At 48.3% G+C, this 135,551-nt stretch overlaps 8 protein-coding genes across 20 annotated transcripts; 2 read left to right on the top strand and 6 right to left on the bottom strand.

Moving 5' to 3' along the window:
* Window positions 1-2,150: 2,150 nt before the first annotated feature.
* Window positions 2,151-5,819, bottom strand: KAZALD1 (Kazal type serine peptidase inhibitor domain 1). The gene is made up of 5 exons (XM_040255097.1): window positions 5,676-5,819; window positions 4,714-5,274; window positions 3,436-3,596; window positions 3,208-3,355; window positions 2,151-3,023 (listed from the first exon to the last, which is right to left on the bottom strand). Exons 2-5 carry the CDS (start codon window positions 5,222-5,224, stop codon window positions 2,929-2,931), a joined length of 915 nt encoding a protein of 304 aa, XP_040111031.1. The 5' UTR covers window positions 5,225-5,274; window positions 5,676-5,819; the 3' UTR covers window positions 2,151-2,928.
* A 20,980-nt stretch (window positions 5,820-26,799) lies between these two features.
* On the bottom strand, window positions 26,800-33,976 carry SFXN3 (sideroflexin 3). Of its 3 annotated transcripts, none has more exons than XM_040255094.1 (11): window positions 33,752-33,976; window positions 32,419-32,582; window positions 31,596-31,766; window positions 31,186-31,284; window positions 30,758-30,833; window positions 30,525-30,610; window positions 30,197-30,324; window positions 29,951-30,000; window positions 29,018-29,067; window positions 28,503-28,550; window positions 26,800-28,178 (listed from the first exon to the last, which is right to left on the bottom strand). In XM_040255094.1, exons 2-11 carry the CDS (start codon window positions 32,577-32,579, stop codon window positions 28,082-28,084), a joined length of 966 nt encoding a protein of 321 aa, XP_040111028.1. In that variant the 5' UTR covers window positions 32,580-32,582; window positions 33,752-33,976; the 3' UTR covers window positions 26,800-28,081. The 3 variants fall into 3 exon arrangements, with proteins under 3 accessions (XP_040111028.1, XP_040111029.1, XP_040111030.1); XM_040255095.1 differs by having other exon boundaries at window positions 28,077-28,178; window positions 32,419-32,907; window positions 33,752-33,882; XM_040255096.1 differs by lacking the exon at window positions 32,419-32,582 and having other exon boundaries at window positions 28,077-28,178; window positions 33,752-33,882.
* Window positions 33,977-36,168: 2,192 nt separating this feature from the next.
* PDZD7 (PDZ domain containing 7) lies at window positions 36,169-55,203 on the top strand. 2 transcript variants are annotated; one of them, XM_040255085.1, is made up of 16 exons: window positions 36,169-36,543; window positions 41,148-41,288; window positions 41,563-41,737; window positions 42,529-42,705; window positions 42,942-43,089; window positions 44,270-44,330; window positions 44,706-45,110; window positions 45,539-45,733; window positions 47,815-47,865; window positions 48,466-48,641; window positions 51,738-51,829; window positions 51,955-52,046; window positions 52,202-52,273; window positions 52,778-53,395; window positions 53,694-53,794; window positions 54,205-55,203. In XM_040255085.1, the coding sequence occupies exons 1-16, from the start codon at window positions 36,324-36,326 to the stop codon at window positions 54,418-54,420; spliced, it is 2,940 nt and encodes a 979-aa protein (XP_040111019.1). In that variant the 5' UTR covers window positions 36,169-36,323; the 3' UTR covers window positions 54,421-55,203. The 2 variants fall into 2 exon arrangements, with proteins under 2 accessions (XP_040111019.1, XP_040111020.1); XM_040255086.1 differs by lacking the exon at window positions 36,169-36,543 and adding an exon at window positions 40,713-40,821.
* On the bottom strand, window positions 55,198-65,116 carry LZTS2 (leucine zipper tumor suppressor 2). 6 transcript variants are annotated; one of them, XM_040255088.1, is made up of 5 exons: window positions 65,033-65,116; window positions 59,398-59,847; window positions 58,116-58,778; window positions 57,340-57,588; window positions 55,198-56,546 (listed from the first exon to the last, which is right to left on the bottom strand). In XM_040255088.1, the coding sequence occupies exons 2-5, from the start codon at window positions 59,803-59,805 to the stop codon at window positions 55,863-55,865; spliced, it is 2,004 nt and encodes a 667-aa protein (XP_040111022.1). In that variant the 5' UTR covers window positions 59,806-59,847; window positions 65,033-65,116; the 3' UTR covers window positions 55,198-55,862. The 6 variants fall into 6 exon arrangements, with proteins under 6 accessions (XP_040111022.1, XP_040111024.1, XP_040111026.1 ...); XM_040255090.1 differs by having other exon boundaries at window positions 65,043-65,114; XM_040255092.1 differs by lacking the exon at window positions 65,033-65,116 and adding an exon at window positions 64,773-65,009.
* A 2,382-nt stretch (window positions 65,117-67,498) lies between these two features.
* TWNK (twinkle mtDNA helicase) lies at window positions 67,499-72,905 on the bottom strand. 2 transcript variants are annotated; one of them, XM_040254491.1, is made up of 6 exons: window positions 72,524-72,905; window positions 71,073-71,199; window positions 70,640-70,880; window positions 70,391-70,498; window positions 69,948-70,089; window positions 67,499-68,751 (listed from the first exon to the last, which is right to left on the bottom strand). In XM_040254491.1, the coding sequence occupies exons 3-6, from the start codon at window positions 70,759-70,761 to the stop codon at window positions 68,431-68,433; spliced, it is 693 nt and encodes a 230-aa protein (XP_040110425.1). In that variant the 5' UTR covers window positions 70,762-70,880; window positions 71,073-71,199; window positions 72,524-72,905; the 3' UTR covers window positions 67,499-68,430. The 2 variants fall into 2 exon arrangements, with proteins under 2 accessions (XP_040110425.1, XP_040110424.1); XM_040254490.1 differs by having other exon boundaries at window positions 71,073-72,905.
* On the top strand, window positions 72,142-74,427 carry MRPL43 (mitochondrial ribosomal protein L43). The gene is made up of 3 exons (XM_040254492.1): window positions 72,142-73,128; window positions 73,218-73,324; window positions 73,441-74,427. The coding sequence occupies exons 1-3, from the start codon at window positions 72,998-73,000 to the stop codon at window positions 73,680-73,682; spliced, it is 480 nt and encodes a 159-aa protein (XP_040110426.1). The 5' UTR covers window positions 72,142-72,997; the 3' UTR covers window positions 73,683-74,427.
* Window positions 74,428-74,895: 468 nt separating this feature from the next.
* Window positions 74,896-88,581, bottom strand: SEMA4G (semaphorin 4G). 2 transcript variants are annotated; one of them, XR_005723507.1, is made up of 16 exons: window positions 88,497-88,581; window positions 85,063-85,529; window positions 84,815-84,963; window positions 84,485-84,547; window positions 81,540-81,638; window positions 81,324-81,417; window positions 81,062-81,175; window positions 80,688-80,857; window positions 80,437-80,606; window positions 80,040-80,184; window positions 79,689-79,911; window positions 79,164-79,279; window positions 78,823-78,998; window positions 78,566-78,627; window positions 76,136-77,192; window positions 74,896-76,008 (listed from the first exon to the last, which is right to left on the bottom strand). XR_005723507.1 is itself a non-coding variant. In XM_040254488.1 (15 exons), the coding sequence occupies exons 2-15, from the start codon at window positions 85,184-85,186 to the stop codon at window positions 76,363-76,365; spliced, it is 2,535 nt and encodes an 844-aa protein (XP_040110422.1). In that variant the 5' UTR covers window positions 85,187-85,529; window positions 88,497-88,581; the 3' UTR covers window positions 74,896-76,362. The 2 variants fall into 2 exon arrangements, 1 of the variants encoding a protein (XP_040110422.1); XM_040254488.1 differs by having other exon boundaries at window positions 74,896-77,192.
* A 5,475-nt stretch (window positions 88,582-94,056) lies between these two features.
* SLF2 (SMC5-SMC6 complex localization factor 2) lies at window positions 94,057-134,600 on the bottom strand. Of its 3 annotated transcripts, none has more exons than XM_040254485.1 (20): window positions 134,300-134,600; window positions 131,704-131,747; window positions 130,473-131,197; window positions 129,403-129,460; window positions 124,508-125,493; window positions 123,464-123,534; window positions 120,786-120,908; window positions 119,815-119,982; window positions 118,795-118,897; window positions 114,758-114,833; window positions 113,856-113,997; window positions 108,841-108,943; window positions 108,055-108,231; window positions 106,480-106,577; window positions 105,827-105,914; window positions 104,154-104,285; window positions 103,321-103,398; window positions 101,041-101,127; window positions 99,058-99,126; window positions 94,057-97,018 (listed from the first exon to the last, which is right to left on the bottom strand). In XM_040254485.1, the coding sequence occupies exons 1-20, from the start codon at window positions 134,437-134,439 to the stop codon at window positions 96,983-96,985; spliced, it is 3,504 nt and encodes a 1,167-aa protein (XP_040110419.1). In that variant the 5' UTR covers window positions 134,440-134,600; the 3' UTR covers window positions 94,057-96,982. The 3 variants fall into 3 exon arrangements, with proteins under 3 accessions (XP_040110419.1, XP_040110420.1, XP_040110421.1); XM_040254486.1 differs by having other exon boundaries at window positions 124,508-125,490; XM_040254487.1 differs by lacking the exons at window positions 124,508-125,493; window positions 129,403-129,460; window positions 130,473-131,197; window positions 131,704-131,747; window positions 134,300-134,600 and adding an exon at window positions 124,003-124,494.
* Window positions 134,601-135,551: the final 951 nt, after the last annotated feature.

Below are 135,551 nucleotides of genomic sequence, written 5' to 3'. Positions count from 1 at the left end.
CACACACACACACACACACACACACACACACACACACACACACACACGAGTTCACCAGAGAGCTAAGAGTTGGGCTTCACCTGTACTCCCTCTGTTCAGACCAGCTCGGCTCAAGGACACTTCCTTGAAGCCTTCGAGCTAACAACCAGCAACTGGTTTCAGTGGCTCTATTCCCCAGATGGTCTGAGGAGTGAGCCAGGGTCATTTGAACACGTGTAGCACCTACACACCTGTACACACAACTCCCTTCCAAAGGTTATTCCCACATCCTGCGTGGACGCCCAGCCCGGGTCAGCCGAAAGCCGGGAGGGGAGTAGCCAGGCCCTGAGACTTGGTACCCTCAGCGACGGAGGGGCGGGTCTCGGTGTAACCCTTCCTGCTCTGGTCCAGTCTTGACTCCAGACCTCTGGTTGAGGGCTGAATAGAAGTGCATTCCACATCTTAGGCAAACTACTTAAAATCCCAGAGATGGGGGGAGGGGGGAGGAGGGGACAGAGCCTCTCCCGCCTCAGACCTAGACCACTGAGAGTCAGCTCTCCTGGAACCTCACATGTCGGGTGTGAGCAACCTAGGACGAAAGCCGCGAGAAAGGCTTGGAAACCCGTGGGGAAGCGAAGCCGGGAGTTCTGACAGCAGCTCGGCTTTCCCTTCCCCCTCCCCCTTCCCTCTTCTCCCCCGGGAGCGGCGGGAAATTATTTATTAAAACGCCTCCCGCGCTCTCATTTATTTGCGGAGAATAATCCTCGGCAATGCAGCGCGTTTATTAAACCTTTCCCGTCCCCGCATTACTTTAATAATAAATCGCGTGTCACTTTCCAGCGACGTTATTAAAGCTGGTCCGCTGGAGCAGAGGCGGGGAAAGGGGGTTGGAGGTGGGTGGGGGGAAGCAGCAGGGGTTCCTCCTAGTCAAGGCTGTGGGGCCTGAACCTGCAGCGCCGCGGAGGGGAAAACTGAGGCTAGAAGGAGACTGCACCTGAACATCCTGTAAAGTCTGCAAAACCGATCCGGGAGTACAGGTTCTGCGGCCGCGAGTGACCCTCTAGGATCTAGTAGAGCCTGTGGTCTCTCCAAGCGGACTCAGTAGGATTGATGGGCCCGCCAGGGGGCGTCTTTGAGCCCAGCTGGCCCGGAGTAGGTAGCGAAGAATAAGTCAGGGGCGGATTCCCAGGCGAATTTCGGGGACCCAGACCCCCGTTCCCCTCTTCCAGCGCAGAGCAGACCTCTTTCTGGTCCAGACTCTTAATCGCCGCCACACCGCTCACATCCCTATTCCTGATTTCGCTGTCAACTTAGAATTTGCCCCAAGTATGCATTCAACCCGCTCGAGCTGTTGAGCACAGCTCCAGGAAACGCCGGACTCTAGCCAGGACTCGGCAATGTGGTTCCACGGGAGGTGCGGCCAAGCCCTTGGGTTGGGGTCTGGGCCACACCCCTCCCAAGAGGCCGGGCTCCCTGCGTTGGGCCTCAGAGGACAAGCTCAGACACCGAGCCAACCACGACTTCTCCCGTTGTGGCGCCAGGCTTCGGGCGGAGCCCAGGCGCGTAGGAGGCCCTTGACATCCACACACAGGGTCTTGGCCTCTCGAACTTAAGCTTTCATTTTCTCCTTCAAGCAGTCAATAAACACTGCGCCTCACCAGTGTCCCTGGAGAGGGTGGAGAGAGCTTTCGGGAGCGAAAGAGTACGGCTCTGTGAGGGACCTCCAGAGAGAGGACATGTCAGTTGGGGCAGATGAGAAAACAGACTTTACATGACTTTGTCTGAGTTCAGCTGGAAAATGGGCGGATTCGTAGGGAAGTCCTAGGGTGCGGCTCATACATGTGACCAAACTTCTCCCCTCCTCCATCCAATTTATGCTTTCATACTCGGTCCTACCCACGTAGATCTGGTTCCCCACACTGCCTGGGGAGGGGACGGAGGTGCAGGCAATCTGTCTCTAGATCAGCCCCAGTGGAGTGCAGACTGGGAAGATACCCTCCCTCCCAATCTGATGGCTCCAGCCTTCCTGCCCGTGCAGGAGGGTGAGGGGGTGTGCAGCTCAAGCTTCCTCTGCATCTGGCAGGCACGTGCTTAGAGAGCAGGACCTACAACTTCTGGAAGCCAGATTCCTAGTACCCTGGAAGGCCTCCTAAAGAAATGTGGTCTCTGTGTGCAGATCTGCATGAGCCATCTGTGCGGCGCAGTTTGTTTCATAAGTCTTTATTGTATGCCTGCTGTGCCTAGTCCCGTGCTAGGCACTGTCCAGTACAAAGTGGTATAAGATACGGTGCTGCCCTCACGGAGTTTCTAGGACAGAAAAATTAGACATGACCAAATGCCCATCTTACTGCACTGAGCTAAATAAACTATGCTCTAGCAGGCTCTCCTGGACAGCAGACAGCAAACACCAAACACTTAGTAAGTGAACTGGGATTTATGAGAGAAATTTTCTAGAAGGTGAGTTTTGAGGAAGGGTAAACAGGTTAGGCAAAGATTATGCTCTAGGAAAATAAGAGCAGGATCTATGCACAAAAGCAGTCAGAAGACTGGTTGAGCAGGGTTGGAGGGAGGGCTGCTAAAAAGAAGTGGACGATCCTGGAGTTTGCACGCCTTTGTCTCAGCTCTGCTCCTCCCCACCCAGCCAGCCACCCACCCACTTAGCCTACAGACCAGCAGGCAACTGTTACGTTCTGCCTAGTTGGTCCACACAAGAGACTGTCCTGGCCAGAGCATCTCCTGCATGGGCCCCTTTGCATCCCACCTCCCCTAGTCTCTGGCTCTCTTCTTACCCTCCTTCAATTTTTGTCTCTCCCATCACCATCACATCTCTCCCACTAAAGGCATTAAATCAATCTGTGAAGGGGCCCTGCTCTGCCTTTCCAGATCTTTTCAAGAGCGGGAATGAAAACTACCCCCACTCACCCACCCCCACGGGCCACAGCTCTGCACCTAGTAGTAATCTTCGCCCTCTTCACTCTCAGCCTCCTCCTCAGGAGCCAGGTGCAGGGATGAGAGCTGCGGGATGCCTGTGGAGTTCAGCTGGTCTGCAAAGACATACAGACAAAGGGGAGAGAACAGGAGAGAGGTGCTGTCCGTGCCCACGTATCCCAGTCTGTGGGAAAGCCATGCTTGTGTGTGTACCCACATGCACATCACACCTGGACACACAGTCAAGGGCCTGAATCCACCACCTTCCCCCAGCCCCCAGAGCTCAGGGATTTCCCTTACCTGGTGTGAGGACTGTCAGGCTAGCTGGGGCCTCAACCTGGCCTAGGGCATTGCGGGCCAGGCAGCGATAGGTGCCCTCATCACTGGGACGCACAGCCTGGATCTGCAGCCAGCCCGTCACCTCAAACCTCTGCGGTCCACCCCTAAACTGGAGCCAGGAGGAGTCAGCAGTATTCTTCTAGGAGGACCCTGGGCTGCCCTGGGGAGGCCTCAGCTCCCTGCCCCTACCTGCACCGAGATGTGGGGGTCATCCCCTGGCAGCTGAATGTCCAAGCCGTCCTTTCTCCACTCTATGGAGGCCATAGGGTAGGCAAACACTTCACACCCAAAGATCACATCCTGCCCTGTCACATTCCAAATGTCATATGGGTGCAACAGGATCTGGGGTGCTGGAGGTAGAGATGGGAGGCCTGAGAATAGAATGGCACACCCAGCCCAGCAAGGACCTCATATAACAAACCATTCTGAATGTGTTTGTGAAGGAACACAATATGTGCTGAGGTAAATACACATGCATAAACACGACAGGTACACACAGGTAGTACATACAAATGTAGCTGCAGATACACACAAGGGTAGGAACGCAGAGATGGAAACGCACAGGCAGACAGAACGCATGAACAAGGACAGAGACCCACACCTCAGCTTGGCAGCCACAGGCTGTCCCTGATTGCTCCCCTGTCCTCATTCTACCCTCCAGGCCCCTATCCTAATGTGTTGTAACCAACACCTACCTCCCCCACATCCTCCCCCTTCCCTACCAGGTGCCAGCTGCCAAAGGCCAGAGAAGCAGCCCTTTCCCCACCCGCCCCTCGGGAGGTGGGGCAGCCACATGGCAAAGGCAAAGACACTGAAACCAATTTGGGCAGCAGGCAGAAAGCCTAGAATTGTGGGGGGAAGCTCCTGAAGAGCGTTTGTTTTCCCAGTAGCCCCAGCCAAACCAGACCCCTCAGGAAGTGAAGGTTACTAAAGCAGCCAAAGAAAACTTGAGGCTTGAATGGCCCTCAGCCCCCTGGGATGGGGGAGGAGAAGCTGGGAGAGCCCCCCTTCTACACTAATCCCTAAACGAGAGGCTCAGAGCCTAGGTTAAGTAAGCACTGGCTTTAGGAAACTGCTCAAACGAAACTTGATTGCATCTCACAGGAACCCGTCTCCCTGCCTGGATTCCGGAGGCCTGGACAGTCTGAGAGTCTCCCTTCACTAGCTCAAAGTTAAGGCCAAGCGTTAACTATGTGCCTGCTCTCTCAGAGGGTTGGTCTCTGCCAGCGGGCTCTGGAGCTTGCACGCACCCCAGCGCACGCCGCTTGCTGACAAAGCCCCGGACCCGCACCTTCAGGCGGCGGTCTCCGCGGACCACCCCCGAGAGTAAACTCATAATGGACTCGAGGCCTCCCTGGCCTCATCTTTTTCACTCCGCTGGCCAGATATCCATGCCGTCCGGGGCCCCGGGAGCAACGCCACGAGGAGCCCCAAGTGCCGGGGGTCGGGGCCCTGAGCCGTGCGTACCCGATTCGCAGGGCCCAGGATGCGCCACGGTGAGGTTGGCGTCCGGCCGAGCACGGGCCGCCTCCTGCAGGCGGCAAATCTGGGCGTAGGTGCGGCCGTCGGAACCGCAGAGCGGGCGCTGCGAGCGGCATACACACAACGGCTCGGGCACCTCTCCGTGACTCAGGTCGCCACCTGCGTCCAACCGGCACTCAAGCTGCTCGCCGCAATGCCCGTAGAAATGGGCGCTGGGGTCCAGGTCGCAGAGCTGGCCCTCGAGGTTGGCGCATTCCCAACAGCAGCCGCACGCGTCGCGCACCCGGCCGGCCAGGCAGCCCCGCGGCGCGGCGCACTCTTCTGGCCGGCAGGGAGCGCAGCCCTCGCCCTCCGCCAGCAGCCGCAGCCAGCCGCGCCGCAGGTAATCAGGAACTGGGGGTGGCCGCGCGCCAGTCGGAGGCGGCGTCCGCACCACCAGCAGTAGCAGCAGCAGCAGCACGGGCAACGCCAAGGCAGCGGCGGGCGGCTGTGGCATGATTAGCTGGAAGCCGAGAGCACTTGGGGCATCAGCGCGTGAGTGGCACCCTGCCGGGAAGGAAAGCCAGGTCAGGAAGGTCAGAAGCAACCTCCCTGTTTTTCTTACCAACTTGAACCCTAGCACTGTCCCCTCCCCTGCTAACCTGGGAATCAAGTAGACCCTGGACACGGAGGCAGAGTGACCCTGAAGGGGTCGTCAGTTATGCTGGGTGGTAATTGAGGGTTAGGGAGAGGTGAGAGGAGTGGTAAAGCTCAAGCACACACAGGCATCACCACCACCACCCATCCAACTCTGAAGCTTCCTGCCCCAGAGGTGGATGCGGACGGATGGTCCCAGGAGGAGTTGTTAACAAGGGTGGAAAGGAAGTAGGGCGGAGGGGTGTGTGTATGTGTGTGCGCGTGCGTGTGTGTTGCAGGGCGGTGATGCCCTGGGGCCCAGAGCGGCTCACCTAGTGTCCGGGACTGCGCCCCTCAGAGCAGCCGTGACTTCTGTCCAAAAAAGCAGGCAGTGGAAAGGGCCCGTCAGCCACCTCTGCTCCGACTTGAGAATCTCTGACAGAGCCCAGGGACTTGCACTCGGAGATCAGCTCCTCCGCCCCCTCTCCCCGCCCCCTCGACGTCGCACACCCCACCCCCTCCCCTTGTTCTGAAGCTGCCAATTTTATGCAGCCGCACGGGACCCTCCTGGGCCACTTCCCCTAGCCTGGGCCAAAGTCACAAAACAGAAGAGCAGTAACCGGACACCAAGCTGGAAAAGGACTAGAGTTGGGGTGGGGTGGGCTGGGATGGGCGTAGGGACTAGGGGGTAGGATGGGAGAAGACGGTAGTTGAGAAGCTAGAGTTGGTTGAAAGGCTAGGCCCTGTAGCATCTGACTTTACAGTTCCATCCGCTAGAAGAGTTGCATAATGGCAAAGCAGTAGGAATTCTGGTGCCAAGTCGAGCGCTCCTGCAGGGCAAAGCCAACTAACGTCGCCCCGCCGTCCAAGGGCGATTGCAGGCCTGTCTACTCCACTTTCCTACCAAGTCACCAAGAGACTCGGGGCTTAATTCTGCCTCCTCACATCTGGCCGCCTCCTCCCTCCCCACATCCGGCAGGTGCTTCAACCCCAGGAGCCGGGTGATTAGAAGTTCCAGCCGACTAGCGGCTGCAGGGAGAGGTGGGCGGGGCAACACCCCAATGGGCAGCGCTCCGGGTCGGAATTACAGGTTATGCTTGCGAGGCAGGCAGCGCCGGAGGCATTCGGTCTCGAGGCCGCCACTACCGCCAACGTGGCACTTTGGGCTGGGGGCGGGGAAGAGAGCATTCCTGGAGGCCTGCCCGCGGTACCCGGGGTCTGCCAGACCCCGCCCCAGCCTGCCCCCAGCAGCCTACAGAAGCTGCGCGGCAGTAGTTTGTAGGGTCGGAAACTGAGCTCTGCAGCCAGGGAGGGAACGTTATTCAGTCAGGCTCAGTCCAGAAGGAGCTGGCCCGAGATAGAGCGGCTTGGGCTGGCCTCTTCATCAACCCCAAGGTTGGGGGCCGGGCCTCCGCCTGGGCCTCTGGACCGCCCAGAAGAACAGGATCCGCATGCGCACCGAGGGCTCTTGATGTCGAGCTCTCGGAAGAGATCTGTAACTCTCACCACAGCCAAGCCCTTTCATTTAGGGGGTCCTTAGCGGCGTAGACGCCACTCCTGACTAGAGGAACTCAGATGAGATAGGGGTAGGCAGACACACAGTCAAGCCGGTCTCAAACTCAGAAGGGGTCGCAAAGCAGACTTCACGCGAGGTCTCCTAACTGTCGCGAGAATCAAAACAGGAAGTCTAGGAATGCAGAACAGGAAAAGCCCGCGGGTTTTAAATCGGAAAAAGAATGGGCGGAGCCAGGTGTGGCGGTTACGGGTAATTCTTTGTCCTTGGGCCTGGGGGCAACTGAAGTGTTGATCTGGAGCAGAAATGAACTGTAAGAGAACTGCGGGAAGCCCTGAAAAAAAGGAGGGGGTGGGGGACTTGAAATTGCGGGGCTAACTATTGGAGCCACCTAAGGACAGGTCTCTGGCTCTGGTTTACAAAGTACCTTAGGGCAGAGATCGATGTCATGGTTACAGAGCGCAAGCAGTCTGGGATCTCTTAATGAATTGTTGTTGTTGTCTGGTCGTTAAGTCGTGTCCTATTCTTTTGCAAACCCATGAACTGTAGCCCGCCAGGCTCCTCTGCCCATGGGATTTTCTAGGCAAGAATACTGGTGTGGATTACCATTTCCTTCTCCGGGGGATCTTCCGGACCCAGGAGTAGAAGCCGCGTCTCCTGCTTTGACAGGCAGATTCTTTACGACTGAGCCACCTGGGAAGCCCCTGGCTTCTAAAACCAGGAGCCAATATTTAAATAACAAACTCCGCAGATTTAGAAACTTCACTTACCCACCTTGTTGCCGGCTATTTACTTTCAGCCTTTGCTATGCTCTTAGCGTCTGGTATTAGGAATTGTGACTAACACAATTCTGACTAACTCATTCTGATCTTGGGAACCTAGCCCTTCTCCTGGCAGCACAATAAATTCTAGGTAAATACTTATGGATTAAATGTAAAATTTTTCCAGAGTGTAAAAGTCAAGTTTAACGTGAATTTTTCAGTCGCTTTCGAAGACTGGATCGACAAGGAAGGAGCGCCCTCTGGTGGTCTTGTGATTGGTGACTAGAACATGACCGTGAATACAGTAGGCATCAAAAATGTTGACTCTACAGATCTGCTTCTATTTTTTTTTAAGGTTATAAAGGGGACCTGATTTAAATCGGAAGAGGGGTCAAAGTGGACAACTTATTTCTTTTTTCTTTTTGGCCTCCATACCGCGCAGCCTGTGGGATCCTAGTTATGGGACCAGGTGACCAGGGATGGAACCCGGCCTCCTCCCCCCAAAACTCTGAGTCTTAACTACTGGACTACCAGGGAATTCCCAGGAGATCTGATTTTATTTAGTAGAGATTTGTTTCAGGAAAACTCCACGTATTGTAAAAATACTTTCAGAAGGAAATTTTTTGCTTAAGACACAATTTGAAAGTTTAGATTCTTCCCCATTTCCTTATCTGATGCTTTGTCCACTAAGGCTCCAAAACACATTCAGTAACATTTATTTGCATCATAAATAGTAAAGAAATAGAAGAAAAAATGTGTATACTCATACTTTGAAAATGTTGACTCAGTTTGACCAGACCATGCAAAACTGTTGAGCCACAGGAAAAGCATTCTTTTTTTTTTTTTAACTGGAAGATAATTATTTTACAATATTGTGATGGTTTCTGCCATACATCAGCATAAATCAGCCACAGGCATACAACTGTCTCCTTAAACCTCCTTCCCCATCCCACCCATCTAGGTTGTCACAGAGCTTTGGGTTCCCTGCATCATACAGCAGATTCTCACTGGCTATCTGTTTTATATATGATAGTGTATATGTTTCGATACTACTCTGTCAAGTCATGTCACTCTCTCCCTCCCCCACTGTGACCAAAAGTCTGTTCTTTATGTCTGCATCTCCTTTGTTGCCCTGCAAGTAGGATGACCAGTACCATCTTTCTAGATTCCATATATATGTATTATTATGTGATGTTTGTCTTTCTGGAAGGATTGTTTGAATTCAGATGATGTGAGGACAGCAAAGGATGCTGGCTGACAGCATCCTTTTCCATCAGCATGAGGGAGACTAGTTCAGATGAGGAGGGTTAAGTTAAAATTTGTTGAAGAACAGATAATCCTGCCTCTTACCCCTCCTCACTTTTTCCTGTAGATGCTTGTAGTGAAGAAGGAATGAGTTAGAGAATATAGTGTGCTTTCCACTGTGAATCACAGCCTGGAGTTCACAGGTTATCATACCTTTCCTTTTTTCAGCCACTGACCAATGAGATTATTTTTAAACATAATGACAGTATGAAATGGGTCCTAGATAGATGAGCAACATAAGATGAAACAAGGCATAAAGGATCAATGAGGTAAGAAATTTCTTGGTAAGAAATTACTTGGGAGGACTCACACATTCTAACCTGTCACTTCTTGAACCCTGTTTTGACATGACTGGTGAAAATAATAGGGTTGCAACTCTGAGGAAAAACCAACAGTGAAACAGTTGGTCCAGACTGACCCATTAGAGATGGATACAGAGGAATTGTGCTTCCCCTGAACATTAGAATCAGTTAAGTCAAAACAGGCTCAGCATAGATAATTAAGACAGAATACCTTGTAGCTAGCTGGGCCTTCCCAGGTGGCACTTAGTGGTAAAGAACCTGCCTGCTAATGCAGGAGATGTAGAGACACGGGTTCAATCCCTGGGTCGGGAAGATTCCTTGGAGGAGGGCATGGCAGCCCACCTCAGTATTCTTGCTTGGAGAATCTCTTGGATAGAGGAGCCTGGTGGGCTACAGTTCATAGGGTCGCAAAGAGTCAGACATGACTGAAGTGACTTAGCACGCATGCGTGCACCTGGTAGCTACCTACTATGACAAATAGGTGAACTCAGTCAAAATAAAAAGTATGTGTAGGAAAATAGGGTTAAGTGAAAAGGAGAAGTGTATGAATACTGATTACAGCTGTGTAAATATTTATTACACGTATCAACAAACACCCTAAGAGAATTTGGAATGAGGATATGGTTGAGTGTAATGCTTCTAATCCTTTATTTTGTAAAACTATTTTTTATAATAAAGTAGCAGCTGTTTTTATAGGTAAATTAGGATGGTGAGATAAATGTAAAATGTTGGGATAACCAGGTGAGAAGGTAGGCATTATAAGTTAGCTGCAAAAAATGGTACCAAATGAAAGCTGCTATCCAGCAGACTAGCTGTCTGTAAAACAGAAGCATTAAGGCCACTTGATTGAGCTTTAAGGCATGCAGAAAGAAATCAGGTGAAAATTTTCTTCAGTTTACTTTTCTTTTGTCAGGGGAGGCAACTCCTCCCCCCAGGCTCCCGTTTTCCCATGCACCTTTGAGATGGAAATCATAGTTCCATAGTTCCATCTAACCTAATAACTTGGCCACATTTTTGTATTAGTAAACTTAGAAAAAAATGTTAAAATCATTGAATCTTTCTACATTTCTGTTCACTTTGTTTTTAACTTTTTATTTCACTTCAACGTATAACAGACAAGAGGAAAAGTGCACCAAGTAGAGTTCAATTAATTAATACAAAATGAACACTCATGTGATCATCTTCCAGGTCAAGAAATACAACATTGTTTACACCCCCAGAAGCTCCCATCATGATTAGTCCCCCCCTTTCCTCCTAGATAACCACTTCTAAATTCTGTGTTTCAATTTTACCTGGTTTTGACTTTTCTATAAACCAGGACACACCTAAGAATAGAATTGCTGCTTCATGTGATATGCTTGCATTCATGGTAGTTACTACCAAACTATTTTTCCAAAATTTCTTCCCACTGTGCCACATCCTTGCCAACACTTGGTATCATCAGTCTTTTTCATCTTAGCCATTAAATAAATTAGAGATTATGATTCTAAGATGACCAGTTCCACAAGGATTTCCTCCCCTTTATTTTGAAAAATGTTTACACTTGCATAGAAATTACAAAAACAGCACAGAAGGTTCCAATGTACTTTTCACTCACCCTGTCCCAGTGATAAATCTTATATGACCATGATATAATTATCAGAACCAGGACATTGACATTGCTACAATACTATAAACTATGGGCCTTAATTCACATTTTACCTGTTTTTACATACATGTATGTGTGTGTATATAATTGAAAATTTAAGGTGAGTTAATGGGTCTTGAAAAGACCCTGATGCTGGGAAAGATTGAGGGCAGGAGGAAAAGGGGACAACAGAGGATGAGATGGTTGGATGGTGTCACTGACTCAATGGACATGGGTTTGGGTAGACTCTGGGAGTTGGTAATGGACAGGGAGGCCTGGCGTGCTGTGGTTCATGGGGTCGCAAAGAGTCGGACACAGCTGAGTGATTGAACTGAACTGAATGGGTCTTCGGACGGAGGAGCCTGTTGGGCTGCAGTCCATGGGGTTGCTAAGAGTCGGGCACGACTGAGCGACTTCACTTTCACTTTTCACTTTCATGCATTGGAGAAGGAAATGGCAACCCACTCCAGTGTTCTTGCCTGGAGAATCCAGGGACAGAGAAGCCTAGTGGGCTGCCATCTATGGGGTCGTAGAGAGTCAGAAACGACTGAAGCGTCTTAGCAGCAGCAGCGGCAATGGGGTCTTCTGGTGTTTGAGAGGTAAAGTTCATGCTAAGGGAAAAGGCAGTAAAATCTGCAATACTAGACAAAATGTATAGTTGCTTTAATATATAAGTTGCTTTTCCAATTATTACCCAGGGTCATTGAAGGGAAGGGAGGCTAATTGTCAGGAAAGCTAGATACTCTCACACATTTCACACTCCACATCTACCTGCTGGGATGAGTCCCAGGTACACTAACTGAAGACTACATGTTGTTATGGCACACTCAGAATGGAAAATCTGGTGATGACAAATGATGGCCTCCAAAGCAGCAGGCTCTTCAGTCCCACCTGACTTTTTACTTGATGATGTTGTATGAGGCCGGTGAGATACCTTCCTGCTGACACCTCTACAGTGATCCCTCATTTCTTCACCTTTATTTTATATAACATCCAAATGATTACCAAACTATCTCTGGTGCAGACCTTTATACTAAAAGTCACACCAGTATATCCAAACTGATGAATCTATTTCTCATATTTTCTTCCAAGCAGCCAAGGAAGAAGGCCATAAGCAGCTCCAGCCTACATTATACTTATGCCCCCCAGAAAAAGCATTACTACTTTACAGAAAAAGCATCAAATTGTTCTACTACTTTGGCCACCTGATGCAAAGAGCTGACTCATCAGAAAAGGCCCTGGTGCTGGGAAAGATTGAAGGCAGCAGGAGGAGAAGGGGATGACAGAGGACGAGATGGTTGGATGGCATCACAGACTCAATGGACATGAGTTTGAGCAAGCTCTGGGAAATGGTAAAGGACAGGGAGGCCTGGTGTGCTGAGGTTCACGGGGTCGCAAAGAGCCAGACACAACTGAGACTGAACGACAACAACAACATCAAATTGCACCAATAACTATGTTATTGACTCAGCTGGGGTGATGTGCTCAAAAGGAATTAATCACATGGCGGGGCCTGACCAGCCTGGAGCATGTCTCCTCTGCATCGGGTGCAGTCAGAGCCCCACTCATTTACCATTGACCACCCCAAAGATTACCTGCAGATGGTTCCTGTACCATCTCATGGGTCTCTCTACCTGTTGAGTCCTCTGGCCCTTAGACTGAGCTCAGCTAGCAGGGCAGGCTAAAAATGCCAGAGTTAACTCAGGAGCAAGCTGTAGCCAGTGAAGCCAAGAGTTGGAGGATAAATGCCCCTGCTTCCTTTCCTTTCAGGGGGATAATTCTGTGCTGTATTCTGTCCAGGCTTGTAGAAGGGTTCTCCCTCACTGATGCACCCTTTATTTGCTTTCCCTCACCTCCTCTTTACCTCACTGTTTTCATGGATAACCTCCCAAACAGTCCTTATGTCAGGTTCTGCTTTCTGGGGAACCAAAATTACGATAAGTTCTGTAGAGGGAGGAGGCCAACTGAACAGTCCCATCAAGACCATATGGACCAGGAAAAGTTCTTGGACCCCAAACTACATTTGTTAGTGGCAATAGCCTTGCTTACATCCCACTTTCAACCTTTACTCTTAAGACAAAATAGAGCTTAGCATTGGCTTCTGTGGCAAGTTAGACAATAGGTTAGTATCCAAGATTCTCCTGAGCTGGTTATTTCCCTGAAGCCAAGGAAGAAGCTGAGAAATGTATGCTAGAACTCCAAGGAAAAACTGGTGGGAGGCTTTTTCACGGGCTGATGGAAAATGGAGAGGACCTAACTAAGCCAGGAATGACTTGGCTTTTAGGTAACCAAATCACAGAGAATCCTGGACTCAAAGAGCACCACAATATGGTATATATAATGCGGGGCAGAGAACAATTGCCACCTCTGTTCAGTGTGGACAGTTTGGTACTAACAGAACAAACGTGTTAGAACATGGGCTAGAAAGAAGAAACATGAGGGTCAGCATAAACCTTAGAGCATGTTCACGAGTCCATAAACCTTACATGTCAGTGTGAAACAGCCTTACAAATCCCCAATTCCTTCGTGTATTTTCCACCATTTTCCCCAGACGTAAAGTACAGGAAGAGCAGCACCTAAAGATGACAATCAGGCAAACTCTACCTCACAAACCTCTTGCTGGTTCTGTCCCCTAACTGGGGGACACCTCAGGGGGAATTTGTTGAGTAGCTTCCCACTGAAGTTGAGCTCAAGAATTATGTAGAAATACGGCGCTTTAAATTAAGGAATTGAGATCTTTGGGGCCCTGGGACTTGATTTGCTGCCACACTGCCCTCTACAACTTTTTTTTTTTTTAAGATTTATTTATTTTATGGCTATGCAGGGTCTTCGTTGTTGTGCGAGGGCCTTCGCCAGTTGTGGCAAGCCAGGACTACTCTAGTTGCGGTGGCCAGACTTCTCTCATTGCAGTGGTCTCTTGTTGCGGGGCACGGGCTATAGGCACGTGGGCTGAGTTGCTCTGCAGCATGTGGGATCTTAACCTGACCACAGATCGAACCTGTGTCCCCCTGCATTGGCAAGCAGATTCTTTACCACTGAACCACTAGGGAAGCCCCTTCTATAACATTTTAAAAGAATTTAGATTTATCACAAGAGAGAAGGCTGCTGTATATCAGTCTTGTGCTTTGGGAACTGTCAAGCTCCCAGCTGCTGGGTGCTGTCTGCAAAGCAGGCAGCAGCTGCAGTGGGAGGCAGCTTAAAAGGCCCCATAATCTAGAAGGGCCTCTGAGAAGTTCTTATTTTACCATAGAATCCAGGCTTTCAGTCAGCTTGGCCAGCAGCTGTGACCCATCTGAACCTCAGTTTATTCTAAGAAACAAGGAATTCAGCCTTCAAACCTTGTATTTGGCATAGTGGGTTTTCTTCTTAATTGCCAATATTTAAATAATGAGAAATTTTGTATCAATTTAGGGGCCAGAGTCATCAGGCCAGGATGTTCAGAGAGGCCTAAGGGAGAGCTCCTAGTGCTGTTCCTAACGCTGAGATTAGGAAGTGAGAAAAGTTGGACCTAGTGTCTAAGCTCCGAATGCTGCCAGATTTTTTTGGAAAGAGAAGAAAACCCAGGGAATCTGATCCACCCTGCAACCACTGAAGATGAGCACTGGCTGCTGTTGGAGTGGGGCTGGCCCTACCCAGTTCACCACAGTCCTGACCAGGCTTACCTCCCTCACTTAAGATTCCTGCTGGTCCATCTGGCCTTTGAGTTTATGATCCTCGAACTAGATGGTTCCTTCAGCTCTAACATGCAGTAATAACAATGACAGTAGTTACCGCTTATCAAACCATTCCAGTGTTTTAGGCACTGTGGCAAGCAATATACACACATCAGCTAGTTTCAGACTTACAAAGATGGTATTATTAACCTTACTTTTTAAATGAGAGGGCTGAGGTACAAACCTGGAGGTAAATTTGCCCACTGTCACACTGACCAGTAAGCAACAGAGCCAAGACTTGAACCTGGAGCTAACAACATCCAAGGCGTGATTCTAACCATCAATTATCCTGACAGTATCACTGTATCTTTGTCAGCCTGGCTCCAGTGCAGCTAGAGCTGGAACTGCAGCTGCTGTCTTATCATTTAAATACCCCATATTCAGAAGCCAAGCTGTAGAAATGCAGGAGAGCGTGTGCCCAGATCAGGAGATGGGGAGATGATGCGGAAACTCGTCGGTCACAGCATCTAGGCACCCGAGACCAAAGTGCTTCAGAGCTCGCATCATCAAGAGAGGGGACTTCCCAGGGGCAGTCTTTTAGACTCCCTGCTCCCAATGCTGGGGGTCCAGGTTCAATCCCTGGTCAGGGAACTAGATCCCACATGCAGCAACTAAAGGTCCCACATGTTGCAACTAAGACTCAGCACAGTCAAATAAAATTTTTTTTTTTTTTTCAAAAGAGAGAAGACAAGAGAGATGAGCTTGGGTTTCTGGGGAGGCAATAGGGGAAAGGCAGACTAGTCCCCTGTTAGAGGCCTTGGAGAGAACCCCCAGCTGCTCCTAGTGCTGGGACAGGCAAGTGGGAGGTGAGAGCATTTACAGATGGCTGATACCTGAGCTGCTGGTGTTGGCAGGAACCATCCTGCGTATATGTGGTTGGGCTGGAGGGCCTGGTGAGTGAAAGTGAGGTGGTTTCCTGAGCTGGGGGGCAGTGTGAGCCTCAGAGCCGTGGGGCTTCAGGGCCTCTCTACCCTCCTTGCTTGAGTGGTTGGCCTGTGGTGACCAGGAGGCTCCTTTGCAGGAGGCAGCCCAGCTATCTCACAAGAAAAAAAATAGCATTGGAGCCCTCCTTAGGTGCAAAAACACAGCAATTTACTCAAAGCCTCCGGACAATAATACACGGAAGTGGTAGAGGAAGGGCGGAAAGGTCACGTCCTGAGGCGCCTCAGCCCGGCCCAGGGCCCTGGGCGCCACACACCTGGCCGGCCGGGAGCAGGCAGGAAGAGGCGCCGTCTGGGGGTGAGGGCACCAAGCGGTTCTGCGGCCCGGTCAGGCGAGTGACCCGGAGCCCTGAGCCCGGCGGCTTGGCTGGGGTCCCGCATTCGAGACCCGGAGCGGCCCCTCTGAGAGCCGAGAACGCCGCAGGCAGGTGGCAGCGCCGGGCAAGGAGGTCGACGGAGGGAGCTCTCCAGCCCCGCCGGAGCCCGGGGTGCGTCCGCGTCTCACCTGCGCGAGGGCACCTAGCCCGCGGGGGGAGGCGCGGGAGTCCGAGGCGGGTCGGATTCCCAGCCAGCTCTCTCCTCATAGGAGGCGGCCCATTATCCGGCGTCGTTAAAGAGCAATTAGATGGAAATTAAGCCGAGAACAAGTATTGATTATCTCATTAAGGCCGGGGGAGCCCTGTCTGTCGGCGAGAGTTTACCGCGGCTCACCCCATTATCTGCAAGGTGAAAGCCTGCGGTCATCAACACCTAGTGAAGTATCGATCTGGTCCCAAACCCAGTCCCGCCCCTTCCCTCTAGAGTAAGGGTTCTAAGGTGACACTAGGGGTGTGACAAAGTGGAGGAAGCACTCGGGCCCCCCACTCTCTCTGTCTTAGCCGGTTCTCTGTAGTTGCCTTCCTTTCTTGCTCCCAAATCATTTCACACCCTGGTGCTGGCCAGGGGCGGGGCTGTGGATGTAGGGAATGGAGAGGAAGGTCAGAGGTAGTTCACAACCCTCCAGGCCTGGAGAGATGAGACTCCCCTAGTTTTACATCCAAGGAAGAGAAACTAGAGTTGAGACTTAATGGAAAGAATTTGCCCCAGCTGACATAGCAAATAGGGCACCTCCGGACCCCAAGCCCCTGGAGGGAGGGGGAAAGGCTTCGTTCTGGTTGACCACCATCACCAAAGGCAGAGACACCTGGGACCACCCCACAGATTTCCCAATGCTCAGAAACCTCAGAATTCAGAAGACGTTTCCTCAGGATCCCAATGATGTGACATTTGGAGAAAAATCACAGTGTGTTGGAGATGAGTTTTTTCATCCCAGCTTTGCTTCTAGTTTGGTTGTGTGACCTTGGACAAGTCACTTTGCCTCTCCAGGCCACAGATCCTCTAAAGAATGGAGTCGAAAGAGCTCTATGGCTCTTGAGTCCTCAGACGCCATAATCTGACCGACTAACTGCTGAGCTCCTGCCTGATAGGGGCTTCCCAGGTGACTCAGTGGTAAAGAATCCACTTGCCAATGCAGGAGACTCAGGGTCAATCCCTGGGTCGGGAAGATCCCCCACAGAAGACGTGGCAACCACTCCAGTTTTCTTGCCTTGGAAATCCCATGGACAGAGGCCCCTGGTGGGCCACAGTCCATGCGGTCACAGTAGAGCTGGACATGACAATGACTAAAAACGAGAACCCAGCAGGTAGACACTGGGGAGGCAGCTGAGTGCCCAGCTTCTGCCCACACTCCATGAGTTATGACCTCAATGGAGAGAAGATATCAAACTGATAATCACAGAAAGAGTAATTCACAATTGTGATACGAATTAGAAGAGTACAGATGCTGTGAGGGTGTTAAAGAGGGTGGTGGGATTTACATAGGAAACAGATACTTCCATTAAACACACACACATACACACAGGGAACAAGCCTGTTGCCTACTCATCCACTGACCACAAAATTACTGAAGGTGCTCCAGAGCCCATGGTGAGTAAAGCGATGGTCCCTTCCACCTGGAGACCGGTGTCAAGGAGGGGAGAGAGACAATGACATAATAAGCAGATAAAGGTAAAAGCGCACACATGGTCCGTTTACTGAAAAATATGACATGGGGATATGAGCGAGAATAAGAAAAGGAATTTATTTAGGAGAGGGGGTCAAGGGAACCTCTCTGAGAAAGCGAAGGTCAGTCCATCATTTAAAATCAAAAGTCCTTCAGTCAAACCCTCGGGAGGAAGGGAGAGGGCTCACCTTCCTCCCCTACTGGCCTAGCCTCAGACCTCTGCCCAGGTCCGAGACGGAGAAGGAAATAGAATTGCGGTCTCTGGCACTCCTGACCCTTTTGTGGGGCTCACCTGATGGAAAGGAGGTGGAGAGAGGGATGGCGGCGGGTGGTGCGGCCGGCACCAGGTTGGCCAGCGCGGAGCGAGCGGAGCGAGCGGCGCTGCAGCGATATCTGGGCTCATCTCCCTGCCCCGGAGCCCGGCAACTATTAATCTTGGTTGACGGTTTCTAATGTCCTAATTGGGAGGTGGGGAGAGCGGCCCAGTCCGCCCTAAAGGTAGAAGCAGCTAATGGGCCTCTTCATCACCGCCAGGAGCGAGTCCCTGGCGGAGAGCTAGGGGCGCTTCTGCAGGTGAGACGCGGAGCTGGCAGCGACCCTTAATGAAGCTGCCCGAGCGGCGGCGGACCGTGAGGGAGCTGGGAGGGAGGCTGTTCCGGGGGTGAGTGCGGAGGTCGCCCATTCCCGCCCGGCAACCCAGCTCCGGAGATCACCTGGGCACACTTTATCTGAGGAGACCTCCTGGGGACTCAGTGCTGGGGGTGAAGGTGCTGAGTTAGCCTTGCGCAGATAGGAATCTTATCAGAGGTGACAGGAGCTGGGTAGGATACACAGGGAGGAGGAGTGTCTGAAAGCCCAAGCCTCCCTACCGTAAGCAAGGGCTGGGCACGAAGGGGGCACTCTGATGTGTGTTGACCTACGAGGCCTGGGCCCTACGTGTGCCGGTAAGTAGATGTTAGGAACAAGAGTGAATTCGCAGGCCTCTAGGACCCCCTGACTCCAGAGCACCTGGTCTTTTCATAGTTGTGCCCCTCACCCCTCGGTGACTCACTTTCCCTTCTGGGGAGGGTTGGTAAGCTCCCAGTCCTCCAGCTCTCAAGCCCATCTCTTCCACCAGCACCTGCTAGCGGGATCTGTCTCTAACCCAATCCTTCCAATGCAGCCCTCCTCACCCCCGCCCCCATCCTGGTCCAAACTGCCCGAGGAAGAGAAGCGGGGCGAGGGTGGCTGGGGGAGGTGTCCCCCATGCTTCCGGATCGGCGCCTCTCCTCCGCCCTCCCCAGGGGCCCGCCGCGCTTCTCTTCGGGATTCACGGTCTCTCACTCGCTGTCAGCCTCTTTCCCGCCCCCTCCCTCTTCCAGCCGCATCAGAAAAGTATTCTCGCCTAATCCCGTTCAATTACAGCATAATAAAACACATAATAAAACCCTAATTCATTTTTCTCCTGCGCCCCCCATCTCCCGGCACCTTCTTGCTCGGGATTAAAAATTTGTCTTCATGTTTGCGGCACCGCAGTCCCGGCGGCTCCGCATCTTTAATGTATGAGCCGGGAGTTAGGGACCAGCGGGTTCTGCAGTCTTCGCGCCGGGAAGGCGCCCACCAGTCACCTAAGGACGCGGACGGGGAAGGAGAAAGAAGAGTAGACCAGCACTGAGCCTCACTAGCACCCACCGCTCCCTCCCCAAGGACAGAGGCGGATCAAAGGCCAGCAGATTTGAGTGGCCGCGAGATAGTGCGTCCATTCTTCCAACGGATCCAGCGTGGCCTCCAGGGGGCTTAGTGTGGGGCAGGTCTCTGGGGATTTTACCAAGGAGACTGGGCTACCTGATGCAGCTCAGCTGAAGGTACAGAGCTTCTGATCTGAGCTGACCCCATCAAGGAAGCTCCGGCTTCCAAGTTAGCAGCACCATCCCCAGTCCCTAGGGACACTCTACCACCGTCTGATCAGTGTGAACTACTGGATCACTGAAACAAGGTTAGAACCCCCAGAAGGAATTATTAAGAATTTAGTAAGACTTCCCTAGCGGTCCAGGGGTTAGGAGTCGGCTTGCTAGTTAAGGGGCCATGGGTTCGATCCCTGGAAGATTCTACATGTCTTGGTCAGCTAAGCTCCACACCGGCTACTAAAGCCTGCAGGCCTAGAATCTGTGCTCTGCAACAAGAGAAGCCACTGCAATGAGATCCCCGTGCACTGCAACTAGAGAGTAGCCACCACTCGCCTTGACCAGAGAAAGTCTACACAAGAAAAAAAATTTTTTTAAGAGCTTTACTATTAAAAAATAAATTATTTATTTAAAATTTAATTTGATTTACTTTTTAAAAAGGAATTCAATAAGAGAAAATTTTCCCACAAAGGCACAGTATGTGGGGAGCTTAGAGAGGGCAAGTCTGAGACCCAGATGCAACCCAGTGATATTCCTGCATTTCTTCATTCATTTAGGGCAGGAGTTACCAAATTTTCTACATTAATGGAGCCCTTAGTTTTTCAGGAATTTTTTCACAGTACTCTAGGCCAAAAGAAATATCTAACAATTCCCTTTAAATACGTAGTTCCAAAACAACTTAATATTTACATCCTAACTTCTTTGTGCAGCTGTTTGAAAACCTAACACACATAAATTGGAAGAAAAATAGAATGGCTTTACATTATTCTTACCAATGAATGGAAAGTGTGTGCCTGTTGGGCTCTCCATAACTTCTCAAACCTTGGAATCAGCTTGGATACTGCCATCATTTCCTATTCCACAGTGACTTTTGTGTAGTTCTTGCTTTTTGTGATAGCAACCATCAAAAACCCAGTTTTGCAAAGACATCTTTAAAAGTAAGGTAGCACAATTTAATTTTGAAACTGTGAACTACCTCGAGCTAGTAGTTTGTGCAGGGTCTCAGAAATGTTGATTATTTGGGGGTTTCCCTGGAAGTCCTGAGTTTACTGTGGCACTCTGAGGTGCCTCGGTATAGTTTGGAAACCACATACTTAGTACCTGTTTTCCTTAAGCAACAAGCGTTCTTAGTGGTCTTAGAAAAGTTCAGTTCAGTTCAGTTCAGTCACTCAGACATGTCCGACTCTTTGAGACCCCATCAACTGTAGCATGCCAGGCCTCCCTGTCCATCACCAACTCCCAGAGTTTACTCAAACTCATGCCTATTGGGTCAGTGATGCCATCCAACCATCTCATCCTCTGTCATCCCCTTCTTCTACCTTCAATCTTTCCCAGCATCAGGGTCTTTTCAAATGAGTCAGCTCTTCGCATCAGGTGGCCAAAGTATTGGAGTTTCAGCTTCAACATCAGTCCTTCCAATGAATATTCAGGACTGATTTCCTTTAGGATGGACTGGTAAGAAGTCATCTGATTTAGCCAAAGGAAAAGAACTAAAATCTTATCCACAGCTTATGGGTCAGATATAAACAGGGGAGTCTGATAGCCTGGGGGTTCAGGTGTTAGAAGCCATGCAGAATGTGGCTCTGAAAAGAAAATCACTAGCAGTGATGCTCTGAAAGAAGCCATGCAGAATGTGGCTCTGAAAGAAAATCACTGGCAGTGATGATCAAGTCTAGCAGGACGAACCAGACACAGGAGCCTTGATTACCATAAAAAGCAGTTCCTTAATCTTATTTCACCACTACCCACCACCACCCCTGATCCTACTGTGCCGTGATACCCTGGAAAGGAGGTCATGACAATGAAAGTGTATCACCAGAGACCAGCAACTCTGCTGTGGGAAACCGAACAAGAATGAGGTGCTGTCTTTCCCAGCATACCTTAAAAGATGGCAGCTCAAAAAAAAAAAAAAAAAAGATGGCAGCTCAGAGCCAGCCCCAAGAACTGGCAGGGCAGCACCACAGAAACTGCCAAGAGGAAAAGGCACTGGCATGTAGAAGGAAGCAGATAGACAGCAGAGTTGGAGACAGTGGCTCTGATTACATGTTAGATATTCTGTCCCCACCTCCCTGCATTTAAGACTCTTAGACGCAGAGAGGGAGGGCTGAGTTCCTTCTTTTGCTGGCTATCACATGTTGGAACATCTCTAGGAACAAGCTTCACTTTGCCTAGGGGACTGATCAAGTCACATTACCCCCAAGATTCTGACATACCTCCCTGGGACGATAAGCTGGAAATCCCTGAAGCTGTGAGCCACTGTTTCTGTTGTGAATATGTCATGTCTTTTAAGTTTGTTGAGGAGTAAAATAGACTGAGAGTCACTGTGTCAGTAAACTAACCTTGGACTATCTGAGTGGGGTTTAGAGCACTTTTGGATTCCACATTCATTTATTCAGGAAACATGTGTCGTGTACCTACTGTGAATCAAGCACTATTACAGGTGCAGTGGGCATGCACAGGAAAGTGAAGATATGAGTGGTTGCTTAATGGGTATAGAGCTTCAGACGTGCAAGATGAAAAAGTTATGAAGATCTACTCCACAATGACGTGAATATACTTAACACTACTGAACTGTACACTTAAACATGGTTAAGATGGTAAGGTTTATCTTATGTGTTTTTTTAATCACAATAAAAAAAAGTGAAGATATGATGCCTGCCCTCAGCTTTTTCATTTAAACTGGAGAGAAGCATTTGTATAGGATCAATAGGAAAACATACTGTAGCAAATACCACTCAGGTTAATTCCCAGCTCACGATAATTGCCCTTCTTTGAGAACAGCCCCAACCACAGAGAGGGACCTGAAGTAATGATGCACAATGCCTCTGCAACTTGACCCTGACCTCTGGCTACTTCCTAGGGGCAGACAACTCATCTAAGCTGCACCAATTTTTGAAACTTGAACAGAGGGACTGAAGCTGTTACCTTTATGACAGTGTCTGAGTACTGCCATCGCTGAGGCCTCTGGAACTGCTCAGTTTCTTGCCCTTTCTAAGGCCTGGTTGATTAGCTCCATCTCTGGTTCTGAGAGCTATGGCAGAATCCTTTCAATTGAATGAAGCTATCCACAATCATTCTCTACTGCTGTCCACAAATAACTTCAACTATAACCCAAACCAGTAGTGCTCCTTCTGGGAAATAAAAGTTGAGGATTTGCTAGTGACAGAGGAGGGGAGGTCTTCAGTCAGAAAATAGCATAGTTGGTTAATTTATAGATTGAAATAGCAAATTCTTGTTTCACAAGCACTTTACCCTGAAGGAGCTGCAGTGTTGCCTGTTACAGAAGGATTTATTTTCCTAGGGCATGTGAGGGGATGGTGGCGAGGACAGAGTTGTGTGAAGAGCCTAAATTATTCAGTTCCTCCCCCATTCTCCTGGACCTTGTTATTCAGTTGCAAAATGTTGCTGGGAAGACTGGAAGGAGAAAGCTTGAGGAGGCTGTGGCCTGAAGTTGCAGCTGCTAAGATCCTTCTGGCAGCCTGGGCTGTGGCTGCCAGTGAGGGAAAAATATTTATAAAAGAAGAGTGAAGGGGGCAGCTTCAGAGGCTCTCTTTGGGAAAATGATACAACTGATTCGAGGTTCCCCCACAATTTCTAGCAAAAGATTGTTTGGCTTCAGGACCCGAGATCAGTGCAACATGCAGGGAGACTGACGAAGAGGGCACCGCCTGCTGAGCACTGGCTGTGTGCCAGCAGGTGGGATGGGACTCCTCACCCAACAGTCCATTTCTACTCAGCGCTGGGCACTAAACACTTAGCAGAGTTTACTGAAGTGTAGCATGCACGGGGAGAGAGACCGAGAGACCGCGGAAGGCGCAAGATGCAGAGTCAACAACCTCATAGGCCGCTGCGGGGGTGGGGGGTGGGGTGGTGGTGGACAGGCCTTGGAACCCAGGAAGGGCCTCGCGCACGATTCCTCGAAAACCTCGCATATTTCTGGGCGGGAAGTCAAAAGGCCGACGCTGGGGCGCTTGTGGGTTTCGAAACTGGAAACTAGGGAGGGGATTTGGCGGATTTAACGGCCCAGGACCCAGATGATCAACGAAGCGGATCTGTGACCTGTGACGCAGGTTCCAAGCTCAGGTAGGCATAGAGAACTGTATCCTCAACCTGCAGCGCTAAAGCCGTTGCCCGGGAAATGGGGAGGAGGCGGAGCCAACCGAACTTGGACTGACAGAGCCACAGCAGGGGCGGGACTCTGCTTCTGACTGGTTATGTTGCTCACGAGGGGCGTGGCTCGCTTACGAGCAAGCGGCTGCAGGGGCGGGTTGGCTTGAGACTGACAAGCTTGACTGGGAGGAAATAGGACTTGGTTTTAACAAGTAGGGCACCAGCCAGGGCGGGACTAGGATAGTCTGATTGGCATAAGTCCATATGGCAGGAGTTAAAGCTAACCCGAACCACCTGTCCTACGCAGACATTTTAGACACAGTCAGGGGAAGGACATGGTGAAGTGATTTGGGAGAATAACACTGAAACATATATATGCAGTTCAGTTCAGTTCAGTAGCTCTGTCGTGTCCGACTCTTTGCGACCCCATGGACTGCAGCACGCCAGGCTTCCCTGTCTATCACCAGCTCCCGGAATTTACTCAAACTCATGCCCATTGGGTCAGTGATGCCATCCAGCCATCTCATCCTCTGTCGTCCCCTTCTCCTCCCGCCTTGCCTTCAATCTTTCCCAGCAACAAATGAGTCAGCTTTTCACATCAGGTGGCCAAAGTATTTGAGTTTCAGCTTCAACATCAGTCCTTCCAATGAATATTCAGGACTGATTTCTTTTAGGATGGACTGGTTGGATCTCCTTGCAGTCCAAGGGACTCTCAAGAATCTTCTCCAACACCCCAGTTCATAAGCATCAATTCTTTGGCGCTCAGCTTTCTTTATAGTCCAACTCTCACATCCATATATGACTACTGGAAAAACCATAGCTTTAACTAGACGGACCTTTGTTGGCAAAGTAAAGTCTCTGCTTTTTAATATGCTGTCTAGGTTGTCATAACTTTTCTACCAAGGAGTAAGCATCTTTCATGGCTGCAGTCACCATCTGCAGTGACTTTGGAGCCCCCCAAAATAAAGTCTGCCACTGTTTCCAACATATACATATTACCATATGTAAAATAGCCAGCAGGAGTTCGATATATGATGCAAGGAACCCAAAGCCAGGGTTTTGTGACAACTTCAAGGGGTTGGGATAGGGAGGGAGGTGGGAGGGGAGTTCAAGAGGGAAGGGACGTATGCATACTTATTGCTGATTCACATTGATGGGTAGCAAAAACCATAACAATACTGTGAAGTAATAATCCTCTAATTTAAAAAAAGAAAGAAGAAGAAAAGATGTTGGCCTCCATTGGAAATATATACATTAAAAAAAAAAAATGTTGAACTCATTAGCCCCAATGGCCAAGGAAAACAGCCCCTGGCTCCCTCCTTATAGCCAGGGTAAGCCAGGCCTCCAGATCCAAGCCATTTTTTCCCCTTAGAACATGGACCAGGAGAGAGGAAGAAGGCTGGGGAGGAAGGCCAAGGATGCTGATACAAGTTCCCAGAGAAGGTTCCTGGAGTCTGAGCACTGGGAGGAAGACAGGAGACCCAAGAATGGGGCAGATTACTTTCCAGTGAGTAAAGTGCGATCTCTGCCCAAATGCTAGCTTCCAAAGAAAATTCCAAGCATGTGGAAGCAGTTTGGAAAGCATACTTCACTAGGATTTTCCCCTAAAGAACCTGTGAAGTTAACCTAAACCAAACTTTTTTTCTTTTGAGAAGCTGGTGTGAAACTAGGAATTTTGGTGGCAGAAAAGCCTTCCTACTAACTGGCCCACTGGTGCCCTGGCCAGTCTTCTCTCTAACATGGTTTAGTATTATCTGCAGAGTACAATAATTGTTACTAAATGTTCTTAATGATTTTGTTTTACAAAGATTCCTGCACCTCACTTCCTAAGTGGATTTCTTTTGCCTAGATTTTCCAGTAAAGTGTAAGGCTTCTTTTCAAGGGGATTGCCAATGGCCAAAGCTATAATTGTCGAAAGAGGTTTCAAGATTTGACCCAGGGTGCCAGCTGGGCTTGGTGGGAGACACTGTTCCCTGGTAGGATGCAACTGAAACTGGTTATCTAACTGTCATCCCATAGTTAATCAAGAATAGGAATCTTTGCTTATACTCCTTGTTATAAAACCCTCAAGCTTGGAAACTCTTCAGTGGCTTTGGTAAAAGGTCTGTCAATTTTTACTGCCCTGTAAACAAACTGGGCCAGGGAGGAGATGCCCTGGAATGTCAAAAGGACTAGAAAAATGACCTCAAGTTTAACTGGTGGGTGAGGAAAAAGCATAGCCAGGCTTTAGAGTCACTCAACTTGGCTTGAATCCTGATTCTACCACCAGATAGTTGTATAGCTGTAAACAATTTTCTTAATGTCTTAAATAAGTCTGTTTTCTTGCTATAGTGAAAGTGATAGTCGCTTAGTCGTGTCCAATTCTTTGCGACCCATGAACTGTCACCTGCCAGGCTCCTCTCTCCATGGAATTCTCCAGGCAAGAATACTGGAGTGGGTATCCATTCCCTTCTCCAGAGGATCTTCCCAACCCAGGGTTTGAACCATGGGTTTCCTGCATTTTTCTTGCTATGAGTGGACATAATATGTCTGGCCTCACAAGGGTGGTTGTGGAGCTCAAAAGACACAATGGACTTACAGCACTTAGTTTCATTAAGCCTGCCTGGCATGACTGGAAGGACTCAATGAGCGGTAGCTAGCGTCACCCCCTACTGTCCATCAAGTAAACTACTTTCCACAAGGAATGGGTGAGCTCAAGCCGGGTAACAGGTCACCTGAGGCTGTTATGGGACCATTCAGTCCTAAAGATTCCTAAAGATTTCTCTTGACAACCTACTGTGAGAGCTTTAGGCTGGGAAAAAAAGGAGCGTGTAGAGGTGTGTGGCACTGTAACAACTTCTCTGATGGAGCTAGGCAGTCCTTATCCGTCTAGCCTTCCTCTCATAGAGGTCACCACCACATCCCATGCCAAATGACTGAAGACAACCAAGAAGCCTGAGTTGATTTTTAGGTATGTGATCAGCCCCTTCCCACCCCCTTCCCCCACCCCAGCTCCCCTCTCCTCCAAGGGAATAGGAGGTGGAGCCATCATCTACCTGCATCCTTCCTACTTTAGTATTCTGGGTGCTGATGGAAGATTGATTTTTCTAATCTCAGAGCGCCCTCTGCTGGGGTCTGAGGCTCCCTACAAATGGGAAGGGAAAAGACTAAGATTTGAACTTTGTAGGGAGAGAAGGCTCCCTACAGAAAACTGCAGAAAGGAGGCTCTTCCCTGGCACTCAGAACGTGGAATTGAGTGACAAAGAAGAAACAGACAGGTGTTCAGTTTACTGAGTAACAATGGCACCATAGCTTTTATTACTGGTGGCGGTTGGTTGCAGGAAGCAGGAAGGTGCTCTTAGAGGATCTATCTCACTGGGGCCTTCACCCCACTTCAGCCAGAGGTCACAGGAGTTGGAGGCAAGGTCCAACTCTTCACTCTGTGAATTCACCAGCACATATTCCATCCCCAAGCCCACCTCCCCTTTGGACCAGCCATTGACACCTGGGCCCGTCTGCCTCTTGGAGGTGGGGGTGGGGGTGGGAACAGAGCCAACCCTCAAGAAAGGGAAGGAACTAGGATCAGGATGCTGCGGAATGTCTAACAAGATCAGCAGAACACAAAATCCCCTGTCTTAAGATTGTACACTCAGGCTTCGTCGCCCTGAGGTGTCTTACAGCCACTCAGACACCTGTGGAGTGTAAGCACCATTCCCACAGCTGCCTCCCTCTGTCAGAGGGTGCTGCGGGGGCTCTTAAAAAGGAATGCTTGCTATGCCTTCATGGCTTTTTGGTTGTGGGAGGGTGCTGGGATTGTAAGTTTAGCTTTGAGGTTATGATGTCAGAGTGGACCAAGAACTCCTGGGATTGTGCCCTAAGATGGCCTTATTGTAGTGGGAGGCAGGGAGTTAAAGAGCACTATGGGAAGCCAGCAAGAGCAGTACAGGACGCTGAGACTCCTTTGTTCTATAGAGAAGAGGAGAGGAAATGACCCATTCCAGGATGTGGGGGATGGGACAAGCCCCCTGCCTCCCTTATCCCCACATGTCCTCCTCTGCCAGCTCAGATCTTGAGTCAGCTTTGGGAGCCAGAAAGCAGAAATCTGAAGGATTCAGCCCAGTTTGGCCTGCTAAATGTCCTTCAATCTCTGTCGTGAGATCCTGGGGCTCCTATGTCCAGAAGGGGCAAGGTCCCATTAGAAATGACCTGGCTGGTGAAACTGTTTAGGCAAGAAAGCCCCATACCCTGGCTGGCAGATAGCCAAGAAGGGAAGCCAGACATGAGGACATCCCAGGACAGCCTGTACACACACGTTATCACTTATGTACACACACAGACGTACTAGCGTAGGAGAAAGGGATTATGTGACCCTGCCTTTTGAAATCAGAGGAGAGGAAAAGGCTATGGGGGTACCTCTCAGCCGAATGGATTGCTGGTCTCAATGGCTGCTCCCCCACCAAGCCCTCTGCCCAGCGCCAGGCAGATAAAAAGCAGCAAGGACGGCAAGGCTCCACTAAGCAGCAGCCCAAGGAGGCGAGGAAGGAGGCCAGGGGCTGACCTGCCTCAGAGCCCCTTGTTGTAGTAAACCACTTCGATGCTGGGGTTTTGCTCCTGAATCTGAGCTCTCAGCTCCGGCTCCAGCCTGTTCACGTGTATGGAGCTATAACAGAAGAGCAGGCTGGCTGAGTGTCTCCTGAGCCCACCCCTCACGCTCAGGGACCACCATCCCTCATCCTCCCAGGCTGCAGAATCTTCTCCTCCAACTGCCAGAGGCCCACCCAGATCACAGTCATTCCCTCACCCCCAGGAGAAGCTGAATGCCCACCAGGCCCCTTCCTGGAACACACTGATGGGACCTAAGGTCAGCTGCTACCAAAGGTGTGGAAAAGTGGAAGTGAAAGTGTTAGTCCTTCAGTCATGTCCAACTCTTTGCGACCCTATGGACCTGTCCAAAGCCCCAGCCAAGCCCAGGGACAGCACTTACCTTCTCTGGGGGAACAGGGCACAGCACAGGGGGGTGGCAAATACCAGGCTGAGGGAGAAGAGTGTAAGAGAGGTTTGTGAAGCGCTGACCTAAGAGTGTTCCCTCCCAGTCCCCCACCCCATCTCTGGAAACAGCCCCTACGGGTGGAAACCAATTAAAGCCAATGATGACAGATGACAGTACGTTCTGGCTGAGGAAGGAGCCTCCAGAGCGGTGATCCAGAGCGCCACAGCCAGTGACAGAACCAGGAATTAAAATGTGCATCAAACTCTGAGATGGCACCAAAAGGCTTATTTCCATGGTGGATGTGGGACCCCTTCGACTAGACTCTTGACCTTCAAGAACAGACCTCACCCCTTAACACACACAGTATGCTTTACAGGTGTCCAAGACCCCTACCAGCTGACTGTATGAATGAATGACATATATAAATATCTTAAAAGCAATAATACCCACCCACATTCACCAAAGAAAGGACACTCGCACACGCTCTAGCTGTCTTCCTGCATACTTACCAGAAGCCCACCAGGCCCATCTGCAGTGGGGCCCCCAGCCAGGGGCGGTGCTATGGGGAGAGAGAGACTATAAGTGTGTATCCCCTACCCCCTCACCCGTATACCCATACCACAACGGTTCTATCCCATCAGCTCTACCTTTAAGCCTCTGATACATGGCCCTTTTCTTTCCCCCAATCCCATAACAGCGATTGGCCGCCTCCCACTCCAGCCAGGCATGCTTGCCAACACCCTCCCTAGCATACCATCCTAACCCTTACCTCTCAGAATCACTTCCTACACTTCCTCCAGGAGCCTTTCTCCAGGAAGCCTTCTCTAATCCTCCACTCCCTCCCTCCCATCCCACTGCATGAATCTGTCCATTTCCAAACACACCTCCTGCTCTGCACACCCTTCTTGATTTGCTCCAGCCACCACCAATCTGTTGCTCCGTGTGTGTGTGTGTGTGTGTGTGTGTGTGTATGTGTGTGTGTAGTTGGCACTCAATAAATATTTGCGAATAAAGGAGTCATCAAATGAGTCAGAGCTTACATTGTAAACTACGGGATGTTCTGTCCTGTTCACACGTGTGTGAGCCTGTGTGTGTGTGTGTATGCGTGTGTCTCAGTGCTTTTCACAGCTGACAGCACGAGCATGATACCAGGTGTGACTGTGATGGTCCCTCCCTATGTGTGTCTCTGGAGTGACACCAGCTTCTTTAAGGACAGAAACCCTTTCCTTCGTTTCCTGCCCTTTTCCTGCACCCTCAGTGCTCCTTCACTCCAGTTCAATTTAGTCTTGCTGAATGAATTAATGAAGAGGGAGGGGGAGCACAGGGGTGCAGACAGGTGGCAAGTCTTAGACTTAGGTCAGGCTGCAGAGGAGGTTGGGGACTGGTCACTTCTGCCCCCAGGCACCACTACTTCCAGCATGGGAAAGGTGAAAGTGACCTACCTTCAGGAAGTCTTTCTTCTCCAGGGTGTCCATGATCACCGGGGGAATAGCTGAGGGAAGAGCAGGGCAGGGAGAAAGGGAGTGAATGGAGTGAAAGGCAGGACCCTCAGGAAGGGGTGATTCCCCCTTAGCAGCTCCTCCCACTCTCCCCAGAATCTTATAGCTCCCAGAGTCCTCACACCCCCTGGATAATGGCATCCCTTCTCTTAGGGCCTCCTGTGCCCCAAGGAGCCACTCCTGCCTCACCCATGGCAGGAATCGCCATGCAGATTCTTGATATCACCACCTGGAAGATTCCTTGCTTGGCTGCAGCCACGGAATGGCCAAGCCTCTGACCCTGTTCACTGGTCACTGGGATGCCCACCTGCAGCTCCCTGAGAAAGGAAAGGGGTGGGGATCAGATCACAGGCAGCTGGTCCCTGGGGTCCCCTTGGACAGCCTAGATTCAAAGGCTGGTTCTCCCACCCCAGCATCCCCCCAGCACCAGACGGAGACTAGGCCCAGCAGTTTGCACGGCCAGCTGGTATGCCTACAAGCACTCTGCATGCACACGCCAGAAGCAGGGGCCACTCACCTTTGCCTCATCAGGGGGATGTTGATGCAGTTGGCAGCTGCAACAGCTGCAAAGGGCACAAATCTGCCAACCAGTGGGGGAAGATGCTGGGGGAGAAAAGGTGTCCCTGAGTGGCCCTAAGGGCCATGGGGTGGCGGGGAACTCCGAGGAGAGTCACCGGGAGCCTGTAGGTTGGGTGGAGGAGGGGAAAGGGAAGAAGGAGGTAAGTAAAGAGAGAATGGGAGGGCATTTACCTTGGTCAGGGATTTGAGTCCCAGGGCTGTGGCCACAGCCCCGGTGGTGGCACTCACGTACGCCGTTCCCAGCTGCCTGTGGGTGGAAGAGCCAGGAAATGAGGTGGAAATGAACAACCCAGCATGTGGCTCTTTGCTTCAGGGACACGCCAAATCCTCAGTAACTGAGGTGTGAGAGGCTGGCCTCACTGCAGAGAAACGTCTCCCCTGCTCCAGTGTAGACCTGTCTGGAAGCCCCAATCCCTCCACTTGAAGAGGGCTGGGTCCCCCAAAGCATACACAAGAAGACCTCGCACCATCAGTCAGGCCAGGAAAGTGAGTAGGGGACTGGCTGAGAGGAGGGCATTGAGCCACATGCTGCACAGGCCTGGGAGGACAAGAGAGAGAAATGGAGGGCCGGGAGAAGAGCCCCTGGGGTGAGCTCTCACCCCACAGTGATGGGAGCGTCACCACTGCGGTTGGAGTAGTTCACGACGGCATTGAAGGACTGATTCAGCCACTGCCAGAACACCACGGTTGGGGTCTTCCTGAGGGAACAAAGGCACTTATTTCCACAGTGTCCCACGTCCTTGGACACCGACAATAAAACCCCAAAGGTTATCTCCAAACCCTCAAGAAGGGCCCTGGTGATGACCCCAGAACCTGCTCTGATGACCTGTGCATGACCCTCCTTACACAAACACACCTGAGTTTTGAGGAATGGAAGAGATTCTAATACAAGCTCTCAGCCACCCACTATTTTCTGCCCAAACTGGCCCAGAGAGGACCTGCCTAATCATCAGGTTACCCTCTAGCCTGAACAGAGTACCAGGGAGGAGACATACAAGATAGGACCTGCCTGTAGAAGATGAGCATGCAGCCGGTGATGGTCATGTTCATGGGCACCTGTGCTGACATGCGACCTATCAGGACCACCTTTTCTCCTGTGTCTGGATGGAAGGCAGAGTCGTACACGTACTTGGCCCTCCACAGCTGGTCCTCAGTGAGCCCGGGCATTATCACGCCAGCCCTGAAGAAGTTGGCAAGGAGCTGACAGGCAATTCTAGGGGGCAGATCCACCCTCCCAAGCCCTGCCCACCCAGCTCAGGGGTGATCTGGGCAGAGGACCAGACACTCTGGCTCCCAATTTCAGAACAAACGAGCTCCTTGTCTCTGGGGAAGAATCAAATCTTCCAGAAAGAGGGCGCCTATTTCTATTTCCTTTCTGGCTACACAAAGAGGGGTGCCCTTCTGTTTCTGTCTAATGCTAGGTCATGGGTCATGGTGGTTTCCAATGGGTCAAAAATGGCTGGGGTGCTCTGAGGGTTTTTCCTCTTGGAAGCAAGGAGGCTGCCCTCCTAATTTATTGGGACTCAACTTTGAGCTCCTCCATCCTTGCAGAGGGTGGCCCAGCAGAGGAACAGGTCCTATAGAGGGTTTGTGAAGCATAGAACAGCACCCTACCCATAAATATTAACACCACCTCCTCTACCCAAACACCCTGAAATCCTTTGGGCTGGAGTTCTGTGTCTTAGCTGTCAGTGATTCTGACAGATAGAGTCAAGGAGTGAGGAGGTGGAGGAGTAGAATAGGGTCATGCTCAAGTGAGAGGAGATAGGTACAAAAAGTACTGTATGAATAGCAGGGAATGAGCCCCTGGGTCAGATGGGGTCAGGGGTCACCTGTAGTTCTTCACGATGTTCCGGGAAGCTTCCAGCTGTGCCCCAGACAACAGCAGATTTCGGGGGTCCGTCACGGTGAAGAAGTGCCGGGCTCTGCCTAGGAAAGTGCTTTGGTCCCAGCGAGGTTCCTGGATATTGATATCTAAAGGCAACTCACCCATTTTCTGCAGGGCAGGAACCAAAGTCAGAGGACTCCAAGGAGGGGGTCCAAGGGCTCCACATGGGGGAGACTTTGGTGGTGCTGCCCTGGTCCCTGGGCCTATTGCCAATCCTTCTAGAGCTCAAGGTAAAGCAAGCTGGGGAGGAGCTGTTCTCTAGGCAATGTTCCAGCCCAGGGACCTACAGCCACTGGAGGAGGGGACAGGAGAGAACACGCCAGGAAAGCAGATGTCCTTGTGCTCTGGCCTGCTGCAGATTTTCATGAGTGAGGATTTACACGTGTGTGGTTGACGTGAGCAGCAACTAATCCCATGCAGCTACTCTTGTGCTCTGCATGCACAAAAATGCAGATTATATGCATCACACATCCACATTCATGTCGGCTTTAGGCCCCAGTTGCTTTGAGACCTACATACAAACACCCAAGGCTGTTTGGGAAAATGGCATAAGCGGTACCACACTCCAGGCCCTAAATGGAGGAGAGCAAGGGCTCAACAGCTCCAGGGCTCACCTATTCCGGGTCTCAAACAGGGGACTGCTGCCAGCCACAGTGTGCTCGCAGGCATCCACAAGCTCCCTCTCCAGACCCATCTTCCTTAACCACACTGAATTGCCCAAAGTTCTCCTTGTTCCCCAGGTGAGCAGGGCTGGCATGGACACCCACTCACCTCCTTCCTGAGCCACCTGCCTCTAAAGGAGCAGGATTCAGTAAGTGACCCCTTCCCTCGGCATAGAGAAGAAAGCCTGAAGCAGCCATCTGGCCATGTTAGGCAAAATCCTACAAAATGACTAATCCTCTCCAACCACACTTCCTCACAGGCAGGCACACCCTCCCCTCTCACACACTCACATTCACATATCCACACACAGAGACACCAGCATACTCGCCCTACACAGACCTGCAGACAGGGTGGACACACCCTGCACACCAAGACCGTTACTTACTTCACACACACACACACACACACAGCCTACATCCATCAGCTGCAGACACTTGAATGTGTGACCACACAGAGCCCCACCCTAACACTCCCTCCCTAACCAACCTCCCCTGTGCCCCGTGAGCCGAAGTTACTAAATCCTATAGGACAGGGGCAGCTCCCTTTCTGACTCACAGCCCTCAACCCTCTACTCCCCTGACCCCCGAACCCCACCCGGCACAGCGACCACTCACGCTTTCCTAGGCTCCTGGGCTCCGCGGTTCTGCAGCTCTCAAACTCGCCTTCCTCTCCGCGCTTCCCCCCCCCACCCCGCCCCGCCTTCACATCCATCACGCGTAACGTCACGCGTGACGCTCACCGGCTTGAGAGGCGGGGGCTCCTCCCGATGAGGCCAGGGATTGGCAGGGCCTGGGGGCGATGAGTGTCATTAAGGGCGACGCCCCCAGCCCTGGCTACCGAGACCCAGCCTTCCGCAGCCTCCCAGAGCCAATCCGGGCTCGGGAATCAGTCCTGGCCGCCTCCCAGCGCGATAGAGGAGGGGAAGAGCTGCCCCGTTTAGTTGCATTCCCTTGGCTGGCCTCGGGAGGCACCCGGCCTGTGCCCAAGGGGTCTAGGTGCCCCCGGAGAAGGCAGGCGGCGCGGAGGGGCATCCTCTGACGGTGCGCCCAGAGGGACTCGGGTTACCTCCAGGCTTGTTTACTTGATGGCTACCTTGGCCGTGGCCTCTGCCTACTTGGTCCCCTGGGCTCCTACCCCGGTTCCCATAAGGTCCTCTCTCAGCATCCGGACATTCTTACTCCCTCACAGTCCAGTTCTGTTAGCGCCTGTGTCCTTCCAGTGCCCGCACATTTCCTCCTCTGTATCTTCTATCCTCCCCTCTGTAACCTCTAGCTCCGCTGGGTCCCCAATTTCCTTATGACTCCAGTCCCTATCCCTGCATCACAGACCCTGGCCCCTGGCCCTGTCCCGGAGATGAAGGGGCAGAAAGCTCAAGGTACCTCTGTCTGCATCAAGCAAGTGGATCAGACATTCTTCCTCCTTCTGGTGGCCCGAAACCAGCTTCCCTGCTATGCGTCCTTTCCAGAAATGGAAGGCCAGAGAGACACTTTCTGACATAGAAGGAGGATGCATGTGAAGGCAACGTTCAAACACACACACACACACACACACACACGCACACGCACACAACTCATCATCATACAGAACATCCATGCCGCAGACTGAGGCTGCAGCTCGAGCTCCTGCCCACTGCAGGTTCACGCCTCTCTCTGCCCAGGTGACATTCCCTCGCTGAGACCTCAGGGGTGACCGCAGAGAGGTGGGAGGTCGGACACGACTGAAGTGACTTAGCAGCAGCAGCAGTTAGTAGCTGGTTCGGCCTGGAAACGACGCGGTTCTAGGCTCGCCTGCACCGAACCGGTAGCGGGAGTCGGGCGAGCCGAGATCCAAGCTTTAAGTTCATAGTGCAGGATTGGGTATCAGAACTCGAACTGGAGCGGGTAGAACCCATCGGCCCCAGCCCAGTTTACAGACGGCATCCCCAGGCACCCAGGAGAGGTGGCGGGAGGGAATGACTGGCGGCCTTCCCAGCCAATGGGAGCCCGAGGCTGAGCGGGCCAGCCCTATTCCTGCAGACTCCGCGGGGCATGGGCGGGGATTCCCGGGCCGCTGCTCTCTTTCCGCGCCCGCAAGCGGGCGAGGCCGGCGGCTGCCACAAGCGCGACCAGGTGAGGGGGGACGGGAAGGATGGAGCCCGGGGGTGGGCTGCTGCGTTCTAGATTCTGGAACTGCTATGCGAGATTTGGCCCAAGGTTTTGCGTGGGATGTTGTGGGATTCTCAGCAGCAGGTCTCGTCCCCAAGGCTGGGAGAGGTTCATGCACCTCTTTAGACCCAAGGGAAGGGGGGACAGAGGAGACTGCAGCCTGGGGCTTGGAGATCTCTGGGGCCCTTGGCTGCAGCTGTCCCAGGTTCTGGAGGCCCCAGCCCCTGGGACTGGCCCCCAGCCCACATACACAGGAGAGGTGGTGCAGAGAACTGTCGCGGCCCAAATCTCTCACAGTGTCACTTAAGTCGTGTCCGACTCTGTGCGACCCCATAGACGGCAGTCCACCAGGCTCCCCCGTCTCTGGGATTCTCCAGGCAAGAACACTGGAGTGGGTTGCCATTTCCTTCTCCAATGCATGAAAGTGAAAAGTGAAAGTGATGTCGCTCAGTCGCGTCCGACTCTTAGCGACCCCATGGACTGCAGCCCACCAGGCTCCTCCATCCATGGGATTTTCCAGGCAAGAGTACTGGAGTGGGGTGCCATTGCCTCCTCCTGTTTTCAGCCCTAGGGCCGGCAATAATCCCATCTCCACTCTCTCAACCTCTACTGAGGACTGGAGACCTACCTGAGTAGATGACTCAGCTGAGAGCAGGAACAAGGGGTAAAAGAGAGGTTCTCACCCAACTTGTGGTATAAATGGCTCCAAAGTGCATGATGGTGCCTGAAATGGGCAGTTCTCTAGCCAGGGGTGGGAGAAGTGAGAGACCTAAGGGTTGAACAGGATGCTCAAGCTGGTGGGGAGGGGGTGGAGGTCCTGGGAGGTAGCAGGGGCAGCATTTACACCCCTTCCCCAATCCTTGCTCTCCCTGTGCAGGCCTGGAGCACATACTCCTGAGAAGCAGCAGAGGTTGGGGGCTCCCAGTCCTTGAGACCCTGGTTGGCACAGAAGGCTCATGGAGCCCCAGGCGTGGGGGGCCCTCCTCTTGAGGGTCAGCAGGTTCCTTCCGGACCTGCAGGGTGCCACCCCAATCTAGCCAACATGGCACATGGTTTTGCAGTGGGCTTTGACCCGCTGGGTCTTGGAGACCTAAACTCCAGCTCTCTGAGCTCCCTCTCCTCCCGAGGCCACCTGGGCAGCGAGTCGGGCTCCGCAACGCGATACCTGCTAAGAAAGCAACGGCTGCTGAATGGGCCCCCCCGTGGAATCCGAGCCTCATCGCCCATGGGCCGAGTCATCCTCATCAACTCCCCTATCGAAGGTGGGGGCAGGGCCGGGAACTATCAGAGTGGGTAGGGGACAGCAGGCTTAAGTAGGTGAAGGGAAAGCCAGCATGGGTGGGGGAGTCCTAGGGATGCAGGGAGAGAGAGGGCCTCTAGTAACCCATAGATTCTTCCTCGTCTATCCTTTTCTTATCTTCAGACTGGTTTTTTAGTATTGCAAGATTGTGGAGAGGTCAGAGCTGGGAGGTCTGGGCATGGAGGTGAAGAAGGGGTGTGTGGTATGCTGCTACTAAGTTGCTAAGTCACTTCAGTCATGTCCAACTCTGTGCGATCCCGTAGACAGCAGCCCACCAGGCTCCTCTGTCCCTGGGATTCTCCAGGCAAGAATACTGGAGTGGGCTGCCATTTCCTTCTCCAATGCGTGAAAGTGAAGTCGCTCAGTCGTGCCCTACTCTTAGCGACCCCATGGACTGCAGCCCACCAGGCTCCTCCATCCATGGGATTTTCCGGGCAAGAGTACTGGAGTGGGGTGCCATTGCCTTTTCCGGTGTGGTATGCTAGCCCCCAAGTAAGCAAGGCCAAGTATTAAACTGGCCCCCTCCCTCCTGTGAACTCTTCCTTTCTCCAGGCTCATTTGAGTATGACTTTTGGGGGATGGGACAGCATGGAGAAGGACATTCTTCATCAACCTGCCCTTTGTGTGCCCAGCTCTATGCTGGGCTGTGGGAGTCAGTGTCCAGATGGACAGAGAATTAAAGGCTTCAGGTGCAAAGGATGGAGAGAGAGGTAGACTGGAAGATGCTCCAGAGAATGGGGAGGGGTCGAGGGTCAGCACGGAGTCCCAGGTCTTGGCCCCGAGGGAGGGGGACACCTAATCTTATGCAGTTGCTTAGTGCCGTTTCATGGCACACCTATCTTATACCAGCTCTCATTAGGTCCTGAGGGGAACCTACAGAGAACTAAGTCTCAATTTTCACCTTCCAGAAATTTCCAGTGTAGCAGGTCTTGGAGACCGAGCCATGGTAGCAGCTGGTAGTGGGGTAGAGATATCACAGGCAAGGTTGAAATGGAAAGTGTGGAATATGGCAGGCAGGCACTTAGGAGGCAGAATGGCACAGTGACAGATGTGAGGCGACAGAAAGCCGGTGAACCAGGCAGGACCTTGCCTACCGGCAGGGCAGGGGGCCTCCCCGGGCCTGGGCTTTCCTTGAGCAGAACCAGATAAGTATCTTCAGCTGCCCTCCTCTCTCAGCCAGCAGAGCTCCCCTGGCTGGCTCTCAGACTGGACTTTTCAGACCTTGCTCTTCCCTCTGACCTCACTGGCCCCTCTCTGTCCCCTACCCAGGCCTTTGGGTGGAATATGCTGCTCAGAGAGCAGGCTTTCCCACACCAGTGGCCCAGCACACTCACCCCCATCGTCTGCCACGCTGGCCCCACTTTCAGGTGAGCAGCAAGGCAGTATGTCACTCTGGGCATGGAGCTGGAGCCCCCAGATGAACTAGGAGACACGGAGGAGCAGAAGGGAAGCACTGCAGTACAGCCCCTGCCAATCCCATCGTATTAGAATTACACCTATACCTCCCCCTGCACTCTCCAGGCTCGACTATGATGCGCACTGTCCCTCTCAAGAGCCTCCTCCAGCAGTTCCATGAGGCTCTCTCCCTCACCCCGTGCCCCAGTACAGTCAGGAGAGCAGCCTCCCTTAGCAATGATGAAAGGACTGGGGCGTCAATCCAACCAATTGGTCTGTCTGGGTTGGGAGCCTGTGAGCTCAGAATTGTCCCCTCTACCTGAGCACAAACATCCCCCAACTCACCACAGGCTGGAGCCCCTCCCCCATGTTATTTTATCTGTTATTATTTAGACCCTTCCAGAGGCCTAACGTAACTGATTGGGAGACACAGTAGAAGGGGGAACACTGCTACCCACATTGTCCTCGAGAGTTCCCACCAGCTCCTCAAACTCGTTGGGTCCCAGAGAAATGGCATTATCTTTAATCCCAACCAGCCCCTTCTTCTTGCTCTCCTAACTTATTCATTTATTCATTATTCTGCTTATTATTTCATTCATCAAAAAAAGACTTAGCAGGAACTTCCCTGGAGATCCAGTGGTTAAGACTCCATGTTGCCACTGCAGAGGGCATGGGTTTGACCCTTAGTTGAGGAAATAAGATCAGACATGTTGTGCAGTGTGGCCAAAAAAAATTTTTTTAAAGACTTAGCAAATATCAAGCACTGTGCAACATACTGGGGAATACCTTGGTGGAAAGAATTACTAAGCCCCTACCATGATTGACTTCCCTCGTGGCTCAGATGGTAAAGTGTCTGCCTACAATGCAGGGGACCCGGGTTCGATCCCTGGGTCAGGAAGATCCCCTGGAGAAGGAAATGGCAACCCACTCCAGCACTCTTTCCTGGAAAATCCCATGGACAGAGGAGCCTGATAGGCTATAATCCTTGGATTCACAAAGAGTCGGACTCGACTGAACGACTTCGCTTTTTCACTTTACCATGATTGAGGTTATAGTCCAGTGAAAGGAGAGTGAGAATAAACAATATTACAAATAAGCAAATAATGAGAAAGGATGGTAATCTTAAAGGTATTAATTTGGATGATAGGATAGAGTAGTGGTTATCAAACTTTCGAATACATCAGAATTGCCTGGGGGCTCATGAAAAAATTACTGGATCCCACACTCAGAGCATCTGATTCAGTGGGTCTGCGGTAAAACTCCAAATTCACATGTGTGATAACTTTCCAGGGGCTGCTGCTGCTGATCTGGAGAGCTCTCTTTGAGACCAATTTTGAGACTCCCTGGGAGGAGGGGGAGGGGCCTTTCTTCAGCAGAATCTCCCAGGAAGTCTTCTCTTAGAAAGTGGCACCCGAGCCAGGAGGAAGTGGAAATAGGAGGTGGCTTTACGAAGGTCTGGGCAAGAGCACCCCAGGCAGAGGGAACACTGAAAGGACTGGCTGGTGAGAGGAACAGGGAGGAGGTCAGTGTGGCCCAAGGTCATGAGGCCAGGGAGGGTGGCCAGGGGTGAATGTTGAGAAGTGGGCAGAGGGAAACCAGGGGGGGCCTTATTGAGCATGGAAGAAATGTGGAGCTCCTTCTAGAAGCAGGGGCAAGCATTGAGGCTTTTAATCAGGGAAAGGCATGACTGTGTATAGAATGGGTTAAAGGAGACAGAGGTGAAAGTGAGGAGATAGTGAGGCTGCTGGCTATCTGGAGAGATGCCTGGTGGCAGGGCTAGGGCACTGGAGGTAGAGAAACTTCCCTCCTCAGGGGCCCCAAGCTCCTGGCCCAGGGAGCTGGCTCTCCAGGAGGGAATGAGGAGAAAGAGAATTGGAGGGCAGGAGAGCAAAAGTCTCCTTGTCTGGGCTGAGAAGGTCCTGGGACCTGTGCAGATAGAATCAGCTAGGAAGCATGTCCTGTGTCCCTGCCTATAGGCTGCCCTTGGGGATTTCTGCCAGAGCCACTCTGCTCATGCACTGTAACTTGATTTCTCTTAGATCAAGTGTGTGTGTGTGTGTGTGTATATGTGAGAGAGAAAGATTTCCCCTCTCAAACACCTCTGAGTAAGCCTCACCCAAGAACTTTGACCTTCCCACCTGGGACCCAAGTTACCCCTCCAGTCCCCTCACTCTTCTCTAACCAGAAGACCACCTCTGAGCCTTTGCTCACTCCATCCCTTCATCAGTGCCTTTCCCTTCCCCTCCACCCACCCAAATCCCACCTTCCAAGAAGCCTTCCCCAATAGTTCTGGTCCCTAAAGTTCCCCTCCTCTGCCTTTCCCTGTCACTGATGGAGAGAAACACTTCTGTGCTCTAGGCACATACGAAGGCATGGTGGTGTTTTGGGTTTCTCTCCTCATCTAGTCAAATAGCTCCTAGAACCCTTACCTCCAGAATCACAGAGTCTACAAGGTAAAAAGAGCCTCAGGGATCCTTCCACAACATCCCAGACAGGGATTTACTATCAGCTTGTATGCCTCCAAATAATGAGGAATTCACTATCTTTCATGGAAAATTCATTCCATTGTCTGCCAGCTAAAGGTTTTAGAGAAAGTTTTCCCTTATTAAATCTCCTCCATATAACTCCACTGTGTGGGCTTGGTTCTGCCCTAGGGGTTACACAGACAAAAATATCTAATGCCTTTTATAGAATAGTTCTTCAAGTATTTGAAGATAGGCTTGTCTCTGCTGTAAGCCAGAGAGCCAGGATTCCCTCGACTGTGCCTCATAGAATGGAATCTTTTTCATCCATCTGACTCTGACCTTTTCATCCATCTGACTTTTTTAGAATTTGGCCTGTCCCAGTGAGTATGGGAAGCTTAGTAAGGATTACACACACACACACACACACACACACACACACACACACACACACACACCCCTACATTATAAGGGAAGGAAAACTGTCTTCTAGCATGGAGTCCTGTCCTGCCTGCTCCCACATCCTTCCTGCCATGATCTCAAAAACACTCAGAGAAGACTTAGAAATTAGCTGCCTATGCCCACATTTAGGGTCCTGGGTGGCTGTACCCAGCAACCCAGCCTTCGCAGGCCCCAAGTTAGGGGACTCAGGGACCCTCTGTGCCCAGAATGGGCAGGGGAGTCATGCCGGTGTCCCCACCCCCATCAGCCAACAGCGATGAAAGTGACATCATCCATGCAGTTCGAGTGGAGAAGAGTCCAGCTGGGAGGCTGGGGTTCAGTGTGCGGGGCGGCTCTGAGCACGGCCTGGGCATCTTCGTCAGCAAAGTGGAGGAGGGGAGCTGTGCAGGTGAGGAGGACCCCACGGGTGAAATCCTGGCTTAGGATGCGACCCCCTACTTCGGTGGTATGCAGAGCCGTTGGCAGGGCTGAGAGGAGAGGACCCTCAGTTTTGGAGGGGCTGATCCAGTGGGGAGATGAAAGGGGCTAATGAATAGGTCCTTGGTCCCGCAGGCTGATACTCAGACCCTACCTGGGGATCCCAATCTCATCGAAGAAGCTGTATCCCAGGGAGCTTCAGGGGTGGGAGAGGCTCAGCCTCAACCTGGGGGACTTCCATACAGAGCGGGCTGGCTTGTGCGTGGGGGACAAGATCACCGAGGTGAACGGGCTGAGCCTGGAGAGCACCACAATGGGCAGTGCTGTGAAGGTGCTGACCGGCAGCAGCCGCCTGCACATGGTGGTGAGACGCATGGGCCGCGTGCCGGGCATCAAGTTCTCCAAGGAGAAGACCACATGGTGAGCAGGCCTGGCCTCCACCCCCAGCCCAGCACCACCACCCAGAGCCATGGTGGGAGAGACCTAGAGCCCAGGGCTTCTGTGCTTCCCATGCCCTGGTACTGGAAACACAGGGATCTAATGGTCTGACCTTGAAATGAGAAAAGGCTGTGTCTTTCCCCCAGCCCTCCTCCCAACACTGCTGTCTCAGGCCCCAGTGACCCTCCCCCTCTATGCTGTAGCTGCTGCAGACCTGGAGACAGGGCAGTAGCTCTCTCCCAGGCCCAGGGAGGATTTAAAATGGAGCCTGGCAGTTCCGTGTGTGCCTACTAAGTCACTTCAGTGGTGTCTGACTTTTTGCCACCCCATGGACCACAGCTTGCCAGGCTCCTCTGTCCATGGGATTCTCCAGGCAAGAATACTGGAGTGAGTTGCCATGCCCTCCTCCAGGGGATCCTCCTGACCCAGGGTTCAAACCTGCATCTCTTGCATCTCCTGCATTGGCAGGCGGGTTCTTTACCACAAGTGCCACCTGGGAAGCCCAAGCTGCTGCTGCCTCGGGCCTGAGGACAATATAGTATCTCTCCCTCCTGGGCCTGGGGAGGATTTAAAATGGGGCTTGGCAGTTAGAGCTGCTCAATAAAGAAAGATTTCCGTGGTTTCCCTAACTTGATGAAATCTATATCCCAGTGAAGATTTCAGGCCCTCCAGAGCAGTTTCTCCTTTCCTGTGCAATTGCGTTGGCTGCTGGGGGGAGGGGGTGGGTGGTGGTGGGTGGGGCCCCGGGCTGAGGGCCCCGTGTGATTGTCCAGGGTGGACGTGGTCAATCGGCGACTGGTAGTAGAAAAGTGCAGCTCAACACCCTCCGAAAGCAGCTCCGAGGACGGTGCGCGGCGCATCGTCCACCTCTACACAACCTCCGATGACTTCTGCCTGGGCTTCAACATCCGCGGGGGCAAGGAGTTTGGCCTGGGCATCTATGTGTCCAAGTGAGACTGGGGCAGGGGATGAAGCGGAGTCGGGCTGGGGCCTGGGAATGCATCAGCAAGTGGATCCTGGCCAAAGACACGTCCCGGTGACCTAGGTTAGGGATAGGATCTGGAGAGGGGCCAGGGCTCACCAGGAGGAGGGTCAAGGAGTTTGACGAGGTCATCCCTGTGTTCAAGTGAAGAGTCTGGAATGGGTGGTGAGGGGAGGCATCAGATTGCCCCTTTCCTGACCCCAGAGTGGACCACGGTGGACTGGCCGAGGAGAACGGCATCAAGGTGGGAGACCAGGTCCTGGCGGCTAACGGTGTCAGATTCGACGACATCAGCCACAGCCAGGCCGTGGAGGTGCTGAAGGGTCAGACACACATCATGCTGACCATCAAGGTGGGCAGGACTGTGGGAGTCAAGGAGAGGCCAGACTCTAGGAAGGACTTCACAGACCAGTCTAGCACTTAATGCTGCCCATTGCTGTGCAACTTATGACTTTCCACAGCCTCCTGAGAGGCAAGGCAGGTATTGTCCTATCTCTCTTCACAGAAGAAGGAACTGAGGCTCAGAAAGGCAAAGAAATTCAGGAATCAGTCATTTACACAGCTGTTCAGTAGCAGGACCTAGTTTCAGCCCGCCGCCCCCCCCCCCCCCCCCCCGCCCAGATGCAGTGGCCAGTGCCCCTTTGTATGAGTGGTGGAGGTCTTGGAGGGTAAGGAGAAAATGTCCTGCCCAGAAAGGGACATAGTAGGATCAGGACCTGGATGGTGGGTGTCCTAGGGCACAGGGCAGGACAGAGATTGGATTTCAGGGGAGGTACCTGAATTCATTATTCATGTGTGTCTCACACTTGCCTAAGGATCAAGTCCTTCTCACCCTGGCTCCCACAGGAGGTGATGTCTTCCTCTCCCCAGGCCCCAACCCTGGCCCCTGCCCTGGTCCTCCCCTTTCCACGCCTTCATCCTTCTCACCATTCAGTGCCTCCTCTGCCATCCCCCCACCACCTCTATTTCCCACCTCTCCCACATCCCATCTGTCCCTTTCTTTCCTCTCAAATTATCCCAAACATTCCTCTTCTCCCACTCTGCCCTCATTCATTCGTTCAATACTTTTGAGTGCCTACTCTATGACAGCCATTATGCCAGGTATGGGGTGACAACAGTGAAAAAGATAGACGAGGTCTCTGCTGCTGGAGGGAAACAGACAGACCAGATGCATATGGATTGTGACAGCTGTTGGAAGGAACTTGATGGAAAGGTGGGATGGGGTAATCTGGGAAGGCCCTTTTAGCCAGGGGGATCTAAGGAGGAGACACCTGAAGAGCTGGCCATAAGATGAGCTGAAGGAAGAGAATTCAGGCAGAAGACACAGCACGTGCAAAGCCCTAAAGTGGAGAGGAAGTTGGCACATTCAGAAATGAAGCGGCTGGTGTGGCTGGAGTATGACGAGCTCAGAGCAGAGTAATTGGGTTGAAAAGTTGACTCCTATCCCATTGCTCCCATATTCTTGCTCTCCCTTCCCACTCCCTGCTCACTCGTTCCCCTCTGCCCTCCTATCCCCACCATACCCTCCCCAGGAGGCCGGCCGGTACCCTGCCTACAAGGAGATGGTCTCTGAGTACTGTTGGCTGGACCGACGTAAGTGACCAGCTCCCTGAGGTTAGAGGGAAAGGGCCCTAAAGTGGAACTGGGATCTCTGAAAAATAAGTGGGAGGGGCACCAAAATCTCCTCGGGACTCCTGTCTCTGGGCTCCCCTCTAAGAAGTTGCAGGTTCTGATCCAGGCTCTCCTGGGGGCAAGTCTGGGGGTGGTTGGAGAAGTGCCTTGCCTAAGGTCCCGCAACCAGTTAGCAGGACTGCTGAGTAGTGGCTGGTTCCCGAGACCCCATGCTCACAACCCCGCTGCTGCCCAGCACTCCCACTCCAAGCCCATGAGTGGGCGGCAGCCCCGGCAGGGCCCCAAAGCCACCCGGCCAGGCCTCTGAGATGCCCCTGCCCTCCCCACTGCCCGCAGTGAGCAACGGGGCGCTGCAGCAGCTGTCCCCCGCCTCGGAGAGCAGCTCCAACGCCTCCTCCTTCACCTCCAGTGCCCCCTACAGCTCGGCTGAGGGCTCCCTGCCCTCAGACCACATGGATGTCTGCCTGGGGCCTGAGGAGCCTGGCAGCAGGTGGGGCCCGGGCTGGGGGCGGGCGGACACAGCCATGCAGACGGAGCCGGACGCGGGGAGCCTCGTGGAGACCTGGTGCAGCGTGCGGCCCACAGTCATCCTCAGGGACACCGCCATCCGTTCCGACGGCCCGCCACCCACCCGCCACCTTGACTCTGCACTCTCTGAGTCCCCCAAGACTGCTCTGTTGCTGGCCCTCAGCCGACCCCGGCCCCCCATCACCCGCTCCCAGAGCCACCTGACCTTGTGGGGTACGTGGGGGCCAGGTTGCTGCTGCTCCCCACAAAAGCTCTGGGTCCAAAATCTGTCTTGTACCCTGTCCTGGGCCCCAAACTTTCCTTTGCACCAGGCTTTGCCCAGCCACAGCTCCAGAACACACCCAGATCCTGCTTTAGGTTCCATTTTAAACTAGTCCTGGGCCCCAAACCAGCCCTAACCGAGACCCTCCATCCTTGGGCTCCCAGACCTGCCCACACACACACACACACACTCCTCACATTTGGAGCTGTGGGTGGGGGTGAGGTGGGAAGTTGGAAGAGGAACCCCATCCCCATCTCCATCCCCACCTCCCCACACGGCTGCAGACCCTGTCTGCCCCCGACTCTCCCTTCTCTCTGCCCCTCCTCACACCCCTGCCCCTAGTCCTTCCTTTCTGCCCACCCCTCCCTCGTGTCTGCAGAGGAGAAGCAGCAGAGGAAGGAGAAGTCAAGGTCCCCTGGGGAGAAGGGGGCCCTGCAGCGCTCCAAGACCCTGATGAACCTCTTCTTCAAGGGAGGGCGGCAGGGGCGGCTGGCAGGGGACGGGCACAGAGAGGCCTGGACGCTGGACAGCAGGAGCCCAGCCAAGCCCCGCCCTCGCCTGGACCTGGAGAAAGGTAGGTACTGGGTGGGTCAGACGGGAGGACAGAGGAAAAGTCGACTTGCTATTGCACAGCTCTGAGTCTGAATCCTACACTGGCTCATCCCAGCTGTGAGCCGCCACCCTGCCCTGCAAGCCACATGAGTAAAACAGGAGTAATAATACCCGTTGGTGCTAGTGGTAAAGAACCTGCCTGCCAATGCAGGAGACATGGGGTGGATCCCTGGGTCAGGAAGATGCCCTGGGAAAGAAAATGGCAACCCACTCCAGTGTTCTTGCCTGGGAAATCCCATTGACAGAGGAGCCTGGTGGGCTCTGGTCCACAGGGTTGCAAAGAGTCCGACACGACTGAAGCAACTTAGCACACACACACGCAGTACTATTTCTTTAGGGATAATGATGAATCAGTGAATCAGTGTAGTTAATCACTTAGTACATGGTCTGACATACAATAGGTGCTCAGAACATGTAGTGGTCCTTGTTGTACTGCCTCATCTTCCCATTTTACAGAAGGGAAAACTGATACGAGTCACAGCACAGACAAGAAGACCTTGGGTCAGATGCCCATGCTCTTGGTGCTCTTGGGAGGCAGGGCACTCCTTTCCCAGAGCATTTGTCTTCATCTCCCCTGGCCAGAGCTCCACAGGCTCTAGCCAGTTCTATTTTTAAATTTTATTTAATTTTTAATTTTTTTTTTTTTTAGTTTACAATATTGTATTGGGAACCCCCCTCCCACCACCCTCCTCATCCCATCCCTCTGGGTCATCCCAGTGCACCTTGTATCATGGATCGAACCTGAACTGGCTCTAGCCAGTTCTAGAACCGCCTAGAGCAAGGCCATTGGAGAAGGAAATGGCAACCCACTCCAGTGTTCTTGCCTGGAGAATCCCAGGGATGGGGGAGCCTGGTGGGCTGCCGTCTCTGGGGTCGCACAGAATCGGACATGACTGAAGTGACTTAGCGGCAGCAGCAGCAGAGCAAGGCCATTTCTAGATCAAGGCCCAGGCAGGAGGGCCTAAACAGGCTTCACTCATGTCAAAGGCTTCCTGAGGACTCTTCCAGAGAGCATCTCTTCTCTCTGGTGAGATTCAAAGGCTGGACCAAAAGTGAATAAACTGAGACTCTTGGGGTTGTCTGTGAGAAAAAGTTAATTCAAGCTAGCTTTAAAAAGCACTTCTTGGCTCAGCTATGGATGTAAACTGGGTCTAAAGGTTTAAACAGTCTCCTCAGCCATCTGCACTCTTCATCTTTTGGTTCCTCTTTCCCCTGGTTTGTCTTCATCTTGCTGGCTTTGCCTCTTGAAGGTAAGTGGCCTTGCCACTGTTGCTTAGCAACCCCAGGGGAAGAGCCTCTCCTTAAATAGTTCCAGATGATGTCCCAGGCTCTGGTTGGCCCAGCTGGGATCACATGCCCAACACATCACTTGTGACCTGGGAGAGAGAGAGGGTGCTTTCATTGGCCAGCCTGGGTCATGTGTCCACCCTGGAGTACAGGGACTGAGAATGCTGGGGGTGGGGGATGGGACAGATCCCCTGGTGAAATCAGGGTGCCCTTTCTAGAAGGGAGAGTGAATGTTGGGTAGGCAAAGAGGGGCTGGGCCCTGCCCCTGTCTGGGTCTCATGGGAGAGACAATCCCTTCAAATCAGGGCAGTCTAACCCCCTCCCTAAACTCATCTCTCTTTTCACAGCCCCCAAGGCCTTTCTCTCTCCTGGTTCTCTTCCCAGTTCTCTGGCTACTCCCCTCCCTCCTTCAAAGGCTCCTCTTTTTCTCTCTGTGCCCTGAAGGTAGGTGATTTGCCCTTGGGGTTCTTCCATCCATTCATTTGCTTTCCAATGGACCTCTATGAGCCTAGCACACACTGGGCCCTCTCTTGATCCAAAGCCTTTACTAACTTCCCACTGCCTGTGAATGAAGCCCCTGGCCTGACCTTGGCCTTCAAGACCCGCCTCAGTAGCCTGGCCTCTTGCTTCCCAGTCCTACCACATTCCAGCCTTGAACTCTCCATTCCAGCCCATGATCCAGCCAGTTCTGAGTCCCCAACCCCCATTTTCAGATGGGAGACCAGGGCTGCAACTGAGCCTCTTTCTTCTTCTTAGCAGGGGGAGTGGGGCCCGTGCAGAAGTTTGTCACCTGGAGGCTGAGACGTGGTAATGCTTGCTTCCCCCTCCTGAGCCTGGTCTACAATAGAGCTGCAATGGGGTGCATGTTGGGGGTGCTAAGAGACTTTGGGCTACACTCATGGTCAAGCATGGGGTATCAAACAGATTGAGAGGTGCACAACAGGGGCAACTAAAAGAATTGGACTATGCTTTCTAGGAACATAGGGTTACAAATAGATATTGGGGTGCATTTTTTGAGGACTTGGAGCTTAAGCTGGGACTCCCAAAGACAGATTTTGGGGGAATGAGGTAGGGGCCCTTGCTAGAACTTCAATGGGGCAGACTAGTATGACATTACATGTTCAGGGGACCCAGGGGCTCTGGGCCAGGGCTCAGCTAAGGAGCAGACTGGGCTAGGGGTCTGGGATGGGGCCTCAAAGGCCTGAATTGGAACTCCAGTGATGGGCAGATTGCTGTGGGAGACCATGGCGGGGAGCATCCAGGCTAGGCTGGGATTCCACCTGGGGAACCTGGGACCCTTAGCCAGTCTATTCTGGAGTCTGACCCACTGAAGGGAGCCCCTGCCTTGGCTTCTGATGGCTCCTGCTCCTGGCTCCTTCATTGTATCCTTTTCCTCCCACCCTGCAGACCGCGAGAGGGGCCGGGCTCTGCTCTCTGCCAGGTCTGGGAGCCCCTCCAGCCACCTGCCCAATGTGGATGAGCGGGTGCAGGCCTGGGAGAGCCGTCGGCCCCTGATTCAGGACCTGGCCCGGCGCTTGCTGACTGATGATGAGGTGCTGGCTGTCACCCGCCACTGCTCCCGGGTGAGCCACCCGCCCACTCTCAGCCCCAGTACTTGGTCACTCAGTCACCCAACCCCTCATTCATTCAGGCCACTATCTGCTGGCCAGTATCTGCATTTAACACTGTGAGCCCAGTGGTAAGTAAAGCAGAAGTCACCCCTGTGACATGGTTGCTCAGGAGTGCACACAGACACATGGACACACACACTGAGTTTACAGTCAGGAAGGAAAGACAGATAGTAACTAGAACCTAAGCACCCAGGGAGACAAATCATGTGAAGTATTATGAAGGAAAAGGTCATGAGAAAATAACCTGAGGCACAAACTAGATGGTGTGGTCTGGGAGGGCCTCTGAGAGGAGGTAATATTTAAGCTGAGGAGAGAAGGAGCCAGACCAGCCAGGTGATGAGTTTGGGACCTCAGTCCCTGCAGTCACCTGCTCTGTTTTCTGTTCTCTTCTAAACCTCAGCCTTCCCCAGCTCATGCCTCCTTCCACTCCTGGGTCAGCCGTCAGGCCTGGCCTCTCCCCTGTTACCCAAGTAAGTAATCTTTTGCTCTCCCAACATACCCCAAGCCTCCCTCAATATCTACACTGTTCCTCACTGTTCCTTTTCACTTCAGCCAGAAGCAGAGTTTCCCACAGTAGGGTCGAGGGTAGATTTGAGGGAGTCTTTGTAGCCTGAGTGTTGGGGAGACTGTAGAAGGCATGGGTCACTCCCTCCAGGAGAACTGGAAGTCCCTCTCCTCTCCTTCCGTCTCAAGAAGCCCCAGGTTTCCTGTGATGGGTTCCCTATACGGCATCTGCATCAGTGCCTGCGTGACCCTCTGTACCAGGGCAAACGGAAGAGTTTCAGGAAATTGTTTGTGGTTCCCCCCCACTCCCTCACCTTGGTCAGAGTGGGGCTGTGTTATGTCTGTGTGATGTGGCCATTTGTTTATCTGGGTTTGTGTTGACTTAACTATATGATTTGGGCTTCCCTGTCGGCTCAGTGGGGAAGAACACTGCTGCCAACGCAGGAGACACAGGTTCGATCCCTGGGTCAGAAAGATCCCCCGGAGAAGTAAATGGCAACCCCCTCCAGTGTTCTTGCTGGGAAATCCCCAGGACAGAGGAGCATGGTGGGCTACACTCCATGGGGTCACAAACAGTGGAGACTTAAGGACTAAACAACAGCACTGTATGATTGTATCTGTGTACCTGTCACTTTCATGCATTGGAGAAGGAAATGGCAACCCACTCCAGTGTTCTTGCCTGGAGAATCCCAGGGACGGGGGAGCCTGGTGAGCTGCTATCTACGGGGTCGCACAGAGTCGGACACGACTGAAGCGACTTAGTAGCAGCAGCAGCATGTCACCTGGAGATTGAGGCACAATAATTCATGCATCCTTTTCCCAATGCTTGATTTACAGCAGAGCTACATATGGAGATGCATGTTGGGGGCAGCTAAAGGCCTCTGGGCTAAATTCACTTGAATGTCATGCTCAGCTTAGAGTGCCAAGTAGGGCTGAATGTACTGTCTTTGTAAGCCTGCGATACTAGGCTCTGGTCACCAGGTGGCGCTCTGTATCAGTTTCTTTGGATGCTGTTTCCCCCATCCCTCTGCTCCTCCTTCCGTGCCCAGACCGGGAAGGCCTCTCCCAGAGCCTCGTAGCACCTAGGGAGCAATGCCCACCACCCAAGTCTGACCCAAGCCCCACACATACCAAGAGATCAGACCTTCGGGGTAGTGTCCTGGCTGGAATGATTAGTAAAGCTCCCTTAGATGTGTGGTCCTGAATCCCAAGCCTCCCTTCTATCTCCCACTCTGAGCCATCTCCCCACGGCCTCCAGGGGATCTTCCTGACCCAGGGCGTTTTCTGCATTGCAGGCGGATTTTTTACCCACTGAGCCATAGGGGAAGCCCTGTTAAACTTCTACGAACCCATGACTCCATACCACCCTTTCTTCTCAACTTTCTTGTATTTCTTTCATTTATCCATAAGAGTCAGTGTAAATGCCACCACCTCCGTGAAGCTTACTCTGATCTTCCCACCCTCCTCTGAGACTCCCTCTGAGCCGTCGCCAGTGGTTTGTAGTTTACTGGGGCTTGTGGCTCTTTGTTGTTGTGTCCCTACTGCCCAGTACAGGACCAGGCACTTAGTGGATGCTGAATGCAGGATTGTGGACTTGAAGTTTGTGCACATATGTGATTGGCTCTCTGCCATTACGTGTATCTCTCTCCAGACAAAAGGGGGTGTGTTGTCGGTATGTGTATGTGTGGAGTCCCTGCAACTTTGTGTGTGGTTTAGGGCCACACACACACGTTTAATTTCCAGCTATTTATGAATGTCTCACTCTGGCCACCAGGGTGTGCTGTTTCTCAGTGTCCTGTGCTTGCCAGGGATGCTCTGTGAGTGTCCCTCGTGGCACTAGGGGGCAGTGTGCTATCCAAGTTGGGTGACTCCCAATATTCAGTTTGTCAGTTTGTGACGGTGGGGTGTGGCTGGAGGCATCCGGGCAGTGCCAGGCAGAAATGCCTCCACTACCCTGGCTAAAGACTGGAGAGACTTTCTATAGGGCCACTCCTTCCCCAAAGTCCCCATTCCAGCCTTGAACAAAGCCTAATTTGTCGGTCTGTATGCAGACACAAGCTGGGACAGCCAGGCACACAGCCTAGCCTTTGGCTCAAATTCCTTCCTTCAGCCTGGGAGGTGGGGGTGGGGAGGAGAGTCCACTCCCTGCATATCCTTTTCCGGTACTGTAGTAGGTAGGAGCCAGATTTCTCAATTTTCAATTTCTTTTCACACTTCCTCATCTGTGTGGCCTGGGGCAAAGTCCTCTCTGAGCCTCAGTTCCCTCATCTGTAAAACAGGAATAACTGATGTCATCTCTCCAAGTGGGAGATCATGTGTAGAAGGCCTAGAAAAAGGCCCAAAGCTGTTACTGGTGTTGCTGTTACCGCTCTGTCATCATTATTGCACGTTCCACCAGTCACCGAGTAAGACCATCCTGTGAACAGCCCGGGCCTGGGGGAGAACCTTTCCTAAACATGGGGACCCCCACATGCCCAGGCATGCCCCCTCACCGGGCTCTGGAGGTCCCTGCTGCAATCTGCCCTGTGGTGCCTCTCTCTGCAGTATGTGCACGAGGGCGGCGTGGAGGACCTAGCGAGGCCCCTGCTGGCCATTCTGGACAGGCCGGCAAAGCTGCTGCTGCTGCGGGACATCAGGTGGGCAGGGCTTGGGGGCAGGGAGGGGACCCCCGATACCTCCCCTAACCTCTCCAGGGTTGAAGCCCCTCCAGGCCCCCCTGGAACTGAGCCCTGCCCACACCTCATCTCTTACCCTCCCCTAGGAGTGTGGTGGCCCCCACAGACCTGGGTCGCTTCGACAGCATGGTGATGCCTGTGGAGCTGGAGGCTTTTGAGGCCCTCAAGAGTCAAGCAGGTCAGCAGCCAGGGGGCAGGACTGAGGCTCCTGAGCCCCAAGTGGGGCTGGGGGTGGGAGGGGTGCTCCCAGGGGAGAGGGGCAGAGATGCCTGGGCCCTTTCAGCTGTGTCCCTCAGGGAGCCTTGTTCCTAACCTGCTCTCCTCTCCAACCAGTTCGGCCTCCTGCCTTGAGACCCACCCGACAAGACACACTACCCAAGCGTCACCTCATCACCCCCGTGCCTGGTCAGTCAGAGTCCCAGAGACAGGGAGGGGGCACACCCGAGGGGGACTCGGGGAGGGAAAATGGGCACTCCACCCTGTTCCCACATAGGACTTCTTGGCTTCAGAGATACGTGTGGTGTGCTTCCCTGAAGGGAATCCCTCGTCTGCCGGGACCATTTTTATCACGTCCACTAACCATCTGTACTATTATTTACTTACTAATTGGTTTTAAAACCCACTCACTTGTTAAATCATCTCATTCTATGCAATAATCTCTGAGAAATTACCAGCTTGGGTGTGGGAGTCATATTTTTACTCAGACATGATAAAATAAAACTGTAACTATTCCAATAGAAAGTATTTAAATACTTTTGCAATAGAGCGGGGCAGCGTCCCTCACTGGGGGACACACTGCCGTAAGAGCGCCCCCAGGTCTCCCTACCCCCACGCAGTGAGGACTGGGCTCTGGCCAGGCAGTTTGGGCTGTTGAGGAGAGGGCAGCCTGACCTTGGCCCTCTTCCCCAGACAGTCGTGGCGGCTTCTACCTGCTTCCTGTGAACGGCTTCTCAGAAGAGGAAGATGATGGGGAGCTGAGGGAGCGGCTGGGGGGCCTCCAGGTCTCCCTGGGTGCCTCTGCCCCCCGCCACCCTCATAAAGGGATCCCCCCTCTCCAAGACGTGCCAGTAGATGCCTTCACCCCACGCCGAAGCGCCTGCACACCCCCTCCCCAGCCACCTCCCGTGGCTCCCCGGCCCCCGAGGCCTAACTGGCTGCTGACCGAACCGTTGACCCTAGAGGACCCTTGGCAGAGCCAGAGCCAGGGCCCAGCCCAGAGCCGCAGCCGCAGCCGTAGCCGTAGCCGTAGCCGCAGCTGCAGCCGGGGCCGAGGCAAGTCCCCGGGCCGCAGGTGCTCCCCATCCCCGGCACCTATCCCCACTCCTAGCACAGCCAATGGGCGCTACCACAAGCCTCGGAAAGCCAGGCCCCCTCTGCCACGACCTATGGATGGGCAGGTGGCCAAGGCATGGAGCAGTCAAGGGCCCTCTGAGAATGGAACTGGCAGGACAGATGAGGAGACAGCCATGAAGGTCCCTAGTGGGGAGCTGAGGACTGTCACGCTGTCCAAGATGAAACAGTCCTTGGGTGAGTCCTGGCAGGACTGGGCCTGGTCGGGGGTGGGGGCTCAGATGTGGGTGAGGTTGGTGGGCTTGGTTTTGGGGTGTGACCTGGGAACCTGGGACAAGGGAAAGAATCAGGGTATAGTTGGGAAGGTCTAAATTTGGGAGGCTTAGGATTCGAGTGAGTTGAGGATGGAGTAGTAGTAGAATCTGGGGGTTGACTTGGGGGGCTCTCTATCTGGGGATGTGTCCTGGGTTCTCCAGGGAGCTCTAGGCTTTAGGGGTGCGGCTGCACTGCACCCAGTGTTTCTCCCTCTCACTAGGCATCAGCATTTCTGGGGGCATTGAGTCCAAGGTACAGCCCATGGTGAAGATAGAAAAGATCTTCCCCGGGGGCGCTGCCTTCCTCAGCGGGGCCCTTCAGGTGGGTGAAGGGCACCCAGACCCACTCTTTAGGCCCAGATCTGAATTCTGGCAGGGGGCAGGACCAGTACATGCTCATCTTCCAGCCAGACATGTGTAGACTAGGTCGTGGGAGGAGGCTTGGAGCAGGGGGTTAACCTGCAGGTTGAGCAGACCTAGGGGAAAATCTGTGCCCTCATGCCAGCCTGGGCCTGAGGGTGGCCCATCCTGTTCCACCCCTAGCCCCAAGGGACAAAAGGCCATTGTCTGTGCCCCACCCTGCCCCCATCGGGCTCTGGGCACAAAAGTCCCATTGTCCATCCCCTCCGCCCAGTTGGGGAGGAGTGTCCCAGCTGGTGGAGGTGAGAGGTTGGGAGTGGGGTGGGGCTGACATGAGGAGGGAGGTCTGTGATTCTCCCACCCCCATCCCAGGCTGGCTTCGAGCTTGTGGCTGTGGATGGAGAGAGCCTGGAGCAGGTGACGCACCAGCGGGCAGTAGACACCATCCGCCGGGCTTATCGAAACAAGGCTCGGGAGCCCATGGAGCTTGTGGTCAGGGTCCCCAAGCCTGGCCCACTGCCCTTGCCCTCTGACTCATCAGCCCTCAATGAACAGCGGCTTCCTGCTGACCATTCCCCTGCCCACTGACCCCTTGGTGGCACTCCAGCTGCCTCCCACTGGCTCCCAGAACGTCCCATTAATGCCCTTCCCACCCAAACCCAGACCCCTCCTGCTGACGCTGGGCTTCTCCAGTTGACCCCAAGCCCAGGCCTCTCTCCAACCCTCCTGCCTCCTGACACTAATCCGATTCTCCCCAGCCATCCCATCTCTTCCCACTGACCTCGGAGAATCCTCCTGCCACCCCCCAGACCTCACCTACTAACCTCTTCAGGCTTCAGGAACCTCCCACTCCTGCCTGCCTTGCCTTCTCCACACCGGTGGCTCAGACCCCCTCCCTCGCGTCTTCCTCCCCAGTTGTCACTAGGGCTCTGCCCGTTCCAGATGAACTCAGTGTCAAGGACAAGGTGCTATTGGGTAGCCGTGTCACCAGCTCACTGCCCCCAACTCCCCAAGACAGAAGAGGACACCCAGGGTCTGGAGTTGGGGATTGGTATGCACTTTGTTATGATTCCCTGAAACAGTGAGGGACAGGGACTCTCAGAGATGGCCCTCAAGGGGGTCACCGTATCCAGCCCCCAGCAGTGTTCTGTTCAAGGGAGAGGAAGGTCTTTTCTAGTTTCTCAAACCCTGAGAGCCCATTTCATGTTGTAGTCCACCAGGACCTCAGATTTTCTACTGGGTTTGTCCTTCCCCATCACCCTTTCCCTCCCGAAGATCTCTCTGAGGGGTAGGGGGAATAGCCATCAAATAAAAGGGCACGGGGGTCAAACAAGTTCCCCTAATCTTTATCCACCACATTCATCCTTTTTTAAAAACAAAAAAAATTTTTTTAATTTTTTTCTTTGGGTTTGTACAAGAAATTTACAATGTGAAAAATATACAAGTGAAAAACGAGGCCAAAAACCTGGGTGTGGGGAGGGGCCACTTGGTCACAAACACAAATAAACATTTCTGAGTTCTTCCTTTGGTCTGACTACAGCCCCCTCTCCCCCAGGAGAGGGGCTGCAGAGCTGGGACCTGGAGATCAGACCCCAGTCCCAGCCCTGTCCCCCAAAATGGGCAGGGTTGGGGGCAGGCACATCTGGAGCAGCTGGCGCTATCTGGCTCGCTCTGGCTTTGGGATGGTGGGGAGAACGTGGAGATGAGGGAGCCCCTTCCTTTTCCGAGCCCCCTGGCTGAGTGGGCTGGGAGTGCTGGGGATGTGTGGGGTTGGCAGAGTAGCAATGGCAGTATTTGGGGAGTGAATGAAATAGGTCGAGTGAGTAGGAGCCTTTGGGTAACAGTGGACACAGGGGCCTTCAGGGAGTCTGATCCAAGTCGTCGGGCAGCCCTGAGTCCTTGGCAGAGGCCCAGAGGCCTGCATCCCAGGGACTAAAGGCCCTTGGGCCCTCAGACTTTGGGGCCTTCGGTGGATCTGAGGCTACTGCCTGCTTTCAGCAGACCTCCGTGCAGAGGCGGGTGCTGAGGCCCTAGATTTCGGTGGCAGTGATCTCCTCCAGGCAGACGCAGGGCGCTGGCTCCGCCAGGCCCAGGTCCGCGAGTTCCCGGGCCTCCAGCTCCAGACTGAGCTGCTGCAGCTCCTGCTCCAGCTGCCGGTTACGTCGGTACATCTGGATGTAGTTGTGCTGCAGCTGCTTCTGGTAGCGGATCACCTGCTCCTTCTCTGCCTGCCAGGCCAGCCGCTCCCCCTCGAAGCTGTCCCGCTGCTCCTCGCCTCGCCGCCGCTCCCGCTGTAGCTCCGCCCGGAGCCGCTCCACCTGGGCCCGAAGGCTGCCCCCGACCCCGGCGGCGGCCCGCTGTGCCTTGGCCTCATCACTCTCTGCCAGGAGGAATGGGTCAGCAGCGGCAGGTGGCACAGGGGGTTCCCGGAGTCCGGCGGCCTCACTGTCCAACTGCCCAGCTTTCTCCCGCAGCCGCTCAGCCTCTTGACGGTGCCGCTGCAGCTCCTGGGAACAGGCCTCCAGCTCCAGCTCCCGTGTTCGGGCCGCCTCCTGGAGGCCCCGTGCCCGGCCCTCACTGACCCGAAGCGCTGCCCGGGCCTCCCGCAGTGCCACGCGCAGGGCCACCAGCTCGCTGCCCTTCTGTACCAGCTCTGCCTGAGATTCTTTCAGTTGCTGCTTCAGCAGGGAGATCTCACCTGACTTCTGGCACACCTAGGGGTAGGAGACAGTTGGAAAAGATGGTAAGAAGGTTCTCCCAGGTGGCCAGGCCCTGACATCAAGCTGGGCATTTGGGGAGAGGCAGTTTGATCACTGTACCTATTTTACAGATGAAGACACTGAGGCAGCTATTCATTGGCTAAGGTGGAATATAGACCCAGATCTTCTTCTGGTTTCAAAGCTGGGGTCTTTAAACCATCATGAAGCACCAGCTTCATGCGGGTTTGGCAGGAGTGGAAGCAGCAAAGGGCAGTGCCTGCATTTCCAGTTGGGAGGCACTACAGTATCTTGGTGGAAAGCACAGACACTAGAGCCAGACTGCCTGGGTTCAGATCACAGCTCCGCCACTGTGTGTGGAGAGTGAGCTCAGGCTCCATCCCTTCCGGGTCTCCTTTTCCTCACCGATGAAATGAGGGTGTGAACAGCACCCAATTCACAGGGTTATTACAAGGATTAGATGATACTCTACGTTACGTGCTTCGAGTAGCAGTACCTGTCAAGGAGTAAGCACTACATTCTCATTCTTATTATTGGTGGGAAGGCAGTGGACGGGAATGTCACTGGCTACCTGAGCACTTAGAGCAGAGCCATGAGGAGAACGAATGTGGAGGCCCCCAAGGAGACCCATACCCAGAAAGGGAGGTCAGAGGGGGGAGCCTCATCTCACAAAGGTGAGCAAGGGGAGGCCCTCTGGGGATGGCAGGTGAGGGGATGCGGCTGGGCCCCTCCTTCCAAGCCTCACCCCTCACTGAAGGCCCTGCTCCCTGCCCCTCCGGGTACAGCTCACCTCCCACTTGGTCTCCTCTAGCCGTGGCCCGAGCTCCCGCTGCTCCCGCTCGAAGGCGGCGCAGCGCCGCTCCAGCTGCTCACGTTCCTGCAGCAGCTGCGCAAAGTCGTCCTGCAGCTGCCGCTTCTCCTGCTGCAGCTGGACCACCTGAAGCTGCAGCAGCTGTTGGGCCCGCTGGGCCCGGGCCACACCATCCTCTCGCAGAGCCTCTCGCTCACGGGGCCAGTGCCGTTGCCGCTCCTCGTACACCTGCGGGCGAGAGGCCAGGCCTGGGTCCTGGAGGCTCCCCCACACCTCGAACCCTGGCCACCCCCAGCACCCCAGTCACCAACTGCCCTGGTGGCCCACTGTCCTGGGCTCAGGGAAGATGGATTCAACAGTGACAATAATTAGGATACCAACAGTAACAACTACTTTTATGAAAAGAAAGACAACAATAGCAAGCATGTGTGCGGCACTTCCCAGGTGCCAGGCATTGATCTAAGCACTTTACACCCTTTTCCCTGCTTAATCCTTAATGATAACCCTCAGGTCAGGAATATCCCCATTTATGGTGAGAAAACTGAGGCTCAGTACAACTGAGTAATGTGCTCAAGTCTGAAAGACAGTATACGGTGGTGCTGTGTCAACCACTGGACAGTTTAAGCCAGACAGCTGGGGTGGGGATGGGGGTCACCAGCCCAACACCTGCCTCTTAGCAGACAGAAATGTGTCTTGTATGCCCAGCCCCTGTGGATGTCCTGCCATGCCACCCCCATCGCTGCCACTGACCACACCTGGCACAGGGTCACCTCACTCTCGTCCAGACTGTCCCGCAGCTGCTGCAGCTCTGCCTCCCGGTCTCGGAGCTTTCCTTCCAGGACACAGTGCAGCAGGGCCTCGTCCGGAGGGGGTGGAGGGGGTGGGGGCGGTGGTGGGGAGCGTTCCCCACAAGAGCTGCTGTCAGGGGAGGCCCGGGGACCGCTGCCCAAGAGCCCCCCAGCCATGCGACCCCCCAGGGAGCCTGTGCTCTTGCTGGAGGAAGATCGGCCGCTGTCTGAGTGGGAGGGCCCGGTGGGGGCTCCTCGGGCTGGCCCCGGCAGGACGCCCCGCCCAGGGCCGTGGGAGGGCAAGTGCCCACCTGGGGAGTTGGTAGCCGGCTCGGCACCCCCGGTGCTGTAAGTGGGCAAGCTGGACAATGAGTTTCGGCCAGAGTCAGACAGAGTCCCCGATGGGCAGCCGCTGGCCCAGCCACTCAGTATCAGGGGTTTGTCAGCAGCCGAGGAGGAGGAGGAAGAGGAGGAGGAGGCCGGGCCCCCGAACAGCTGCGTTAGGCTGCCTTGGCTCCCCGACGGTCCGGTGGCCCGAGGACCCAGGAAGCTAGGTAGGGATGGTACCCCTCGAGGTTTGGGCAGCACTGGCTTGAAGGCTGTTGGGCGGATCACAATTTTCTCCATGTTCTGAAATGAGGTGCCATTTGACAATAGGGATGAGCCGCCCAATCTCTCGAAGCCCTTATCACACTCCCTGCCCTCCCATCCAGGGCCCCCAATCCCCATATAGTAATAACAATTGCTACCACTGGTTGAGGGCCTCCTGTGTCAGCTTTACTTACGTTGGGCAACTTAAAATGTACCTCTCAGGTCATTACAAAATCCATGCAAGCAAAATATTATCACTATTGCATACACAGATGAGGAAATGGAGGCTGAGGGAGTTACAGGCTTTGCTCAAATGCAAACACACAGTAGCTATATAAAACAGTATTTCTAAGAAGCTAACATTTATTGAGTACCTATTATGCACCAGGCACTATGCTAAACACTTTACACATATTATTAGATTTAATTCTCACAACAATCCTATGAGAGTCGACCTGTTACCTCCATTTTACAAAACACAGAAACTGAGGCTCAGAAAGGTTAAGTGACGTCCCTGAGTGAGGTAGAGCTGGGATGAGAACCCAAGTCTGGTGAATCTGGAGCCCATACTCCTTCCTATAAATAGGTCTCCAAATTTCAGCTTCTCCAGGGGACCTCTGATTCCACCTAGACCCTCAAAGGAAGGGCTGGTCCTCACCTTCTCTAGCTTTCCAGAGACAGGGATGAGCTTTGGTGGGGGACCACGGAGGTGGGCATTGCGTGCCCGCTGCTCTCGGGCGTCTTCAAGGTCACTGCTTGGGCTGGGGGGTGACTCTGTCCGGAAGTCCTCGTTGATGTAGGTAAAGTTGGTACCAGGGACAGCCTTCCTGGGGGGCACAGCTGGGCACAGTAGCTCCTGTGCCTCGTAGCCACCCCGCAGCAGCCCATCCTGCTGGCGGAAGAAGGTGGGTCCAGGGGGACCATGGTGGCGAGGAGGAGCCGGCCCCCCAGGGCAGGGCCGGCCTGAGATGAGGCTGCTCACGCTGCCCATGGCTGGAGCTTGTGGGGCAGTAGCGGCCTCAGGAGCGGGTTCCAGGGGCACTGGCAGTGTCTGCACAATGGCCATGGCAGCAGAGGCTCAGGCCTGGCCAAGGGCCTCCAGGGAAACCTGTGAGCAGGGAAGTGGTATCAGAGTCTCTCCATCTTGAGCTCCCTCCCTGTATGAAGTCCTGAGTCCCTCCTGGTCCTTAGTCTCAGGTCAAACGGTCCACCCAACATCAGTGAAAAGCACTGATATCCTCCCCCAACACATCTCCTCTTGCATCTTGGCAAGAACCTCCATCCTCCTTGGGCCCTAGACCACTGCCCAATTCTGGTCTGAATAGGGCTAAGGACTGAATCTATCAAGCACGGATGATGAGGGAATGAGGGTCCCACAGAGGCCAGGAATCAGGGAGGGAGCCCTCTGTACTAGCTCCTGGCACTGCTCCCTGTTCCCCTGGGACAGGTGGACTCATTAGATGCAGTCTGGGCACTCACGGGTGCAGTCAGCAGCTCAAAATGGTAATTAGGGAACAAAGAGCTAAGGCCAGGCAGTGCCCAGCCTCACCCAGCTGGGCCTCAGTTTCTCCCAGACAGAGAGGCGGCAAGGGTGGAGCTGGTCAAACAAGAACCAGAGCTCTTAGGGAACCCACAGGTGCCCTCTGGGGTCTCCTGCCTCCCAGAGGTGGATGTAGGCTCATGCCTATTTCCATGACAATTCCTAGCCTCACCGCACCCAGTCAGTCAGGCCTAAAGAAGCCTCCACAGGCCCACTGCCAACCTCTATGAAACCTTTTAGCTTTCGACATTCCCCAGAGTAACTCCAAAGGGATGAGAATAGAGGCTCTACCATCACCTCTGGCAGCTGCTCCAGGGAAGAGGGCTCCACCTCCCCAGGCCCTGCTCCTTCCTGGAAGGGGATAGCAAGCCTCCACCCGGAACTCCCTCCCTAGTCCTGAGGCTGAAGACCAGGGCTCAGGCATCTGCTGAAGTCATCATGCAGAGCGGGGGCCAAGAAGTGGACAGAGAACTGCGTAGGAGTAGAAGTGTATGCATTTTACTGTGCGTGTGAAACTGTGCACAAGAACATGAACTGTGTGTGAAAATATGAGTGTATGTGAGTACATGTATGTTTGGATAGATGTATCAATATTCAGATATATACATGCATATATACATAAACTCATATGGGCATACCTTACAAAAATCTGTGCAGCTCTCTCAGAAAGTATGTGAAAATTATAAATGCATACATTAGTGAATCTGTGATGTATGAGTGTGACTATGTCAGAGAATGGTTTGATGTCCATTCATATATACATGAGTTTATGTATCCTACACAAGTGTGTGAACAGGAAATAGTGCACAAGTGTGTACAGAGTGTTGTGTGTGCATGTGAGAGGGTGAGAGTCTGGGTGGCACGCAGGGCCAAATGAGTGAGTGGGAGCCTGGGGTTTTGTCACTCACTGGAGTGTGTGAAGAGGAGAGACACATTATTCTTTGCTCGATCTGCTTTCCTTCATTCTTGCTTGTGTTCCGTTAAGTCCACCCTCCCCCACTTCCCCCGCTCAAGTCAAAAGATCTGGAGGAAGGTGTCCAGACTGAGGGAGGAGGAGCTGGGAGCCAGGGGTGGGGGTGACTGGTGCCCTCGGAGCAGGGGTGGGGACTGAGTCCACCCCACAAGTGCCAGTCCTGAGCAAAGCCGATAGAACACCCCCTCCTCTGCCCTCTCCCAGACCACCCAGGACATGCAGGAAACCGTGGGGAAGGGGTTTCCCTAAGGGGCCAAAAGGGCTGGCATCTCGGTGTGTTTCCCCACTTCAGTGAGCACAGAGTGGAAACTGAGGGGAGGAGACAAGAGAGATTCAGACAGGGACCCAAAGGACAGGAGACAAAGACGAAGAGCGGCTCCAGGGCCAGGCGGACCCAGTGAGCCGGAGTCCCCGCGAAGCCAGGGGCCCCTAAACCGAGAAGAGACGCTGAGCTGGGCCCTGAGCGCCAGACACCCACGGAGCCAAAGCCAGGCGCCTGGAAAGCCAGGCCCAGCCAGCCTGGCTCCCGCTCTTGGAGCCCGAGAGAAAAGGAGGGGCAAGTGGAGGCTCCATTTTGAGAAATGCGTTTGTGGCTGTGGGAAGGGAACCCCTCGCACTCCCCAACATCCTTGGGAAACCGCTCCGGCACAGCACACACTGCCCGGCTCGGTGGGCCGGGGGCGGTTGAGGGCTGGATGCAGCCAGGGCCCGAGGGAGGTCTGGCCGAGGTCCGAGTTTCTCACAGACCTGTTTTGGGGGCAGAAGAGTTCGGGAAAGTCTCCCCCTCACCAAACTCCAGGACCATCCAGCGGAATCAAGTCTGAGATCACGAGTTTCCATTACAAGACAGGAAGCCGGGAGCCCCCAATCCGCCCTCCGGAGTTCACCCCCCTCCTTCCGCCTCTTCCAGAAAGTGGGGGCAGCTGTGGAATGCCGCCTCCCCACAGGACCTCCGCCGCGCAGAAGTTGGGGGCGCCCCCAGGTCGCCTCCCAGCCCCGGCCCCCCCTCACCTCCACCGCGCCGCTCCATGCTCAGCCCCGAGCCGCCCCCAGCGCTCCACAGGCGCGCCGCGCGGCTCCAGCCTGCCGCGCGCGGCCACTCGGAGCAGCCGGGTGCGACCCGGCCCCGCCTCCGCGGCGCCCCCGGCCCGGCCTGGCCCCCGCCCCGGCCCAAGTGGGCGGTGCAGCGCGGGGGAGGGTCCTAGGGGTGACCCCGCCCCCGGGGCGCGGACTCGCGCAGGCACCCGGCGTCACGCGTGTCCGGCGGGGCGCACGCTGGAGCTACGCAGCGGGACTCAGATTCCCTCCCTCCGAGGCGCGATGGCTGTGTGTCTGGGGCTCGGTCGGCTCAGGACTAGGCGGCGGCGGGTCACCCTTTACCCTTACTTGGGCCCCGGGGCCAGCGGCAGCTGGTCATTGTTCGAGCACAAAGGGCCAGGCGCCGCGGCAGCCGCCCTTCCCCCTCCGCTCCTCTAGTCGATGCCTCACCCTAGGCACACTCTCCGGCTTCAGAGTCCAGAGGGGGAGGTTGGGAGTCACCTAACCCCCAACTCTGGGCCCTGCGTCCCGGCACAAGTCGGGGGCCGACACTTGGTGGGTGCCTGCCCCACCCCCAGCGGCTTGCAGAAGGCACGCTAGGATTTGCGGAGGCAGCGCCACCTGGCGGCCCGTTCGGAGAACACACCCAGCCACCCCCAAACTTGGGGGGCCCCTACCCTTCTCCCCAGTGCTGTACTCCCTTCCGGAGAGCCTAGGCCTTCCTCGAGCGCGGTTCTTTGCTCCCCAACCTTCCCTCAGACTCGTTTGCTAAGAGGTCAATGCTCAGAGAGAGACGTCCCCTGGGTCCCCAAAAGTCACCCCAGTGGGGGAGCTGGTCCAAACCTACAGGCCAAGCTTACGCCAGCCTCACAGCAGACAACGTTCCACTGTCTTCTCAGGGTCAGGGATACTCTCACCCTCTGGCAAACAACACAATCTAAACACCCACACGACCTTTCCCACACTCAGTCTCAGACACAATCACTCAGTCTGTCTGGTCCATCAGAAGATTCCATGTCCCTTCTTGCCATAATCAGGCCAACTCACAGAGATACACACTCGGTATCACGGCTAGTTGTGCACAAGCTTTCACAGCTCAAGTTCCTTTGCAGCCAGTCACAATCTTGACTATACTTGCTTCCCAAGCATTTTTCACACTATGACAGTCTTTTCACAGTCACAAAGACAACTTCTTAAACATACACGTCGTATTTCACAAACATTTTATCACAGACTTTCCCATAGGGGTTTCTGTGACCTAACCAGGTCAGCTGATGCCCGCATCCCTGGGCAAGGACAGCCTCCTGCCCCCTAACCCCGCCCCCCAGAACTAAGGCCTGCCAGAGCTCCTCTGCCCCAGGAAGGAGCATTCCCCCCGCCCCCCCCACCACCCTTCCAGGCCGCAGCCTGGCCGGCTCTCAGTTCTATTTTTAGCTCCATGGAAAGAGTTGTTTTCTTTCTTTTTCCCTGGAAAGGGAAACATAGCCCAGCCACCCTCAGGCTCACCCTAGACCTTCTTGCCTCACAAGTACAGACTGAGCCCCACCCCCATAAAGACCCCCCTCTTCTGGCCTTGCCCTGATCCCAGCCTCCTGGGGCACCAGGAGCCTCCTCCCCTTTCTGGCAGCCTGCCCAGAAGCTCAGGCAGCAGCTGGGCTCAGCGTGTGTGGAGGGGTAGGGGGGGTGGTGGAGAGGGAGGCCAAGGGCCGCTGCCCACTCTCATTCGCTGGAGGGAGGAGGCCGTGCTCCCTTCTACCAGAGGGAGATAGGCCCACTCTGGTATAGACAGGATGTGTACGGTCATGCATTCTCTGGGGAAGGGGGACTCCTACTCTTGCGTGAGTGGGCTTTCTGCTCCTACTTGGAAGGGAGGAGCTCCCAGTTCCTCAAGGAGGAGTGTAGTAAGGAAGGGGACCCACAGGCGCTCGAGCAGCTGCTCCCCGGGGCTGGAGGTCCCGGCGGAGGCTGCTGTACACTGCCAGAATTGCCCCCCTCCCGGCTATCTTCAGGAATGGGGCAACATGTTCCGGAGAAGGAAGGTGAGGAGCCCAGGTAACCAAGCCTCTCAGTCCAACAGTCTCTTGTCCTCCTTCGCTACCCCAACTCCGGGGGGGCGTTGTGCTCCCATTCCTGGGGAAGGGCTCATCCCCTCCAGGTGGAGAATGGAATACAGCTCGGCAAGGTATCTTTCAAACTCGCTTAGTACTGGGGAGGGAGGTTCCCGCCGTGAGGCTCCCCCCGTACAGCCCACAGGTCTGCGAAGCGATCACGTGCTCAACGCCTGTTTACGTCTTAGTCTTCACCTGCGGGCAGCAAGGAAGCCGGAACCTCCGGAGGCGTCCCACCTGGCCCGCCCCCGTCCGCGGTCACTGGGAGGCCCTTTTCTCCCACCCTCATCAAGTACGCGACGGCAGCACACCCTGCCCGCTGGGGGTCCGCGCGGGCCAGCGGCGCTGATCCGCCGACAGCAAGCGAAACTCACTAGGCGCGTCCGCCCCGCAGTACACGTGTATTCGGGTGTCTCCAGTACGCGCGTGGGTCTGTGTGCACGCGTGTGTGCGCCCGTCGGTGTGAGTTTTCGTTTAGGTTCCCTGTTCAGACTCTTCGCCCGCGGTCCCTGGACTGAGGACCCGTCTCTTCACCCCAATCCCCCGCTTCCCGGGATCGGGAAAGTTCATTCCGGGACGGGGGTGTGCACGAGGCGAGAGTTCCTACACCGCCGCGGCGCCCCCACTCACTCACCCAGCGCTACCTTAACCGCCGTTCCAGCTCCCGCTGGGCTCCTGACCCAGGGCCGGCACCTCCTGGCCGCAGATCCGCCGGCTCCCCAGCGCGCTCGGCCCGGGCTTGGTGGAGGGGGCGGGGCGGCTGAGGCCGCGCCCCCGACCAAGGCAGGGGAGTGGTCTGCCCAGCACCCCCTCAGCAGCAGATCTGGTACCCTGCCAAGCAGTGTCGCGACGGTGGCCCAAGACTGCCCCTCGGACTTCTGACTTCGCAGCTTCTGGAACTGGCTTTTGATCTAGGAAGGGGCCAGCGGCGCCACAGCTAAGCTAAGCTACCTGGCTGCCCTAATCAAGTTGGCTATAGGGCTTTACTGCCACCATCCTCTGGTCTGTAGGGAGCCCAGCCTGGTCCACTCTCAGCCCACTCCCCAGACACAGGGAAAACCCCTGGGAAGCAGACGAAGAAGGCTCGGATTTCACCAAAACAGACCCCGCCCTTCCTCACACACACCTCTGAGGTTGGGGCTGCTCAAGCAGAACCAACACTTCCCCCTCCCCTGGAGTAGATGTCTGCCCGGTGAGCAGGCTTGCCAGTTCTGGCCCCCCACAGAGTGTAGTCAGGCTTCTCTTAGACTTATAAAGTTCCACCCACAGGCACAAACAGGAAGTTGACCTGTATTGCACCAAAGGGTCCCTCCCTCCATGGCACCCAAGGCAGCCTATGGGAGGGCAGACCGTGATGTCTACAGGTATTTGGGTCATATCTGCAGCCTGAGTACTTGGGCAGCAGGAGCCCTTTGAGTTGAGTCTCTTCTGAGACCCATCCCCAGTGAAGGGATAGAGGACCAAAGCTGCCCCTTACAGCCAAGTGGGTTAGTGAATCTGAGGACAAGGCTGCAGATCCAGCTGGACTCTACTGGGCCAGGCTGTCCCTCAGCCCTCAGGAAGATTCCAGTTGGGCACAGGCCGAGTACTGGTTTTAGCCCAGGCAGTTTGCCTCAATCCGCTTAGGTGGGGTACAGAAACAGTGACTCCTAGGGACCTTACATAGAACTCAGGGATGAACTGCTACTTTTTGGGCTCCAGGGGCTCCTGAAATACTTTGGGCTAATTTTCACGTGGGGGGTTTAAGACAGGTGTGTAATGGAATGTGTGTGTGTGTAAGGGTGGGGCTGGGGGATCATTAGCTTCCCCTCCCCCCTACCATTCTGGTTTGCTGTGTGGGCTGTTTGCTAGAAGGGTGGGGCAAGACAGGCAAGTGTGTCTATCCCTCTATCCCCAATTCACAGACCTCCTAAGTCTCCTTTTGGAAATCCCTGAAAGATTTCCTGAGCACAGAAGACCAGAATGTGGAACCCACATCCTTATAGGTAGGACTGACCTGGTGGTGTGCATCTGGAAGGCATGGCTGACGTTCAACGTTATAGACCCTGGATGAGGCCTAGACCAGCCAGCGGCTGGGAATGATTACTGCAGGATTAGGAGGCCTGGCTCCAGCCAGTCTGGGAAAGACCCCCAAGAAGGGAGGCCCTGGAGGAGGTCCCCCTTCCCTCCCCCTAGAGAACAGCTTTGTTCCAGGGTCTGTTTCAGGAAACAATTGTAGTCACAGTTCTCACACACAACAGACCAGAGACCCCAACCATTCCACAGGGTTCCAGACCTCCCTCTTAGGTTGACAAGGAATGCTTGAAAAGGCAGCCTTGCTTCCAGGAAGCAGGACACACTCCCCCTCAAATACCCCCCTTAACAAAAGGCTTCTCCCCGGCCCCCTTAGAACATCTTGCATTCTCACTACTCTTGCAGGCAAATCTAAAGGGAAACAGACTTTAGAATATCAGAGGAAGTGACATGGGAAAGCAATATTTCTGACATGGTCTCTTTCTGCATAAGTTATTTTACGATCTCCTTCAGAGTTTCTTAAAAACAAGGAGTCCTGAAACCTCTCCTGAAACCTCCAGAATCAGAAACGCCAGTGTGTCAGGACTGGGGGAAGAGTAGGGCCTAGGGACTGCATTTTTAAACAAGAAACCGAGTTCTAACACACACTAACATAAGAGAAACCCGGAGAGGGTACAAGAGAGGGAAATGGAAGTGGGTGGGGAGCAGATAAGAATATGCTGAGCCTGAATCCACAATGAGCGAGGCCACTGAGTGACTCATGTCACAGAGGGACAGCTGGTCAGGCAAGGTCTTAGGCATGGGGCCCAGTGACCCACACCTCTGCCAGGGATCACATGGAGATCCTCAGGGAAGACAGGGATAAAGCAGCACCATCCTATCTTCCCTAGGCCATGAAGAGGTATAAGGGTGTGCATGCATGCGCGCAGATCCCGCTTTCTTGGGAGCACGCAGCTCCGATGGAGTGGGGGAGGGGACTTATCCACTCCCAATTCAAAAAGTGAGAGGAAAATTCAGTTCAAGGAAAATCCAGTTAAAGACTAGGGAGACACCTGGTGGTCAAATAAGAAAAAGCAGAGTAACAAAAGCAATGGAAAAAAATATATATTTTTATTTTTTTTTCAGTAAAACTGGAAAAGGCTCTACAAAAAGTCTTGATTGCATCCACTCCAGCAGTCCAAAGCAGCATACCATGGAATGAGTGTCTAGGTGGCAGGCACTCTGGGCTCACAGCTCCCTTCCATGGCTCTCTTCCAGGCTTCCACCTTTGTAGCTAGCCCTGGTGTTATTAATACAAGGGTGAAGCACCTAGATCAGATGGTAGTAAGCACCACTTCAGGGGAGGCTTCAGAGTGGCGGGTAGAGGAGTTTGGTGTCCACCATGTCACCCCTTGGCTCTGAAAGCCTGGGCTGGAGTTTTGACAAGAAGTTCCCCTATTCTCCTACAGGTTCAGGGAGCCTGACCTCCCTGCTTTGACCTCAACTTGCTCGTTCTCACCTCAGGGCCTCTGTACTTACTTTTACCTCTGCCTGGATTCCTCTTTCTCCACATGTTCACATGGCCCAATCCTAGTTCTTTAGAGGTCCCTGCTCAAATGTCCGCTGCTCAGAGATACCTTTTCAAATCTTACTCTCAACTAGACTGTAAGCACTATCACATTACTGTATTTTTCTCCTTTAGAGCATATTTTCACTATTGAGAACTATGTTTTGTGTATATTTGCTCATTGCTTGTCTCTTCTACCAGATTACAGTTTCCATGGAAGCAGGGACTTCATCTGTCTTGTCAGTGCTATATTCCCAGAATCTAGAACCAAGCCTAGCACATAGTAGGTTCTCAAATATTTGCTAAATTGAATTCTCTGGAAATGAAACCATTCCCTATGCTAAGCCCCTCAGGGTGAGACAGGGGCCCATAGCTCACAACTACAGGGCAGAGGCATCCCTAGCAGAGGACTGAGAGTCTCTACCCCAGACTGTCCTGCCAGGCTTGTTTCAAGGTCCAGCTCTGCAGTGTCTTCACCTTGAAGGCTTGGAGAAGTCTGGCTGGTTGGGGTTGCGGGCCTGGTTGGAACAAGTCTCAGAGATCTGGGGCATAGCCCCCTTTTTGCCAGAAGAGGGCTTTTTGGCCACTAGTCCATTGTCATCCTTGATCTTCTTGAGCCGGGCCTTGCTCTTTGGTGGTATGGAGAAGGTGAGAGAACTCTTGTTGAATTCAAGTGGGAAGACACCTACATCTCCATCAAAGCGGTTCTTGGACACCTGCAGATACCGTTTCCCTGGCCCAGTTACCAGTTTCCTGTCCTGCAGGATCAGAACGTTGTCTGCTTCCTGGCTTGCCTGGGGGATAAGGGGCAGAAGGAAGAAGGAGCAAGAAGATATATGAGAGGAGCACAAAGGAAAGCTGAGCATGCAGGAATAGCAACAATATGGAAAGGGAAAAGTACTTCTCCTGTCACCAAAGCTCTCCGAACTACTGACCAAAATGCTGGGGTCACTTGAGTATTTTAGTTCCCTGATAACCCTGCTGTTGTCCCAGATTGTGTACATGCTGTTCCTTCTGCTGCTAACACATCTGGCTCCTTGGCTCACGACCTCACTCAACCTGAGCTCCTTATCATTTAGGTCCCAGTCTAAATGTCTCACTTCCCTGGAGAGAACATTCTTGATCCCCATAAATAAAAAAGGCACCAGCATCTTTCCACTTCTGTCATTCTTTTCCCCAGTTCCATGTCTGTTTCATCATGGCACATAGTTTGCATTCCTTGCCCTGTCTTCCTTGTGCCCAGCCCAGGCCTGGCACATAATAGGCACTCACTCAGTGTGCCATGGAAGCTCCAGGATCCCAGGCTGGTCCTGCTGCCCAGAGGGCCCTCCCACTTACTTGCTTATTTCATACCTATTGTTGGCTAAAATCCAACCCAACCTTTGTTGACACCTCTTCTAAGAAGTCTCCCCAGATGTCCCAGGCTGACTCAGATGCCTTTTCTCCCCAAATACCTGTGCTGCCTATCATAGTTCTTAGTATTATCATGAAAGTGAAACTCGCTCAGTCATGTCCAACTCTTTGCCACCCCATGGACTTCCACTTAGTCCATGGAATTCTCCAGGCCAGAATACTGGAGTAGGTAGCCTTTCCCTTCTCTAGGAGATCTGCAACCTAGGGATGGAACCCAGGTCTCCTGCGTTGCAGGCAGATTCTTTACCAGCTGAGCCACAAGGGAAGCCCTAAGTATTATCATATTGAGTTGTAATCACTGTCTCCTTTTTTTGTGTGCTGTGCTATATGGCATGTGGGATCTTAGTTCCCTGACCAGGTCTCCAACCCTTGCTCCTTGCATTGGAAGCACAGTCTTCACCACTGCACTGCCAGAATACATAGCACATGTATTCCTCATGTCGTGACTTCAGAGGCAGCTGCCTCCTGCCTGTTCCAGATGGGTAGTCAAGATGATTTAAGGCTGAATGAGGGCTGTCCCTGGTCATACCTGTCCCCTCTACTCTCCACAGCTTGAGATCCTCTAAAGTCCACTTACTTTGGCTGAGCCAAAAATGGATGCTGTCTGTAGTTCTTTATCATCATCCTCTTTTCGGGGATGAATGACCAGTGTTACATGGCAGCTACTGTCTGTTGCAAACTTCCGAAAGGCCCCGACAATGTAGTCTTGAGCTGCAATCCTGCCCAACAAAGCAAAGAGGTTATCAGACACAGAAGGACAAGAATGAATACATACTCCTGATTCGTTCACATCTTACCACAACATCACTCTACTTCCCTTTTCCCAAGGACTCACACTTAAATCCCTGTCCACATTCACCACTGTCATACCACACACCTCTGTAAAGACAGAAATACATATAGAGAGGTATATGCCTGCACATATGTCAGAGAACAACCATACAGTGTTTACCCAGAGGCCAGCTGCCTGAGAAGATGTGTGTTTAAGTGGGTTACAGCTAGACAAGAGGAGGATGTCACCTGTCTGTGGACAGCTGCTCATGCCCCATCATGAACTGCAGATTGTCGATGACCACATGACAAATGTCGTAAACATAGACTGCGTGTTGCATTGTGTCTATTACAGTCCTGGGAAGAGGAAGAGACAATGAATTCCAGAGTCAGTTACAAGTAATGACTGGTCTCTAGACCATGGCAGTCTGAAGACTCTGTTGGGAGTCTGTTCTCCTGCCCTCCTGTTCTTTGAAAGCCGAGGCCTGGAAACCTCACCTGATGCTCTGTTGCCCATGAAAAGTCATGAAATAGAGGGGCAAGTCCTCAAAGCGGTCAGCCCACTCATCATATTTGTCCAGTTGCTCTTCCAGTCGTCCCACAGCAAACTGTGTCAGCATGACACGGGCTAGTCTCACATTGCTGATCTCAAAGCTACCCCACAGCGTGTTCACTCCTTGGGTACACAAATCCAGGGCATATTCACTGATGAATGTTGTCTTTCCACTGCCTGTTGGCCCTGCACAGGGGTTGAACACAGACCTGGGTGAGGGAGTAAAGCCCTATCCTTGAAACCAAGATCCACAAGAAGCTTCAAAGTTGGGAGGGGAAGGCTCCTCTTAAACATTTACAATTGCCCAAGCCCACATGCTTTAGTCATCTAATCCTCTGCCCCCAAACCCACCCAAGCAGTAAGTTCCCAAAGAGTTACCTGTGAAGACTGTCAGCTCACCCTTCCGATGTCCCTTCAAAAGACGATTGAGGTCCGGGAAGCGGCTCCAGCGAACACCAGCTGCCTGCTCCACGTTTGACAGCTCTCCTAGCACCTCCTCCCGAAGCTGCCGGAAAGACACGATAGACTTGTGCCAGGCGGGCAGGGCAGTACGCAGAATACGAGAAAGGTTTAAGCCTTGGTTCAGGGCCTCCAGTGGAGAGGGCTGCTTGTCCCCAGGCCGCACCAAGGAGCATCGTTTGGGGTTCAGTTTTCGGGCAAACAACTTGGCAGCTTCCCAGGACCTAAGGTCATTCCCCAGCCAGAGCACGACCCGTCGGAACTGTTCGAGGTAAGGAAGCAGGGCAGGGGGTAAGCAGGCTGTTCCTCGGGGTAGGGCTAGAGTGGGCAGCCCTGTGGACTGGTTCAAGGCCAGACTGTCCAGCTCTCGACTTGTCAATACCACTTCAACATCTCGTCGACTGATCAGTGGTAACCCAAATAGGTTGTGGTAGGCACCAGGCCGGGGAATGGTGGTCTCCACATACTGCACCCCATCGCCCTGGGTTTCAGCCCCTAGTAGCCTCAGGCCTCGCAATCCCAAACCTCCAGGGGAGAACCAAGGGAAGACAAGCTTGCGAGCAGGCCGCAGATAGCGCACGCTGAAACGCTTAAGTGTGTCATCTGTCACTCCGGTGAGGCCAAACATCATGCGAGCTAGCTTGGCCTCTTCTGGCTCAGGCAGCTCCCAGAGAGGTATGGCTCGGTCCCAGACCCTCCGGACCTCCTCACTGTCCTCAGCTTCTGGGGCCTCACTGAGTAGGACCCCTTCTCTGGCCCCATCCCCTTGCCCCTCCACGCTGGCCTGAAAGTCTTCCCAGCTCCCCTCTGCTAGGGTGGTCATGCAGAGAAAGCGGCCGGTGGTCTTGTCAATGAAGAGGCTGAAGGAAGTGGCTGCACCAGTCTGGTCCTTGAGCTTTGAGGCCTCCACAAAGGGACTCGGTGCCCGCAGGCAGCTGTGTCCATCCTGGAAGGGGATCCCACGGGCCCGCAAATACTGGCGGATTTCAGTTGTGGTTACAGGCAACACTGGTGCCTCCAAGGAGGGAAGAGCCTCCTTCCTGTACCGTCTGCGAGGAGGGCCCGGGGCCAAGCTTCGGGGCAAGCCTCTCCGTCCCATCCACGCCCCACGCAGGGGCAGCAGGATGCGGAGCGGGTACCCGCTTCGGAGGAGGACCCACATTCCTACTCAAACGGAGGAAGTTACTGCTTGAAATGCCTTAGGTGCCTGGTTCGGGTGCCTTCACTACTAGGTCATACCCTAGGGACCCTGCACGCAGCTCTCTTCTTCTGAATCCTCTTCAGCCCCTCTACATTGCCACCTCACATCCACGCCAGAGGACTTTTCCACGTCCGCGTCCCTCTGGGCGGTCCCTCCACAGCTACCTCACCTCTGCCACCTTCCGCGCCGCCCCTTCCTGACGCGGTTTCTCTCGATCATCTCCTCGCCACTACCGCCCCTCCACTGCCCCTCTTCGTCGTCCTCATCTCTGCAGCCGTCTGTGTCCCTTCCGTGGTCTCTTTCCTGTGGGCCCCCTGCTAAAGGACCGTTCCACCGCTCCCCTCAAGGGGACTCCAGGCAACTAGAGTGTCGCTCCGCCGCTCCCGCCGAGGGGCGCCCGTCGTGCCTTCGCCAGGTGGCTTCCTCGGCTCCACGCCTAGGAGCTCCGCCGCTCCTGACCCCAGCCCCCGGGTCACCACTCTCGTCTAACCCCTGTCGCCTGCAACATGGGTCACACGCGAGCCACTAGCCGTGACTTCGGAAGCAAAACTACAGCGTTGCAAGTGTTCCCGGAAGCGGAAGCCTCTGGTTCGCCCCGCCCCCACTCCGCGAGACCCGGCTTTGCGACCGGAGAGCTGTGGCTATGACTGCCCGCGGGACCGCGAGCCGCTTTCTGGCGAGTGTCCTGCACAACGGGCTGGGTCGCTACGTGCAGCAGCTGCAGCGGCTCAGCTTTAGCCTCAGCCGTGATGCGCCCTCGTCCCGCGGCGCCAGGTGAGCCGAGGAAGGGCGCGGGGGTGCGACTCCAGCCGCGGTCGCCCCGGGTCAGGGGTCACCTTGCTCACCCTTCTCGGGTCCCTCAGGGAGTTCGTGGAACGGGAGGTGACCGACTTCGCCCGCCGGAATCCCGGGGTCGTCATATATGTGAACCCGCGGCCGTGCTGTGTGCCGAGAGTAGTGGCGGAATACCGTGAGTGGGGCCGGGCGAGGGCTGGAGGGCGGCGTCGGAGGTGGGGCTCGGCCCGTTTGCCTGCCGTTCGTCTGACCCCTGCTCAGCTTCTGTTATCCCCATCTCCCTTCGACCAGTTAATGGGGCTGTGCGCGAGGAGAGCCTGAACTGCAAGTCGGTTGAGGAGATCGCCACGCTGGTGCAGAAGCTGGCCGACCAGTCGGGCTTGGACGTGATCCGCATCCGCAAGCCCTTCCACACGGACAGTCCTAGCATCCAGGGTCAGTGGCACCCCTTCACCAACAAACCGACAGCACTGGGCGGGCTGCGCCCTCGAGAGGTCCAGAATCCTGCCCCGACCCAGCGGCCAGCACAATGAAGACCAACTCCATACCCACAGTTTGGACTCTCACTCCAGCAGAGGTGGTTCCTGCTCCTGGTTTGCTTCACGGGAGATAGATGGAGCCCACCAATGGGTACTTTTGCTTGGGATAAAGAAGAGCTGCCTGTCTCTTTTGATGTCCACCGTTAGGGGCAGGGACTGTGAGTCTCCTCATTCTTAGCCAGTTGACATCCTGAAACCTGAGAATCTTCAGAGATTTGACTTGGTGTTCATTTCTTAAATCCAAATCAATAATAGTGATCTCAAAGCACAGTGAGGGCTTTCAAGGCTGGCTTCTGAAGAATTCCTTTTGGCCTGTTTCTGTAGCCAGTGACCAAGAGAGTCTGCTGTGAGCCTGCCATTGGGCTAGGCCCTTTATATCTATGTGAATGTTATGTGCAGATTAGAAAAGTGAAGTTAATAAATTTGCCAAGGTCTCACTTGAAGTCTGCTTCAAAATAACACCAATTTTTGACTATCCTAAAACCAGAAGCAAATGAATAATAACTCTTCAGGATGGTGTAGTATCAAAGGCCATATGATTAATCTAGGCTTAACCCTTGGAAAGAGTGATTCTCAGACCATCTGATTAATAGGCAACATCTTCTAGAACTAGGGAGGGGAGGAGATGATGAGAAAAAGAGCGAGGAGGTAAAAACCTAGAAAGTTTTGTATGAATTCTTGAATTGTCATTAATTTTGTCATCCCCTTATCACCATGATCAGTAAATAGTGATCATTTTTAAAAGCCTGTGTGCCTGCTCAGGACAATCAGGATGGAGGCTGAGGACCCCACCTTCTGCAAAATTAAAAAAATAATTATTTTTGGCTGTGTCAGGTCCTCGTTGCTGCACCCTGGCTTTCTCTAGTTGGGCATAGCCTACTCATTGCGGTGGCTTCTCCTGTGAAGCACAGACTCTAGCACACATGGGCTTCAGTAGTTGTGGCAAATAGCTCAGTAGTTGGCTTCCCGGGCTCTAGAGCACAGGCTCAGTAGCTGTGATGCACGGGCTTAGTTGCTAATGGAATCTTCCCGGACCATGTCTCCTGCATTGGCAGCCAAATTCTTTACCACTGGGCCACTAGGGAAGCCCTGAAAATGGTTGTATGGAAAGCAAAGCCCACCCTGAAGCATCTTTATCATAAGCTTAGAAGCCTGTCTCCTGGTGATCAGGGGAAGACCAGCCTAGACCAAGCAGACCACTCAGTAGCTGTGGGGAAAAGGGTATTTATTAACTAACAGTAGGGGGAGGAGCTGAGCCCAGCCTCCCCACTCTGTCACATGCCTGTCCCGCCTACCTGCGTGGTGAGCGGGGGCATTTCTAAAGAAGTGTAGCCAGTTTACAATAAATACATTCATTGTGGGGTAGAGGAAGGAGAGGTTGGGTGAAGGGCAGTAAAAATCCGTGGGATTCCACGTTCTCAGCTACAAAAATAACAGTCATCCTCACCCGAGGGAAATGGGGGAGCTCAGTCAGGTTTTGATTGTCCCATGTGGGCCTGGAAACTTCAGAGGCCCCCGGACCCTGAAAGTGCCCCGGTGAGGTAGGACAGGGGTGGGAGCCAAGCATCCAGACTCCCAGCCTCTGCCCTTTGCATAGTTCCGAGAACGGGCATCAGTGCCAGGTGAGACCTCAGATCTCTCCTCCCCCTGCTCTGATCTAGGGGCAGCAAATGCTTGGTGCCCAAAAGGGAGGCTGGCTCATTGAGTGCAGTGTTGGTCACCCGTCCTAAGGAAGTGTCTGCAAGGACAGCTGAATGGGAGACAGCTCTCCCTCTGAAATGTTCATGGACCAAATCCGACAGACACAGGTTCGATGCAGCAAGGGGAGGCTCAGAAGGTGCATGTGAATGGAAATGTAAGTACATGTGCGTGAGGAAGACCATGCCTGGAGCTGTCTCTGGCACTCCTGAGAGTGACCAGGGAGTAGGGAGGCTGACTCACAAGGGCTACACATTAGGGGAGAAGAGGGAAGGATGTGGTAGTCTTACCTTCCCAGGCTGGCCTGTTGCCAAGCTCTTGCCAAGAGGTCATCACATGGGGCTGGGACTACAGGAAAAGACTAGATAGGATGGGAGGTGGCAATTGAGAGGGTACCCAAAGTCCAGAAGAAGAAATGAAATGCAGGAATGCACCAGGAGGTGGGGGTGGGGGCCCTGCAGCCCAGCTGATGGGCATTCTTCCACGTGCACACGCGAATGCACGCAGGGCTCAGGTGGCTCTGGTGGCTGGCAGAGGTTTGGTTTGTTTTCAGGACCATCCAGCACATAGGGCCAGGCAGAGGGTGGTGACCTTGAGGCCACCTGGACCTGCAGAGCCCTGCCTGGGAGAAAGAGGAAGGGTGTAAGCAGATGATTGGGGCAGGAGGATGGCATCCTCTCCTCCCAAGTGCTTAGGTTAAAAGGGAAGAGGAGTGGGGGCTGGGACTGCAGAGCCTGAGGGGCACCTACCTCTGAGGAGCACCGGTTGACCTGGGCTGCTCACAGATGGGTCTGTGGAGAGACTGAGAAGGGGGCTTTGGCTGGGCCTGATGCTGGCCAGCCCTACAGGGACATCACAAAGTTGGGAGAAGGGCCTGGAGTTGCAGGGATGAGGGTAAGGTGTCCATTCGGAGGCAGCGGCCCAGCCTGGTACAGGCAGGCTGGTTTGGAAGAGCATTTGTCCTGGGAGCCTGGGCTCAGACAGAGCTCTCATCCAGGTGCTCTACGAGCTGTGTGTGCTTCCTCTTCTCCAGGATGCGGCTGAGCTCCTCCGCGAAAGAGCAGGGCCCCACTGGCACTCCATTGTTGCTCTGCCTCAGGAGCACGTAGCTGTTGCCATTCATCCTGCGCAGCCGGCTGGGCAGTGTCACCAGCCCATTGGTCAGCTCAGTTGGTGGTGGTGGGGGTGGTGGTGGCGGCGGGGCTGGGGTTCCCTCTCCGGGGATGATCTGGAGGCAGCCACCCTCCAGGCCCCCAGCCCCTTCCCCATCATCACCGTCATCTTCCTCTCCAGGACACTGGCCTGAGACTGTCTGTAGCTGCACAGCAGAGCCCCCTGCCCGGCCAGCCCGACCCAGTGAGTATTTTCGACGGTGCCCTCGTCCGCCTCCCCGAAGACAGGCCACGTAGAAGAGGGAGGAAGCCAGGATGAGGCAGAGGCCACCAAGTGCAGCAATGGCTAACACGTAGAGCAGCCGCACATCCGGTGCCAGCTGTGCCCCAGGCATGGCGGGGGCTTGTGGGGCAGGGGCTGGAGTGGCTGGCCGCACTGTGAGGCTGTAGGAGGCCAGCAGGGTGCGGAGGCCGTTCTCTTCAGCATAGCAGCCGTAGTTGCCGCTGTGCTCAGGCTGCGTGTCTGTTACCAGCAGCCCATCCACACCCACGCGGTAGCCATCCTGCCCATCGCTCAGGCCCATGCTCCCATTGAGCAGCCACAAGGCCCGGGCCAAGTTGGATGGCTGGTCACAGGGCAATAAGACATCATCACCCCGGAGCACAGAACGGGTCTTCAGTGGTGGTGGTGGCCCTGGAGGGAGCAAGGGAGAGGAGAACGTGGTCAGTGCCTGCTTATCCTGGGAGGGCACTGGAGATGGCAAGCCAGGTGGTTCACTGTTAGGTCTCCAGCACCACGCACAGAATCTAGAATTGCAGGACTAAGCCCTCTGTGCTCATGCTCCCATGCGAGGTTCGGTTGGCCCGTCTCAGTGGTTTCAGTTCCTGACATCTACCAGTGGTTCCTCATCTCTGTCTCCAACAAAGAGTTTTCTACTGAGCGTAGACTTGACTTTCTTCTACGTGCCGTACATCTCTGGGACATGTCACAGGAACTGAGGCGAAAAGCTCCCTCTTAGACGACACTGGGTATTTTTCTTAAATTGTCATCACCAATTGTATGGCACCACCAGCCATTTCCCAGAAACCTGAGTTTCCCTTGTCTCTTTCCCCTTCACCTTTGTATCTAACCCTCACTAAGGTTCTGCTTCCAGAATCTTTCTCAGACCTGTTCACATCTCTCCTTCCCCAGCTGCTGGCCCTCACCTAATCCATTCTTTACACAGCAGTGGGGTGACCTTTTAAAAACACTGAACTGATGATCCCATCCCCCTGCCTCAGCACAGTCCTGCCCATCTCTCCAGCCTCTTTTCTCATTCAGACACCAAGCTTGCGCTTCTCTCTACTTGGGTGTCGTCCCCTTCCTCATGCCCTGTATTAGCCAGGTTGACTTGGAGGAGAAAGCGTACAGTGAACAAAAGCGCAGATTCTGATCAGCCTGCTTGGGGTTAGGCTCATTTGAGCCTACTGCTTAAGAGCTGATCAATTTGGGGTAGTTTACTTATTCTCTCTGTTACTCGGAGAGATTGCCCGTCTTGGAGATGGTAATAATGGCACCTGTCTCATAGGAATACTCTGAGAACAAATGAAATGCGTGTGTTTGATCAGTGCTTGCTGCATGGTAAATCCTCGGTACATATTAGGTATGATTATTATGATTATTGCTCTTGCTTCAGATATCAGCTCAGTCATCTGATCTTCCTTGGGGAAGAGCCTATTATCTCTCAAACCCTTGTCATAGTTGTAATTATTTCTTTTGTTATCAAAAAAGCCAAAGAAAAGAATTGTAATTTATTGTGTGATCATTTAATTGCCTGTGCACATACTTGGCTGTAAGCTCCAGAAGTGAGGAAAAACTTCACATCTTGAACCTGTTTGCTTATTTATAACTTTTCGTTTTGCAACAAATGTTTGTTGAATACTTACTCTGTGCTGGGTCATTCTCACTGAAAGCACAGACAGAGTCATTCAGATATATATATATATATGCGCACATACAGATGGCATCAGATGGTAAAGGGGACAGACTGTGCTGCCAAACCCACACACAGCCATGATGGCACTTACCTGTGACCCTGCTGCCCTCGCAGCCTCGGTTTCCTCTCTCCATGTCCTGTATGAGTGCTGTCCTGGAGACAGAGGATTGGGATTCAAAAACAAGGGGATCTGGGCTGTAGTTTGCCCAGTGGAAGGGTCAGTAAAGCTGTTACTAACAACTGGACCCTACTCCCTGCAGCTGGCAGGCCCTCCTTCACCCCTTAGGCCCTGATTCCCGGGGCAAATGGGACCCTCGAACCGCCCCCCCCAACCCCCATGCCTCTCACCTGCTACTTTGGGACCTGTTGGCTACGGTGGTGGTCACCATGCAGGCATGGGTGCTGGGGTCCCAGCCACAATAGGGGTCTCGGGCCAGGATGCAGTCATAGCAGGAGCGGTAGCGGGAGCAGCTGGACAGTGGTAGCTGGATGATGCCACTTGGGGCCCCCACGTAGAGGCTATGCTAGGAGTCAGAACAGCTGGTTGGCAGCACCTCACTCCCACTTACAGACACACACCCACATACACACACACACACACACACACACACAGCCAGTGTCCAGCCTCCCACCTCCCTCTGTCTACTCTGGCAAGACCAGAATATTGAGGGTCACAAGTCAGGGGCTACCTGCATCAGAGAGATGACCAGGTTCTCCACAGACTGGGGCTCCTTGAACACCTGTGTCTCTTCAATAATGTGCATCCCAGAGCCCAGGACCACAGCCTTGTGGATCCAGCCATCAGCTGGTATGGGAATGGCAAAAGGTCAGACTCCAACAGTGGAATCTACGCTCAGCCCCCTGCAATAAATAGCCTAACGGGAACAGCTTGGAGTCCTGAGGTCAGGGACAAGGATTCAGCCAGTAGCAGTGGGTTCTCCTGAGATTGGAAACTCCAAACTAGTCATGGCAAGAATTATTGGATTTAGAAGCATTAGTGACCAGGGTCAAATGTCATTGTGGTTGGTGACAGGAGTCAGCAGTCACCAAGAGCTAGTGGTCCTTGGGGACCAGTAGTGATTGTTCACTGAAGAATCAACATCAGTGGTCACCAGGGTTTTGTGATCGGGGTCCTCCAGGGGACTGGACGTCAATAGGGATCAAGGACTCAGGCCAGCAGTCACCAAAGGGCTCAGGCCAGGGGTCAGAAGCACCTGTGCCCAGAAAGAGCAGGTCATAGGTGGGTCCGGCAGGTGTGCTGACAGGTGTCCCCGTGAGATGTGTGTAGCGCACACTGCGCTTGAGCAGCAGGGGCCGTCCACGTGCGGGCACCACAGGCCGAGCCATCAATGGGTGTAACTTCACAAAGTCCAGGACCAGAGATGGCAAGTCCTGGGATGAGTTGTAGCCTCGGCTTCGCAGTGAATCTGTAATGCACTGTGGTGGGGGATAGGGTGGTGAACCTTAGAATTCTACCACTGGCCCACCCTCCCCACAAGGTTAGACCTCCTCCCTATCTTAGGGGTCCTTTCTATTCAGCACTGACCCCAGGCCTCAGCACTCACCGAGCCAGGCCGGGGCTCTGGCACCCCACCCTCATAGCGGCCCCAGCGCCGGACACCATCCTGGTATTCCATGTAGGGGCCTGCGAAGACGGCCTGCACCTCGGCCAGGTCATAGCGGCATACGGCTGAGGCCTCGAGGGTCTTCCTAAGGATGGGATGGAGAGGAGGGGGCTGAGTCACACTGAAAGGAGCCTGCCTACCTGCCCAGCCTGGAGCCCACCGTTGCTCTGACCAAGTCCACAGGCCCTCTCCTGAGTGGCAGCAGACCCCTGGATGTGCCTGAAGTTATCTGTCTGAGGCTGGCTTCCCCCAGGGGGTCCTATCTCATCTCCCCTGACCTCTGCTCCAGTCCCTATGCTGTCCCCATCCCTCGCCTTCCCGCCATCCCTGAACTGACCACTGTGTGGTCAGCGTGAAGGCCGCATAGAAGTGTGTGTGTGCTGAGGTGTCAGCTTGCAGGCTGCAGACACTGCGCAGCATCTCATACTGTGGGATGTGGCAGATGAGGCGCGCCTTCAAGAAGGAGGTCCACTTCTTCTGCAGGATCTTCTTCCCTCCCAGGTCTCCCTGGGGGGGCAGGGGGCAGGGGGTCAATGGCCAAGGTCAGAGATTCAGCCTCTACACCCTTGCCCTGACCTCAGTCCTCACCTTGCACACCCGGGCCACGCGGGCCACGCGGTGACTGCTGCGGCTCTGAGCAAAGCTGCCTGCACCCTCCTCAGCAGCGCGCTCCGTGAAGAAGTAGTAAACTTTGTCATCGTCACCCACGGCACTGGCCTGGCTCTCCCGCACCAGGACGGAGAACACAAACTCAGCATCTGTGGGTCAGGTGGCTTCTGAGATAGTTTGGGGATCTCCACCCACTGCCCCCACCCCCACCGCACCGCCCTGATTCAACCACACCCAGGAAGAGACAGGCTCACCTGGGGATTTGGGGATGGAGTGATGGTCAACTGCCCAAGGGAGTACAGATGCAGAAACAGTCCCCTGCCCCCCATCACCCTGGGCCTCATCCTCCTAACCATTGAGCCAGTGCATCGGTGCCTCCTCCGTCCTCAGGGAGTGTGGGTGCCGGCTCCGGCGGATGTCAGGGATGCTCCGGAATTCATACCGAGTGGCCGTGTAGAGGCCTCCATCTGAGGCACGAACATGCCCAGCGTGAGAGACACGTCACGCACAAGACACATAAAACTACATGGGTGGCAAGTCCTACAATGAGATCCATGTCTCACAGACAGCATGCCTGTGGTTGAGGGGCCCATCTGGAGAGGAGAGCATGCTTACCAATGATGAGGCCAGTGAAGCCACGGGCTGGGTCGTAAGGACACTTCTCCTTCCCCTCCTCAAAGCTGGTTGGCAAGGTGAAGGCCTCAGCATCCTGGGGGAGGAGGGGGCCCAAAGTCAGTGATCCTGAGGACAGGCTAGGGTTGTTGCCGAAGGTCAGAAGGGTCCAGGGTCAGGGAGCAGGGGCGGCAGTCGGGGCAGGGGCAACACACTCACAATGGCTGCACAGAGAGGCTGGAAGGCGTGAGTCCCACATGCGTAGAGGTGGGTGGCATTGAGCCGCTGCAGGAATCGCACATGGTTGAAGCACTCGGTCTGTGGGATAGACGAGGAGGGCTGTGAGCCCCGGGCCTCCTTAGAGACTGCTTCCATTAGGCCAGCTCTGTGGTCTGGCTCTTGCCCCCACCCACAGGACAAAAGTTCCTTCTAAGATCCTGGTGGGTGTTCTCACTGCTCAGGACACAGATTGGTCCCGGGAGCTTGCTGTCCTTTCTCCTCTCCCCTTGGCTAGCTCAGCTCACCTGACGCACTTGGCTGGCTTCTCCTGCATCTTCTGTAGTCCCCTGGTCTGGGGGCTCCAAGGGCTCTCACCACCTGAAGATGCTTCTCTCTTGCATCTTCACAGCACCATCCACCAGGCATGGAGCTCCCACACCCGCTTCAGGGTGGCATTACCAAACCTACCCCCCAGGTTCCAGCCATTGCTCCACCTGCTAGCCCACAGACATGTCGAACACATGCTGTCAGAAACCAAGCTTATCCCCTCCTCCATCCTGTGCATCTTCTCCCTTAAACCTGTTCTTCCAGTCTTTCCCACCTCAGTTCATCCGTCCATCCTATTACTCAAACCAGGCGTCATCTTTGCTGCTTCCCATTCCGTCACCCCCACGTTCAGTCTCTCCGTGATTAAGTCTTTATCCTGCACGTCCCATGACTTGGTCCACTTCCCCTCCACTGCCATCACCCTAGCCCACATTATCACCGTCTTCTCTTCCCTGGGCAGCCACGGCGACCATCTGACAGCTCCCCCACCTCCCTGCCTCTCTTTACAAAAGCTGTTTATTGATTCAGTGAATGAGGAATACATGCACATGGTGTAAATTCAAAAGGTACAAAGGAATATGTTGTAAACAGCCTCCTTTTTTATCCTGTTGCCTTCAAAGGAGATTGCTGTTACCATTGTCTGGATTTTCCTTTGAGAGAGATTCTACCAGTCAGCACCCTCTTGCAACCCACTTTCCGAGGCATATTTTAAAAATGTAAACCAGATCATCTCACTGCTGTATTTAAAATCCTTCTGTGACTCACCAGAGTCCTGAACATAGGGCCCCACATGCTCCTGGCCCTACATGACAGAGCCCTGCCGTTCCTCTGGCCTCATTCACCCTCCTGCAGCCACAGTGGCCTTCTTTGCCTATCAAATGCCCTAAGCTGATGCCCTCTTGACTTCTTTGTCTTGTTAATGATTCCTCCTCCTGTCTGTTACCCAGGGTTTGAGTCCATGCAGGCCTCTATGTCTTTACCCGACCCTCACCAGGTGCAGACTTTGGCATCCAGCCCTCCTCTCCACCAGCTTGCTCAGGCCTCCCTCCTCTGACCCATATGATGCCCCCCACCTCCGCACTACCTTTCTTGCCTCCAGACTCACTCTATTTTAATTCATTTAGTGCCTGAGACCAGATATTCTTAAAATAGTGTTTCCCCAGGATGTTTCCATTAAAAAAGGGGGAGCGGGGAGGGGGAGTTCTGTGGTCAAATGGATAGAAAACCACAGGTAAAAGCTACCTTTACTGGGGACACCTCAAAGCCTTAAGGGTATCCCTGTGCCTTGTAGGATTGAGCATGCAGCATTTTCCAAACTCATCTAACTATTAAACATCTCTTTTGAAAATTATTGCTTCTCAGAACATGCTTTGGGAAATGTTCTAAAGTCAAAGAATGGTCCGGGACCGGCAGTGTGTCAGCTTCATCTGGAAGCTCATTAGCATCGCAGAATCGCAGGCCTTTCCGCAGACCTTCTGAGTTAGCATCTGCATTTATAATACACCCAGGTGATTCGAGTGCATGGTAACGTTTGAAAGTCTCCAAAATATCAAATGGTGAGGGTACCACTGTCATAGAATAAAATCCAAACCCCCAGCTGGGTGTTAACAGCCCTCCATAAATTGGGCTCCATATGCTTCACCAGCTCCATTTTCCACCCATGTTACACTTAGAGGCATCCTTTGATGGAATCTCCTGGAGACACCTTTAAGTGCCGCAGACCCACGAAGTCAGAATCCCCCAGCTTGTGGGCCTTGGGGTATTTTTAAAAAGCTCTCCAGGTTCTCCCTGGCAGTCCAGTGGTTAAGACTTTGTGCTTCCACTGCAGAGGGTGCTGGTTCGATCCCTGGTTGGGGAACTAAGATTCCGATATGCCATGCCACAAAAAAATAAAAACACTGTGTAAAAAGCTCTCCAGATGAATCTGTTACATAGCCAGACATAGGACCCCTGCAGACATTCTGTTCTTTAGCTAGAAAGGGCTGACACTTCACTAGAGAGTGTTAGTTGCTCAGTCATGTCCAGTGTCTGACTCTTTGTGACCCCATGGATTGTAGCCCGCCAGGCTCCTCTGTCCATGGGATTCTCCAGGCAAGAGTACTGGAGTGTGTTGCCATGCCCTTCTCCAGGGGATCTTCCTGACCCAGGGATTGAACCCAGGTCTCCCACATTAAGGACAGACATTCTACTGTCTGAGCCACCAACGAAGCCTGACACTTCACTAATACCTATGGAAAAGTGGGTATTTGAGCTATTCCTTGACCAAAGCCTCATTTTTCTCATTGAAAGAGGATAACACCATTTCCTAGGATTATTTTAGAATGAAATTAGATAATAGCTAAGTCAGCACTTACTAGAGATTACCTATTGTTATCATGATTATTATTTGGGAGCCCAGAGGAGATTAAGATAATATCCAAAACCACGCTAGTAGGTCACCAGATGTTTGCATTACAAGTATTGCTCCCAGACCGGCCACTCCAGTGGCACTCACAGTGTCTACTGTGGTTGCTGCAACTGACTGGCTGATCTGTTTCTCCATCTATGTCCCCACCAACTGTGATAGCCCCCACTGAAGAGAAAGAGGAAAAGAGTTGGGAACAGGGCAGATCACATACCTGGTTGTTTTTCCCTTTTTGATGACATTTGCTTTGCATCTCTGGGGAGGCCTCCCAGCGAATCTGGAGGGGGTGGTAAAGGGAATAGGCTGATGCATAGAAACCCAATGCCTTTGACTTTCCCCATTGCCTGTGGGACAAGGTGATAGGACCCCAGGGTGAGGTAAGTGTCAGAAGGAGCACTGGATGTAAAGGAGACCTGGGCCAGGAAAGGCAGTGCTGTCTGACCAGGGGGTTACGGAAGACTGACAGGGTTTCCAGAAAGTTGAGGTCCTAAGATGCTGAATGAAGCTGGATACCCTCTGGGCGGTCTAGGCTCCAGGGGCTGACCTCTTTGTGAGTCCCGTCTCCTATGTCTTGCGCATTGAGAGAGAAGAGGGCACCTCGGGCTCCCACCAGCAGCCTTGCGGAGGCCTCCTCCAGCAGCAGTGTTGAGTAGTTCTGGGCTTGGCCCTTGAAGTGCCGGGTCCCAGAGAGCTCTGGGGAGAGCGGGATCTGTGAGCCCAGCCCTGGGACTGACTGCCTCCCCACCTCCAGCCCCTGGCTCCTGCTGCCTTTCGAGGTTGGGGCTGTCAAACCTTCGTAGGGGATGGTCATCCGCGGGGTGGCATCTAGTTCTCTGGATGGTCTCCGCAGTGAGGGCCCAGGGACTGCAGTTGCTGTGAGGAAGCTCAGGAGGAGGGGCCAGAGCCTCCCCCACATCTTCCTGGGGAGGCCCAGACCAACAAGACCCCCAAAGGGAGCCAGGGCCAGAGGTTAGGGGATGATGGAAAGAATAGTCACAGGGTATTAAGGTCCAGGGAGGTTGCTTAGAAGGTCAGAGTTCATGGGGCCAGGGAGGGTCCTGGAATCGGGAAGACATGGAATCACATGATTGTGCGGCCATGGAATCCCAGGTAAGAGGTCAAGAAGAGGGGTGGATTCCAGACTGCCTCTCGGCATCAGTTACAAACTCCATGGTGGGGTCACACAGGGGTTGTAGATCACTGGTGGGGTCACCCTGCCCCAACAGCAGGGCTAGTTCTGGTTCACTGAGGTCTGTTTTCTGAAGAAAAGAAAAAACAAACAGAAAAAAAGTCCTTTCTTCTGTGTGTAGATGGAAAGTAGATAGCATTCCCCTCTGAGTTCAGGTGGTATCAAAGCGAGGAGGCCCAGCATCTATGAAACTCCCACAAGAGAATGAACTCCATCATTCTGTCCTCCTGGCTGTTCAGATGCAGGAAGCTGGGTGGAGCTTGCCCACTTTACAAGACCCTAGACTCCCTTCAACCCAAATCTCAGGTGACAGCCCTTCTGTAACCTAGTCAGAAGCTCAGCTAGGCCTCCATCTTGGTAGAGCCCAGGTTCTCAGGAAGAATGCCTTCTCCCAGTAGTGAGGCCCAGCTCGGGCAGCAGCTGCCCCTCCGCCTGCGGGGGTGCCTTATGCAGGAAGGCCTGGGCAGAGATGCTTAATGGGCCTTTGTTTATTTTGTCCTATTTTCCCTTTGTTTTTTCTTTTCCCTGGCCTGAAAGCTCCCTCTGGAATTTCTCTTTAATTAGATACTTCTCCTCCTCAGCATTCCTCTCCAAGGGGGTGCACATCTCTGCCCTGCCCATGCGAGTCTGTACTGTACCCTCTGGCTAAGCGTCCACACGTGCCCCTACCTGCAAACAGGCACTCACAGGCACCAAGGTGGGTATCTGCCCCCTCTGCCCTCCCCTACCCTCAGCAGTGCAGCTGTCATACCTGTACAGGAAGCTTGAGCATGCAAGGTCACTTAACTGAGACATGAGCAACATGGAAAAGGTAAACGATAGGATCCCTGAGACCCTGGCCACCTCCCTTGGCACATCTTGGAGACTGTTACCACACCTGGACCCTCCCTCATGGCAACCAGCTGGGGATGGGGTTGGGAGAGGTGGCAGGTTTGATCTGACCCCTGAACTTCAGGCCTGATCTCTGAAGTTCCTTGGTTGGGCTAGGTGTGGAGAAAACCTGACTCACCCAATCTTTGACAAAGCCAGAGGGGCCACTGGCCTCTCCCTTTCCTTCCAGGTCAAATATTAACTAGGTGGCCTTGAAGAGAGGGCAGAGACTGGGAATTGGCCAGAGGGAGAACAGGAATTTGGAGGGTTTTTTCAAGAGGTAAAGGTCACTACTGTTCTGGAGCAGAGCCCAAACATGGAGAATGGCATATGAGTAGACTGAAGAGGCTCCCTGGACCACAGGAGGGGCATCGTATCCTAGTTTGGGGGCTGGGGCAGCAAGAGGCCCCAGGCAAACTGCCCAGGCCCCATCACTCACTGTGGAGGCACACCTGTTTACCTTTGGGGCCTCCTATTTGCTTAGTGCAGAAGTGGGGCAGGGGTGGGGAGAGCCCTAAGGCTAGGAGGGATCAGTCTCTAGGACTGGGCAAGAGGAATACACCCCAGGTCAGAGGAACCACTCAGAGTGTGGTGCCTGACAGACCGACAGAGGTTTAAATGAGTCACGTATGTCCAGAGGAGGGAGATGTGCATGCACACGGATACACACACATACATATTCATAGGAGGGCTATGAGCACACGTACACATGAAGAGTCAGGCACACACATTCACAGTGAGGTCTGCACAATATGTTCACCTAAAGGGCCTGCCAGCTGTCTATACATATTTACATGTAAAGTTGTATTCACATGCCTGTTCAGTTAGCAAGACACCCAGTCGCAGGGGTTAACAAGGAGAGTTATATACCCACACATGTCCCTATGGAAGACTATACACCTATTCACAGGAGGGTCCTGCACCTGTAGGGACACGCACACAATCCCACTGATACAGTGGGTCAGGCACCATCATGTCCACAAAAGGATCAACTACATTTGTATGCACACAGTCCTCAAACACACAATTACATCTACGCAGAGACAAGCGTATGTACACATAGGGGTCCAGTTCTCACGGCAGGCTTGGAGGCTACCAGTATCCACTGGGGGTGAGATGCAGAGCAGAACCCTGCCTCCCTTCCCAAAGTCCTAATTCTAAGGCCAGAATCCAAGTTTGTGTTTGTGAGTGTGTGTGTGTGTAAAGAGTAGGGAAGTTTCTGATCTCAGATGCTCAAATAGGATGCATGCATGGGTCAAGGCCAGTCTGGCAAGGGAGGGAGGGGCTACATAACCCAGGCAGGAGGAGGCCCCTTGATGTAGCAAAGTAAAGATGCAATGGAACAGGTAACTTAACCCACCTCCACTCCCATGTCTACTGCAGTTCTAGATTTGGGATTTGGGCTGGGAGCGCTCAGCCTGCATTTAACCTGTTGGGCAGGAGGGTGGGGCTGAATGGGGCGGGGGTGGGGGGGGGGGACGGACGGAGCTGCCACCCCCTTCCCCCAGTGACCACAAGGCTTCAAGGTCTCCAGTCCACATCCCACACACCATCTCCGGTTCCAAAGCTTGCCATCCTCCCCCAGGGCCGGCCCCCTGAACTCTGACCACCTTCCTGCTGTTAGATCTTGGGGTGGAGGGAACTGAGGAGGGTAGCCAGCAGGATCAATGTAGGATAGGCAGGCTGTCGACCTTCATCGCAGATGTCCACCTGCCTAGTGTAGGCGGTATCCCTCTCTGCCCAGTAGGATGATGGTCTCTCCTGCCCTGAGAGCCCCTCCCCCGCTACCCTCGCCTTCATCCTGGACAGTCCGCGGTTCTCTCCTTTCCTCAGATCTAACCTCAGTCTATACTGCTGCAGCTCGAGGACGAGCTCTCCTTCGATCCCGCCAGACGCCAGGAGACGTGACCCAGATCCCGGGGAACACTGTTCACCACGCGGGCCCCCGCCCCACTCCAGATCCCGACTCTGCGGTGACAGGTCTGCGACCAGGGCCGCCCGAGGCCTGGCCCGCGCCCCTCTAGAGCTTTTATGCGGGACTAGGGGACTTGGCGGTGAGAAAGGCCTGGCCGAGCCTGGAAGGTTTAACAGACGTAGGGAAGGCATGGCCTGGCCCCCGCCCCCCGGCGCAGGCCCTGCCGCTGCCCGCACTCCACGCCTGTCTCACCTTTGCTCGCGGATCCCCGGCCATGCAGACGGCGATGCGCGGCTCCGCGGCCCCACAGCACCAGCTGCGGGAGGAAGGGGCCGCGGCCGGAGGCGGGGCTGGTGGAGGCGGAGCCGGGGGTGGAGCAGGGGCCTGGAAGGCGGGGCCAGGGAGGCGGGGCCGCAGGAAAGGGTGCGGGGAAAGGCGCTCTCTGGTATTCGCATCCCCACCCTATACTATAGGTCAAGGCTTACACAGTGCCCTCGGGCGTCTGGCGTGCCCCGCCCCCTAGGGCCGCGCCCCCTGGTGGTGGCTTCATCACCCTGTGCGCTCTGTTAGGACTTATCCCACCTTCCTACCCCTCAGACCTAGGACCCCTTGGACTTACTTTCCCCAGGGGATGTGCACACCTGTCCTCTGGCTGACTTAACTCTCTGAAGGCCCTCGGGCCAGCCCTCTAATGCGGAGCTCACTTTTTGCGCTCCTGCTACCTGCTTCTACTTGCCTAGGGCTGAGGGCCAGAGTAGGTGTACACCAAGTGTTGGGGCAGCTCTCAACCCAGATGAGGATCTTGATTTCTAGCTCAAGTGTATCCAGCTGGCTGCTTTTTCAGCCTGAGCTCTGAGAGGGTCAGGCTTGAAGGGATGAATAAAAATTTGACCGGAAGTGCATACCAAAAAAATGCTGTTTTTCTGATGAAAGAAGCCACAAACATTTGCAGTTGTCCGCTCAGACCAACTCTTAGATGTAACTGGGGTCTACCTCCTCAGGGACTGGGTCACTCAGACACCTGCGTTCCTTTCCAGTTCATGTTGAATATCATTCTTACTCCGGATCTTACAGTGAGCTCCTCCTAGGCGAGCAAATATCCCTCCCTTTCTAGGCTTGATCACCTTACCCAGCAGCAATCTAAGAAGCCTCCTAAGAATCAACTCTCTAGCTCCTTACTCAACTAGGGTAGTCCTCCCATGCACCCTGGCCCCACAATTTCCCCTCAACTCGGGTCATGCTTCCTTCCCAACACCTATTAAATCTCCCTTTAGGGTTTAAAATCAGACCTGAGCTCTAGCCACAACCTGGTCTGATCCTCCCTCTCTCATTTGTGACAGTCCTGATATGGTCTAAGAATAAGACCAAAATGATAGTACTGATATGGTCTAAGACCAAAATGATGAGAGCCACAGGGTCAAAGGTAACTGAGCCTCACATGTGCCTAGGAATCTGAGCTCTGGAGGAGCAGGGAGTTGGGGAACAGGCAGATGAGCACTGGCCTAAGAGAAGGTCAACAAGATTGAAGTAGCTGTCATTATTAACTGAAGGGACCCTGGAAAAGACATGTCATCCCTTTTCTCAGAATTCCCCAAAGCTCAGTTTGGCACTTCATCACATATAGTCAGTCTGTAGTTTGTGAGGCTGTGAGACTGCATGTCGCTAGACAGCAGGGCCCACTTCCCACTTCCACCACCCCCAGCACTCCCTAAATAGGATGTGTGTGTATGTGGAAGGGGAGGTAGCTGGGAAGAAATGTTTACATTCAAGTGTACACAGGGAATTCCCTGGCAGTCCAGTGGGTAGGACTTTGCACTTCTACTGCAGGGGGCATAGATTCATTCCCCAGTTGGGGAATTAAGATTCTGTAAGCCTTGTGGTGCAGCCAAAAATTAAAGTGTACACAAACTTTTACAAAGAGTATCCAACTTAATATTTTTCGTTGTAGTTTCATTCCACTCTGATGGATTATCAGGCCTATTTATTAGATGGGAAAACAGGCTTTAAGGCGTTAAGTGACTTGCCTCGAAATCAGGACTGGAAAAGCCTGAGAAGAGGGAAGCAGGGTGGAGAACTGTCTGAGCAAAGGTAGAGAAGAGAGAAGCAGGGTAAACCTAAAGAATTGTCTGAGCAAAGGCAGAAGTGTGCATGCTTGTAAGCTTGTGTACAGATGAGTGTTGGGGGAGAGGGCAGAAGGGAAGGGGCATGAAAGAGAAAAGTGAGTTTGATTTGATAAGATGGTTCCTAGTAGGAAAAAGAAGGGAAAAGTCAGCAAGTAATTCAGAAAAGAACACAGAAAAAAATCTTGAAAGAGCTGATGGATTGAGTAAGTGCAAGCTGGGAAGACCAGGAGACACATGACTATTAAAAGTAAATCTGCAGTCCTTGTGGGAAAGTGGGCTGGGGGATAGTGGAGGGGGGGCAGGAAGACTGCCATCTTATGGTAACAGATAGGAGAGAAATTAAAGGGCAGGGGCCCAGGGGGCTAAGGGACATAGCTCTTCATGTTCACATAGGACTCAGTGCTGACTTAGGTACCTCAGGAAGTGGCAAGTAGGCCAAAATGGTTTGGTGGTCAGTTCAGCATTTAACTCACCTACACTCTATATGAGGGAAGCCTTTCTCCTCTAAGCTGCTCTGATGGCTGACTCAGAATCTTACACATTTTCAAATAAACAGAATGTATAAATCACAATGCTGAATTCTAGCATGGCACTTGCTAAACTGTAGCTGGGCAGTTAACTTCACTCTCTTGATAATATAGATTCAGACCAAATGCATTTCTCTCTGCTGTCTTCCCACTTCAATCTCTGAACTTAATGTGTGACAGGAATTAATGGAACTTTCTATAGGAAGCCCTTTTGATTGATTCCTCTCTGCAAATCAAGTTGATAAAATATGAATGAAGGGATAGTGACAATGGGAGAGACAAGAAATCAAACCGAGAAATTAACCTCAACTTGGCCATGAATCTGAATCTGGGGACACAGGAAGGTCATTCTTTGCATGGATTATTACTTACCCTTAAAGTCACTACCCTGGCAGCTTCCTAGTTTCCTTCATAGCTTCATAGGGTGGCTATGAGAGGACCCCACTTGACAAAATTTTAGTGTACTTCACACAGAACACAAATGTGGGTCTTGTTGTTGCTAGGTTATTCTGCCCAACTTGGCTGTAAATAAGTGGCAGAGGCCAGTGCTGGTTGTCCTCAGCTACCTATACACCAGTGTTTGGTTCCAGGATTTGCACAGACCAAGTTTTTCCCTGTAGCAGGGATCCTGGGTGAGGGGGATAGGTATGAAATCCTGAAACTTGAGCACAGGTTCCCTCAGAGAACTCTGGCCTAGTCAAGTTGTCCTGCTTCTCTGTTCCCTGTGGCAGCACGTCCGTTCCTGTTTTGCCATCTCCACCTCTTAGTTTGCCCAGCACTCTCCCTTGAGGTGGCGTGACCTTTATTTCGTATGTGCATACAGCTCTGGCGCTTCTTCAGTAGGCACTATCACCAGTTTACCAACAATGTAGTCTCACTGTTCCACTGCCTCAGGAGCCTGTTTTGCCTGTTGCTTTTCCTCCCAGCTGGTCGTCTTGGGAGTCAAACCCAAAGCTGGGCCTTCTGGTTTGCCCTCTTGACTCCAGCCTGGGGAACGGTTAGCAAGGAAAAGGGAGTATCAGGACATGTCCACATAGGATGGAAAATCATCACCCACCACCCCGTCCTCAGCTTTAGCATGCTGAGTTTAGGGGGGTGGGAAATCACAATTTTTTGCAAGCAGGGACAAAGCAGGACAGAGCAGCTTCTGGAGCTCCCTGTATCAGAATAGAGAACACATACACTGTAATTTTAAGAGATATGGTTTGCTCAGATGACAGTGAACTCCAAAGTACTAAGATCAATTTTAATTATCATCTGAGAAAAGCCTCAGATTAAAACTAAATAATAACAGCTATCATTTATTGAAGTTCTTGCTATATGCTAGACACTTGGCTAAGCACTTTTCACCCCACTAGCTTACTTAGCTCTCACTAATCCTGAGGTAGACACTAACAGATGAAGAAACTCAAGCTCAGAAAAGGTAAGTAACTTGCCAAAGATCACATGGCAGATACCATGAATCTGGGATCTGAGGTCAGGACTAAGGGCAAAGTCAAGGCTTATTTTGGACAAGGCTGTGCTGCCTGCCTCCCAGTGAAGTACTTGAGGCAGTGTCTGTTTTTGCCTAGGCTGTGGTTCCCCGCCCCAGTTGGAGAAAAGTGCTCACAGGTGGTCAGTTCAGTTCAGTCGCGTCCAACTCTTTGCAACCCCATGGACTGCTGTACACCAGGCTTCCCTGTCCATCACTAATTCCCAAAGCTTACTCAGACTCACGTCCAATGAGTTGGTGATGCTATCCAACAATCTCATCCTGTTGTCCCCTTCTCCTCCCGCCTTCAATCCTTCCCAGTATCAGGGTCTTTTCCAGTGAGTCAGTTCTTCGCATCAGGTGACCAAAGTATTGGGAGTTTCAGCTTCAGCATCAGTCTTTCCAATGAATATTCAGGACTGATTTCCTCTAGGATCGATTGGTTTGACAGGTGGTCAGTTTCCTCTTAGCCCATCAGAAGAGAGAAGGAAATACTGGCATGGTTCTGGAACCCAAGGCCTCAGGCAACCCTGCCTGGTCCTTCTGTGAGCTTAAGTTTCTCCTGTGAGGTCGGCTCAACCTATGTCTCCCTTCGGCTGGCACGAAAAAAGTGAAAGTTGCTCAGTCGTGTCTGATTCTTTGCGACCCCATGGACTATACATTCCATAGAACTCTCCAGGCCAGAATACTGGAGTGGGTAGCCTCTCCCTTCTCCAGGGGATCTTCCTAACCCAGGGATCAAACCCAGGTCTCCTGCATTGCAGGCAGATTCTTGACCAGCTGAGCCACAAGGGAAGCCTCAGCTGGCATATCCAGAGCTATATTCTGCCTGGCAAGTTGGAGGTGGTCCTAAGCTCTGCCTCTACTCTGCATGGCTTCCCCTTTTTTTGCCCTGAGCTCCAGAAAAATGAAGCCAGGCCAAAGGTATTCTTTTCCAGTCCTCTTTGCCTAATAAAGGAAAATACCTTCACCTGGATTTCAGAAGGTAAGTTCCATGAGATATCTCTTTGTGTTGTTCACCAGTGAATCTTAGAAACAGTGCCTGACATGCAATAGCAGTACAGCTGTTGAATACTTGTACTGAATGAGGTGATGTAAGAAAGAGATTATCGCATTCCCAATGGCAGAGTATACAGCAAATTATTAACTGAGTATATAACAGTGAACTGTGTACAACTATGGCTCGACATGACTCCTTTCCAGAAACAGGAAATATCAAACTAAAAAACTGACTGAAGAATCCAACCCAAGAGGAAGAAATAGGTTTAAAAACTAGGTGGGGCAAGGGAAGAAACAGGACGTCCCAGATACTTAACCATCCCCACTCCCAAACAAATATTACCAAACACGTGTTCAAACTGAGAAAAAGCCATTTTAATAGCAGACACATACATTCATAGGACTTTAGACAAGATGTAGTATAAAATCTGTTAAAAAAAAAAAGGAGGGGGGAGAAAAAGGAAATCTGCATTTACCTGTAAACTTCCTAAAAGCTGGTGGATTACCTGGCTCACAGGACTGCCCAGGGAAAACAAATGCAGATACTGAGGTGCACCGACACTGTTGATGAGTAAGACATAACCGCAGATCACACGCTACATGCCCAAGCCACGTGTACGCAAAGTGCCCTCTAAAGAGACAAGCCAGAACGGTCCTCCTCTAATTCTCCAACTCAGTCACTCGCTAATGGGTCACCTCTTCAATTTTTATTTATTTTTTTAATTTCAAAATTACTCTTGGTTTAAAGACTCCACACATTATTACTGGCCCATCCCCACCAACTATACTTATTTTGACAGAAATAAAAATGCAAATACTCCAACTGAGCCTGGATGACAACGCACCATTTTCTTCTACATCCGGGGAGATTTTTGTGAAGTCAAAAGCAAGCTATTACTTGTACTTAGAAACAAAAACAAAATGCCAACCTTCTAAAAGGTGACAAAGGCACCACTGCCATCAGGAGACAAACAGAAAATGTACAAATATGACTTTACTGCTACATTGATGCATTTTGTGCATGGAAAGCCTCTTCACTTAACATGATATAACCAACAGAATTATACTTTAGGATAACAAGAAAAGCAGTTTAGATAAGGCAAACAGTTACACACAAAAGCATAAACACTTGCAAGTACCTTAATTTTCAGCTTGCAATAAGGGCAATAAGTTTGACATACAGATCCAGAAAATTAGACAAGGTGATTTTTGACACAGTAATATTGCCAAACACACCACCACTCAGTGCAAGCTTTGTTTGCCAAGTCCAAAAAGTGACCTGACATTCTCTGTGCAACAAACATATCCCTCCCCCCCCCCCCCCACTACCATCCCATTCACAGGGCAACAGCAGCAGGAGGGAGACAAAGCATGGGGACTCAGAGGGTGAAGGATAATACTTGATTTGGGAGGAAAACCATGGGCTATTTGTGCTAAAGAGACTCACAAAAATTTCTGAGAGCCCCAATGAAAATACTGTTGGAATATGACCTGGAGACTAAGGATATCTACCAAGTCATAAATATAACAGTTCAAATTGATGTTTGGCCATTTATTTTAAAGGGACCGATGAACTTTTTTTCCAATGGAGAGAGACAATTAAAAATAGAGACTTTTCTTGTTGGAACTCCTAAATAAAACATATCAAAGTGGTTTTAAATTTGATGAGCAGTTATCTGCTGAAACTGCAATACAAAAGGGTCACTTAAAAAAAAAAAAAACACCTGAATAACCCATTCGTTCCCCCTTTCAATGTACACAATTAGAAAATATTTACACACTGTAATTACAAGCAATATAAGCAGTATTTTATACTTTGAGATATTGTACACTTTACACAATGCAAAATGAGAAAAATATGAACACTTATAAAATTACACACAGATAATGTATATCTACAAAATATTAAATTACAGAGAGTGAAAGCCCCCACTGTTGGGCAGATAGATGCCAGAGTTTCAAGCTTCTGTCAATATAACTCTTTGTATCTATCTCATTTAACCGTAAGTGGCATTTTCTAACAATACCCTTGAGAGGTAGTATCAAGATAATAATATTCTTACCAGTAAACGCAACACAGAATAAAACTTTTGTTGGTCTGACTCTTGAAGCCTCATTCAGTCAGGGTTCTTAGGGACCAGATTAACTTAAGACTTCCCTATAAAATCTCTAACTGCTCAATGTTTGACATGGGCTCAAAAGTTACTATTTTAAATGAAAATTTAAGATAAAATGCTTTTTACTGCTAAGCCTCAATTAGAGGTAGAAAGCTATTTTTTCAAAATTTATTTTCTCCCCTCTCAAACTACAAACATCAAGTCCAAATCCCTTCCCCTTCATCCTCTCCCACAACTGGAGGCAACAGAGTGCTCAGGAGAGCAGTGTCATCCAAGTCAATATTGAAAGAAAGAAAAACAAAGCTGGCATCATCTTTCAAGAAACCAGCCCTCCTAAAGGGACACTCAGTCAACAAAAGAATTCTTCAGTTAGCTAGTAAGAGTCTATTACTACCGAAGGCTTCAAAGGGCCCTGGGCTAAGACTAGCATGTGCATTTCTCCTAACCCTCCACCATTGAAACCAAAGGATGGCTTTCCAGTGTTTAAGAATTTAGAGCAGCTGTGGTTTTCAAGTGCAACAAATTTAAAATACAAGCACACACACACATACATACATACACACGCGTGCGTAGTGTACCAAAGAATAAATGTTATTCAGGTCTCTGCTAAGGTTATATCCTCATGAAAGTAGTTTTTGGAAACCTGTTCAGACCTTTAGCTTTTACAATACAGACTTCTGTAATATGGCTATGAAGGGCCAGAATTCTAAGATTTAGCCAAGATGCTAAGATTTAACCAGTATTAAAAAATATATAAATGCATGTAAAATAAATCCAAAACAAGCAGCAGATGTATGTTTTGGAGTAAAAACAAAGCCACTATTTTATAGCTTAAACTCTTCCCCTTAAGGGGATCTGACAAGGTACCAAACTTCTGTTTCTCAACTGTTTTAAATATATTTTAAAAACCCAACAGATTTATAATCTTGAATAGTGAAGAAAAATGCATGGATTAAAATACCCCAGTGGTTTTACAGGAATAACAGAAAAGATTTATCCTTTCAATTACTAAACTCAGTTCTAAGCTTTCCCTTTGAGTCATAAAATAACTAAAAATAGGAAAATTAAATCAAACTGGAACTTGATCTTGGTTTCCAGGTCCAGCTTTTCAAGTTGGTCCAAGCCCTTTCTTACCTACTTCCTGTGATTATCCAAGTGCTGCAAATATAATCCAAAAAAAAAAAAAAAAAAAAAGATAACAGGCTTACAATTTAACAAGAGTAAACAGGGGAACGTTAGATATGCAACTGTCAGCTGCTTCTACCTCTCCCCTCTCAAGGAATTCTTCTCTTTTAAAACGCCAGTTGCTGTAATTAATCAGATTATATTTCATATCTGCTTCAGAAATGGCAATTTCTTCATTACCAGCTTCATTCTAGATACTCAAGTAGCACATCTGCTGCACATGTTCTTAGCTTTCCATTGCATTCTGTAGTATTCCTTTAGGAAAGGCTCTTACTGAATTTCTCTTGGTTCATAACTTTTTTTGCTGCAACTCCTGTTAAGAATCTGGTACCCAAAAGTCATGAAGTTGCCCCTAGAAAAGGGAAGGGAAGAAAAAAAACAGGATAAGGGAAAATCAGATTATGAATTAATCCATATAAAACCACTAATCACCAGACAATGGGCTTTGATAATTAATAAAATGTTGACATAGTAGATTTCTCTGATAATTTATCATAATCAAATTCAAGTTTCATATTATATAGTCTAACAATTTAGAGTAAGTATAAATTACTACAAGATGTTTTCCTCAGCAACACACACAGGTGGAGGGATGTATTTAAAAAGATTAATGAAAACGTTAAGCTGATTAACAAAGTTTTGGTATTAAATCCTTTTGTTTTAATGCTACATCAGCAAAAAAGGCTGACCTAAAAGAAGTCTATGGAGATTAGTAACTAAAACAAGAACAACAAAACATTAACATAATATTTCTCAAAGACTTCTGTGTTCCTGTTACTTTGATACAATCCCATTTATTACTGTAGCTGGTCTGTAAATAAACAGGATGGTAAACTTAATAGCAAGTGTTTAAACAATGCCCTTCTTATGGAAAGTATCCTTAGGTATAATACCAAAACCCTAGGTGACAAAAGAAAAAACAAAACAAAACTGGACTTCATCATAATGAAAAACTTCTGTTCTCTGATTAACATCATCGAAACAATGAAAGACCACACAGAGAATGGGAGAACATATTGGCAAATTATGTACCTCATGGGGGAATTTATATTTAGAACATATGGAGAATTCTCACAGTTAAAAAATGGACAAAGGATTTGAACAGAGACTTCTTCAAAGAAAATGTATGAATGGCCAACACATAAAAAGATGTTCAACATCGGGGAAAGGCAAATTAAAATCACAATGACATTCCTCGTCCAACTCCCTATGTCTATATTTGAAAAACCGATAATAACAAGTTGGCAACAATGTGGGAAAACTGGAAACCTCCAACATTCTGGTGGGAATGTGAACCAGTGCAGCCACTTTACCTACACACAAATGTTCACGGAAGCATTATTCACAACACCCAGGAAGTGGAAGCAATTCACAGTAAGTAGATATATAAAAGTAGATATATAAATCTACTACTAAGTAGATATATAAAATGTGATATACGCATACAGTGGAATACTATTTGGCAATACAAAGGACATACAACATGCCAAACATGCATTAACTTAACATTATGTTATGTAAAAGAAGCCAGTCATAAAAGACTACATCATATATGATTCCATTTGTATGAAATATAAAGAACAGGCAAGTCTATTTAGACAGAAAGTGGATTAGTGGTAGCCTAGGGCTTGTGGGGAGTGGGGATGGGAGTGCAGGTGCTTGGGGAATGAGGAGTGACTGCTAATGGGTATGACTGTCACTTTTTGGAGTGACAGCAATGTACTAAAGTTAAACTGTGGTGATGACTGAACAACTGTGCACATACTAAAAAATACTGTATACTTTAATTGTGTGAAATGTATGACATGTGAATTTTATCTCAATAAAGATATTAAGAAATACTCTACATGAAATAAGCACCATTGGATGCAATGTAACATTTCAAAATCAGGTCAACCACCTTTGAAAATAAATGACTATAAGAACAAACAAAAAATTTAAAAACATACATAAAGGAATATATTGGAATTTTCAGTTTATCTTAACATATCTAGAAGTAAGTACTTTGTCATGCTTTTTTAGAACAGTATGAAGAAATAACAGCATCAAACCAGTCAATTCTAAAGGAAATCAACTCTGAATATTCATTGGAAGGACTGATGCTGAAGTTGAAGCTCCAATACTTTGGCCACTTGATGCGAAGAGCCAACTCATGGAGAAGAACCAGATGCTGGGAAAGATTGAAGGCAGGAGGAGAAGGAGACAACAGAGGTAGAGATGGCTGGATGGCATTACCAACTAAATGGGACATTAAATTTGAGCAAACTCTGGGAGATGGTGATGGACAGGGAAGCCTGGCGTGCCAGAGTCCCTGGGGTTGCAAAGAGTCAGAAACGACTGACTGAACAACAACAAATTGAGAACAAATAAAACTGTTTAATAAAATGACACCTGAGTAGGCCGACAGTTCTGTATTATTTCCTGCCATTTTCCATGTATCCTGGCAACCAAGTCTTTTACCTTAAAAATACAAAGAAGGGGAAAAGAGATCAGATCAAAACAATTTAAGACTTGACACAAAAGACCTGATAATTGTGACAGACCCACCCCCAACAACTCAATGTAGTTTCTGTCAAGAAATTCCTCAACTTCTAGAGGGGTTTTCAAGTCACAGTGATTAACTAAGACCATTCTCTATCATCATGTCTAAGATACTGAATGCTTAGGACTCCATTTTCACATTAACTAAAGATCATCCAAAAAAACATATTTTCTGCCTTCAGAACACCTATTTTCAACTCACTGGCTTCTGAACACCCAACAGGAAAGCTGAAGAGTAGGATTCCCACTCTTATAGGACCCAAGGCTTTGGTTGTTCCTTGCCTTTCAAGTTCTATTTGATTCAAGGTCACAAAAGAGGGTGGTTATTTTCCTTTTCACATTATCAGGAGATCCAAAATTGAGTGTTAAGTCTCTCTAGGGTTCTGCAAAGTATAGATGGCTCGTGAACAATGTGGGGGTTAGTGGTGCCAAGCCCCTGCACCATAGAAAACCCTACTCCTATCTCTGCCTCAAAAACAAAGGAAGTGATAAATGACTCACTCAAGAGCAGGAAGCTGAGATAGTTTGGATAGAATCTGTGTTGCTGAAAGGTAGACTGCACAATGCATCCTCTTCATATATAAATACCTGATTCATTCCTACATTTGGAGCTTTAGTAAGTCTCTGAATGAAACTCAAACTTTCCTACCACACTAGAGGATTCCCAATTAGTTCTTGGACATAACTGCCTGACAAAATGTTTGTAAATATTTATGTACGCCTATTTTGGGCTGTGCCGTGCAGCATGTGGGATCTCAGTTTTCTGACAAGGGATTGACCTTGTGCCCCCTGAAGTGGAAGTGTGGAGTCTTAACCACTGGACTGCAAGGGAAGTCCCAACAAAGTATTTTAAAAGGGTCAGGAATTTTAGAGTTGCTTTAAGTTTATAAAGTAAACTGTAAGGTCTGCTTTTTTCTCCATTTACAGTTTGGCAGATTCGGTTTCTCCAGAACAATCAGCACCTTTTCTACTAGAGGCTTGTGGAGAGGCATGCAATTCATTCATTTCAGCAGGACTGCCCCCGAAGCAATTTCCATAGATTTCTGTGTCACTCTCCACTCTCAATAAGAGGAGCCCTGGCACCAGTCTATGCCCAGCCTCTTGGCTCTAAGAAACAAAAAACTTGGGGGTGGTCCCCTGTAGCATGTCTGTCAGCAGTAGCCACCACCACCAAGTTCTATGGGCCAGTAACTAGTCAATGTTCAAAAGAATGTGTTTCTGAAACTGGTTTTCACTCTAAGCCAAAGAGCTATCTCCTACCTGCATTTGAAAATCTTCAATCTAATACAATTTTGTTAGTTGCTCCTTTTGGTATTTAACTTAAATCTATTAAAACAAATACAGATACTAAGTCTACATAGGCATTGTTGAAATGACTTTACAGCTAATCACAAACCCGAAATCTCACTTTTAATGACTATCTAAACACAAATGGCAAGAAAGAATCAACCCTACAATGCAAAAGCTAAAGGATGATTAAGAATTAAAAAAAAATCCTTAGAAGAAAATGTTTTAAAAATAGTGGTGTTTATGTTTCAGGAAAAATTGTCAAACTGTTTTATTAATACTAAAGTTGTTTTCCTAACTCCATATTCTTATATTCAGCTTTTCTGTTCAGCTTCTTGTCTTAAATGTTTTGCTTTGAGATTTTTCCCTTTCACTTTCAATCTAGCTAGAAGTACTTAGACGAACCTAATTTGTTATTAAACGGGAAAGTCTTATTTCTAATGTTATATGTTCTTAAAAAAGAGGTTTACAGGCTTCTCTTACTCAAATATTAATAAAGCCAAGGATAAACAAACAACAAAACTATTAAGAAAAAGGCATACTTACCTTAGTTCTATAAAACAGTCTTGCATCTTCCCTAATATCACACTTAACGTGCTTTTCCAAAGCCCCACAGAGGTGCACAAAGTGTTTCTGTGTAAAACAAATACAAAGGATGAAAACAATTTTAAAGCATTACAAATGAACAAAGAAGAGATTATGTAGCTAGATTCTGATATTAACTGTCCAACACAGTAGCAGTCATATAAGTAAAATGTAGTGACTGCTGCAGTAATCAGTTACAGCTTATTGCTAGCTAATGTATAAAACATACACAAAAGATTTTTGCATGTATTAAGACACATTAATGAAAATTAGCTCCAAAGTTCAGACTATGATGTAGTCTCCAGAAATGTAAGTCCTTCTGTTAACATGATCTCTAATGAAATATTCAAGTAACAGCTTACCTATTTCTCTATGAACAAAACAAGGTTTACTAATAGTTCTTTGAAAAATTAAGTGTCCTAAGTTTTAGAAGTATACAGTTCAAAAGAGTCACACTCATATATATACTAAGGTGAGAATGTAAATGGGACACTTTTGAGGAGGGAAATGTGATAATAATCATTTTACAATAATTAAAATCTGAAAACTTTATAAATTTTGCTTTAGCATTTCTACTTCTAGGAAGTTACCTACAGAAATGCTTCTAAAGGTTCATGTTAGTATTGTGTGTAATCACAGAAAAAGGAATGTTCATCAGTAAAGATTTTGGAATACTATAGTTTAATTAGAAGTGCTAAGTAATTTACAGTGGAGGAGAAAAGATAAGTTGCAAATAATGTGAATAGCATGATATCATTTAAAAAAAAGTAATTATGTTGGGATATCCATAAATTATGGAGAAATTTACAGGAGGGCACTGGATTATAAAGTCTTTCACTTTCTACCTTACATGGTTTTATAGTAATTGAGTTTTAACACAATAATTATTGTTTTCTAATCAGAAAAAATAATTAAAAAATTTTAAGACCATATATAAGAACAGATAGATGACTGCATGCATGCTAAGTTGCTTCAGTTGCGTCTGACTCTTTGCGATCCTATGGAGTAGCTTGCCAGGCTCGTCTGTTCATGGGATTCTCCAGGCAAGATACTGGAGTGGGTTGCTCTGCCCTCCTCCAGGGGATCTTCCTGATCCTGGGGTGGAACCCACCCACGTCTCTTCTGTCTCTTGCATTGGCAGGTAGGTTCTTTACCACTAGGGCCACTAGGGAAGCTGGACAGATGATTATATTAGGTTCTAATCAGGAGAGCAAACATAGTTCTATGTATAACAGTGTTTATAAAAACACAGGAAATAGTCTTGTGTCCTTTTTGATCATGTCTAAGGAGATACAAAGTTTTAAACAGGGGTTGCATTACCTAAAGTATGAGAAACATGGAGAATTAAACAAGAATTTTCCTCACAAATAAGGAACATGATAGTACTGGAATAAAATAATTCAAAATGAAAATCATAACATGAGAAGATAATTTAGGAACGTAGATCTCGAGTAGCCTGATTTACCATCAGTTTAATTTTGAAGGCAAACATTATTTTTAAAGAAAAAAGGAAATGGAGTGGGAGCAGAGATGGAAGAATGGAGCTAAAAGCTAGCTCATTTAGTATTTGGTGATCTTGATATTAATGTATTACACTACTGCCAAGTTATCACGGTTAAGTTCCACTCCAATAAACAGAACAAATATTTGTAGATGAATAACTGTCAACAGTATGGCTGCAATCCCTGGTTGAGGAACTAAGATTCTGCAAGTCTTATAGCAAGGCAAGAAAAAAAAAAAATGTTGAGTTTGGACTTCTCTGGTGATCCAGCAGTTAGGAATCCATCTGCCAATACAGGGGACACAGATTGGTCCAGGAACATTCCACATACCATGGGGCAACTCAGCCTGTGAACTACAACTACTGAAGCCCACACACTCTATAGAGACTGTGTGCCCTAACTATGGAGCCTGCAAGTTGCAACTATGAAGCCCACATATCCTAGGGCCCGTGCCCCATAACAAGAGAAGTCACCGCAATGAGAAGCCCACACACTGCAATAAGAGAGTAGCTCCTGCTGGTACAACTAGAGAAAGCCTGCACAGCAATGAAGACTCAGTGCAGACAACAAAAAGGCTGCAAGGTTACCATCACTTCTCCCTTTCCAGTGCACATTGTTATTTCGACAGTGAATCCAAAGCGAATTTGATAAAAATTATATTTTCTCCTATATAAAAAATGATCATTATTCCATTAATAGTGACATTTATTAAAAATAAAAAGGATGAAAAAATACCTACCCGTTGTCCAGAAGAAAAGGAGTGAGAACAACTAACCTCACCAATTAAATGAAGAAGAATGTAGGTCAGGTAATATGCCTGGTAGAGAAATGAATAAAGTCAACACCCATGGATGAAATTAGCTAGAGTACATGTCATGCCAGTTTAAACATTAGGGAAGTTGCCCAGGAAGGACTGGATTTGCTAAAGTTGACTGGTAAGTAAGCAAAAGTCAAGCATTTATCCCAGGTTTCTGATTTCTAATTCAAATTCATTCCTTTTACCACCTCATGACTGCCCTAGTAAAGGGCTACGAAAAATACTCGCAGTATTAAATTACCAACAAGAATCCTTTTATTTCAATCTTCAAGTTAACTGAAGGATTTTTATGACAGCAATGAACGAAAATATCATTCACCATATAACTATGCTGCTGCTGCTGCTAAGTCGCTTCAGTCATGTCCGACTCTGTGCGACCCCAGAGATGGCAGCCCTCCAGGCTCCCCTGTCCCTGGGATTCTCCAGGCAAGAACACTGGAGTGGGTTGCCATTTCCTTCTCCAATGCATGAAAGTGAAAAGTGAAAGTGAAGTCACTCAGTCATGTCAGACTCAGCTACCCCATGGACTGCAGCCTACCAGGCTCCTCTATGCTACAATGTATCTAGTCTCTAAATTAAGAAATGTTGTACACCTGTAGTGGATTCATGTCAATCTATGCCAAAACCAATACAGAATTGTAAAGTAAAAATTAAAATAAATAAATAAATAAATAAAGAAAGAAATGTCTATGGTTAGGAAGCTATCACAGGTTGTGCTCAAATGTACTCTTTTGAGATGATCTAGCCCTGGATACCTGCTTTTCAAGTTCCAAATGAAGACTATCATCAATAGTGTTATTTGGTTGTTCAGCTCTTTTCTTCAAGACCATTTTCTTCAACAAATCTGAAGGCTTCATTTGCACAAGATAGCGATGTAAGACTGATATCTATCAAAGGAAAGAGGAGACAATGAAACATATTAGGCAATACACTGAGGCATGTTTTTTTTCAGTGTCCTCTGTTCATTTTGCCTTCTCTAATTTAGCTTCTTAAAGTTCAGTGATATTCATTTATTCTTTACTTGAAAGTCCCCAACCGAGGGACTTCCCTGGCAGTTCAGTGGTTAAAAACTGCACACTCCCAATGTAGGGGGCACAGGTTTGATCCCTAGTCAGGGAAAATTCTGCATGCCACGTGGTGCAACCAAAAAAAACAAAGTCTCCAACTGACCCACCAAGGTTCATGTGTCTTTTATATACTGTTAAACTTCACTGTAATAAAATGAGGGGGGGGGGGTCAACTGCTTAAAAGGGATCCTAATTTTAATTTTTTTGGTTGCACTTTGAGGCTTGTAGGATCTTAGTTCCTCAACCAGGGATTGAACCCAGGCCCTGGCAGTGAAAGTGCCAAGTGCTAACCACTGAACCACCAGGAAATTCCCTAAAAGGGATATTAAATTTAAGATTTAGTACTTTTAATTGAAGATGAAAACTTAAGGAGGAGATCAAACTGCATTACCAAACAGAGGTCAAAGGGAATACTTTTTATGAAAAATTATTTGAAAGTCAGCAAAGTTGAATCTTCATCTTTGTGAGTAGAAGTCACTGAATTCTGGAAAGAATTCTCTTTTGATGGCAGTAATATCACTGAAAGGACTGAGAGCTATTTCTAATTACCTTGAATCAAATCTACTTCAACTCTACTAATATAGAAATAGCTGTCCTTTTCAATCTCTCTGTCCCATAGCACCCTGAGCATACTTCTGTCACTGTTCTTGCTACACTGTACCACAATGGTTGGTTAATTGTTTCAACCACTACAGTTTGTTTTCAAGGCCAGAATCTCTATCTCCACTTTTATTTTTAGTCTGTAGGATGTGATAGATTATTTAATACTGCACTGCAATTCAAACAAGAACACCACATTTAGATCAGATTCTATGTTTCAAATTCAACTACAAATAGCCCCCACTAGTGCCTTCAGGACTTCTCAGAATGGATTTTCTATAGGACATGTTTATATACACGCATATATATACATGATATATTCACTACTGAACAAGTACTTAATTATAGGGCAACCACATTTAAGCTCTATAATTTAAAGATTAATATAGAAATATAAAAACAATACAATTAACATTTAATAGTTTTGCAATTTCTAATCTCATGATAAAACTGCTAATGTTGACAAGGTGAAATAATTAAATAGTCACATTTATATAGCATATTATGATTTTCCCAGCACTTTTTATAAACTAATTCATCTAATTGTCCACAACCATCCTATGTGGTAGATGGTGTGATATGTCTCCATTTCACAGATAAAGAAACTGGGTCTCATTGGTTAAATACCATGCAAAAGATTACATGAACAGTATTCGGCCCAAGAGTTAAGCTCTAACTGAAGGACTTTTGACATAGGATCCATCATTTTTTTCTATACTTCTCTCCCACTTATTGAAAGAAAACAAAAGTGCTATTTATACCTGCAGATTATTCACATTAGGGATATCTTCACGTTTTTCATCCAAAAGCTTTGAAATAATCACTAGGCTGAGGCACTGTCTCAGTTGCCTGAAATTAGAATTTTAAAGTATTTAGGATGCATTTAATCAATACCGCTTAAGAAGCAAATGAATGAGCCAAAAGAAGTTCTTCTAATTTGCAACACAGCTAATGTTTCAAGAGGAGGCTATATAAGAATATATAAGCTTTATTAAAATAGTAACATTTCCATGTAAAATATTTGTACACAAAGTTAAAGTTGTCTGAAGTGCAGGAAAACCATTGAGAGCCTTTATGTTTGACCCTGACAATTTACTGTTGGAAAATCTATTTTATTGCTGGAATTCCTTTTTATTAAAGCAAAAAAAAAGGGCGAATTGATTCATTTTTGTGGTATATGCCATCTATATTAAGTTATCAGATAAGCTAAAGCTAAAATTAACAATCAAGACTATTACAAAGTGATCTGAGCTGAGAATCAGAATCAGGCTGTCAATGCCTTTTCTTATAATTTAATATCAAATAAAAGACTCTGATCTAACATTCAAGAAATGATGAAAGGAAATAAAGGACCTAAAAGCATTTCATTAATGTAAACATAGTTTTCTAATGTTTCATTCTCACTTTTCAATACCTTCCACGTGATGTCCAGTTAGGGACCAGCTGTACCAACCAGAGAAGGTTGTGGGGATGAGTGGAGAGTTCGTTTATGGCCAGAGAGAGTTCAGGCACCTGAAAACAAACCGTGAGCAAAATTTTTCACATAAGTTAGTGGAATCAAGTATCTAACAGATCATCCATGTCCCTTCTTGACTTAAGATTACAAAAAGAGCACACAGATTCAGTTTTATCTTAAACTCTAGAGTAAACAGAATAAATACATTTATCAGAATTTTATTTAACTTCTGTGTTTTGTGCTACATCAGATCTACACTGATTTTAACAGTCCTTCAAAGAATAATCTAAATACAAATACCAGTTTCTAAAGGTATATAATAAGAGTTGCACAATACATGTTCCTGACCAGGAATTTTTTGAATTTAGGAATCCACAAGTTTAAATACTATTTCAGTATTCAAAATAATCCCTTAGTCAGAGTCAGGAAGATCCCCTGGAGAAGGAAATGGCAACACACTCCAGTATTTTTGCCTGGGAAATCCCATGGAGAAAGGAGCCTAGTGGGCTACAGTGAATGGGGTCCCAAAGAGCCAGACACGACTGGCCAACCGAATTTAAAAAAAAAAAGGAAAGGCAATATAGGATAAGGGTAAGAGATAAGACTGATTGTGTGCTGTGCTAAATCGCTGCAGTCATGTCCAACTCTGTGTGACCCAATGGACTGTAGCCCGCCAGGTTCCTGTGTCCATGGGATTCTCCAGGCAAGATACTGGAGTGGGTGGTCATGGTCTCCTCCAGGGGATCTTCCCAACCCAGGGATCGAACCTGTCTCTTATGTCTCTTGCATTGGCAGGCAGGTTCTTTACCACTAGTGCCACCTAGGAAGCTGAAAATTGATTACATTTTGATAACTGCTGAAGCTGGGTGATAAGTATTTAGGAGTTCATTAAACTGTTTCCCCTACTTTAGCACGTTTGACATTTTCTACCAAAAAAAAGGTTGAAAAACATAATTTTAAAAAACCTAACAAAAATTATCCATGTTTACCCTCAATGGCCACAGAAATTTAACTCAAATTCTTGTATGTGTGATTCACTCTACCATTTCAATTTAGGTCTCTGTTCAAAGGTCACTTCAGAAAGGTCTTCTCTAACTGCCTCTTATCAAATAGCAGAAGATCCCTGCCTTGTCCTGCTTTACTGTAATTTGTAGCATTTACTATAACTTAATATGATATTATAATCTACATTTACACTGTTTATAACCTAAGCCTTTGACTAAAAAGTGCAGGGAGAGCAAGGGTTTTATCTTCACATAGCTTTATCTCTAGCACCTGTATTAATAATACTTGGCTCACAGTTAATCTCCAATAAACATAACACATTTTTTGTTGAATGAACGGCTTCAGTTTTAGAAAAGATTCAGTTTCATGAATTAAATACAGTTCCAGCAAAGACAGTCCTTTCCTCAGTTAAGTTTTCATCTGCTGAAGACCTCAACTTAGGTTAGAAACTGTCGCTTCTGCATGCACTATGAAAGTCAAACTGTGATGCTATACAAAAAACAATACTAAAGTTTTAAGTAATGTTACCTTTGTGTTCCAATCTCTGATGTTTTTCATCAGGTTTATTAAGAGACTCTGAAAGTCCACTAGAGGAATCTGTTTCAATTCTTTTTCCAAACTCATTTTAAACAACATTAAGATCAGTAACATTATTTCACGATCCTGGTAACCTTCTGGATGTATAGATGTACACAAGCCTAGAAACTTTGACACATATCAGAGACAAAACAACTTGAGGAAATATATTCTGCTTGAAGAGTTTACAGTATAAACACTTTTTGACAAAAAATGCAAATAGGAACTACACAGAAACCAAAACATCAGCTGTCTAGGAAAAGGCAAAAAACATTCATGTTAATAGTTGAATTGCTAAGTATTTTCTTCTCCATTTTTAATTTTCAAGATTCTAACAGTTCAATATCACTATTGATTTGATTCAGTCACTAAAGATGTTTTAACACTTATTAATTCTTGGTCGCTAGGGTATACTGTAAATAACAATTTTTCTTTGTATATTCTAATTCTAGAAAATTATTGGTTTCAAAAATACTAGTTTCAAAAAGCTTCTTGGTAAAGGTATTCCTAAAACTATTTTAATCACATAATGCTGATTAAAGTTCCCTTTTGCTCATAATAGTAAAACAAAAATAAAAACAGCAAAATCAAGTTTTAATACAAAGAATATTGTTAAGGAATTTCAGACCCTAGAAATTCCATGGTAAAACACTAGTGATTTTGTTTGAAAATCGCTAAGCAAAAAACTAAATGGTTCCAGCTCTGTGCTAAAGACATACAAAACAGTTTTTTTCCTACCTTAACCACATTTAAAATGTTGGTTTCAGGGAGAGAAGAAAAAATTGGCTTGTAAGATGAATCTTCATTTTCTTTCACCCCCAATGTCATCTGCGTTTCAGAACTATAGAAAAGTGAATAAAGCAGTGAAAAATTAGGAACAAAATTCTGAGAAGCACTGAACAACAAAAATTCTGAGGTATAATTACATACGATAAAAGAAATACACACATTTAAAACTTTGATGAATATGTATATACTAGTGTAACCACCATCCCAACCAAGAAATAGAACATTTCTATTACTTACCAGAGTCCTTGTCAGATCTGAGTTAATCAGCTACCTCCTACTCCAGGTAAATTTGATTTCCATCTCTATACATTAGTTTTCCCTGGAATAGCTGCTTTTTATAAGGCAATCTCCCTGTTGCTCTTGGTGTCTGAGAGCTATGTAGAAGGTGGCTCTGACTACAAAGAACTCAAAATACTTAGAAGACTCCTGAGTGGCCCAATAAAACTGCCACAGCAATATAAACAATTCTAAGCATTTCAATTTTGGTTGAGGAAATCAGTGAAGGTTCATGGCAGAGAGACAAATGAACCTAGCCTTCAAAATATAGGTAATATTTTATTTAATTTTTTGAATAAATAACCCTTTCATATGGTTAAAAAAACGTTAAGTGATATTAAGGCACAGTGTGCTAAAGAGAATGGTCCTTGCAGTCTAGTCCCTCAGCAGCTCATTCCCCTTCCCATGGACAATTACTACTAGCTTCAGCCCTTCCTCCTGTAGGTGTTTTATATGCATACAAGTAAATATGAATGCACCTCTCTCCAATGCTTTAATACTTGTATCTTGGAGATACTCCTATAACTACATGTGCAGAACCTTCTTATTTCTTAAAATATCTGAGTAGCTGTAGTGACTATCAGATGAAGTACTATATATTATGCCCCCAGAACCATGTCTGGCACACAGTAAAAATATGTAAGTATTTGTAGCTCCACTTAAATGAACAGTGCTTCAGGAAGTGAGACAGATAAGATTTTGATAAGCAGACACTGAGGATGGAGGTGAGGGTCTTGCATGAGGAAGATCCAATGCAATAATGGCTAATGTGAAGAAAGAGCAAGAGAATCAATTTGGTTAACAAAAGGGTGAACAAAATAGAAAACAGGTCAGAGTCAATTGAAGAGTCTTAAATACAGGTGTAAAGGTTTAAAAGCGGAGAAGAAAATTTTCATAAAAGGAATCCTCTAACAGCGAAAAGAATAAGTATATTGGAGGTGGGAAGCTCCCAGGAGGAAGATTTCTGCCGTGCTAGACATGAGAGGAGGATCTGAATAAGGCTGATGCTAGGAATGAAAAGGAAAGAATAGCTGTGAGATAGGTACAGGAAGAGAACACAGCGATGTAACAATTAATGGAATGTAGAATAGAAAGAGGTTAGAACTAAGTCTGTATATCCTGCAGACTAATGCTAAAGAACTGTTACTTGAATCCTTTAATGTCTTACTCTCCCTATCTGAATATTTACTCTAACAACCTTCAAATCTATTATTTGGGTGCATATTTGTGAATATGCATACACATAACAGTGAAAATAGACAGGCTACACGAGTCCTAGTAAGAAAAGAGTGAGTTGTGGTCACCTCTCAACAGGATTTAGTCTCGTACTCCATGCTGTTTAAACAGGTATTTCATTATGCTTCACTTATTCCTTCACCAGCTCACTCTTGCTCATCTGTGTTCATCTTTCCTAACTTATAGCCACCACCTCCTGGCTGCAGTCACCAAACCTGACTAAGGCAACTCTTCAGTTGGTAAATAATCAATCAGAAAAACTATTATTGGCATTTGCTATGTCTTAATGAAATAATTGTATCTTTACTTCATTATTTCCACTATAGTACCTGTTCACTACAGTGAAAAAATTCAAATCTGTTGCATACATACAAAATCACCACATACTACTCAGTTCATTAAATGTTAAATAATAAAATAGTAATAACTTTCTAAATATAGGTATTTGAGTATTTTGGTCTTTTTTTGAGGGGAGAAATATTGGAGCTTTTGAATGGTCTGAGAAAGCATTATGTTTCCTATTTAAAGTGACAGAATACAGTCTTCATGAGAAAATCTGCTATCTAATGTATTAAGACACTCCTTGGAAGAAAAGTTATGACCAACCTAGATAGCATATTCAAAAGCAGAGACATTACTTTGCCGACTAAGGTCCATCTAGTCAAGGCTAGGAGAAGGCAATGGCACCCCACTCCAGTGCTCCTGCCTGGGATATCCCATGGATGGAGGAGCCTGGTGGGCTGCAGTCCATGGGGTCGCTAAGAGTCGGACATGACTGAGGGACTTCACTTTCACTTTTCACTTTCATGCACTGGAGAAGGAAATGGCAACCCACTCCAGTGTTCTTGCCTGGAGAATCCCAGGGACAGGGGAGCCTGGTGGGCTGCCGTCTATGGGGTCGCGCAGAGTCGGACACGACTGAAGCGACTTAGCAGCAGCAGCAGAGTTCCATTCATAGTTGACGATTACACAGTGCAGGGGTTGGAGCACCCACCCGCCACAAAGTCTAAAATCCTTGTATTAGGTATTACTGGCCCTGTATACATCTGCAGTTTCAATCAACTGATGATCATATAGTATTGCAGACTCTTCAACAACCTGGGTTTGAACTGCGCAGGTGTACTTAAAAGTGGGTTTAAAAAAATAGTAAATAATATAGTACTATTATGATATACTCTCCCTTCCACTCAACTTTCTTTTGACTTTTGTTTATGGTGATTACTGTCATAGAGATTTTTCTTTAAAAAAGTGGTCAAATATGTTAAATATCTCCTTTTATGGATTTTGCATATTCAAACAAAATCATCTTCCCTTCTTCTAAGATTATTAAAAAAAGTTTTATTACTTTGTGATTTCATTATATACATTTAAATCTTTACTGTATCAGTCTGAAGTATGGGAACACTAGAAAGCCACCTCATTCCCAAATAATGGGTAATATCAGATACTGAATAGCTCACCCTTTCCTCATTTTTTGAAACACTACCTTTAGCACTTACTAAGTATTTGTTTCTTTTCTGGGCTTATTTTCTTCCACTGATGGAGCTTTCAATCTCTATACCGGTCCCATGTTATTATCTGCTGAGGTCAATCCTGCCTCATAACTTCTCAAAACTTTCCTGGGTATTATTTTTTCTATATGACTTTAGAATCACTTGTAGCATCCCAATTCCCCTTGTCTCCACAAAAACCTGATTGGCATTTCTTTAATTTTGCTGGAGTATAGTTGATTTACAGTGTTGTGTTAGTTTTAATTTTTAATTAGGATCTCATCAAGTTCAGTTTACCTTAGGGGGAGCTCTGATGTATTTATGATGAATTTTCCTACTGTTCTTTTTTGTTCTTTAGTAATTTTACACACACATACACAACTTCTATTTAAGCTTATTCCTAGGTATGTAGCATATTTTTCTTACTATTGTAAATTAAGTATATCTTTTAGTTAGCTCATATATCCAAAGGTTAGTAACTTCTCTTTAACATCGTACGTACCCTGGCATCCATACCAAATTTTCTTACTAGTTTGTCATTGCTTTTCAATTGACTCTTAGGCTTCTATGTATACATTAAATCACCTTTTCTGCAAACAATGAATCTTTCACCATTTCCAATCTGTGCATCTTTTTTTCTTATCTAATTATTTTGACTTATTGTGTTTGAGCTTTCCTCTTCCCAGGCTTCAAGGCTGAATTCTTTTGGTTTCTGCCCTCTAAGGTTGGTCCAGAGGTTTATGTAAGCTTCTTACATGGTGAGATCTGTGCTGAGTTTTGGTTTGTTTGTTTCTCCTCTGATGGGCAAGGCTGAGTGAGGGGGTAATCCTGTCTGCTGATGATTGGGTTTGTATATTTGTTTTGTTTGTTGTTTAGATGAGGCATCCTGCACACGGTGCTATAAGTGGTAGGGTGATGCCAGGTCTTGTATTCCAATGGTTCCCTTTGTGCGAGTTCTCACTATTTGATACCTCCTAGGGTTAGTTCTCTGGTAGTCTTAGGGTTTTGGAGTCAGTGTTCCCACTCCAAAGCCTTAGGGCCTGATCTCGAGTTTTGCATGGGGGCCTATATATTCTTTTCTGCTGGTCAGGTACTCTTGTCTGCTCTCAATTGGTGTTTGGCACGCACTTCAGTGTCTGAAAGTATATTCCTGATGTATCTGTGCAGAGAGATGTACTCCACGCCCACCTACTCCTCCACCATCTTGTTCTTCCCCTGAATTAAACAATTTTTTTCACAGAGAATAGAGAAAGTGTTTGTATGAAGATTCGGTAGTTCAGAATTTTTCCAAGGGGAGCTGATGGAGAAAGTTCCTTTTCTTCTTATAGACCATGGACTCCACTACACAGAAGAGCCTTGCTGGCATGGGCAAGCAGCTAGGCTTGCAGCTCCTTCAGCTCCCACCATATCTTCCCTTCAGCCTCTCTAAGTTCTGGGCCTCTCCGTATATTTTACTTGATGAACTCTGATACAAAAATGATCAGGTAGATGGAACCATGTGAAGAGCTTCTCTCCGTAGGCAGCCCTGTCCTGCAGCAGAGGGCATGCCTCTGGGCTGGCCTACAGGAGGGCGGCTAGGGTGGGGCTGGGGGGTGAGGACTAGGGGTGAGCCAGAGGTGACCAAGCCTGAAGCAACTGAGGTGACTCAGGTGGCAGTAGCTGTTCATGGCCTAATTGTTTTGGCCAGTAATCCCCAAATAGTTGTAATAACAACAGGTAGTCTCATTAAAAAGAAAATTTTTTTTTTTAATTTAAAAATGTTTCCACTTTTTCCCTGTTAAATATGATGGTGGCATTTAGATTTAGATGTTAAGAATGTCTCTCATTCAAGATCCATTTCAACTTTGAGAGACTTTTAAAAAATCAAGAATGAATACTGAATTTATCAAATGAATATTAACTGTTGTTATATAAATCACTTAGAAGATAATTTGGGGAGTTAATAGTGAAAAGAACACTTACACTAGATTGTCTTCATTAAAGTCTGGCTGAAGATTCTCCAGAGGAAATAAAGATCTAAAATCAATTCCCATATTGAAAAACACAGCAGCTATATCAGACAATGATGGAATCCAGGGCCAAACTGGTGAATCACTGAAGGTATCTAGTTAACAGAAGAAAATATTTTATCCCAAATCTCGGGTTCACAAACCCTCAGTTGTAAGAAGATAGTCTGCATGTGAAACATGGATTATTAGCATGATTTCATAGAAATGGCAGCTGGTAATAAATTAACTATATAGTTATCTAGAATAATCATATAGGAATTACAGATTTTCAATTGAATAGGAAAGAAATGACATTTATGAACAAAATATCTGTGAGTGATGGATGATAAAAAGGTATAACATGGGAGGAACATTTTGAGAAGACTGGAAAACAACAACAGTAAGAACAGTAAGAAACCAAATACTGCTAACACAAAGATTTTATCATGTACAGTGTCTATGTAGTCCCAAGTCTCACAGGTAAATCATAATGCTTGTTTCATTAAAAGGGATCCCGAAGGTGAGAATGCAACTGTCATACTCTTACTTTCAATCTTCTCAGGCATAATCAGTACAATACTGTTGCTCACCAAAAAGCCAAAGTTAATTGGCTAATTAAATAAATAAACTATTTCTCTTTACCCTGCACAGTAGGCCATGACTTGGTAAAAATTATGTAAGGGCTGCACTTGTAAGATCTTATACCCCTTTTCTCAATGCAACTAAATGCACTCTCTTATTTATTATTAAAGACTTTATATTAAAAATAATTTTAATTCTATATTTCAAAATATCCTAATGTTTAGTAATATCAGAGATCATGTACAAAGTAACCAAAAATTCATGCTACTAATCACAGTAAATTTGTATACTCACCATTTCTTATTGTTATTTCCATTAATGTACTTAGAATCTGCATAGATACAATACAGTCTGTATGAACTGACATCATCTGTTAAAAGTAGATAGAGTATTGAGAGAGAAAAAAGAGCAAAGAAGGTCAGAGAGATTAACATACTCCACCCAACATATGAGTTGGAATTTAAATACAGATCTGATTCATAAGTCAGAGCTCTTTCCATTCTAATATGCTGCTTTTTCTTTTTTACAACTTTCATTTATAATTAGATAAATATAATATTTAAAATGATCAAAAGTACATTTCTAGTTCATATCATACCATGAAACCAAAAGACCATAAAGGAGAAGGCTACTAAGCTGATCATCACATCATGGGCAAAAATCAAATCACAAACTAGTAAAAAATATTTTACAAATATACAAATTAATATGTCAATGTGAATTTTTAAAAGCTACTCAATATCAGTAATAATCAAAGAAACGCAAAAAAAAAAAAAAAGACATATCATTAGTTGACTTCAGGATTGGTAAAGATCAGGAGTTGTGATAATACTCAGTGTCCACAAGAGTACTAAGGAAAGAGGTAGTATGCCCAATGTGAGTGTGATTTGGTAAAAACTGTAAAGCCTATTTGGCAATGTTTATGCAAAGTCATTGTCCTTATACTTTGATCTACTCAGGCCTTTTTATGAACAAAAATTAACATATGGAAGCAGATCATTAGTGTAATTTCTACAAGACAACTTTTGGGAATAAAATCTCAAGTTTAACAGACATTAAAAAAATCATAACATATCGAAAGTTATTTTAAAGTGGTTTTGTAGAGGAAACATATCGTGCTTCTATTTCTTTTGTTTTGGAACCATAGATTATAATAAATTTAAATCTAAAATGTAAGGATGAATAGCCTAAACTCTGGTTTCAGTCAGGCATATAACTTGTGTCATTTCAAAATCAACGTATGTGAAAAAAAAAGTCTTTGCTATGATATTTGAGTCATTACACTCTGCCAGCAGGGGCAGAATCATTCAAAGGCCTCCTGGTTACAGGACAAGTTCTAGATAGACAACCTTTTTGTAGGGGGTGATGAACTTAAAGGTGGGCAATACAGTAAAAGCAAAAGCTCTCAGTTGTGTCTGACTCTGCGACCCCTTGGAATTCTCCAGGCCAGAATACAGGAGTGGATAGCCATTCCCTTCTCCAGGGCATCTTTCTAACCCAGGTCTCCCACACTGCAGGTGGATTCTTTACCAGATGAGCTACCAGGAAACCCTGGTGGCAATACAGAACTTGGAGATAAAAAGTAGATATATATACATAAAACAATCTAATGTCTGTCAATTGAGATTGGGTTAATCATGATAAATCAATCATAGCACCACAAAGGAATACTTATAAAGGGATTAAGAAGAATGATAACATGTCTATATCAAGATGAAAATAACTCAGTAATTTATAGTTATCTGAAGAAAAAAAAAATTTATAAAACAGCCCATATTCTGTTCACACTGTCTTTGGTCAACTACATTTAGACACATGATAAAATCATGAAGAGGCAAACATTTCAATTACTTTAACAATTCAATTTCAAACTATTAGGATTATAGGATTAAAATGAATTCTGACACATTTTCTGGGGGGGGGGGGGGGGAGAAAAAAAAAATATATATAAAAGTTGGTAAATCTCTCCATCACAGAAAACAGACTTGGAATTGAAAAGAAATGAGAGACAAACTGTCTTACATGGAAAAAAGCACTTAACAAATGATTATTAGTTTGCTTTTCAAAGAATAAATATGAAGAGTATAAAAAGGTATGTTTATATGTCATTATTAGGGTTTTAAAGGCTATAATGATGGGCCCACATCAACATGACGAAAACACAGATGAATGCAAAGTCTTACTTGTAAGTTTAAGAAAAAATATATTACACAGAGAATCACGGAGTCCTGGCACGACAACAAATGAGGTTCTGAACTGTTATAAATATCTAGGGGTGGGGGTTGATGGGTAGTCTTGCTGGAAACTGCTGGCAATAAAGATCTTATATGGAGCACTTGTATTATTGGGGAGAACAAAGAACAATTTAGGAGTGAAAGTGACAAGCTAAAGGTCATTCAGAAGGGTGACCGGTAAAGGGACTTGAGAATATTTAGTGTGGGAAGTGATGAGTATGATAGTTGCTTAAATAACTGAAGGACTGTTAGATGAGGTATACTGTGGGGAGCTATAGAAAAGATAATTAGTACTACTAGATAAAAAGTATTTGGAGGCAAATTTTGATTTAATTAGGATTGTTAAGAAAAAAAAAAATTACTGGAATCCAAGAAGTGAGCAATTAAGCACAGGAAGCAAATGTTCCTGCCCCACAGTCTGTCCCACCTGTTATTCTCTCTGCCTAGAATGCTCTTATTTATCATTTGACATACCTATTAATATAAATGTACACACATTTACGGTCTGTCTCTTCTATAATAGAACATGGGTTTCAAGAAATCAGAAAGTTTTTTTATTACTGCTCTCTCCAGTAGTACCTGCCACAGTTGGCACTCAAATATGCCAGCTATATGAAAAATGAATGAGAAACTATACTGGCGTATCTAGTTCTTGCTAAATATGAGATTTTTTGAAATGCAATCTTAAAAGTCCAAAATAGAAACTGCATGTTTCCCCTACTTCTCACTTCATACTCTGATACCACTGGTATTTATAAAGTTACCATGTAGATATCACAAAATTAAGGTAATTATTTAAGTGAATTAAGTTAAATATGGAACTTCCTTGGTGGTATGAGTGAAGTCGCTCAGTCATGTCTGACTCTTTGCGACCCCATGGACTGTAGCCCACCAGGCTCCTCCATCCATGGGATTCTCCAGGCAAGAGTACTGGAGTGGGGTGCCAGGGGATCTTCCCAACCAAGGGATTGAACCCAGGTCTCCCGTATTGTAGGCAGATGCTTTACCATCTGAGCCACCAGGGAAGTAGTGGGTAAGAATCCGCCTACCAATGCAGGAGACAAGGGTCAGATCCCTGGTCCAGGAAGATTCCACACCATGGAGCAACTAAGCCTGTGCACCACAACTACTGAGCCTGTGCTCCAGACCCCAGGACTCACAAATACTGAAGCCTGTGCACCCTAGAGCCTGTGCCCCTCAAAAAGAGAAGCCACGGCAATGAGAAGCCCTCGCACTCCAACAAAGAGTAGCCCCCACTCACCACAACTAGAGAAAGCCTGAACAGCAACAAAGAACTAGTGCAGCCAAAAATAAAATAAATTTAAAAGTTCAGTATGAACAGGGACGAGAAATACTCAGGTGGATTTGCACCTCCCCAAATATGAATGGGGTAATATTAGCATACAATTCAAATCCTAACACTGTATGAAGCTGCTGGCACAAAAACAGGGGGAAAAGGTAGGAGAAAAACTCCAGGTACATAAGCATTAGAAGACCTTTTCTAAAGCAAACTACAGTAGTGATTTACCAGTGTGACGAAATGTCTTAGGCACAACTAGCAGTACTGCCTATCCTGCACTGTCTACACTGGCATTTTTTTGGCAAACCTTTTCCATAAATTTGTATTCATTTACTGGCTGCACTGGGTCTTCGTTGCTGCATGCAGACTTTCTCTAGTTGTGGCAAGCAAGGGCTATTCTGTTGTGGTGCTTGGATTTCGTTGGCTTCTCTTGTTGCAGAGCACAGGCTCTAGGAACTTGGGCTTCAGTATTTGCACCACACCTGGGCTCAGTGGCTGAGGCGTGCAGGCTCTAGGGCATATGGGCTTCAGCAGCTGTGGCACATGGGTTTAGCTGCTCTGCAGCATGTGCAATCTTTCCAGAACCCGTATCCCCTGCACTGGCAGGTGGATTATTATCCACTGTACCACCCGGCAAGTCTTGGTAACCTCTTTATACCAGTTTTTAACCCACTAAAATCATGGGTTTGATATGCTAGATTTTTTTTCTTTAGCAATATGCAAATAAGATATTTTAAAAGTTAACTTTTGACTGAAAAGTATAGAAAGAGACACTATCTCAAAAACATTTTTCTTACCTGAAACAGCCACTTTAACACAGGTACAGGACACTGGACATAGTGATAAGCCGAGGTAAGGAAGCCTTGTGTTGTCAAAAAAATTTGATCTGTTTTTCCTGACCTGAAAAAATACAGTGAAATCAATATGACTGCTATATTCATGGCAAGAAACTTGTACCACCACATCTGACATAATCAGGGAAATGAACAAGCAAACCATTGCAGTCCGTGGAGGTGGACTCTGCCCTAATGTGGATAGATTACTCACTAAAAAATTCAATCAGTGACCTCAAGCTGAACCAACCTGTTGGCCTGGCTCCAGATTTATCTGGTGGATGAATCTACATTAGCTGGCAGTGTTAAAGAGCCTATCAACTCTCAGAACACTGTCCGCTTTTGCCAGCCTGGGTTTGTACTTCCAAAAAGCTCAACACCAGAATTAGTGCTCTCTCTCTGGGTCTGAACTATCACACACCGAGAGAAATTAGACTAGTCTGGGTATTGTGGTAGAGACTGTTAGTTGCCTATTCTGACATCTGTTCATGTCTTTCCTCTTGGTAAATGAACTCTGGGGTTTTTAGCTGGGCACACTGGCTGCCTGAAATAAAAATCACTCCCAGGCTTCCTTGCAAAGCTAGGTGTGGCCATGCTGACTAAGTTCTACCCAACTAACTCTAAGCTGAAGTGTTGTGTGGGGCTTCTGGGAATTTAAATGTAAAGGCTGGCACTCCAGTAGCACCTGAAGCAACCAAGTGCTAAAGATGGTGAAGAAGAAAGACTATATTTATTGTGTAAGCTCTTGTTATTTTGACAGTCATTGTTATTAGATATTGATCTTAATCTTAACTAGTAAAGGCATGAGATATGCCAAACAACTATCTTACATTGCTTCAAATAAACACAAAGAGCAATAGTAATAAGAGGACTAAGAAACAGGATAAGTCTTAATAGAAATTAACCTTTCAGAAGAATTGCATCAAGTCAGTAATCTTTTAATTCTTATACAGGAAAAAGTAAAATGTCTATTTTCCTACTTACTTAAGAATAAGCTTTTCTACAGCACTTTGTCCGATAAAACCAGAGTCTCTTAAATCCAAAGTATACTGACTGAAAATTTTTCCAGAATTAAGGAAATTAAATATTTCTTCGCCTGGATGATGATCAGGAATAGCATCGATTGTAATTGAAAATTTCTTTAGAAATTCTCTGGAAAAAAAAAGAAGTTATTGAATACTGAACAGTTATACTGCATATAGTTTTGTATTTAAAGACCCTTCTCTTAGGACCACTATTAACCCTAGATTAGAAGGCCTTAACATTTGCTTTTCAAGTCCACCCCAGATGGGTTAAGAACCCACCATATATTATTCATAAACAACCACCAATGGTCTATTTTATGAAAAACAAAATTTTTAAATGTATTTTTAGTAGAGTGTATTTATGAAAAACATTGAATGCTTTTTTCCCTCTGAATGATTTATTTATTTATCTAGTTTTATTGAGGTATAATAGATATACAACATGGTATAAGTTTAAAATATACAGCATCAAGATGTGACTTACATCTTGAAATGATTATTACAAGTTTAGTGAACATCCACCATCTTATACTGGTACAAAATTAAAGAAATAAGAAAAAATTTTTTTCTTGTGATAAGAACTCTTAGGATTTACTCTTTTATCAACTTTCACTACAACATACAACAGTGTTAACCTTATTTCTCACGTTGCACATTACAACCCTAGTACTTATTTATCTTATAATTGGAAGTTTGTACCTTGTGATCACCTTCATCCAACCCATCCTTCCTCTGAACCCTCTGCCTCTGGTAACCACAAATCTGATCTTTTTCTGTGGTTTGTTTTGAAGTAAAACTGACCTACAACACTGTTAGTTCCTGTTATACAACATAGTGACTTTGTACTTCTGTACATTTCAAAATGACCACCATGACAAGTCTAGTTATGATGTACCACCATTTATAGCTATTTACTAGTTCCCCACATACTTGTGCTCTTCTAAGAGGCTGTCTTCATCATCAGTACTGTCGTGATCATCAATTCTGATTGGGGATTTAATGCCTCGGCCCTGCCTGATGTCTTCCTGTAGTTGCTTTTGCAGTTCATCTAGCCTGAGAATCAAAAGAACGTTATAATAAATGGCTTAACCTAAAAATAAAAAATCTTGAGTTTACGTCTAAAAGCAGTACCTACAAAAACTCATTAAAAGACCTGACTATTTCTTTATGGCTAGGACTTCAAGAGGGCTTCCTGGATGGCTCAGCGGGTAAAGAATCCGCTTGCCAATGCAGGAGACACAAGAGACGAGAGTTCAATCCTGGGTCAGGAAGATTCCCTGTAGAAGGAAATGGCAACCTGGGTAGTCTAGTATTCTTGCCTGGGAAATTCCATGGACCAAGGAGCCTGATGGGCTACGTCCATGGCGTCAAAAAGAGTTGGACATAACTAAGCATACACCCACACAGGATTTCAAGAATGATGTCCAAATCATTCAGAGAAAGGGGAAGAACAAAATCACAAAGAATGAGAACTACTGACTTGTTACCCCTTCTAATCTTGAGTGCGCCTCTGACTCCTAGTTGAGCAGGCTTTCAGGAAGCAGTCGTCTGTGCCATTGTCACTGCCATGACCACAACGCCCGGCACTTACTAAGCAGCTATGACACTGTCCTAAGGGCTTTATTAACTCTTAACCCTCACAACCCCAGCAGATAGTTTATTAGCCATTTTATACAACAAGGAAACAGATATAGAAAAGCTAACTGGCTCAAGCTCACAATATAAAGTAGCTTGGATTCAACTAGAGTCCAGTTCTGGAGTCCTTGCTCAGAGTGCTTGCCAAGATTAAGTTATTTTAACCAAGGTCCTTATTTCTAGCTCCCGCCCCACAGTAAGTACATGAGTAAACACACTGCTTTATCACTACAGGAGAGTCATTAGATCAAACCAGAATCTCTCCCCTTGGTCTGTGAATGTTCAGTTTTAAATAAGAAACTTCAGATTTGGCCTCAGAAATCACCTGAAATCATGAAACTTTAAAAGAATTTTATAGCAGACAGGAATTCCCTGGTAGTCCAGTGGCTACAAATCCATGCTTCCACTGCAGGAGGCACCAATTCAACCTCTGGTTGGGAAACTAAGATTCTACATGCTATGCAATGCACACCAGTCTCTCATCAAAAGACTTTTACAGTAGAGACAAATTTATTTCTCTGTTAAATTCAGAAAGGGGAATACTTCTTACTAATTGTCTGTAATTCCTATACTTAGCTACTTGGAGACACATATATATCAACTTCAGGCCAGTTGAGGTTTTAGTGAAGTTCTCTGAGTTAGTTTTAAGGATAGTCTTTGAATTAATAAGGAATATTATTTTTTCCCTCTAATAAGCAAAAGCAGTTTGCAGCTAGTTACATAAATTTCACTAGGGTTATTATAATTTTCAAACTTTTTGATTTCTGTGTATGTGTGGGTGGTGGTGGGGTATCAGTCATAATTCTAAACTTCTTCCTCAAAAGAGTAACTTGATGTGAAAACGCCCTGTCTAGTTATACTGGTTTTAAAACTTGGAGTAGGTGGGCATACAAACATTTAACAAGTATGAAGGTGCTGCTTCATACTTGTTAGGATGGCTATCATTAAAAAAATCAGAAAAACCAAGTGTTAGTGAGTACATGGGGAAACGAAACCTGTGTGCGCTACTGGCAGGAATACAAAGTGGTACAGCCACTATGGATGACAGTATAGCAATTCCTCAAAAAATTATTCATAGAATTACCAATGATCCAGAAATTCCACTTTCTAGATACCTACGCAAAAGAACTTAAAGTGGGGACTTGACAGAGAATTTGTACACCCATGCTGATAGCAGAAAAACGTACAGTAGTCAAAAAATAGAAGTACCCCAAGGGTGTCAATCAACAGATAAATGGAAAAACAAAATGAAGTATATACATACAATGGAATGTATATACACTTTTCAGCTTTAAAAAGGAAGGAAATTCTGACACATGCTACAACATGGATGAACCTTGAAGACCTTACACTAAATACAACAAAGCCAGTCATAAAAGGACAAATACTGTATGATCCCATTTACATGAGGTACCTAGGACAGTCAATTTCATAGTAAAAGAAAGAGATGTAGCTGCCAGGAGCTAGAGGCAACGAGAGAATAGGGAGTTACTATTTAATGGGTATACAATTTCAGTTAGGGAAAATGGGAAAAAGAAAAGTTCTGGAGATGGATGGTGGTGATGGTTGCAATGCAAATGAGTGCTAGGTAATGCCTGTGAAGTATTTAAAAATAATTGAAATGGTCAATTTTATGTGATATATTTTTGGTCACATACACACACACAAAAAATACAAAAAAATCTTTTCTACCCATGCTTTTGATCAAGAATTTTAGCTACCAGATACTAGCTGTGGTAAGCAAAAAGGAATTCATACTACTAATTGATGCAGTATACAATAAAAACCAGTATCTTCCAATTCAGCCTGTAAACAAAAACACCTTATTTTTAACACAAATGACAGTGAAACTATAATAGCACAAGCACAAAATACCTGGTAATTTCTCTATTTTTTTTTTTTTAAGGTAAATTAAAAGCCAGTCATACGAACAGTATGTTAAATTTAGCAAGACAGCCATGATGCTAACCTACCTGTGTGTGTCTTCCATCTCCTTCACTAGACGTTCTAAAGTATTTGTATAAGTCCCACTATGAGCATGCTCCTAAAATAAGAAGAAAATTTAGGAATACTTCATAACATATCTTAGCAGAAGAATTGGGATGTTTTAAGTTACTCAGAAACTAAAAAATAATTTTTTCAATAACCTGGGCCAGGAGGATATACTTTTTTAAAAATAATTTTCACCATCATGCTTTAAATTGAGAATTTTGTAGTGCAGGCAATTTGATTTTACCATCTATTAGGAAAAGGCACTACTTATAAAAACCCTGCTAGTCTTAGGAACTGACTGCCAACACCCAAGGGCTCCATGGCTACCCTGTCTTTATTTTTAAATTCTATTTTACTGGAATTAAACTACTAATTTTTAGGTGTTACTATGAAACAATAACACCTTCCCCACCAAATTTTACACACATATGAAAATTTAATTCAGCTTATTCCCAAGATAGCATGAAGCACTTCATAAATAAAATTGCACACCACAATTAACAACATTTCTACACTCTACCTTCATTTACAGCAGTGGTCTCCAAAGCAGGGGGTGTGCAAGGTGATCCATTGGGGTGCAGGAAGAAAATAATAGAACTTCTATTTATATGGAACTTCTATAGAAACTCCAGTAGAACTTACTCTATATTAACTTCTATATAACTTCTATAGAAAAATACCTTTTCTTCTTCCTCATATTGTTTTTTTCATATGCTTTAGAAAGTACATAGCAGTATGGTAATACATGTATATAATCTCTAAGTATACATATATTGGGCTACATGCTCTAAATTTGTTTTACTAATAAAAGTGTATCTGATCAAAGAAGTTTGGAGACCACTGATTTACAGTTATAAAGCTAAAAATGTGGGAAACCCATTCACCAAAAAAGAACTATACTGCTTTCAGTCTGAGTTGTAACAAACACTGAATTTTAAAGTAAGTTCTAACAGATCTATCGCTCTTTCACTAGTCAATCCATTTTTCTCTCTTCAAGTAAAGACAGATGTTGTAGAACTACTTACTATATAGTCTGATGACTGAGATCTAAGCCCTTTAGAAAGAGCTGGAGGCTTTCCTGTAGCTGTAGGAGTCTGATTGAAGTTCAAAGCCATTATTTCTTCCAGTGATTTTAATGTTTCCTCTTCCTCATCACTCTCTAGGTTATAACCTAAACTTTCTTCATCACTATCAAAATCACCCCTTAGTTTCCTTTTCAGTGCACTGCTACCTGCATTAGAATTTCCTGAACTCTCTTTATCTGAAGGGGCTTTATCTGAAGGTGCTGGTGGGCTTGGAATACATGGCACAACTTCCAAAGCAGCTGGGGAAGACTTTGTAGGAGTGCCACATTCTGAACGTAAAGATCCCTCAGAAATTTTCCCTGAAGATATGTTAGAAACAGCCTTATTAGTCTTTGCTTTGTGTTCCTTGTGTTTGGAGGACTCTGTAGAATGCCCAGAACATTCTTTAGGTGAAGAACGCTCTTTATCTTTTTTAGGAACTGGAAGAGTGCAATTTTTAGCATTTAATGGAACCCGAGAGGAACCAGCACTTGGAACATGGGAAAGCAAAGGTAGAAGTTTTGTCTCCTGTGATGCCACAGAGCTAGCAGTTTTATTTTTCTGAAGGTTGCTAGCTTTTTTAACTGCAGACTTTTCCTGAGGTAAAGATAAGTGGGGTTTCGGTATCTTAGTCTCTTTGGTACTTGCCACACGGATTTGGTCACTACCACAGATTTGGTGCCCAGAATTTGTAGGTGTCAAGCCTGAAGAGGAGCAATCAGCTTCTTCATTTGGGTCCTTGGATATATCTTCCAAACGCAAAACATCACCAGGTGTCTTCAGTGCAATATGCTTTATAAATTTTTCTTTCTGATGTGGTCCATCGGGACGCTTCTCAAGGAAGGACTCTTTTGCTTTTGGCATTATAGATTCTCTTGTGCTTTTCAGATCTGAGTCCACAGAGTTCCTTTTTCTTTTGTCAGGGAATTTATTCTGCTTAGAGCCTGCTAAAATTTAATTTTCGCCAGATTAGTGAAAGTATACTTTTCTGTCTTATTAAAGTTTATTCAAAGAGTGTCTAGAACACCCTGGCGAAGTATTTAAATTCTAAAAGCTTAGGCTGAGATTATCACATATGGAATGAGTAAAAAGTTAATAATATATTTCTTTGACATACTCATGTCAAAGAAATTTAGTCCAAAGCGAATGACAAATGCTCGTTTTCACTCAAAAGCTATTAAAAGTTTATTACCTAAATAGAATTAAAGGTGTTACTTGCCAAAATACTAAAAAGCTGTATATCTGTATCAAGGAAAGGTAATTTCTCAATTAAAAAAACTTCTTGTAAGTATTTCCCCCTACTATTAAATTGTTTATTCTTTCCCATTTATCTCTCTAATCCTCAGCTGTGTTATGGGTTGAAGTATAGCTCCCAAAATAATATGGGGAAGTGTTAACTCCCAGAACCTCAGACTATGACCTGAATTAGAAACAGGGTTTTTATAGGGGCAATCAAGTTAAAATGAGGTAATTAGGGTGTGTTCTAATCCAATATAACAGGTATCCTTATAAAAAGAGGAAATTTGGACATGGAGAAAGACATGCAGAGGGAATATGAAGACACAGACAAAGATGCCATGTGACCGGAGTGATGCATCTGCAAATCAAGGAATGCCAAGAATTGCAGATAAACACAAGAAGCTGGAAGACGTAAGGAAGAATTCTTTCCCTAAAGTTATTAAGAGCATGGCCCTGCTGATAACTTTAGTTGGGGAATTCTAGCTTCCAGAATCATGAGACAATAAATTTTTGGTGTTTTAAGCCATCTAGTTTTAGATACTTTGTATGGTAGCTCTAGGAAACTAATACAACTTGACTCCATGTTAGGAACTCCATCCACAAGCGCTTTAATTTTAAACACCACATATACATGAATTAACCAGTTTTTTTTAATTTCTGTGTTTAAAAATGTGATGTTTCATTAATTCATTCTGAAAAATTCACTATTTATATAATTAGTATTCTCAAAATCAAATTTCCCTAAACCAAGTTTCTACGCATGGACAGATGTCCCCACATCTCAAGTTGGATTTAAAAAACAAAAAAACCTCAAGAAGTTAAGCAATTATTTGGATAAGCTTATCAATTCACAGTCTGGAAAATCAATATGTAAGAATGAAAAATTAATTAATAATCAAATGTTCCGGGACTTCCTTGGTGGTCCAACTGGTTAATAATCTGCCTGCCAAAGCAGGGGACGTGCGTTTGATCCTTGGTCTGGGAAGATTCCACATGCTGTGGAGTAACTAAGTCTGTGTACTACAACTACTGAGCCCAGCTGCCACACCTACTGTCCCTGTGCCCTAAAGCCTGTGTTCCACAAAAGAAACCACTGCAATGAGAAGCCCAAGCACCACAACTGAAGAGTAGCCCTCACTCATTGCCAACTAGAGAAAAGCCTGTGCATAGCAATGAAGACCCAGTGTAGCCATTAATATACAAGTTCATATAAAACAAACAAACCAACCCAGGGGAATTTCCCTGGTAGTCCAGTGGCTAAGACTGTGCTCCCAATGCAGGTGGCCTGGGTTCAATCCCTGGTCAGGGAACTAGATCCCATATGCTACAACAAAGACCCAGTACAGCTAATAAATTAAAACAAAAACAAACTCAATCCCCAAGAGCTCCTGTCTGCATTCTTCTACAGATATTTCCTATCGGCTGATAAATCATTCTATGCGCTCAGTTTTCTGGGGTTAAATGTCTTAAAATGACAGGGATCCTTTATAGGGCAGGATGACAAATCAAATAACCAAGAGAAGAGAAGACTTGGAGAAGACAAGTCTTCATGATTCTTTTTGTGTCTCCTGTACAATCTGTAGGTTGAATGAATGCTTTACAACATTTCAAATACCTATTAATATAGAAAATACTCAGATAAGACAAGGACTGAGCTTGTAAAAAGAAAAAGGAAAAAAGAAAAAGCAGAGAAAAATCCAAATGCTCAATAGAAGATTGGCTATTACTAAATAATAGATTAAGTTGATCCTCAGAATTCAACCATAGGACAGGGCTCTGGAAGATCAATAAGCTAAATGCCTATCCTACCAACATTGCTGAAGTCCCTGAACCTGTATGTGATTAATGAACGTGTGATTATGTGTATCATCACAACTGTTAAGTGTAATAACAATAACATAAATATAGCATAACATCTGGATTAATATCTATTCACTATTTAGGGAATACCCACATGTGATGTGAAGAACCAACTCATTGGAAAAGACCCTGATGCTGGGAAAGACTGAGAGCAGGAGAAGGGGGCTACCGATGATGGGATGGTTGCATGGCATCATTAACTCAATGGACAGGAGTTTGAGCAAACTCTGGGAGATAGTGAAGAACAAGGAAGCCTGGTATGCTGCAATCCATGGAGTTGGAAAGAACTGGACACAACTTAGTGAGTGAACAACCACAAATTCACTATCAGATAAACATGCTTCATGTTATCTAGAAAAAAAAAATCCCCTTATGCTCTTAATAGTCTATTGATATTCAACTGAAGTATAAATGTATATTAAGATTATTATACCATAATTATTAATGGGGATTATGAAAATAAAAATATAAGCAAAAGCAATCATCTTAAACCTGCCTCTGAAAATAGAAAGAACCTTTTTCAAGCAGTTTTCAAGAAGTGTAGTATATAGGATTATGTAAAAGGAAACCACTTCAGTTACTAGTGAAATCTGAAAACCCATGAACTGAAGAGAACTGCTATTTTAGTCATTATCAGAGAAAAAAATGCTGAAGAGCTTATTGGCAACACCATTACCAGTGACCCCTTATTTTAGCAGAGCTAGTGTAAAGATATCTTGTTTTTCCCTTCAACAAATATGTTAACACAGTGAGTACATGAGCAATCTCACGGCTGAGAACTTATTGTTCTTTTACTGTAATGTCAAAATCCACTAAAATGTGATCACTAAAACCAAAAATGTTGTGAAAATTACAACAAACAAACAACACAGATCACTTGGTCAAAATGCAATACACCTCTAGAACGTACAGAAAACAGAGTTTTACATGAAACCAGAAGAAGAATGAGTCAAAACTGTCTCTTTGTACCTGTTTTTTCATCTCTAAAAGCAAGGATGTGAATCAAATGATGATTCACAAAGCACACAGCAAGTGCTCAGTAAATGCTGGCTATTATCAGTACGTCCAATGTATATTACTGATTGTGGAAATCAGTAAAGCTCACTTTTCAAGTCTGCAGTCACAGCAGAAAAAATGAGATATACCAGATTATTATTAACAGCAGGCATTTTTGGGTGGCCTTTCTTTTTCTATGTTATAAACTTTTGTGGTGGTTGAATTTCACAGGGTTTTACCTTCTAGTTAAAAAGAATACTTTAAGAATTACTGAATTAACAGTAGCTGTTTGTTATGTATTTTATCAACAGATACTGAAAGTATAAACTAATATCATATAGGTGTCCTTGAATTTGATAATAAAAAGGGATCTTTATATTTGAAATATTAAGAAACACTGTCTTGAACCATAAGTTTCACACTTAAACAGAGCATCTGCAATATCAAGACCTCAGTCCATAATTCAAGAATATAAGATTATGCTTCTTAATGTAGCCAAAGATTCAGAAGTAGAACACTGAATTTCGATATGAGAAACACATTGTAAGGAACTCTTGGAGACGGCAGAGAAGAGTCAAGACAAACTACTTTTTACACATACTGAATTCAAGAACTATTCCTTCTGAATATAATTTTCCCAAACTTTAACCTGAGACACCCAATTTACCTCTAGCAAGGAAACTGTACATTTAAACAAAGTAAAAACCAGTGCCATTAAGACACAAATTTATTTAGAATTCTTAAACTTATTTTGATTCTACCTGAAGCAGGTCCCCATGAATCAGAAGAGGATCTTTTTCTTGAGAGATGTCCGTTTTCCTATTAGCAAAATGAGAAAAAATTAATTAGGAGTTGAGAGCAGTCGAGATCGTGAATTTTTCTTCATTATATTTAAACAAAGATTTCTAGACTGACTAAAGCAAGCATCAAATTTGGAAGTAAATCCAGACTTCTACAGCAAAATATTTTAAACACAAGTCTTTTCTGAAAAATGAAGTACCTCTGTATTATATGTAAAAATGTCAATTTTCGTAACGTAAATTTAGAAATTTAATGCACCACCAAACATTGAAATCTTATGAAAATGAACCAAACATTACTATATCTATTGATCATTAGCAAATCTCACTGGTAAAGCCACCAAAGTCCTTGTAAGTAAACCCATGAGTTTACAAATATATTTCCAGCTATTCACTCTTAGAATGTCATAGTTTGGTTTATTTTTGGTCCATCTGGTTTTAAAACCATAGCATCTTATATTTACATAGCACTTTGTTATCTCATCTTCCTTTAGTTGCTCAATACGTAGAGACGCTCTTTTGAAACAGGTATACTTAACAAGCTGACTTTCCAGGGGGGAGGGACAGTTTTTACACTAATCTAAAATTTGGTCTATTCTCAAAAAAGAAATCTGATGAGCTTAAGATGTATTTGGATAGTTTTCTAAGATGTCATCATTTTGTAGGTTTTCCAGGGCCTATACTTAATTATTTAAGACATACATAACATAAACCAGTGATTCTCAAACTTCAGGGCAGCCTAATTTAAAAATAACTATACTCACCTTAAAAAAAAAAAAAAAAAGAATGCTTATTTTCCTGATTAAGGAACATCTTTGTTCCTGGTCTGAAAAAATTAAGGGCAGAAAACACTGCTTTGCATCAGCCATCAGAAATGTTTTGACGGACAGTTAGAGGAAACAATGAAACTACTTTCTGTATCACTATTTCCTTAACAAAAGGCACTGTATTGTTATCAAACATTTTTATGTTTAGTATATTCTAAATATGATAAAACAGTAGCAAGTTAATTTAGCATTTATTGCACATACCAGGTTTGAAAGATTACTGTTTCCAGCTGTGACATCATTCTGTTTACTCAGTTCCTGCCCTGGTTTGCATTTTCTTTCTATACTAGAAGATTTTAAGGAAAGATTGCTTGCTTCTGAGAAAGAATTTTCTGAGTTGATTCTCTGCTTCATTTGCTCCTTTCTCAATCTCTTTAGTTCTCTTTCTCTGCAGTAAGAAGCTAGAGATGACTGGAACGTAGGTCCCAGTGGGCTTTCTCCTGGATGGTGCCTGGATAGGCTGCTCCTGCTGCTAAGACTTCGGGAGCTGTTCTTGAAGATGTCAGCTTCTGTCACCGTGGCCTGCTTCTTAGAATCTGCACTGATCCTGCCTCGACTGCCATCATTCTTCTCCCTGCTATTTTCATGAATGAAATGTGACTTCCTTCCCTCTGGAGACTGATGTTTTTTCTTGGTCTCTTTTGACAAGAGATATGAAGGAGGAATGTATTTTGTAACTGCCTTTGAATATTTGGTGTCCAGTGACACACAAGGCTGACGTGACTCATGTATACCACGGTCTCTATGGTGCTCTTTAACACCTTTTATGAATGCCTCTAAGACGGGGCTCTTTTCTGATGGCACTCTTTTGGGTTTAGAACTTTTTGGTGAGGATAGTTTCCTTTCAAACTGCTCTGTCCCACTGATGGACAATCCACTTTCTCCATATTTGATGTTCGATTTTTGTGGAGAATCCAACATACGTCTATCTGAATAGCCAATTAAAACAAATGCACATTGTATGTTATTAAAAATAGCACAAACTATTACACTTGTATAAATATTATAAATTAACACTTAAAATATTAAGCTATCACAAATGTTTTCAAATTTATATTTAAATAATGATACACATTTTATGGGGGACAGAAATTAAGACATGATTTTAAAGACTTACTTTCATAAAGCTCTCTTTCACCACATCATGTAAGTTCTCCATGGCTCTATTTATGAAGTTACTTTAATCCAGAATCAAAATAGTATACTTAATGACATTATTGACTTGAATCTTTAAATGTAAGAAAGCATAACAGTAAAGAGTTTCTTCATGATTTTAGAACTGGTTTATCTTTGTAAACAACACTGTATCTTCTTTATATTTTCAATTTTGAGCACCATGTTTCATCAAATTAGTAAGTTTAGAGTAGATTTAAAAACTGACTCCCATCTCCCTCCCTGAAAGATCCCACAAAAAATGCATGAATAGTATACATACCTTGTTTTGAAGCTGGTTTGAAGAAATCTATAATTGACTGTTTCCTGAAAATAAAAGCATAACTAATATGGGATCACATTGGTAAATATTAAAACTTCAATAATTCAGATTAAGTTGAGAATACTAGTAGATTTACAGACTAGAGGCTGAATTTCACTATCTGGCTTAATCATGTTCTGACAATGCTGCTTTACTAAGCTGATTATAAAATTTTTTTTTAAAATATAGTTCATCAGTTCCTGTAGGAGTAAATTTATAAAAGCAAAACTGAAGTTTATATACTTTATAGTACAAAAATGATAAAACTGGAGTGTGGATCTAAGGAATTGGTAGGCAGCTTTTTAGGACTGTAAGGCTTGCTGCTATGTGGGAGAATAAAAGAACCTGAAGGGATCTGATCCTGTTCCGATATCTCTAGTGACGGGTACAAAATTTGTTCTAGAGATGTTTGCTGAATGAATAATGGAGATTATAAAAACCGATTAAAACTTGAGCAGACTCTTAAGAAGAGTAGATGGTAGAATGGCAAATATGGGTGATTTTGCTGGTTTCGAGAGGCAGCTAAAAGAGTGTGCTGAGCAGAAGGCAGAGAAAGATCTAAGCTTGTATTATATTCTCTATACACTACAGTGGGATGTTAATCTAAGTAATAGCAAAAATTGGAATGAGGAGTGTTTCAAAGTCTTAATATATTAAGAATTCTTAAGATATTTACAAAATCAATGTGTTGCCCGGGAAAAAGAACAAAACAGAGAAAAAGACGTTAAGGAGTAAAGGATAACAAAAACCAAACTTTTTAATTTTTAAGGATTTCTGCACTCTTGTATGAACACAAAGTGAAGTAGGACCATATTACCAGAATTTATCTGATTTGTTCATGTATTTAGTTTCCAACTGCAGAGCGCTGTTACTACTAAGTAGAGCAAAAAAATCAACTTTCTGGCAAATTTTACTAAAATTTTTTCATTTTAGCTGAAAGAAAATAAGCGGTAGACAAGTTCCCCTAAACATTTATCCACTGTAAGATTGGACTGCTCAGAGAAAACTTGAGCAATGTAAGTCCCTGAAGCTTATGCTGCTTTTACATCTTGCACTCTTTACTGGCCACATCAGAATATCAATGCCCATCTTTAAGGGTGTACTGAGACTACAATGTTTGTTTGAGATATTAATAGAAAAGCTAAGCAGTCTTGAATGAGTGACATGCTAAGGGAGAATCTATGCATTTTTTTCTCACGAAATAAATTACATCAGAGTAAAGAAATACTACAGCTTTTGCAAAGGAGAGGAGGATAATGCCTTGTTATCCGTTGAGTAAAGGGAGGTGAGAAAGGACTAAAAAGCAGCTAATTAACTCAAAACAAGATAATACTGAATGTTTTTACATTAATTACTAAAAGTAACACTGTATCTCTTCCCTAAAGTATTACATCTTTTTGTTCATTACACCTGGGAGAAAAATGGCTTTGGGTATAACACAGGAGAAATCTGTAAAATAACCATGAATGTAACTTTCAAGAAGTAACAATCCTCTAAATTCAAATGCACAGAAAGGTCCATTATTTATTTATAACTAGTTAAACAAAATTATTTGTAACAGCACACAAACCCTTATCTTAAACTTTTTTGTGAACCAATGTGTTTTAGAATTGGAAAGGCGGTAACTTGGATGCATTATAGAAAGCCCCCAGTGGGGGCTGAGACTGCACTCTGTAAGCAAATACATAAACGTTTTTTCAGCAAAACTTAAAGGCTCACACTTAAAGAGGAGAAGACCAACTACAGCCTTCCTCTAGTTGTGGTCAGGTCTGGCTGCCAAGTTAGATGTGGTGCCAAACTTACTGAAAACTTTCGGTTTTCGTAACTTTCTGGCTTTCAGAATTAAGATAAGGGGTTGTGGGCCTGTACCACAATATCAGAAGATAAATTTACTGTTAAGCTAATATTACAAGTTTTCAAACTTAAAATAAAAAAAAACAGTACCAAGTTCGAAGAGAATTTAAACATTTTATTATCAGAGAATGTCATTTGATGAAATTCTCCATCTTTTTACATAGCTCCAACAAAATCTTTACAAGAAACCTGGCCTCTTGGGAGAGAAAACACAACACATTCCTAATCTGCATGTTCTTTAAATTTAGACTTATCGTGTATATTGGACTTTAAAGAAATTCGTGTAAGTGTTTCCCTCATCATATCTTACATAATTTCACCCACAATGAAAATGCTTATACCATTCAACCACTAGGATGAGGAGAACTGACAATGCAGAGAAAACCACTTAAGTATGCATTTAGCAGTTAGGGCCCAGAGTTCAGCTAAAATAAAGGACAAAAATCACGTTCTACCTAAGGCGGTTGGTTCGAAGCCATCCAGGCTGTGGTCACTAGACCGAGAACACCGTCCCAACTACAGAAAACGAGACTCGAGCTCCCAGCAGTCCCCGCGTGGAGGCGGGGCAGGGGTTTGCCAGGCCCCGGACGCGGAGGCCTGAGCTCGCGGAGGATGGCGGGAACTGGAAGAGCGACCGTCCGTAGACCTCCCTCATACCTTTGCCCCCGCGACCCGGCCCCTTCTCAAGCCCTCTGCACGGTACCTGTCCCCAGGCCTCTCTGTTTTCTTTCCCGCTGCAGCAGGGACGGTACTACCGGGTCTCAGATGGCAGCGCGGGGGCGACGACCCCGGGGCTGGGGATGAGGGGAAACCTGGCCTAGCGGGCATGCAGCGCCTTGTCATGTTGGCGCCGCTGGCGACGGCGGCATGAGCTGTAGCTGGAGAAGTTGGATGCGTGGTTGCCGTCTTGCTGCTGGGACTCTGGGATGCTGTCGGAGCAGAGGTGGGCGGCACCCCCTTCCCTCTTCATGGCCGTTCTCTCTCTTCGGAAGTGACTCCGGTGTGAGCGGGAAGGAACCGGAGGACCCACAGGGGGCGGGTCTTACTTGAAGCGGCGCGTTCTTATTGGCCGGCACGGGGGTCATTCCAGTAGTGGTGCAATAGAAAGCCGTAGCCTCTCAAGAGAAGGCAGGGTTTCGGGGGAGGGGGTGGGGAGGAGAGAAGGAACACTGTTTCCCCCCCCGTCACGTGCACGGGGTGGGGGTGGGGCGTCTCGGCGTTCGGGCCGCGTCCGCCTGGGCGGGCACGCGGGGGCCGGAAGGCGCGGGCTGCCAAGGCGCTGCGGTAGCTGGCGATACCCGTCTTGAGGAGGGCGAGGGGCAAGATTTGCTGAAGCAAACCCGAGCCCAAGCAGCTTCCCTCAATGAAGATGGCCAATAGTTGGGCTTCTTGTGTCACACAATTGTGCCTCAGAAATCCCCAGCTGTTCATTACATCGTTCTCCTAACATCTTAGGCCGAAGTGCCCTGATGCTGTCACCATTTCCTCGGTAGTCGGCACAACCCAATGTGAAGACTTGTTCATTGTATGAGGGTTCTTGTTGAGTGCTGGAGTGGCTCCTCTCTCTCTTTTTTTATAAGAAGAAAAAAAACCTCATTGAAATAAAGACTTTTTATTACACAAACGCATTTTGTTTCTCAGTTGCTGTGATGAGTTATCCATAAAGTCTCTGCAGCCAGATTCCGTGGAGATTTTTGAAAGGAACATAAGGTCAGCTTTCAATTACTCATGTTAAGTGTGGACAGCATAGATTAGTGAAAAGTGCCGGCAGTCTCCCATCCTTTGTAAAGGGTTTGTGCTTTGGAGGCTGTTAGCTAGGGTTTTCCCTACAAACTGAGAGGCTGATCTGAGTAGCTCTGAGCTTCAGTTTCCACATCTATAAAATGGGCATTCTACTCTTCTGGGTAATTGCTTATAAAAATGATAAGCCAGGCAAAGTGCACAGCTCAGAGACT

This window comes from Oryx dammah, unplaced genomic scaffold, assembly GCF_014754425.2.
Source record: "Oryx dammah isolate SB20612 unplaced genomic scaffold, SCBI_Odam_1.1 HiC_scaffold_14, whole genome shotgun sequence".
NCBI lineage: Eukaryota > Metazoa > Chordata > Mammalia > Artiodactyla > Bovidae > Oryx > Oryx dammah.
Note: the sequence above shows the minus strand (reverse complement) of the source record. Positions and strands in the feature narration are given on the sequence as shown.

Excerpts from the sequence above, each read along its gene's own strand:
- KAZALD1 (XM_040255097.1), bottom strand. The coding sequence starts at position 5,224 with ATGCCACAGCCGCCCGCCGCTGCCTTGGCGTTGCCCGTGCTGCTGCTG. Across the intron at positions 3,356-3,435 it reads ACCCCCACATCTCGGTGCAG|TTTAGGGGTGGACCGCAGAG; the intron begins GTAGGGGCAGGG and ends TCCTGGCTCCAG. Across the intron at positions 3,024-3,207 it reads CCTGACAGTCCTCACACCAG|ACCAGCTGAACTCCACAGGC; the intron begins GTAAGGGAAATC and ends ATGTCTTTGCAG.
- SFXN3 (XM_040255094.1), bottom strand. The coding sequence starts at position 32,579 with ATGGGTGAGTTGCCTTTAGATATCAATATCCAGGAACCTCGCTGGGAC. Across the intron at positions 31,767-32,418 it reads AACATCGTGAAGAACTACAG|GGCTGGCGTGATAATGCCCG; the intron begins GTGACCCCTGAC and ends CAACTTCTTCAG. Across the intron at positions 30,325-30,524 it reads ATCCCCCTGATGAGGCAAAG|GGAGCTGCAGGTGGGCATCC; the intron begins GTGAGTGGCCCC and ends TTCCTTTCTCAG.
- PDZD7 (XM_040255085.1), top strand. The coding sequence starts at position 36,324 with ATGGCACATGGTTTTGCAGTGGGCTTTGACCCGCTGGGTCTTGGAGAC. Across the intron at positions 47,866-48,465 it reads CACCTGGAGGCTGAGACGTG|ACCGCGAGAGGGGCCGGGCT; the intron begins GTAATGCTTGCT and ends CCCACCCTGCAG. Across the intron at positions 51,830-51,954 it reads CTGCTGCTGCGGGACATCAG|GAGTGTGGTGGCCCCCACAG; the intron begins GTGGGCAGGGCT and ends ACCCTCCCCTAG.
- LZTS2 (XM_040255088.1), bottom strand. The coding sequence starts at position 59,805 with ATGGCCATTGTGCAGACACTGCCAGTGCCCCTGGAACCCGCTCCTGAG. Across the intron at positions 58,779-59,397 it reads TCTCTGGAAAGCTAGAGAAG|AACATGGAGAAAATTGTGAT; the intron begins GTGAGGACCAGC and ends ACCTCATTTCAG. Across the intron at positions 57,589-58,115 it reads GTGAGGTGACCCTGTGCCAG|GTGTACGAGGAGCGGCAACG; the intron begins GTGTGGTCAGTG and ends TCTCGCCCGCAG.
- TWNK (XM_040254490.1), bottom strand. The coding sequence starts at position 72,315 with ATGTGGGTCCTCCTCCGAAGCGGGTACCCGCTCCGCATCCTGCTGCCC. Across the intron at positions 70,499-70,639 it reads CATGGGCAACAGAGCATCAG|GACTGTAATAGACACAATGC; the intron begins GTGAGGTTTCCA and ends TCCTCTTCCCAG. Across the intron at positions 68,752-69,947 it reads CCATTTTTGGCTCAGCCAAA|GCAAGCCAGGAAGCAGACAA; the intron begins GTAAGTGGACTT and ends CTTATCCCCCAG.
- MRPL43 (XM_040254492.1), top strand. The coding sequence starts at position 72,998 with ATGACTGCCCGCGGGACCGCGAGCCGCTTTCTGGCGAGTGTCCTGCAC. Across the intron at positions 73,129-73,217 it reads CCCTCGTCCCGCGGCGCCAG|GGAGTTCGTGGAACGGGAGG; the intron begins GTGAGCCGAGGA and ends CGGGTCCCTCAG. Across the intron at positions 73,325-73,440 it reads GAGAGTAGTGGCGGAATACC|TTAATGGGGCTGTGCGCGAG; the intron begins GTGAGTGGGGCC and ends CCCTTCGACCAG.
- SEMA4G (XM_040254488.1), bottom strand. The coding sequence starts at position 85,186 with ATGTGGGGGAGGCTCTGGCCCCTCCTCCTGAGCTTCCTCACAGCAACT. Across the intron at positions 81,418-81,539 it reads AGCCTCTCTGTGCAGCCATT|GATGCTGAGGCCTTCACCTT; the intron begins GTGAGTGTGTTG and ends CTCCTCCCCCAG. Across the intron at positions 80,185-80,436 it reads TTCACGCTGACCACACAGTG|GAAGACCCTCGAGGCCTCAG; the intron begins GTCAGTTCAGGG and ends TCCCATCCTTAG.
- SLF2 (XM_040254485.1), bottom strand. The coding sequence starts at position 134,439 with ATGACAAGGCGCTGCATGCCCGCTAGGCCAGGTTTCCCCTCATCCCCA. Across the intron at positions 123,535-124,507 it reads CTCAGTCATCAGACTATATA|GAGCATGCTCATAGTGGGAC; the intron begins GTAAGTAGTTCT and ends TTCTTATTTTAG. Across the intron at positions 106,578-108,054 it reads TCAGAGATTGGAACACAAAG|GTGCCTGAACTCTCTCTGGC; the intron begins GTAACATTACTT and ends GTTTGTTTTCAG.